At 39.2% G+C, this 144,179-nt stretch overlaps 1 protein-coding gene across 6 annotated transcripts; it reads left to right on the top strand.

Annotated features, from left to right (window-relative positions):
• Positions 1–58,900: 58,900 nt before the first annotated feature.
• ATF7IP (activating transcription factor 7 interacting protein) lies at positions 58,901–141,645 on the top strand. 6 transcript variants are annotated; one of them, XM_066551108.1, is made up of 17 exons: positions 58,901–59,007; positions 60,533–60,641; positions 90,610–90,693; positions 95,564–96,612; positions 100,650–100,736; positions 102,754–102,899; positions 104,038–104,175; positions 105,277–105,342; positions 105,864–105,937; positions 106,427–106,515; positions 107,812–108,450; positions 109,987–110,054; positions 125,698–125,776; positions 131,348–131,527; positions 132,405–132,590; positions 134,771–134,883; positions 136,273–141,645. In XM_066551108.1, exons 4-17 carry the CDS (start codon positions 95,571–95,573, stop codon positions 136,687–136,689), a joined length of 3,324 nt encoding a protein of 1,107 aa, XP_066407205.1. In that variant the 5' UTR covers positions 58,901–59,007; positions 60,533–60,641; positions 90,610–90,693; positions 95,564–95,570; the 3' UTR covers positions 136,690–141,645. The 6 variants fall into 6 exon arrangements, with proteins under 6 accessions (XP_066407205.1, XP_066407207.1, XP_066407202.1 ...); XM_066551110.1 differs by lacking the exon at positions 90,610–90,693 and having other exon boundaries at positions 131,351–131,527; XM_066551105.1 differs by lacking the exon at positions 90,610–90,693.
• The last annotated feature ends 2,534 nt before the right edge of the window (positions 141,646–144,179 follow it).

The raw sequence follows: 144,179 nt of genomic DNA, 5'->3' as shown, positions 1-144,179 counted from the left end.
ACCTGATCCAGCTGCCTCAGCATTCCAGTATCCCACTGCTCTCACCTAAAAAAGCCCATATTCCTTCAGCTTCCCAGCTGCCTACTCTTTTTATGATGTGCATGAAATTCAGGGTATTTTCTATGGGGTTAGAAGACCATTTTAGCTGAATCAGTCTGTGTGCAATGTAAACGTAAACAGGAAAGGAGAAGCCGCTGACGGAAGAAATGGTTGGAGCTGATGCACACACGTTACCCCTTGGGGATGATGAAGGACTGTGCAACACAGACACAGCATCCTGCCACACAAGACCAGCAGACTGTCATGTGGGAGCTCCACCACAGTACTGGTAGGAGCTATAGGGTGAATACAGAGAGTATATTTCATTGACGTCACTCACCAGCATTCCTTAGAACAGGGCTAAGCACAATTGCAAGAAGAACTGCCTCCAAGCTATTCTATTTATATTCCTACCAGAGCTACCATTGGTACAGTCATCCTGCTGCTGAAATCCTGACCCTGTCGTTACCAGTGTAGCCACAGACCAGAGGAGATCATTTTGGATCTTTTCAGAATTTGGCATGTCTTAATACCAGCAAAAGCAGCATTGGCAGGGGGTGGAGTGTGCTATTTGCACAGGACCTGCGTCAGGATTGGCATTCAGTGAATAGCAAGACATATGAAGGCATTTTATCCCAATATAGAGAATAACGCATCTTCCTCTGCGTTGCTGGTGGTAACTTTGGCAGTCCAAGGAACAATGGTAATTGCTTGTTACTGTGGAAACAAGACCTCCAGAAATAACACTAATGAGCCAGCAGGGTCGTGGGAGAAACACAAGCATACTGTCTCCTGCAAACATACATGATTTGGCTGCACAGAGGAGCTGGAGCTCTGGGGAAAGGAGCAATTTATTTGAATGCAACAGGCACCCAGCACAACCTCCATTCATCCCCCAAGCCAGTCTGAGCCTGCAAATAATTTAAGCTACTTGAAAAAATGTTCAGATAATTTTGGAAATCATAGCTTTTCACCCTCCTCCCTGCCTTACATTTTGGGGAAGGTGACTGGGAGATCCTCCCTCCTTTGGAGGGAGCCATTTTGTGCAATACCCCTGATAGGAAGATGTCTCCAAAAATCTCTCTATGAAAAACATGTTCTTACAAATTTCCCTACCCAATTCTGCAGATGCAAGGATGTCAGTAATCTGGGAGATGGGTCTAGAAGCATGTGAATGGCAAGGTCCTTCTCCTAGTAACAGTCTGTTTGTGATCCACCACCACTCCAACTTAAACAAGACAAAAGGAGGAGTGTGCAGAGCAGAAGAGGGGAAAGAAAGTAGGAGACACCAAGAGCCTCAGCATGTGCCTTTTCCCCCTTTCATGCTGTGTTGCTCTTGACAAAAAGAGGAGAAGACAGTGAAAAGGAAGGGAGATGGTGGATGGTAACCTCTGAACACGGGTATTTTTTGTGCTCCATATTCTTTTGCCTTGTAAAATCCCCAAAATGATGCTTTCTGCCCCCAGTCCCTACTGGAACAGCAGCATGGTTTGTGGCTGCATATTAATAGTCAGCTCAGCCTCATGTGCTAGATGCCAGGAAGTGGACCTAGTGCTCAAACTGCCCTGAAGGGTCATTCCTTCTGCCTGCCAGTGGCTCTGAGGCTGTTAAACTTGATCTTCCTACTAAAGGTGTCATACTTCAGATTAGCAGATGGTCTCAAAGGAGCAAAGAGAGGCACTGAAGCCAGAGGTAGCCTGGGCCAGACAACACTTTCAAACACATCCTGCCTTAACATGAAGGAATGTTTTTGATTGCTCCACCCTACAGGGGAAAGATAAGAGGATGTAAACATCAGTCACAGGGAGAAGAAAGGCATACTCAGATGACAGGGCCCTTTCTACAGGTGGCTCCTGTGGCAGGCCAGGAGTTTCTCAAAAAGCAAATAAACAGGTAGGGTCACCACTTTGCTTGTTATTGCACTCCCTTGAATAATTTTTATTCACTGGTTTTTTATTCTATACCAAGAAGCCTCAGATAAAATCAAGGCCCTCCTGCACAGATGAGGAACATCCTGACACCAGCTCTTGCCATACTGTATGCCTACACAACAAGCAGAAGGAGAAGAAGAAAGAGGGTGTTGTCTACAGACGAGGACATAAGGCAGAAAGACATGGAACGACTCAGCCATGGTTATATCAAGAGTTAGTGGCAGTCAGTAGTTCACTAATAGCAACTTCAGTCTTTGTCCAGAGCTTTTGCACAGCCTTTGTCCAGAGCTTTAATCATAAACTCCTCCATTTTCCTACAACCCAAAAATAGAACATGGGTAAGCAGTGCGAAGAAGTTTTGACATATAAATGGGAAATAAAAGTCAGAAGTTAAATGATCAAGATGTTGACATGTCCTTCAAATATTATTGCATTGACACAATATTGTGGGCAAGGGCTCTCCACAGCTTTAATAATTTTAATCTCAGAAATTTTAATCACATTTGTGTGAAGGGGTTTTGACTCTGCAGAATAAACAAAAATAAACAAATTTTTTAAAAAAGTTTAAGGTCTGAAGTTGCTCTCAAGACATGTATGTCAAACAAAACACAATAGAGCTGTGTGCATATTGAGGCCAGCAAATTAACAGTATGCTCCCCACTGCTGAGCTGATGTGGCCCTGTTCAGGATTTCTGCTTTCCCCAGCAGCAGTGGGTGACACTGCAGGTATCAGAGCAGAGCATGGTCCAGCAACACCTGGAGAGCCAATCTGGTTTGGGGCTGCCATCAGAGAACGATGGAGCCAGTTGAATAAGGGAGGAAATTGCCCCAAACACTGCTCCTTTCAAAAAAAGAAAATAGTTTAAATTCATACAGCCTCTCTCTGATCTGGTTACGTGAGCAGTGTCCAGTGTGTACGAACCTCAGAGATGTTAAAGAAAGAGAGGAGAAATGATACTCAGTTTGGGTAACAATTTTTGAGGTTGTAGCTGCATATTTGCCTAGAGCATCCCACCCCTCCAAACACAGAAGGTTACCATGGTGACAAATTTCAGCTGTAGGTAAGGAAATGTTTCTGTATGACAGCCATTTTGTAGAAATATAAAACCTAAAGATTAAACCCCATTGCACCATTTATAATCTTCGTTGCCACACATTCACAACTAGATGAGCTTTCTTGTCTCAAGAACAGTTAACCAAAATGCAAATAAAGCTGCTTTGTTTTAATTCATATGTTCTGCTAATGGAGCTCATCTCTGTACAGTAAAATAACACTCTCAAATTCAGCAAAAAATGTAGGTATTCATTTGCTTCCAAATTGTGTCTAAGGGAGTTATTAATACTTTTGATTCTCAGAAGACAGATCTATTCCATTGCTTGACTGTGAATTACAAGAAAATTGCCTTAAATCATGCTTGGATCCAATTCATAGCACCTTAAGCACAGCAAGTGCCCAGTGCAGCCTGCATCACGCAGGCACGGCAGGGAGCCAAGCACGGCTCGCATTGTAGATTTCCTCCCAGTTACTTAAGAGAAGGTTACAGCCCAATGATCACATGTTCAACCAGGCCTAAATCATAGATCAGCTTATGAAAGCCATCACAGTAAGCTCCCTCTCCTCCCATCCTAGGATTCCTAAGTAACTGGCGTGTTCTAAGATGCCATTTCACCAGTCATCCCAGCCTGAGCAGTCCTGCTCCTGCTGCGTTAATTTCTCTGAGTCTTAGCACAGACAAAGGGAGGCACACAGCCTTGGACCACCATCACCTGGGAGCCAGGGGCAGAGTGCCAGCTGCTAGAACCTCCTGTAAGATTACTTACCTTAACACTGCTAAAGCTTTGTGGCATTCAATGATGCCTTTCTCTGCAAACTCTTCCTTGCCCCTTGTGTCTCACACAGACACCAACATGCCTGGGGCTGTAAAACCATCCCTCATAGCCAGAGCACAGCTAAGTGGCACTCTGGCTTTAGTAGAGTCAAATGAGCAGCAAGACAATTGTGGGATAAAACCCTGCCTTAAGCAATGTATCCTTTTTATGAAAATTGGGGGAAAAAATGGGCTGGAGAACTACTGAGCATGGGTCCATGACATGTCTGGCAATGACATTCCACCTCATTTGTCTTCACTGCAGGAATGAAGGCTCAATCCTTCCTTCTCCCCATAAGCCCATGCAGGCATGTACAGCTTGACCATCCTATTAGCGTACAGAGTCACATCACAAGCATTGCAGAGAATTGCAGGTATTCTCCTTTTGCCTCAAATCCTTTCAAAATACCTACTCTCTGAAATTTCAACACCCTGCTTTATTTAGTCTTCGAATTGCCTTTCAGTCATCACCAAAATGTATTGATTACAATTTGCTGTGTAAGGATTTACAGTGAACTATGCCTCAGTGAATTGTGCCAGGTTAATTGTGCACTGAGCTCAAATACACAAGCAAAGTTCAGCCCTCACCCAGCTAAGGGGAGGGCTCTCTTGGTAATTTATTATGTCCTCTAGCCATGGGAAAAGAAGAGGGAGCAATCACTAACCAGTAAAGCCAGCAGCAGCAGCAAATGGGCCTTTTATCACACAGCAGCAAATGGGCCTTTGTGGTTTGTGATAGGGTGAAGATCCTTGCTGCAAACCCTTCATCCACAGACTGTTTGTACCAGTGTCCCAAGTTAAGAAAAGACTGGTCTGGTCAGAGTTCAGATGGGCACAGGACTGTGTAACCAGTCATTTCATCCACTTCAGCAGGACCAGCTATTTAAACCTGAATACTGGTTTTGCATGACCTGGTTTTGGTAGCAGGGGGCTACAGGGTGGATTCCATGAGAAGCTGCCAGAAGCTCCTTCTGTGTCGAGCACAGCCAGTCCCTGACAGCTCTAAAGATGGCACATGCTGGTCAAGGCTGGGCCAATTATGGTGGTAAAGCCTCTGTGATAGCACATTTAGGAACAAAGATAAACAAAAAGTGGTTGCGTAATTTTTAAAAAAGTGATTGGATCACTCAAACCACAAAAAGTGGTTGGAGTGAGAACGTGTGAGAAGAAAACTCTGCAAACACCAGTGAAGGAGGGGGAGAGGTGCTCCTGGCACCAGAGCTGGGATTCTTCTGCAGGCCGTGGTGAAGACATGGTGAGGCATTCTGCCCCTGCAGCCCACGGAGATCCATGGGAATGCAGAGATCCACCTGCAGCCCGTGGAGAAGCCCTCTGCTAGAGCAGGTGGATGGCTGAGAGGTGACTGTGAGCCCATGGGACACTCATGGAGAGAGGGGCCCTCCTCTCAGGCTGGAGCAGCCTTTCTGTGAAGGACTGCACCCCGTGGAAGAGTGACCCACGCTGCAGTGGTTTGAGGAGGACTGTTGCTTTTGAGCTGGACTCGTGTTGTAGCAGTTTGCAGGGAGCTGTTGATCATGAGATGGACTCATATCAGAGAAGTTCATGGAGAACTGTCTTCCATGGGAGGGACCCCACAGTACAGCAAGGGAAGGACAGCTCTCCCTGAGCAGCAGGAGAAGCCACAGGTGATCAACTGACCATAACCCTCATTCCCTGTCTCCTTCCACCACTGGAGTAGAAGGTAGAGCTGGGAAGGAGGGAGGGGTGGGAGAAAGGTGGTTTTAAGGCCTTTTTTTATTCTCACTCCCCTGCTCTGATTTTGTTAGTAATAAATTCACTTCATATCTCTAAGTTGAGCCTGGTTTGCCTGTGATGATACTTGATGAGCGATCTCTCCTGGTCCTTATCTCAACCCATGAACCCTTTGTTATATTTTCTCTCCTCTGTCCAGCTGCAGAGGGAGGGGGTGAGCCACTTCCATGGGTGCTCAGCATCTGGCCATCATCAGCCCACGACAACCTGCCACTGCCTGCTGCCTCAGACAGGACCAGCACCGGCCATGCTCAGCTCAGCCACCACCTATCTCACTGTCCTTCCAGGGCCAAACCCCAAAGTCTCTCTCCTGCACAAATATCTGCCCCACCTCCAGAACTGGTGAGTATTACCCTGGCAGCCAAAGACAGAAATTCTCCATGGGAAAATCACTTGGGAGAAGGACAGACATTCTCTTGGGAATTCAATTTTTTCTGGAGCTGGCAGCAGTTGTCTTCTTTCCAGATGAAGTAGAAACTCAAGGTTCTTCCTGCTAATAGTCATCAAATAACTTTTCTTTTTTTTTCCTAGTACCATTTCAGTATTTTGATCAAGTTCCAGCTTGGTTTAATTACATACTTTCTATCTGAATTCCTGCCCAAGCTTCATTTAGAGAAATTATTCATTTCCTATCTTCAACATTATTATTATTATTGTGCTTATTTGCACGATGTGCTTAGCATTCATGGTACACATCTTCAGTGCTCTGATGGGCTCATCAGAGTGGTGCCGGTGGGCTGGAACAGAAGAACACTCCTCATCCACCACCCTGAAAAATCAGCCCTCCTTCCCATCACATATAGGCAATTTTGCAATGCTGCACGCTAGGGAATGCTCACACTCACATCTGGAGTATGACAAAATTATTACCAGTTCCTCCTGAGAACATGCCTAAATGCTGAACAGTAATGTTATTTAGAAACAAAATCCGTATCTGAGTGCAAGTAAAAGGTAAAAGGGAAAATGTTCATTTCAGACTATGAATTTTTCCAGGACACAGATTCCCAACAGTGACGACAAGGAAAAGTTGGGTAGAAATGGCAAAAACACATACCCAGGAACATTTTTTCTCTTTCTTTGCAAGGATTAATGATTTCAACAGTCTTCATCTCACATGACAAACTTATTCAAACCTCATACACCACATGGTTTTCTGTCCCTTAGTAATGGATGCGAACAGAGAACTTCCATTTCTTTGTCACATCGAAAGCAATGTTTTTCTTACCATGATGATTTATTTTCTACCCAACTGTCTTCAACTGCTTTTAGACTTCACTAAATATCTCCATATCTCTCCTGTAGCTTTCCAAGTTTTACCACATAGGGTCAGAGAAAAGCACTTTTTCCCTCTTTCCATCTCAGCCAAGGGACCTAGTTTGAGAACTCCTGGAGAGTTCTGGCAGAGGGACCAACACAAAAGCCATTTTGCTGGTTCACTGACAGAAGGGCAGGGACAGGACAGACAGAATGGGCAAGTACATAACCCCACACATGCTCAGGAGCAGTTGTGATCATTCCCCATACAGGAGGTCAGGCAAGTATTAGTTAAAATTATAATGAATATAAAATGGATAATCCTTAGATCTGCATTATATTGCACTTTTGCTGGGCAGTAATATCCCCAGGACAAGAGCAAGCCTTGCATAAATGTCAGAAATGGAGCAAACACCCAGTCAGCCTATCTTAATAAATTAACTGCTCCAGCTCCTGGCATTTGCTTGCTTTCTGATGTGGATTAGGATCTGATTCCAAACATAGGGCATCAAAATCAAAGCATTAGCACTAGCTGGACAGGGATGAGACAGCTCCATGTGGATTTAATCACAGATAGATGCAGAGTAGTGATGGAGCAGAAGATGACATATCACTATGCAGTTGACATAGCACTTCCTAATGCTGAAATTAAACCCGAAACAGTTTCAGTGGCTCAGCCTCAGTCTAGATAGCAAACAAATTTCAGTGAGAGGACACCTGATCTTCTGCTTGTCATGCACACTCCTTCCTGCACCACACATTACTGCAATCTCTCTTGAGAAAGCACAGAGCCCCTCTGAGGCAGGAAGTTTCAGTGTCTGTAATATCAAGCCACGTTACTAGCACCTTTCCAGCCTTGCCTTGGGTTAGACACGTTTATTCTACAGAAAACTGGAAGTGATTTAAGACATTAGCATTCCTTTAGATGCATGTCACCCCAAATCTCCTCACACCTATCAGTAGGATCCTCACTCCCACTGCCAGGAGGACAAAAGGTGCAAGCATTCCTCACCCACTGTTCTTCAAAGCCCGTTATCTGAGCTCAAGGTGCTGGGGGATAACGATCTGACGATGCTGTAGTATCCAACTGCAGTAGCTCAGCTGAGGAGACTGAAATCTCTAGCATTGATGGAAACTGAGCAGCTGGGGATGAGAGCTTCTTAAACTCCCTTACCTAGAAACAAAAAAGCCTGTCCACATCCTCAGACATCTTGCACATTCTCTAAACCCACTTCCACTCAATATGTAACATGTACATATCTCACCCTGGCATTCAAATTCAGGCTCCTCACAGCACACAGGTGTGAATCTCCCCAGTGACACAATCTGGAGTAGCCACGCTCAGCAAAACTCTTGTGTGATTTGATGAGTATTAGCAAGTATTGCCCAGGCTGCAATCAACTAACTACCCTAGAATCTGGGATTTAATACAACTTTGCATACTTGCAAGCAGACAACAAATATTCCAACACTACACAGCAAATAAAAAGAATCAAAAAAGCATTGCTTTCATTTGTTACTGGTAGTGGTTTGATCTTGTCATTTTAAAGGCAACCACATTTTGGAGAGGAGGCTTGGCACACCATTTCTTTATGTTTAGGTTGACAGCATTGTTTCCAATCAGCAAACATTCTGCCATACTAATTACATACATATTCAGGGATCAACTTACTAGAGGTATGATTATGCAACATATTTCTGGTATCACAAGCTCATACTGGCCCATAATACATGTGAAAAAAGCCAATCACTTGTTTTTAAAATTTTAAAAGTTTAATAGTAATAAAATGGTTATAAAAATAGTAATATAATTAGAGTAATAAAAATTTGGACAATTGGGATGAGGACAATACAAGACAACAAAAACAAAGAGTTACAGACAGTAGGGGTGACTCTTTCTGGGCAAAATAAGCCCAAAAAAGGACCCATGTTAACAGAGGATTAACCCTTAAAAGCAATAGCCCGTTGCATATTCATACACCTCATACATGATGCATAAATTCCATTCAAACAAAAGATTTTGTCTGGTCAGTGTCAGCTTTTTCCTCTTAATCCTGACAGCGTCCTCAGTGCTGACTGAGGCAGGAAGAAGTTTGTTTCTTCTGATAATGAAGCAATAAATTCTTTTTCTCTGAAAGATTTAGGTGTCCTGTGGCTGCTATCTCAGTGCAAGTACCTCATTCCCTTCTTTAAAAAAAAGTATCTTACATAGCATAGTTTCTATCTTAACAATATGTTATAACTTAAAACTATATTTCACACACTACTTAAGAAAATTAATACAGCATAACTTTCTAACATAACACATATAATATTCATTTTAATCTTTGAGAAAAACCAACCATAAAATACACATTTTTCACAATACATCACGACTCCCTGAGGAAAGAGGTCTTTGCTTTACTCACTTTATTTGCTACTGCAGGGCCTAGCCCAGCTCTCAGCACAAGCTGAACTAACTTGTCTGTAGTCTGTTCTGAACACATTTGGTATTAAAGGATCAATCTTCCCTCAAGCCATTTGCTACTAGGACCATCCCCTTCTTTTGTGTGATGCAATCTTATTTAATGCTTGAAACACAAAGTTCTTTTCCTCACCAAGCAACTTCTATTGTAGAAGTTATCTTGATGACATCAATTATGTTTACAAAACATGAGAAAATTCAGCCTGGGAGCAGATAATTCAGCTTGAAGACATCACAACCATAACCTCAGAAAGATAAAAACTCCTATTTTACTGGAATCTGAAGCTCAGTTTCTGGAGGGTTCCAAAAGTGAAGGAAGAATTTATCCTTATTTCTGGGGTGAGGGCCCAGATCAAAAATCAACAAAAGGCACACTCTGAATGCTGGAAAGGAAGTCACACTGGGCTCTTCAGATGGAATCAGATATTCTCCCAAGTGGAGAAAGGATAAGGCACTCCAAAAAAAGAACAGAAAGATAATGAGATGTTTAAAAGGGAACAAATGGGATTTGTGTGATACATGTGACTGCTAAAATGGCTGGGGAGACAGAATGTAGATGAAGGGACAAGGTTTGGTGGTCAGCAAAGAAGATGAGCTGGCAGATCTAGAACAGGAAAGAAAATTACAAGACACAGAGCTGTAATACAGTTGCTTTTTACAAAGAGAATAGCTAATGGGAAGAGGAGACAGCTAAAATGCTGCTACAAAGAGATCACCACCAGTTCACACAAGCTTGTTGCAAACACATCATGCCCTTCCTCAGTATAAAAGCAGCTGAGAGATTGGAAGTCTAGAATGCAACCAGTTGAGAAAGGCAAAAGAGGTTTGGTTGGTAAATTCTGCAGAGATAGCCACAAAGATCAGCTGAGGAGTTGGATGGGAGCTTCCATAAGTACCACGCTAAAGTAAATGAAAATAAGAGAGAACACGTAGGAGCTGCTCTTTGAAAGCAGCAGCAATCAGAAAAGGAACAAAAAGCTACCAGGAATCCCTCTAGAGCTCCCTAGAAAGCTTATCATTTTATTACACCAAAAGAGTTCATGAAGCCACCAGAGCCTTGACTCTACTTGCTGTTATCTCACATGCAGTCAAACCTTTTGTTTATTCTCCTCATTCTCTTTCAAACAAACCAGTCAAAGAAAATGTGTTTCATTTCTGAAGAGCCCTCAATCAATGCCAGCATGACCCTGTTCCCAGAGCATGGTGATGCAGAAGCCACATGGCCACTGGGACCTGCTGAGTAAGGAGCTCTACCTACCACACACAACAGCACAGAGCCAGGCACTCTGCAGGATCACAGGAGGACACAGGATGCTCCTGTGCAGCAGACCTCAGGACAGCAGCGTGCCCAGGGCTACAGCATGTGAATTCAGAGAATTCACTCAGGGGAGGCAGGGAAGGGTCCCTACTTCAGCCTGCACAAATGCAAATGTTAGCCATGGCCTCAGCAGTATTACCCTACCACCCATGCCAGTCTGTGAAAACTCCACCTCTCCTCCAAATGGAATTGGCCCACTTCTCACCTCCCCAGCAAGCTTCAGCTCCCAAAAAGCTTTGTTTTTCAGGTGTCCTTATAAACACACACCATCCCTGCTCCACTGCAGCTTCTCCCAATCCAAAAATAATGTGTGTAGCAGCAGGGTTTCATCTGGGGAAGAACAGAAAAGCAATTTCAAACCAAATGTGTCTTTAAAACACTTCTCAGATCTGACTGTCAGGCCTCTGGCAACCAGGACAGTCGTCTAGAGCTTGTTATTAGGCTATAAATTACCTAGCCAAGAGCACCACAACCAGAAGGAGTCAAAGAAAAACACTAATAAAAAAAACGTGAAAATAAACCAATACAGTTGTCGTCCCCTACCACTAAAATGCCCAAGTAGCAAAGTTACAGAATAACATTACAGTGAGGTTTTCTAAGAGGCTTTATCTGAAATTGTATTAGAAATCCAAGTATTTCTGAACCATCAGTTCTCTTCCAGTTCAGACCAGTATTCTGTAACACATAACTTCTCAGCAGTACTGCAAATCTCAGACCAGTTCTCAAAAAAAAAAAACCCGAAGTGTTCTCATTGGAAATGCATCACCTTATATTGTAAAAGTTAGAGGAAAATCGGAAAATATATAAATTAAACTTGCATTTTCTTACCACTTATTTTGGTGTTTTAAAGGGATTTAAACAAGAATTTGTGGAAATAGCTAGGCAGGCATAATTATCTTTACCTACTAAGTGCATTTGCCAAGACAGGGACTATAATCATACCAGCTGTCCAGGATGGAGTATATTTAGAAACAAGTTCATTTTCATCTGGCAGCAGAGCTTATATCTGTTGAGAAATGCTATCTTCCATTCAAGTTAATATCTAACCATATTAATTTTTATGACAGATAAAAACATAACTCAGCTATTTCTTAAAACACAGAAATTATTTCAGAAGATTTCTACAGAATTATTCTATCTCAATAATTTTAAAGTTACACCTTCATATTTCAGTGGGTTTCATATATACTAGCCTAAAGACAACTGTCATTTTAACCTAAAATCTTAAACTTGTATATTTTAAAACGCTGATAAACTGGAGAGGGGAAAAAAAAAAAAAACTAACACCAAAACCAGACTGGCCTTTTTTGCTAAGCTGTGGAAAAATACAAGACTATTGCAATTCACACTTTCCCATTAATTTTTCAGGTATGGAAACTGGTATCTTTCTGGACAAAGAAAGTGAAAAAAAGAAGAAGAAAAAAGAAACAAAATCATTATAATATCCACACAGAATCATCATTTGGAATCAACATTTTGGATGGCCCACTGGAAACCAAGCTAAGCCCCTATTTCATAAAAACGTCAAAGCAGCCATTGCTTAGTGAAAGAAAGTGGGGTTTCAACTTGTGTGAGCACAGAAAAAGACTTCGTCATCTCTACTCCCAATCTGCTCCCATCATGGCTTCCAGTAATAAAAGAAACCTCTTAGGAGTTCAGGCAGCATACAGTACTGCTGGATAGATCTGTTGCTTTGATTTATCTGTCGATTTAAATTTCTCTGTTTCTCCATGTTTGTTTTTAATTTGAATGACAGCAACTCAAAACAACCTCAAAGTCAGTAGAACCCATTCAATGAAGTTTTAAAAAAATATAAAAGACTGAAAGCAGCCTTGTTTGAGGTAAATGAAGCTGTGTGTTTAAGGAGTTTATTTATATAAAAATTGAGAGGTTTTAGGAGAAAAAAAAATATGTTGATGTCATTTGTCGACTCCAGGGTCTGGAGGGAGGGGTTTTGGGTTTGCCTTTAAGGATCTGACCGTTTGTCCATGCATTTTTAGGGATGGCAATACCAAAGAAGGGCAAGAGATGGCAGCATTGGTAAAGCATCGTACGGCTCAGCCTCTCCCTTCCCGGGGCCGAGCCAGACCCCTTCAAGTCATTGTTTCATTGCTGCTTAACCCCAGCATCAAAAATGTTCTGATGAAGCGTTCCCTAAATTGCTGTCGATTTGCAGATCTTGTTTGTGTGCAGTACAAATGTAAACTGGTAAAAAAAGGGAAGTATTGGAAAAGAGAATGTTACTACTCTTCTTACCAAAACACAGGGCAGCTTTCAAAGAACTGCCAGTCACACACTCCTGTTACATGTAGAATAAAGACTGTAATTCCTCATGGTAGGCACCCAATATTCCAATCAGAACTCTATGAATTGTGACTTGCTGAAAAAGCATAAATTAAAAGGCAGTCCTTGCAAAAGAAACTTGCAATGTAGATTAGGACACACAAAATGAAAACTCGCTAAATCACTGAGAATGAGAGCAGAAGGACTGCAAATACAGAAAAACTATTCTACATAGGATAGTCCACCCTCACATAAACTTTGTAAAATAACCCTGCACTTAACAAATTGCAGTGTTTGGAATCATAAACTAACTGGAGGAAATTTTTTTTTTCAAATATCACGTGGTTATCTCTGGCAAAGAGATTGCTGGGTTCCTGCATTGTTTCTTGAGAATCTGAAATCCTAACTGCTCGTAATGTGTGACTGTATTTCTCCATGTAAGACTCAAACACTCTTAATAACAAAGCAGCCAGTGATGGGTTCATTTCCAATTGCTATGACATCATTCTAATTCCAAGGCATTCCAAACATTTCCTAATGGTATTCTCAACACCTGAGAGTACTTCTAGCTGTAATTATAAAGAAATATCCCAAGAGTGCGTACTATACAGACCTGATTTTTCCTGATCAAAGGCATTAAAGCTGTTTTAACACAAAAACTTGATAACCCATAACCCACCACACTAGATTAACTGCAGAACAACAAAGGGACCACAGACTACTCTTCTTCCATATTTCTGTTCTCCTGGAAGCTCACCACAAATCTTTTAAATAGTGAAAAGACTTTTGGAGTGACCACACTGCCAAAATACCATAGGGCGTTTTCTTTTAGAGAGACTATTTTAATTGCCTGAACTATTTTGCAGAAAAGCCCAAACGTTTGTGAACATTGGTCAAATGATTTTTTTTTTAAGCGAGATCAGGTTTCTCTCCTGTTTTTTTTATAAAATAGTCTGAATAACCATCAGTTGCTCTAAAACTAGCTGGATTTATTCACATAGAAATAAAAAAGCAACAATTTTTACAAAAATATTCTCTTACACAGAAACTGGGGAGGTGCCCTTTACCATAACACTAGCAAAACCACAGATTTGTTCCTTCTACAACATAAAAGTACATTTTGTACACAGCATAACTGCTGAGTAAAAAAAAAAAAATTAAACAATTATCCACTTTACAAAGGTTCTTCATTGGTTTTGTAGGACTGGTGTTTCCCAAACAGAAATTAAAGACAGCCTTTGTGGCACATAAAACTAAGTAATTTTTCTAAGACGTAGTAAAATACAATCTTAATTTAAAAAAACCCACAAAAAACAAAACAAAACAACAAACAAAACAAAACAAAAAACCAAACAAACAAAAAAAAAAAAAAAAACAAAACAAAACCAAAACTGTCTTCTCTCTGTTCCTAGAAAGAGAATTACTTTTTATTTTATTTTTTACTAAAAAGGTAAGCATAATGCTCCCTGGGGTTAGTGCCCCACTGATATTTTAATAACACTTTAAAACAATGAGGTAATCCTACGTCAATGCCTTCACTATTTGAACATTAGAAAATGCCAGACTTGTGCTCGCATGAACACATAACACTGTTCTTTAAAGTGACATTATTACTGCTATTCAAACTTAAAATATTTCTTAGTTACATAGTCATTAAAATATCATATGCTGTTTATGGTATTTTTTTTAAAAAGCCCACTACATACTAGCTACCATGTAATGTCTTCAATTTAAATTATACTGTAGCTTCTTCTTTCTTCACTATTTTTTACTAAGATCATTTCTTGCTTTATAAGAAAACATTTTGCAGCTCTGCAAGGTAAGAATCTGTTTCATGGCATCTGAGATGTGTTTATGTGGTGAGATTTTTTTCTTAGGGAAGTGTCCTTTAGTCTCACAGAAAAGCAGTTACAGATATGCTAAAAGCTGGTATTGAACACAGCTTAAATTAACATGGAACAGTGCAAAATAGAATCTAACAGATAAAATATTCATAAAAACAATGTTTCTTGAGACACTCACTGAAATTTTTAATTCAAGAATGAGTATTACTTTGAAATTCTAAGGGGAAGATACTGAACTTGATTTAAAAATGTATAGAGGGCAGTTCTACAGTCTGCTGAAACAGGAGGTCAGAGATATGTTCCTTTCATATCTGCCCTTAAAATATATTATTATAAGCATAATTCTCAAGAGGACATATTTTATTTTCCTAGTCATTTCACCAGCACTTCCATGGGGAGTTGCACATCTTTCCTTTCATTGTTGTTCCACAGCTGTCACGTAAGCAGAGAAATATGCAACACCATTAAGCAACCTCATCCAAAAGCTTGTGCCTGCCTCAGAACACCCCAGTTCCACTTACACAGACACAAGAAAACATACCTCAAGTTCTTCAAATCTTGCATAGTATGCCTTCTTCATTTGTAATACAAGAAAAGGAAGACATTGTGAAGTTAATATAAATGCAGAGGTAGGTGGTCAAAATTCCCAGGAGCACAGAGGCCTTCAACTTTTCACTCAGGTGAACAAATTTTCAGCCTCCCAAATCTCACAATTATTTCTGCAGTTATTCAAATAAGCAGTGTTTAAACTCAAGTATTTTCAGAAGGAGCAGAATTCATCTCAGGTGACCTGGGCCAACCAAAACTGCATTAGCAGGAGAGGATAAAGCCTGAAAAACACACCTGTTGTGATGCTTCCAAAAAGGATGGTGAGGACACAGGTGGCAACACTTGAAGTCTCAGCAATTTTTGCTATAAATAACAGCAAGCTAGCCCACAAGCAGATTTACTTCCCTTGATTGATAAACTTGCTAGATACTACAGGTACTGGCCATGAGAGAACTCTGTATTGTTAAATAAGGCTTTTTTAAACATAATATCCACTCTAATAGGTTGCTATGCTACATCTTGCTGTGTTTTTTTCTTATTCCTACATTTCTACTGCCTCTTAGTTGTTACTGCAATCATTAGTTGTTAATCAGTCCTGGTCACAGGTCTCTCATGAAGAACTCACACTTCTTCCAAGTATTTTCACTTTTATAATGTCAAAACCAAGAAACAAAATTGTTGTGTCACAAGAACAACCATGCTGTCTTCAAAATCATAGAATATTTTCAAACTCCCATCCTTGTTACTATAATCTTTTATTTTTTTGGCTTTAGGGAAGGGAATGCACCCTCATACCAAACCTTAAATCACACACAAAAATATTTGCTTCCTACTGGCTGTTCCAGCTGGAACCATGACTGTTCTCCTGTACAGAGAATTATGGAGTTTTACGTTCTACTTTTTTTTCAACTCTCGCTTACTTCTCTTTTCCATCTTGCCATCCTCCTGTTCTCTGCCACTTCAACTTACAGCTGAACCCAAGAGCTGTGAAGTATTCCCAGATTCCCACAGTCAAGAGGAACTAAAAAGATGTTGTGAGGGCAAGGAGCTATTCCGAGTATCTCACAGTAATCTCTAGCCTCAACTTTTGCTCTCCTTTTTCTAAAGCAGAATCACAAGAATAAAACTCATGAAGAACATAAAAGTGAATAAAAGCACTGTCATAGAGGTCAGCCTAACAAACAGCCCTCAGTGTGTGGGTCTCCCACTCATCTTCACAGAAGGCAGCATAAAGAGTCCCTGCACAAAGCACACTCTTCTGCTTACAGAGAAGAAAAGCAGTTACCTGAATTCAAGCAGACAAATGGTAAACATTATTATGTGATTCATCCAATAAAATCACAGAGAATCATCACACAGTCAGTGTGTCACCTTCATTGGTCACAAGTAACAATTATCAACGTTTCCTGTTTTGGTAGTTGAGATCCAACACAGGCAAGAGGAAGACAAAAACCACATAGATTATGAGTGCTTCCCCCCTCTCCGCCCCAACTGAGCAACATAAATCAGTCCGGTGGGCAAATGATTTACAACTTTGCACATAAGAACATCAATAACTTGCCCTTAAGGTGCTCCCTTGACTCTCAGACTGAAGATGTCAACAACTTGATGTTGCAAGTCCGGGTGCAGACTCTGTTGTATGTCTTCCCACCTCTCCCTGCTCACCAAGGCACTTGGAAAGAGACAGAGAGCACAGTCTGTCATCTTGTGGTTACCAGAGCAGTAAATCAGGGGAGAGTCAGTAAAACAGCAGTTGAGACAGACACTCCATCATCCAACAGACAAACCTTACTGGATACACAGGATACAAAACAAAGCAATATCCGTTATTATCCATAATCCATTAATGTTATCCATTATCCATTGTTAACAAGACCTCACTAATCCTAGCTATCATATATCCCAGCAGTCTTGAGCAGTCAGAGATGGTAGAATGCAGAGATCCTTGCAAATGCAGCTCCTTCATATTTGGTGTTCCTCAGTCCTTTCTTCTTGTGATTCTTGTATTTTTTCTTAGTTCTTTCCCCTACTTCAGCACTTGTTTTTTCTGCCTCTTTTCTAAATCCTTACAAAGATACGATCCTCAACGTCTTTATCTCCTTCCATTCTGCTTACAGGCTTTGAAATCACACAAGAGCAGCTTTTGTCAGTTTACTTCACAGGGCCAGTTCTGGGCTACTCAAGCCAATGGTCACACATGCCAACTACAGGCTGCACTGGCTACATCAGGACTGCATGTGTAATGATTCTCTCTCTTGATTAACCTAGTGGTAAACTTTGGGATACTACAGTCTCCCTAGCTGTCATTCTAGAATGTCAATCTTGTCTCTGTAACCATGCCTACAATTAACATGAAAGAAATGTCATGGAGCATGAAAAGTCAACACATAGAATGCATTTGCCTGACTAATGCAAAGCCCTTAAGCTAATTGCCTGAAAAACAAGTGAAACATAAACTCTGACTTAAACAACTCAACATAAACAACTCAAGCTCACAGGAGGAGTTTGACTGTGAACGTATAAGAACATGCAAGCAAAAAGGTTATTCTATTTTCATCAAGCTCAAGAAAAGGGAGTGATATGCAGTATGTCGATTTTAGGACAGGAAAGCACAATCACTTTCCAAGAACTTATTTTGGTTTTAATAGAAAACTCCCATTCTCTCCAGATTTAGAAATTTTTCTCTTTTTTCTAAAAGTCACGCTATGCTGTAGGAAAGTATAGGACCAACATTACTACTCCTATGTAAGCAGATGCTCGGGAGAGTGCCAGGACGCTTTCTTGTACTGCCAGCAACCAGCAAGTATATTCAGCTCTCAGCAAGCATCCTTTGTCAGAGATCTGCAGGCTTCATCCCTTGCCAGGACAAAATTTCAAACTCAATTTTTCTAATTCCTTACCTCCTGTTCATTCACATTCTCATCTCTCCTCCATCTCAGCTTCCATTCCCTTTCAACTCTTAGCTCTCTTGCAGATTATTTTACACCACTTGATCAATCTCTTCTGATTCCAAGCTTCCTGAATATGACTTAACACTTCCCCAGGAAAGCTTATCAGAAGAAACTCAGTAAATTAGACCCCCTCTTTTTCCAATATTCACTCCTACATTTTTAATCCACCATTTTTGTAACAAAGATAAATGAATAAAATTTTATATTTCTTTCACTTGAAATGCAGTGCTGAAAAAATGGTTTAGCAGCACTATGTCTGCTTCTGTGTAAATTTTTCATACAACATTTTACTGACCATCTTGAGGATTTTAAAGTATTTCAAGACATTTCAGAATGGCACTGACCTAAAAAGACATGATGCAGAAAGACCCCAAGACAAATTCTTGCTATCCTCTAAACCTAGGTTTCCAGAAGCATTATCAGAGTTTCACATAGGGATTCAAACTCCCATTCCACTTTAATTCCTGTGCTAATTTCTGTAATCATAGCAGATGCTATGGAATTACCAAGCCAAGATGAAATAAAGCATAGGGATAAAGAACAAAGGCAAATTCACACATGAATTGTTACAGATTTTTTATTAAAAATGTTTACATACATTTACACATATGAATTTTAAACTTGCAGTCTTTCTTTTTTGAGTACTGGTTTCAAGTCATTATTTTTAATTTACTCATATGTTTCATAGTTTCTTACTCATTTAGCTGTAAATCTGTTATGGATATATTAACTAAAACTTTGGCAAATACACAGAACCAAAGTTACAGAGGTGCACTTGGCAGCAAAAATCTCCTGCAGCTTTGTATGAGACCACTCTGACCTAAAGCTGTGGCCAACTCTCTGAGTCTCTGCCAAAGCTTAAGGTCCTATGAATCTCTAGACCAATCCAAGACACTTCTGAAGCCTGCAAGCATAGCCTACCTGTATCTCCATTAGATCCTGTCCTGGTTCCAGCCAGCACAGGATTATTTTTTACAACAACCAGGAAGAGGCATGGCTAGGACACGGAGGTTATTCTGTATCACCTCATGTCACTGCCAGGGGTAAGGGAAGGGATTCACTTATGGGGAGAAGGAGTTCCTTCCAGTCAAAAAAATATGGTGGGGATAGCCATCCAGTGTTCTCTACTGTTAGGAGGTTTCTTTGTGAATAATTTCTTTTCTTGTTCCCTCTGTCATAAGTATTGGTACTGTTACTGTTCATTTTCTTATGTCATTGCTGTTTCCAGTAAATTGTTCTTATTTCAACCCTGGTTCTTTGCCTTTTCTGCCTCCAATTCTCCTCTCCATTGTGTCACGGGAGGGAGGGGGTGGGGAAAAGTGGGGGAGAGTGAAAGTGGTGTATGGTTTGGAAAGTCTTGTTGGAGGCACTGAATTGGGGTTTCCATTCCTAAACCACAACAGATCCTTGGAGGCTTGCCAAGATTGTATACCCAACACTTCTATCAATTTATTTGTTTATCCAAACTGAAATTGTGTGGTTCTCAAGCAATTTGTCTTTTATTGAAAAACAAAAGGTGTGTGAGTACAAAAACCAGATTAATTAATTCAACTGAAAATCACTTTTCAATCAAGTTATCAATACTTCGTAAAATTAGCAAATAATGACTTCTCTAATTCCTGTTGAGCTTAAATTGACCATTAAACAAACATCAAAGAATAATACTGTTCACCTCTCCACCTTTCTCTAAACACTATTTCCTGTTGCTGCCCTTGGGCTGGCATTGCTGTTTGCAGTCCTCGCAGTCATTAAAACTAGGCCAGCAAAAGAGAAATGAGCTTTCAACTGGAGTGACACCCTCAAGCAAGACATCACATAGCCACAGGCATATGAGCGGCACACGGGAAGGGGTGGGAAGAAGTGGCAGAAGACAACAGGAGAAGGAAAGCCACCCTGCTCCCTTCAACAGCAACCCATACTTCTGTCAGATTAAAATAGCATTGCAGTGACAGTCTAAACCATTTTGAACAAAGAAGGGAAGCTTTTTTTAGGAGAATTTCTTTCCTGTAAAATATCCATAGTAGAACATTTGTCTGCTAAAGGGAAAGTATTCAGTTACGACAAAGTATGGAAAAAACAACACATGTTTAAAAATCCCATTGTTATGTCAGGGTAGGAGATCTGAGTGAGCTTAATGGGCTGAAAAATTTAAAGAATTATCATAAGACAATCCAGGACAATTAAAAAACTATTTGACATACAGCTTTCTTAAAGGATTGTTTCGGATTTACAGGTAAATTGTATATTCTGAGAATATATATTCTCCACTCAGAAAAAACATGGGCATACTCTTAAAAAAAATACAGTTGTTGAATGCTTGCTTTGCTTTCTTGACAGAAATGTTGGAACAGAATTGTTTGTTTTTATCACATTTCTTCTTCACTCTATGTTCTCTGAAACGATTTTTCACTTATCTCTTATGTTGATTCGATTTTCCCTTTGCCTTCTACATTAAAAAATGTTCCAACTGGCTACTTTCTTATAACTCAAAGACTCTGACATTCCTGATTGTCCTAGGTTTACTTGCGGGTGTTGGGAAGGGGGCAGAGCCTAGCACTGTGTGGGCATGGCTAGGTTGCTGTTCTGTATCCTGAAATCATCACTGGGGGCCATGGGTTTGGGGGGAAGAGAAAGATGAACATACACCATGAGTGTGCCATTTTGTTCCATTCCTTCCTCAGAGAGCCTGCCAGCAATCAGCACTATGGACTCTGCCAGTCTCCATGCTGCCTGTCCCATCTGTCCCTCAGGAGAAATGCAGGTTGGAGTGGTGAACACCGTCAAGCCTGGCTGTATACTGCTGAACACAGCTGAACCTACAGAGCAGTGCAGTTCAGAAGCTGTCAGCCTGGGCAGGGCGCTATGGTTCAGGTATAGCATCATTCAGATTGGGGCATTTTCCCACAGTTGCTTTTTGTTCTCTTGAGCTCAAAGGAGGAGAATGCCAGGCCGCAGTAACAGCTGCCATTTTCCCCTTTTTGTCAGGAGACCACACGGTGCTGGTGATGGTGCCATCTGCCATCTTGTTTTTGTCTCATGTGGAACTGAGCCAAGGTGATGAGCACCTTTGAATGTGTAAATCACCCTCTCCTTTGTATACTTGTGTTAATTGCTGCTGTTACCCTTCCTATCATCATCTCTTGCTGTTTGTTTTAGCAGATTGTTATCTCCACCCAAGGGGTTGCATTCGTCCTTTCGAAACAGGGAGGGGCAGGGAGAAGGGGAGTGGCTTATTTGAACTTTAATTCCCAGCTGGTTTTAAACCACCACACTTACTCATTTTTAGCCCATCTTAAGAGTAGAAGTCTCAGACAAAGAAACATCTCTGCCTAGTTTATGTCCCTGTTTGGGAAGTAACTGTCCTCATCAAGTAACTGACCAATGCTATTTCTGGTCTGCCTTTTGCTATTAATGTTTTTTTAAGCTCTTTTTATTGTTCCTGACAGTACTAGCCAGTTTCAACTCCAATTCAGGGAAGAGCATCTCTGTAGTCCTCCCACGTCACCTGATCTTGCTTCTAATGGCCATTTTTTCTTCTAATGGCACATTTCATTTCTTTGCCATAGTGTCAGAAGAATATCGCTGCTCAGTAACAGGCACTGTCAGAACTAGAACAGAAGATTATGCATTATCTGAGTACCCCTTAGACTGTTCCCAGGCTTTTCATTATACACAACAATAAATTCTTTTTTTAATTCACATTTCATTTATATGACCGATTGAAGCAAAAGGTAAAAATTGACAGTCTGCAATGTATTATGTCCATACTAACCCTTTAAAAAACAGGAAAAAAAATCAATTAACTATACCAAAACTGTCAAATTCCCTTAAACTGACTCCAGCTCTTTTCTCTGTCACCACCTCTTCAGAAACGCATCCATCTCTCAGCTCCACTATTCATGGCATCATTCCAGCATCCTGAGCTCGACTGAAAGTGAGCACTCCCCTTGCCTGATTTTCTCTGGCTCATTTTCAGAGATATGGTAAAACTTATGTTTTCATTCCAAGACTGCAGAAGTGAATTTTTAAATATATAAATATCTAAATACCTATCTTGCCACTCAATCCACTGGAACAAATACGTACACATAAAATCTTTTGCTAAGCCACATATTCACTTTGAGTTCTTTGTGTATGGATAAAAGCCAAACAAAGACTTTCCTACTCAAATTCTCACTGAAAAAACAACTGCTATTGACCAGGAGAGGGAGACAGATGAGAACAGCCAAAATCAGGACTGTTGGTGCTGATCCTAAATTAGACATATTGCATTACACAGGTTTTTTTCAAGTCCCATTTCAAAAATGGTCAGTAGTACATGTCTGTCACAAAATAATCCATATTCAGTTGTAATGCAAAATGGTTTCCTGATTCCTTAAATTCTTGAGGGTTTCTACTTTCTTTTATTTGTTAGTCTTATTCTTGCAGTTACAGTTAAAAACTTGAACCCCTTTCCTAGAGTCTTTTCTGAGGAAACCAGGGAGAGAGTGCAAGGAAATGGGGAAGAGGGGTAAAGCACTGATTTTCCCTTTGTTGGAGTGGCCTTCCAGAACCACAGCCAGGTCTGCCAAGATTCGAAAATTATAAATAAGTTGTGAAAATGAGGGGATACTTTCAACTGTAAGAAAAAATGTGGAAATGCAAGTATTTTCTTCTGGCATGAGATGAAGGCAATGGATGAGGTGGGGAAGGGGAAGCAGTTCATTCTACAAAGGACCTAGTCCATTTTAGAAGACAGTTGTTTGCACACATCGTCCTGTGAGATCAGACTTTTTTTTCCTTTTTATCTTAAATCATCTATTTTACAGCTAGGCAAGGAACCACGTGTTTTGAAATGCAACATTCTTCTACTCCCGGAGCATGAAGTCCTTGAAATACACAGCATAACTGCAAACCACTAAAGTGTAATGAATTCTGTGAATTCCCCTTTTTCCAGGCTTGACTTGGTAGTGTGTGTGTGCTTGTGCACACACAAATGTACATATGCAAATTTGCACATACATAAATTTCTTGTAAGGTCATTGCTGTGAGCAGTGGTGTCTCCTCTACCAGCTGGCAGTGAGAATAGTGTGTGAACAGCCTTCTGTAAGATACTGCAGCTGGTGAAGGGAATTCTCATACTGCAGCCAGAAATCTGGAAAAGTAGAGGTCAATGGGCTTGATGAATTGGCTTGCTGCACAGCAGTAGTCCTGACAAACTGGAAAAATAAGTCAAAAGAAACTTCATAAAGGTCATCCAAAAAAACGTAAAGTCCTCTCCCTAGTACAGTAATGTAGAAACAGCTTGAACTGGTCCCATGAGATGGAACCACAAACAAGGTAAGCCCTGGTTTTTTACACATTCAACCTATGCATGATAGTCTAGGGTCTTCCAGATGAGACCTTGGCTGTGTCTCTGAGTGTCTGGTCACCTGGCTGGGCCACAGGTTCCCTGTGCCCTTTGTTGTGCAAACTCTTGCCTGGTGCTCCAGCCACTTCCTGCCACCCAGAGCTCCACCAGCAGCTGCACTGCAGCTACACACTAAGCTACTGAATGTATACTGCTCAACACTGTCCACCATGCTGCTGTGGATGGGGAGCATGGGAGCAGTTGGGTCAGAGGTGACAGTAAAAATTTTACTTCTCACTTTACTTGAAGAATCTCTACATTTTGCAAACATTTGTCACAATGCAGCAACAAGATTACTTTTACCTGGTTTTTGTGCCACCCTTAAAATCAATACACATATATTTACATCCAGACATGGTTGATAAAGGCCTGTAGGAGAAATCTTTATATCTAGTCCTTATACCCTTAGGGATGATGAACGTTGGATTCAGGTGCAGGTACACATGGTTGTCTCTCCTCATTATGGAGGAATTGTTCACAAACAGCTTGACAGCAGAACAAATTAACCTCACTTGCAATTGCTTGCTGCCACAAACAGGATTGTTTACTCCTTTGCTACATCCCACATGTGTAGTACACCTACTCTACAGTTGGTTGCAGCATTTTGCTGGACTCTGGTGAGCCAGCTAAACTGATGGATCTGGCAGAATATTTCCCTTGGAGGATGGAACCAGCATCTGGAGTGTCAGTGAACTAAATTGATTTAGGAGATGTCTGACAAATACCAAAGCTAGCCCAGGTGAAAGTGGGGAATATCTTCAGCAGCAGCTGCCTTTTAGATCTACTCCACTGAAGACCAAACCAAAGCCATATATATATCTACTTCTTCCTCTTAGGTGTGTAAGGTCAATGCCTTCAGAAGCATGGAGGTCTAAAAGTTTGCACTGAAACTGGAAAAAGTGTAGCAGAGATGCCTAAAACTCAGGCATGTATACCACTTCAGTGTGGCAGAAAGTCATGCCTGACTGTGAGAAACGACACTCGCTTAAAAATGTCAAAAGTTTATTAAACCTTAACAAAAATACAACAAAGGACAGAATAAGGAAAAACTACAGCACTGAAAGTCTGTGACCAGCAGCCACATACTCGTCTACAAAATGGATGCTGTGCCTTTTATACCCTTGGCGCCTCCCAAAGTCTTGTCAGTCAACTCCTTCTCTGCCATCCATTGGTGGAGATCACTTTCTTACATCTTGATTGGAGGTCAGGTGTTGCCATGCCGCGCCTCTTGGTAACAAGCTTGCCCTCCCCTAAAGGCTCTGACTAGTGGCAACAATACAAGGGGGAATGGAAGGAGGACTATAGGGAGAACACATAAAAATAACATAACTATACATCTATAAAACTTCTCTTAACATATACATAATATTAATCTCTTAATTGTGAGAACCAACCACCGCACTACCCATTTATAAAATGACAAAACCACTCAGCCACAGAGAAGTTGTGCTAGCCACTGCCTCCATAAAGCTGAGAGACATGTCACAGCACCGCCAGGGGGAGGCGTGCTGTCTCCCTTCTGCTCCACATGCTGCTGCAGGAAATGCAAGTCAAACCTCCAGACAAGATCCCCTCCAACACAGAGTAGGCCGGTTTCCTTTGATTTGTAAAAGTGAGGAATGCGTTGGTGGAGGGAGGGGAGAAGAAGAAGCAGCGTTTTCCACGGTAATGGGCTGACATAGACAGGGTATGCTTATCTTGCTGGTATCTGCATGGAGCAGAAGGGAAAGGGTAACACCCAGGTTTGTGTCCTGTACTAATGGGAGTGACTGACGAAAATACGCAGGCACAGGAGGGCTTTCTTTGTCATGGCGGCAGCGGGCAGTGGAGACACACCGCTTGTAGGGCTGTGATAAAAAGGAACGGAGCAGCTAGGGTCATGTGCCAGGGTAGTAAAAAGTCGCATACAAGCATGGGGGAGGCAGGAATGAAAACTGCACACAACTGCAGGGGAGCAAGGGACGGGGAGCACCCCAGGTGCACCCATGTCCCTGCAGACAGCCAGCTTTCACCAAAACCAGAAAAGCGTGTTCTGCTTATTTCCTCTCTAAGTGGAAAAACCCCAAATGTTCAAAACAAAGTACTTCCCTCTGTGTGGAGGAAATAGAAATGTGGTTAGGCAGCCGGGGCAGAGAGACAAGCCACACGGATTGAGGATGAGTAGCAGTCCTACAGGCACAGAGCAGTGGTGGGGGCTGTGCTGGGCTGTGGGGAAATCGCAGGGGAGCACAAGTTTGCCGTGCTTCTGAGAAGGAGGCCAGGACGAGGGGGGAAGGGAAGGAGGAGGCGGCGGGAGAATGCTGAGGAACAGGGAAGCAGATCCGGCTCGGGCCGGTTTGAGCCGGTTTGGGCCGGTTGGGGCGCTGCAAGGACACAGCAGCTGAATAGGCCGCCCCTGCAGCCGGGCGGGCGCTACTCTCCGGCACGGATCGCCAGAGCCCTCGGAGCGGGGCGCCACGCCCCCGCCGGCAGCCGCGAAATGGCCCGGCCAGGCCACGCCGCAGCCGGCAGCTGGAGCCGCCTCCAGCCGGAATCCGCTCCTGGCTTCCCGCCGCGCCCCGCGGGGCCCCAGAGCGGCGGCGGGGCAGGAGGCCCCGGTGTCGGGTTTCAGCCGGAGGAGCCGGTTGTGCGGTCGGGGGAGGGGAGCGGCGGGGGAAGGGCGCCCCAGGGCCGGCCTGAGGGGCCGCTGCCCTGGGCAACCCGCAGGGCAGTGACCGCGCCTGACACGGCCCAGCCGCCCCTGCGAGCAGCCCCAGCCCCCGGTGCGGGCCCCAGTGCGTTCATCCCGCTCTTTCCCGGCGGGAGCAAGGGGCAGTCCTGGGCCGGGGTGTGCCCAGCGTGCTGCAGGAATGACAAGGCTGTGTGGGGCAGCGCCGCTGACGCATCCTGGGCTGGGTGGGGAGCCTTTGAATCGCTGGTTCTGCGTGGAGAAAGAAACTGGGGTTTTCTCGGTAACCCTTACGCCAAGGTTTTGGTCTGAAATGCCCGTTTTCTAGGTTCCTTTTCCACTGTGTTCGCAAATACATAAGTATTACCTTTACTCCGTGGTACCTTTCGAAGTACAAAATGGCATCTGAACTCTTGTAGGAGAAGCAACAATGCCCCATGAAATACATTTGCTGTTTTTCTTCCCGTGGCTGATACAATCTCATTAATAAAGTGTCTCCTCAGTGGAGCATTGAGCCACAGACTCCTGACTTTCTTTGGGTAACAATTTCACGCTTTAATACTTGAGCTAGTAGAAAGTGATTTTTTATTCTTTCTCAGCCTAAATTACTGTTAATTACATTGTATTTTCCAAATCCACTTTCAGTGGCGATCTCCAGCGTAGTAAGTTCATCAGTTTCTAACAAATGGTACACTTTTCATCTGTACCCATTACTTCAATGGAGACAAAGTCAATTACTGGTGCTCATATTCCTTTGGTTTTTCTGTCACACTGGGCTGGTAACCACCATATACACTGGTTTGTGGTTTCAGCTTAACAGCTAACTCAAATCATTTAATCATCATACTGAAGAGCAAAAACAGCCTTGTCCCCTCTTTTTTTATTAGCTCAGATCTCTCTGTGTGTCTTTAATCTCCTCATGAGCGTTTGATCTGCCTCTGGTTTCAGTCTTTCATCCCCGCGACTCCTACTGGGTTATACAGTTCTCCAGATAACTCTGAGAAATGAGAGATACGCCCTATCCACCTGTCCATCGTTTGCAGTGGTTTTACTAATTGTTTGTTTGTGTTGGGGGTTTTTGTTCCTTGGTGTGTAACTGTGTCAGTTTTTCATTGCTGGCAGAGGTAGGAATGGTGATACAGATAACATGTATTCTGCTTGGTTTTCTCACCCATTCAGAGTCTCTGGAGATCCATTTAGAGACACCGTTGATAAAAATTGTGACCGCGCAGCAGTATGGTCACACATCTTGCCAGAATGGAGCTGCTCTGATAACTCCAAAGCAGCCACAGGACGTAATCTAGCTCAGGCAGAATCTAAGGGTGTAGGAAGCCACAGGACATGTATTTTGTTCTTCAAAAGTGCAGAGGAATCGGCATATGTCAATTGGGACAAATTCAGGTTTTATAAGCAGTAGCTGTGGACAAAGTCACTGGGCCAGAGGTGTTTGTGTTTCAGCTCAATGTGATTAGTAAAAAGAGATTTGCCAGTTGCTCATATCCTTATTTTCCTCCAAGAAGATACACAATATAGCTTAGCAGCAGGTACTTTTGATCCTCATGATAGAAAAATTAATGGAACAAGAAATGTTCTTACTATATATATTGGTTACTACAGCACATTCAGCTCTGGTGGTTTGGGTAAGTTAGCTGTGCTGTATTATTCTGATACTCCATATTGGCAAAGGATGGGGATGAGTCCCCTCATGTACTGCGGCATTAAAATTATTTTTAAATCCATGGGACAGTTTATTCTCCTAACTCTGCTTCTGCTCTGGGTTTTTCTGTTTTAATAATAAAATGTACACTTGTGGCTCTTCAGAGGAAGAAAGGGACTAAATCCAACATTTCTGTTCTTTAGTTTCATGGATATTGCATCTTGAAGCATTTCTGCACTTCAGAAAGTTAGACCCATCTATCTGTGACACCAACACAGAACTATAAACTCCTGTTGCAGACAGATTTTTTTTACCCGTGCTGATTTGAGGTGTGACTCAATGAATAAGCTGTTTCCTGCCTATGTCTCTTAAATGTTGTTGAATATGTGTTACTTCAGTCAGACTTGCTGTGTAAATTTTGTTATGTTTGAAGTGTATCAAATTTTTGTAAGGAAAAAATGGGACTAAATTATAAAAGATCATTATTCTGTCTTCTTTTTTCCCACCATCTCCCCTGAGTGTTTATTATAGTATTGTGGTATAACCATAAGACTGAAGTGTCAAATAAATGAGTCAGACATGAAGTAGATTCTTCATTATTTGCATATTTCAGTTTTCGTGGTTAATGCATCACATGGTGAGTTTACGTTTTAGCACTTTAAAGGAAAAACATTGTGTCATCTGTGTCACAGATCCTTTTATAGCGTAGGCATGAAAAAAATTTCCTCACCCAACATGAGAATGAGTTAAGGGGAGTTGCTGAAGGTCACTACAAGTCATGTCATGCACAGGACATCCATCATCTGACAGCTGACTGCTAGGCTCTGCTACTCTTCTCAGAATACTGGGGTTTAGATTTTTAAATAAAATTGAATTGGCAGTCATTTTTCACCTATCTGCAAAGATAAGAATTGAAGATTCCGTATCTATAGGCACAATTAAGAATATCACAAGTGTCTAAAGCTATATAGGATGTTCAGTGAAATATTTTGCTTTCATTGCCTTTTATCCACTGTTGCTTAGGCAACAACAAACTCTGAACATGAGTCCTGCAAGATAAATGAAAGAAAAATACAGTCTTTTTAGTGTAAATTGTACATGCGCAAGCATATTGTAAAGCATTGCTTAGTAAAATTGAATACATATAAATGGAATTTCTTTATTTAGGTCCCAGTTTTCCTGTTGTTTTTAATGGAGTATAAAACCACAGAACTAACGTAATACCCTTCCAGAAGATCTTAGAGCATCTTCTTTTTTCTCATTGTCTTGTCATTGAATACAACATCTCGATCAAACTTCAGTTTATGTAATTACGTTTGGTCAGCTCAAGATTTAAGCCACTGTGGTATACAGCATGTGTTTGCAGAATTACAGAGGTACTTTGTTCTGCCCCAGACCTGGCTGAATTTTAACTATGCAGACAGACCTCCTAGGGATGATTAGAAGTGGAGGGTCTGGAGCCCAAGTCTTACAAGGACTGGCTAAGGACGATGGAGATATTCAGTCATTAGAACAGAAGGCTCAGGAGAGATCTTTTCCCTCTACAACTACCTGAAAGAAGTTCAGGTAGCAAGTGGGGAGTCAGTCCCTCCCCCAAGTAACAGGACAACAGGAAATAGCCTCAAGTTGCACCAGGGGAGGTTTAGACTGGATATTAGGAAAAAATAGTTCATGAAAAGGATTGTCAAGTTTTGAACAGGCTGCCCAGGGAAGTGGTGGAGTCACCATCCCTGGAGGTATTGAGCACTTAGGGACATGGTTTAATGGTGCACTTGGCAGTGCTGGGCTAATGGCTGGACTTGAACATCTTAGGGAGTTCTTTTCAATACTTCCAATACTTTTTTCCCACATTTCCAGTACACGTTATTTTCTTTCACAAGATCTTGGCCATGTGCAAAGTACAGAATTAATCAAAATTATACAACAAAGGAAGCATCCACAAAAGCCTTGTGTTTTTTGATTGAGATAGAAATTGTGTGGTAGGCTACCATTGTTAGTCTGGGCATTGCTGATGTTTTTTAACAATTTACAACTCTGCAAAGTTAATAATTTGTTACTAAGTAGGGCCTTGCCTAATAGGTTTTGTTGGTTGTAATTGTAAAAAAGTCTGAATCATTCTGTTAGTGTTTGGTCAGTTTTTAACTCACTGCTAACACAAAGAAATGTGGGCATATGAACAGTGTTTTGTTTCCCCCTCTTTGGGGACATATTGATGCTGGCTGGTCACTACTTATTTGACATTTTCTTTGTTTCCTCTATCTTCTTGAGAATTCAGCACGGTTTCTTCATTTTTGTTATTCATTCAAAACAAATCAAATTGTTTGTTGCTGTAGCATTTAGGAAATCCTTTGTGCTTTATTACTGTTGAGAATTAAAATACAGATAATAGGATGTACTTCTGAGATGAGTAATTGCTTATCTGTGTTACTCTGTTTGCTTCATTTTCTATAGCAGTTTATAGACTAAAACCTGTGTTAAAATTTCACAGGTAGTTCTTTGATTATAACCTAGCTTTCTCCAACAGCTAGAGTAAAAACTTCTTCACTTATTCACTTGCTTTAGGGAATTCTAATTACCTCCCACTGGAAAAGGGGGTCTTACATCCCTTGGGATAACTGAGACTAGAAGTAGTTTGGTTTCAGGGCAAGTTTGCTGTTGCTCCAAAATTCTCCGAATCTTTGAGAGCAAGAGAAATTGTTCTCCACTTTGGTTTCTTGATCACAGCAATAAGAACCTTGGTAAATAATGTATTTTGAGAATAAAATGCTTTACTCTCCTGTGCTAAGTTAAATGGAAAAACAACATAACCACAACAAATGCCAACACCAAAACAAACAAAAAACCCCAGATGAATTAATTTTGCTTGGAGCATTTAAAAATACTTTCCAGCTGAAATTAAACATGGAAAATTCTCAAGGCCTAATGTGGAAAGCTACAACATAAAAATACTTTTAAAAGTCCCGTATATAAAATTTTCTTATGATTAAAACTATTCTGAATCCTCAGTAATGATGTATTAGGAAGTGTCTGTTAATATGAAAATAATCACAACTTACGAATAATGGGGACTCATGAGAAATAAATTTTGAAGGTAACGACTCTAGATTTTCTTTTCTCCAGAAGTCCCATGCTCTAAAACTTCCATTAGTGTTTTCTGGCTTGTGGTTATTTGCAATAGAATAGAGTTGCTGGAAAGGCTTAGGGGATCATAAGTCTTCTCTTTAATTGTCTAACCTACAGTTGGTATTGTCTGGCAGTCTCTTTTAAGTTACCTGAGGGCAGGAGGGGAAACCTGATCTGCTGCACACCACCTGATTCAGTCACAAGATGGCCACATCCAGACCTGACTACCTCTGAAAAGTTGCTTGAAGAAGGTCAGAGAAGAATTAAGAACACCTCTCCCTCTGTAGATGTCTTGATTAAGAATTAACATTAGCAAGTACATTACACAGTTACCTACTTTTAAATGGCAGCACAGTCATGAATGTGTTTGGTTTTTTTACAGTCTGAAGTATTTTGGTTACTCAGAACTTGATAAAAAAGGGAAGGAGAAAGAGAAGAATGCAAAACTACGTCTGTCTCCCTTCTTGCAAAGTGAAACATAAAGTTAGAAGAGTTGAGGACAGGTCCTGTGAGACAGCGCCAGAAGAGAAGCAACTATGGTGAAGAGAATGGGAAGAGAGGGCAGGTTGGAAAAACTACACATGGCATAGGAGGGAGAACAAAAGGATTGTAGATTGAAAAAGGACAATAAATGATGGAGGTTGGCAGAGTGTTGTGGTTTAGGACTTTTACTCCCCAATTCAGCATCCCCACTGACTCTCCAAACCACACTGCCACTGTCTCTCACTCCCCCATTCCCCCTCCCCCCTTAACCCCCTGGTAAGATAGAGAGGGCATGAAAGGCAAAGATCACGGGTTGAGATAAGACCAATTTACTGGAAACAGCAATGAGATAAGAAAATGAAGAGGAACAGCAACAATACTAACCACAGAGGGTTTAAGAAAAAAAATTATTATCACAGAAAAACAATGATAATAGACAACACTGGATGGTTCCCTCTGCTCCATTTTCTAAACCAGAAGGAAAACCTTATCCCTGGAAGAAAGTCCCTTTCCCCTGCCCTGGCAATGATATGAGGTGGTATAGAATAACCTCCAGGTCCCAGTACTGACCTCTCTAGAATACTCTAAAAAAATTAAACCTGACACAGAGGAAAGGAATAAACCAGGAAGAAGGTTAAATCAAGAATAAAACAGAGAAAAAGTAGGAATTAATGAACAAGTAGATTTGCGGCCTTACTTCCAGAAATCCATCAAAGGCCAAATACCTCCATAGACCTCAGTATAAAGTCTACTTTTTTCCTTATAGATTTATCTTCTAAATGTTAAAAAGTTTTGATTGGCGTAGTCTATCTTAGAGTTCATAGCACAAAACATGGTGTATCTTGGGTTCAGCAGTGCAAACCATGGTTTATAAACATCCATGTTTACATGTCATTAAGCTATGAAATACCAAGTAATTGTGATTCATCTGGTCTTTAGTTATTGGGCTTTGCCTCACAACTGGGATAAGACTAGTAATGTAATATTCCTGGAGATACCTTTTAAATGACATTTGTTTATTGGACAATTGCATTTGTCTGAGTTATTTTTATTAATGCATTTTTCTGATTTCCATAGTTTACTCATGGGTGGTGGTGATGGGTGTTTTAATGAACATTCTCTGTAATACCTCTTTTCCTGAACTGGACTAAGGAACTTTCAGGATTAATTTTTCATTATTCACTTTAATTAAGCAACAACTACCTTGTTTCAACCAAGATTAGAAAAGTTTGTACTCCTTTACAGTGCCAGAGAATGGTTTCTGTCACCAGATGTATGCATGTGTTGGTAAATAAAACAGACAAATATCAGACCTGTATGGGAGATGTCTATTTCACCAGTGATTTTCTAAGAAGGTGTGTCCTATTATTAGGTTCTTGCTTATTTTAGGCAGTATCACTGTGCACAGTTTTTCTGAAGAAGTGGAATTGATCAAAGTGCCTCTTGCTTCCATTGTCATTTTTAACTTACTACTATTTCTAATCTTTACTAGAAGTAAATGACAGTTCTCGAAATTTGAGCAGTAATTTGGGAAATTATATAGGATATTGCACCAGTTCTGGATCACACATTGCCCCATACTTGTATTGTGTGGCTTGTATTGTACTTGGCTAGCAGGAAGGAATGTATGTACTGAATGTCATGGATTTCAGATGCATATTTTTTAAGTGCCTCTTACCACAGCAATACACTTGTTAAGCAAGTTATTTCTTCTTTTGCTCTCATTGTTTGTGAGTTCTTTTTCTTTAATGCTGAGGTTACACAAAGTGTTCAGTGTTTGATAGCATAGGGTATAAGTTTCCAAATGCCAACAGAGATATATAAAAAACTGTTTCTCAGAGTGAGAGAAAAGCACTGAAAACTGAAGAGACACTGCAGCAGAATTCGAAATATCTCTAATTTATGTCTTGCTAATGGGCATATGTCATAGGTCCAAATTTTTCTTTATGTAACCTGAGCAGGACACATATTTTCGAGCAAACTGTACTTCCATATGTAAACTGAAAAGGCAAAAGTTCTTTGAAGTCTTACTGTGAAACGCTCAATGCCATCAGGACTATGAAACCAGGGGAAAATAGCAAAAAGTGTTTATCTTCCTTTACGCTTATGTTAGGATTGCTAGAAAAAGAAGGAAGGAGGAAGAATTTTACTCTTTGATCCTTCAGCTAACTCACAAGTGAACAGTAATGCTCTAACCAAAAGCTTGTGCCTGGAATGGAAATCCTCTCCCACACCCTTCCAGACTGACCTTCCCTCCCCCATCTACCATAGCTCGTATTTCAGAGCCGAGCTGGCTGCCAGCTGACTGTGAGCTGCCAGGAGGAATGCATTATTTGATCAAAAGAAAAACAGAGGTGCAACCATTAACTGTCCCCTCCTGCCCCACTCCCCACAGAACAAGACAGATTTCTACATAGGAGATGGACTTGCTATTCCTCATTGGTACAGCAAATCTCATAAAAACCATCATGTGTGCCCACCAACACGAGGGCTTTATCATGATCGAGAGGCTGCATCTCCTCCCAGAAAGCTGAGTAGGTCATGGCAGCTAACTTGTGCCTGTTTTCTCATGTGATCAAGTCCTAAAGCCAAATCCAGATTGTTGTTCTCATGTGATTTAGGCAATCTGCTTATATCTGGTCAGCAGAGAAGACACAAGTCAATAAAAGCAAAGTTTATAACCAAGATTATGCTGTTGTCCTTAGGCACAGGACATTTAACAGAACGTCTTGCCTCTACGAAGAAATGTTTATTTAGGCAGTTACATTTTGTACCAGCAGACACTGCAAGTGGATATGTATCAATTGTTGAGGGTCTTTTGCCCCTTCTTTGAACAAAAACAAATTGGCAGCAGTGCCTCTTGCATTGTAGCTGCATCTCTTCTTTGCATTTTTGGCCTCATGGCTCTATTAGTCATGGAAACTGGAATGGCTGAATTTTCTTTAGCTTTTTCACTCTAAGAAATCAGGAAGAACAGTTCCAAAACATGAAATTAAAATTTCAATATTAGGAAAGTTTTATAAAAGCCAGGGATATTTTTGCTTTTCTTCTTCTACATCTTTTCTTTGGCAATGAATATTCACTCACTACTAATCATCAACCATAATTGAAGCATTTGTGTTAATGTGTGCACACTGTGCTTGGAATATATTTTGATTCCCAGTTAAGTTTTACATTTAACTGCAAGAGGACCTTTCCATGGAATTAGGTATGATGAGGCAAAGGAAATTACGTGGAAAAATGGCTGGACATTGAGTGACATGATGGATGTATAATAAACTCAACATTAAACATCTATAAATAGATGAACAAATTAAGCCCAGTGGCATTGGCTATTGTAAAGGAATTTTTATTCAAATAAGTATGCAGATATGTTTTTCCCTTGAAATATTCATATTGGTCCAATAAACATTCTTTATATCATGTCATCATAGTAAGTGTGGAATTAAAAGAGTTTTCCCTATCAAAGCTCAGTATTTTAGGGTGACACAGCAAAAAAACTAAAAGGGTCAAGGGCTGTCTGTATAAATTAAAAACTGTGAAATAAGCTGGGGTGTAAATTTAAGAGCACAACAGCTATTCTCACCTCTTCTTAACTAACATGAAGAGCATTCATATTCTGGTTTTGAGTATCAATGTTATATTGGCAGGTAGACAAACTCTCAATTACAATGTTTGTTTTAACAGCACTACGAGGTTAGGTTGACTTGGGAGAGGCGATGAATTTAAAAGTGCAATGGCTGCTCTTCGGTGACTGGGCACGGGTATTCCTTATTAAGAACAGAAGTATGTACATATGGATCTAATCAGCAGTAGCTTCATGTGTGAGCAAGTACTGATAAAGTATTTACTTAGAATCTAAGTGATAGAATTGTCAGTCAGAGCAGTTATTTATTTGTTCCACTTAGAAGATCTGAATCCAAGCTACTCTTCTGGATAAGAAACTGAACCAGACCATGCCTGCACTCAAATTAGAGCATTACATAAGCAAGGTGTCAGAGAGGAGGTCTGCAAGCCATCTTTCATTTTCCCCCTGCCTCTGGACCCATCTTTACGCCAGACCAAAAGAGGTCTGAGGATGCAGTTAACTGTGAAGAAGGGCTCTCCTAGGCACTAAAGAGGTAGAGATCCTTGGGCAGACATGCTGATGAGCCCTGGGTCTAGAAGTATTGAGTCACAAATGTTTTTGACATGATATATTTGAGAATATTCAGCATCAGTGCCATCTCCCAGCCTCAGCAGATCAAAGCAGTTTCAGGGGGGACACAGGTCTAGACTTGTGTGCACAGGTTTCCCATTGCCTTTATCTTTTTGGCTCCTTATTGTTAGAATGAAGGATTTTCCCCAGCCCATGGAGAGAGGCAATCACATGCACAGATTGTTGTATGGGAAGGCATACAGAGGAGCCTTGTAACTAGTCTCTCTTTTTTTTTTTTTTCAAGTGGGGAAGAAGATCTTGTCAGTTCATGGCTTCCAGGAGGTGATGGCTACTGTGCTGGAAATGTTGACAACTCCAAGAGCCTTATGTAAGAGCCGGCTAAACCTGTTACACAAGTATATCAGCTCCAAGGCGCTGCCAGGCTCCAGAGCTGCTCTGGAAGCTTCCTGTTTTGGCACTGCAGGAAGGCCTGTGTGCAGTGCTGCTTGTGGCACATCCTTCCAAAAGAGGATGGAAGAAGCCGTCACTTTTTTTTTTTTTGATTTCATGCTTTACTGCCAAGGAATCTCGGGAGAGATTTCTGAGCAATAGAATTTTTCCAACCACTGCTTGTGGTTTAAGTTCCTGCTATCTCACGCTTTAAATGAAACTATGTTACTACTGCAACTACCAGTGAAGGAATGCCTTGAATGCAGCAGGCAGTTCTGCTGAATATGGACCTTGTCCTTACAAGCTCTTGAAAGAGGCCACACCCTCATCAAACCAGTCCTGTCTAGATTCCTTCTGCTGCCCTCCCCCACAAGAGGTGACTGGCACTGGAGCCTGAATGTTTGCACACCATCTTCTCCAGACAGGATGACTAATAGCTGCATGGCAGTGCCATGGAAACAGTTGTTAGCAAAGCAATAGAATTGCTGGTGACCAGACCCATGAGCAAGGATGGTGTCATGGGGAAGAGCTTCTCAGGACCTCGAAACCTCATCTGACATAGCTTCTCCCAGTGCTCCCACAAAGAGACAACCCTGAGACAACCCTTCACCAGGTGACCCAAAACAGTTCTTCCAAATACTGTTTTCTCAGCATCAGATCCCAACCCTCAAGATGTTTATTCCTCCTCATACTTCTCCCTCACTAATGCAATTTATCCCTCCTCAGTGAATCAGATCAATGGTGCGTGAAGCTGCACTGTTAATTAGGTCACCTGAAGAGAGGGGTGAAAAACAAGAAAACCAACCCAAAGTATATTCCCCTCTGTAAAGCTACATTTCAAACCAACAATTTCTGTTGTCTGGTGTAAAGTACATCTCCATAAAGGGTTTATCAGCACAGGAAAAGGGGTGGCAGGCAGCTAGGGTAGGAGCAAGCAGCTGACCTTTTCATCCCTGTTAAGGTGACATCAGCCCCAAAGCCAGCCTGTTGGTGTGATGGTGCAGCTGGTGTTGTCCTCCTCCTCCAGCTGAGTGCTAACAATAACAGAATAAGGTGTTTTTTAAGGTGAGCTGTTTTTGAAGAACTCTCTGCCTCAGATAGAACACTGACAGTGACAGTCTTTGACTAATCTCAGAAGTGGTTAAGCGTGGGTAGGAGTATATGAACTTTTACATCCATCTACTTTTTCCTTCCCCTTGTGGTTCTTCTCTGACATGTCCACAAGACCCTATTAAAGCAAAAAGAAGTTTAGTTGCCATGGTTTTGCTGTAGTAAGCCTTCCAGCAGGGGTTCCCAACACAAGAACTGTGTTGTGAAAGTAGCACATGAAGTAGAGGGATATGAACACTACTTCCTCAGAAAATAACTGTCAGCTCATTTTGTACAGGCTGCTGAGAACCACCAAGCAAATTAATAACTTTCAGTCACTCCTAGCCTGAGAACAGCTGGAAAACCTAGGTGACAGGTTCTGGTTTATTAATCCTTTTAGCTTAGTTTTAAACACCTGTGGCACCATCCTGCCCTCTCACAGTAAGAACACAAGAAGGTCCTTTGACTGCTTCTTTTACCTCTTGCTGTTCATCTGCCACGTTCTATTTGTTTTCCCTGGCCAGCTGAGTCCCATTTCCTTTCTATACTGTTCTTTTCCTTCCTTCCTTCCTTCCTTCCTTCCTTCCTTCCTTCCTTCCTTCCTTCCTTCCTTCCTTCCTTCCTTCCTTCCTTCCTTCCTTCCTTCCTTCCTTCCTTCCTTCCTTCCTTCCTTCCTTTCCCTCCCCCAATCCTAATTATCATTTTCTGTTCCTGTCAAAAATTACTATTAAAAAAACAACAACAACAAAATTTTAATTTTTACAACATTGGACAAAAGTAGGTAATTTTGTTTGCCAGCCCATAGTCCCGAGAGAGAAAATCATCTTGCCTAAAAGACAGAAAAACATTTTGACAGAAACAAAGCAGAAAGCATTAGGAAAAAATTTCTAGCAAGATGTTTCTCTGGGCATTCTACAGCAAGGAAAACATTGCTTTGGTAGAGTGCTTTAATCAGTATGCTCTGTCCTGCAGTAATCAGTGGTAGTTGCTTCAGAGGAAGGTACAAGCTAAGGACTAACTCAGCTAACTAAACCAGAGAAAGTCTCTTTAACACTTCTCATCATCCCAACATAGCTTGTCTTCACTTGACTTTACCTTTTTGGCCATTTAACTTAAGGACCTGATATTTGTAAAGGTTAATTTGCACATTCATCACACAACTGATCCAGATTCTAAAAGTTTCTTCTTCAAGATAAGACTATCTTCGCTGATAAAAAGGGGTTGTGCTTGTGTGCATTTCTAAAATTTCTCTGCGGAATGCTAGAGGAGACAAACATGTGGACAATGACTACTTCAATACAGTTAGACAAGGTCAGCACTGTGCTCTAATACAGTCTGATACAGTCTTTCCACTCATCAGGCTAGATGTAGTGTAACAAAACCCACAAGGCTCTGACTTTCCCTGGATTTCCTAGCAAGATAGTGACTAAAACGGAAAACCCCTCTTATTTTGTCTGTAAAAAGACAGGCTGCTACTTGCTTTTCTCTGGAATTTGCTAGTTGTTTTTTCACTTCCTTTTCCCCCCCATTTAAATATAATTCTTGTGTGATGACTCATGGCAGGAAACAGGGCTGCCTTGTGTCCTTGTGCAAGCCCCAGAAGGCATATGTAGGTCAACAGAGCATGTACATAATGTCCTGCAAACTAGAATGCTAGGCAGTCCACATTGTGAGTGCTTACACTTAGAATTCAAGAGTACTACAAGTACTGGTGGAACACTAAGTCCTGGGAAGAAAAAAAAAAAAAAAAAGAGGAGATCCAGTAGCAAGAAATGTCATTTGCTCGGAAAAATCTGGAGCCATCCTTTCTGAGAAACCACTTTGTTTCAAATTACTCTTTGCTAAGTTGTCTTGAGGTGCTGAAACTTCATTATGCTGAACATAATGAAGTTTAGGTATTGTGCAAATTCTGATTAAAGCTAAATAAGTGATAAAATTGTGTGGTGACCCACATAACTTTTTCCACTGTCCAGCTTTTTCCATTCCTTCTACGCCTTTGCTGTATGACAGGTAATTATCTATGATTCATAGAGAGTTACAGCCTGCATCTGTTGAGAAGTTCTGTCCAAACACTATAGTCACATTTTCCAACAGTATCAGCCATGACTCATGTGGAAAAGAGCGCGAAGCCTAGCCATGAAGATAAAAAAAACCCCACTTTTAAAATTTGTTCAGATCTGTAGAGCCCAAATAATGTAATTTCGTTTGCCATTTCACTTCCAGGAAGTCCCAACATCCACTTCATGCAACAAGTCACGCCTGGGGAACTTAAATAGACTTCTGAGGACTTTGCAGATAGCTGACTTTGGGCTGATGTAAAGCTGGTTACTACTTTAAAACGGAACAGAAAATTTGACACTGATGCAGCCAATCCCAAAGTTACTTTTTCCAAGTACCACTCCTGAGTATGATTCTACTGTATCAGTTTTTGACAGTTAATTTTTTCTGGTTTTCAGATTGTCTTTCCATCAATACAAATAGCGATTAGACAAGGTGTGATTCTGACTGTGCAGAAAATGGTAAGTTCACAGGTTCATAATGCATAAATTTCACTGCCAGTAACCTCTCTCAGTTGAACTGGGAATAAATATAACAGCAGTTAATTATGGTGATCTTATGCTTTATCCTCTCAGCTTCTTAAGATCTCCTGGGGTCATTTTTAAAATAATCTACCTTTTTTATTATTTATTCAGCCCTGAAGTGCCAGAAAATTTACCTGTCCTGGAACTGTGAACACTGGTTGTCAGCAATAATTTCTAATCAGAGGGAAATGTGTTTTAAAACAATCCTTAGACTGCAAGGAATCCAAATCTTATCTGTCTTTCCTGGTGCAAACAAAACTGCAAAATGCTGCTGGATAAATTTAAGACCTTGAATCTTTCTTCAGTGATACAAGTTGAAGTAAAGTTGGGAGCACAGGGAAGAGACAAAGTCTGACTTAGTTTCACTCTTTATATGTCAACCACAGAAAGAGAAAGGCTCAAAAAAATAAAAAATCCTGCAGGTTCTTGTTTGACATACTCAGTATATTTCCCTTGCAGGAGCATTGAAAATGTGTCTTTGTAAGAACATGCCAGTTATCAAAAGCACACAATGTCTCTGCAAAACATAAGTCATCTACAAAGGTCAGGAGACCTCTTGTAAGGTGGCAGATTTTACCTCTCTCATTTGAGGGGTTAGGACTCTGCTTCAGACTGGAGAGAGGTTACACAGAGAGGGCTGTGAAGAGACTCAAATGAACTATGCAGAGGCTGGGATGAGCTCTGTTCTGCAAAGAAGGGGCTTCAGCTGCGGTCCTGGGAGAAAACCATCCATCTCAGCTCTTTCAGCTTCACCCAGTCAGGCTTCTTCTTGTTCAACAGTTATGTCAAGGAGAGGCATCAGATCAGAGAATTCCTTTCAGCCATGCCTTTCCCTTAGCCAGCCTCATCTGCTGAGGATTGTGCTTGTGCTCAGTTGGGAACAGATTTCATTGCACTGTGTCTTGGAAATGGCTTCCATCTGGTTTTTATACTGTAAATTCTGGATTCTATGTAGTTACTTTAGCCCAGGTTTAAAATAGATCCATATAGTTTTGCAAGAGATTTCAACTGCCAAGCACCATTTCTCCTATGCTGTTAGTGAACCACTGAATTTCCATTAGCAGGGTATTTCAACCAAGGACATCTTGAAATTGTAACATGATGTTTACTTGTCAGGCTCTGGTGCTGCGTGAACTTGAGCTTTTCAGATTTGGCATTTCCAATCAATCACCTAAGCATGATAGGAAATTTTGTAGACTTTGGTTTTGACACTTTCTTCATCATGCTGATAGATAATCTCCATTGGTTCATCTTCTGATTGTCTTCAGATCCTGTTAATAGTTTGGGAACAAATAAATATATACCTCAGCATTCAGCTGTAATAACACAAATTTGTCCTCTTCAAGTTTCTGCTGACAGCACAGGAAAAAAAACCCAAAACTTGGGGGAAATAAAAGGCAGGAGGTTTGAACTCTGATGTTCAAAAACAGATAGAATTCTATTTTCTTCAAAATTCTCCATAGTCAGAAAAAACCAACCAAACAAACAAACAAACACAGAAACAAACAAACAGGAAAAAAAAAAATAAAACCAGCAAATTCTTTAACCTATAAATCTGCCAGCCAGTATTCCAGATCCTTTGTTGCTGGGTTTTTTTGCTTTAAGATCACAAAATAGCCTGACACAGCAGGAGCTGGAGCTGTAAGAACCCTGAAGTCGAACCAGTAAGGAAACCAGGTCAGACTGTGAGAGAGTGAGGTGTGTAGGGCATCAAGCTGCTCACTGGAGTTGCTCCCTGCAAAGGGGCCTCCATCCCATTAGTTAAAGTCCCTGGTGGTGAGAGTGTGACTGCCAGAATCCTCCTGAATAGTCAGACAGGAATGTTTCCTTAAGAGTGTTTCCTCATTCCACAGGAGGGCTGTGAAATACCTGCCTTCTTCACTTGTCAGGTTTCTGGCCATTTTCCTGAGGTCCAGATATGAGCTCAGCAAGTTTGTCCTTCAACCCTCTCTCTTCCTTGGAGCTTTATCAGCTACTCAGCAGGTGACAGCCTCTATCTATAGAGGTATGCAGGTGAAATAAGGAAAAAAAAATTGTAACAAATCTTTATTGGCCCAAATACTAGGCCAAACACCAGCAAGGATGACATTTTGGTTTTTTTATCACTTTTTAATGATTTCCCAGTTTGAAGTGCACTTGAAAAGAACATAGTTTTTTCACTTGCAGTTCATTTCTACACAACCATCAAGCTTATATGGAGTTGATATTCGCTTGGAGAGCATCTGAGGAATCTGCAGCTGTGACTGTAACTGCACACTCAGACCTTGTGGTAAAAGATAAGAATTGTGCAGTGTTGCTCTAAGTTGGTGAAGAATTGATGAGGCTGGTTGAGAAAAACATGAGCTGGACCCCTTGCTTGTCTTTGCAGCTGGCTTGAGCAAGGCCTAATGATTGAAGGATCCTCCATAGAAAGAACAGGGATCTGTCACAGGGGGGATCTGTCAGGGGATCATGATGGGACCATATTGAAGCACAGAAGGAGAGAAAGGTGTGGCCACTCTAAGGAGGTCTGTACTGTTTTCTGCATAAACACGTTGCAACTGCAAACACTTGTACTGCATGGTGCACTTGTGTTTAGACAGGAGGCTGACATCAGGTTGACACAATTTGAGGAGAAAGCTGTACAGAAGCAAATGGAGAGGTTGATCCAGGTGCGGAGGAATGGCGGATGGAGAGCGACAGGCAGCAGAGTGGCTCATCTGAAACACACACGAGTTCAGCATGACCCTGTTTCCTGCAGGACTCACATGTACAGCACCAAAACAGGTGAGATGACTCAGAGTCAGCTTCTTGGATATATTTGTCAGTGCTGCTGTGGGAAGCCAGAAACCAGCAGGAAGGTTAGAAAGGTCTCTTCTTTGTTGGTCTTCAGATGTAATGAGGTCATTCCTTCTCCTCTTGATATAATCTGGCAGTGGGTATAAAGCCATTTCCTGAAACTATGTGAGTCCTACTGACTCATTAGTTTTCCTTTGGTTTTCTTTAAAAAGAATAAGTGGGTTCTAAGGCAGAAGATTAAACACTTCTAAGGCAACTGTATGTTCATTTTGGCTTATTGGTCTGTTTTAAAATGTCTTCCAAGCCTTTTCTTTGTAAGTCATGGTAATTTAAGAGGTGTACATTGATCTTAAAATCTGGCCATCATAATTACCACTGCTTTCCAGAACCAGCTTTGGGTTTTTGTTTTGGTTTTGTTCCTTTGGATTTTTTCCTGTCACATTCACAGATTCCTGTGTATCTTTTTTTATTCCCTGGTGTCATGGTTTAACCACATTATTATTCTGATACTTAATTTAAAACACAGTACTTATTCACTACTAAGAAGAAAATTAACTCTACCAGCTGAAAATTAACCCAGCTGAAGGGCACATGAAGGAAAATACCACATAATTCTAGAAAAGCACCTCTTTGGAAGGACGTAAGCAAATTACATTTGCAATATGGAGAGGAAGCTAGTGGTTTGTCCCCTCAAAAATATTTCTAGAAAAAGTGACTTGGATTCAGGTACACATAAATATAGCATCATTATATTTCTAAGTTCTCAAACAGATCTTGCCTCCTGTGGACTTACACTTTTTCTTGCCTACATTATGGCAGTCTCAAAATTAAAAATATCTTGTCATTTTTTTGTTTAAGATCAGAAGGCAAACGTAACATCCACTGATCAACTGGTAGGATACCCTAGTATTAACATGCTGTTGTAGGAATGGCACTCCCCCATTTAGTGCTCCCAATGAAACTCCAAATCCCACATTGCTAGTCCGCTCCCCCCTTTCCTCTCTGCCTCCGTGCTGCAGCGGATTGGAGAGAAGAATTGGAGGCACAAAGGGCAAAGATCACAGGCTGAAATAAGAAAGTGAACAGCAACAGAAAGAATATTAATAACAAAAGGGTATAAAAGAGAGAGTGCAGAGTTTGCCCTGACCACAGCCATGCCATGCTGACCATTCCCTCTACTCAGAATCAGTGTTACCCCACTGCTCCATCCACCACGCTTGCTCAACCAGCAGGAGCCCCTTCTCCCCTGGAAGCGAGCAAGTTTCTCCCCCCTCCCTGCCCCCAGCAATGGCTGAGGTGGTATGGAACAACTGCCAGGTCCTGGCTGCACCCCCTCCCCTCTACTGCAAAATTTAACCCCGTCCTGGTTGGAACCAGGACACAGGGTGCAATTGGTGTTAGCATTCCACATTGTCTCTTCTCTGCCTCTTGACACTGGATATTTATAAGAGAGAGAGGTTCATTTTTAAGGACCTTATGTTGGGTTTCAAGTGAATCAATTCCCATGTGCTGTCATGCTTATATGGGAAACTGCCAAGGAAAACCCATTTGCTTCAGTTAAAATACTAGATTTTTTTCCTCCATGCTTTTAATTTTAAAAACTTTGATTTAGAGACCTTGAATTATTTTTTAAAAGGGAAAAATTAAATTAATGTCCAGTACCATGCCACTTCCTACATGCTTCCCTTACAGAATGAGAGTTTTCCTACTTTAGAAATGAAGTCCTGTGATCATTGGTCTGTGGCGGAAATTATTTGTTACACATTTGTTGTAACATTCCTCAGCTGTCTATGATGGTCATACCAATAGCATTACATAGTTTGGCATGCCATAATAAAACAGAACCACCCATGAAATAATTATTACCTATGTGAGACACCTGCTGAAGGTCCAATTAGGAACATACAAGTCTGTTTATGGATGAATATATACATACATATATATATATATATATATATATATATATATATAGTGAGGTAATGGTAATAAATATGGCTAAGCCTTGCTTGGTTTGGATACTTCAAAGAGGCATGTTTTCATAGGTATATTAACCCAAGTTTACTGCATTCAGGTAAGGTGAGCACAGTAGTGCACAGGCTTAGTAGTTAATTGATTGACCAGGCTTGGTAGCTTACAAAGTTATTCTCTTCAGAAGTCACTCATGAGAGCCTTATTCTAAGTATTATTTAATACTACTCTGTAATACTCCAGTGCAGGCATGGAGCCGTGAAAGGGATTTGAATATATAACCTTTGCTTACAGATGCAATCATGTAATGCAGGAGAGTATGCAGTGTGCAAGGCTGCATTAGCTCTCGTGCCTCTCAAGAGACGAAGTTAGAGGAACGTGTTGTTAGAACTGAGCTGTTGTGAACAGAGGGATTTCACAACAAAGATGACATTGCAAAGGCATCCTGAATTGGCAAATGTGTATCTTGACTTGTTTAACTACACATTTCTACTTTAATCACAAAATATGCAGAAGTAGAATTCCAAGGACATTGGCAAATAGGTCCTTCTTATCTGCATTCTGTTCTCAGCTGTAGTTCATTCAGCCTTGCTGTAGGAGAAAAATCATTTAACACGTCATCATTCAGTGCCGTAGATTCCATGCCGTCATTTTCTTAGCCACCACCACTCAGTGTTTATATGAGCTAAGGGGAAGGGTTAGCATTATCCTGTAAGGTCTCCACCAGAGTTTGGGTTTGGAGACACAGAAATAATTTCAGTGGGTGCAGTGATGATGTCATTGCACAGTACTCTTTGTTCTTAACTCTCCTGACCCCATCTGATGGACTGCTTCCCTTATGGCTCTCACTTCCTTCTTTCATCAACACTGCACTTCCTGTCTCCAATGGTCCTTCACAGCCTCTCATTCTCTTTGTTTTTCCTGCAACCAAGCCCTTCCTTTTTTTTCCCTGCCATATAAAGCAGAGAGACATATCTATAAAGGCACACCCTGTAACTGCAAAACCAAGACAGAAGTCATGGAACCAAAAATATCAGCTACTGTTTTGCTCTACTTTTGTCTTTTTTGTCCTTTGTGTCTGTCTTAATCCTTAGATTTTAAGCATTCCTTATGCTCCATAGTAAAAAGTATTTGTGCACTGTAAAAACTTAAATATTTTTAATTATTCCAACAATAGAACATTTAAGTTCAACCATTGCATAAAAGAGCTTGAAAATTATTTAATTTTATGAAGGTTTCCTCTTTCTCTCCCACGCAAATACCTTTCCCATTTTTTTATAATTAAAAAGAAGAATCCAGCAACTGAAAAATTCATGACCGTGAAATCTATCCAGCAGAAAAAAAACCTATGGAAAATTAGCCATTTTCTTCAATGCAGAATTGAAAATTATTAAATCCTACATGTATATTTTTCTGAAGGGTTTTACAATAAATCCAAAATTTGTTTTAATAGATCTTTGTAAGATACTGTAATAGGATGTTTTGTCCTTTGTGTCTTCCTTTTAATTAATAAAATTCAAGCATTTATTATTTCCATATCTTACTTTGCTGTAGATGCATATCAGTCACATTGCATCTTGAGACAGAAATAGAGAATAAAAGGATCCCTACAGTGGTGTTTGGCCACAAAACCTTGCATTTACAAAACATACAATGACATTATGAGTTAATATAAACAAGGATGACTGTTGCTTTTCACATGAATGAAAGGCAGTTACTTTAGTTATATGTCCCTGAGAAATAACCTATTTATTTTGCAGCCGAACAGTAAAACCAGCTTTTAATTCTTTAAGTAGAGCAACCCTGCCTAGGATGCTCAGAAACTATGACATCATTGCTGATTGTCTTAGTGCACAGTATGGCAGCTTTAGTTGAAACCTCCAGCAGCTGACTGTTTTCCTCAAGCATTGGCATCTCAGCTTCTGAAGTCCAGCTGCAATAAACCCTCCAGTTCAAAGAAGATCTACATTTTGTCCTGTGCCAAGTTCCCCTCAATAGGGAAGGGACAAGTTACATCCCAGGCTGCAGCCAGGGAATCTGCTTTTGGGAAGAAGAGCACACTGAGAGATGTGTATTATGGACATGGCCTGGCATTACTCCTTATGGAATTATGGCTCTGTCACTTCTAATTCACCACATGGCAGACAGGCATGAGTGATCTGATCTTGGGTGCCAAAGTGAGGGGAGGCAGCACACTGCACCAGCAGTGTGTGAGCTGTGGGTGATGGAAAATGAGACAAGAAGAATTTGAGTCAGCCTGAAGCTTCCTGAGTCAGGGATCCATAGCCTGTTTATTCCTAAAATGTTTTATTGTTTGTGCAAATGTCAGATAACAAAAGGTGTAAAGCTCTACGGTCCTGCTTTCTCATTACTCTGTTTATGGGTTTTGGGGCCTCACTGCTCCAAAGTTTATGGCATCATTTACAAATTCAGAATTGTATATTAACAAATCAATATATCAATACATATGGTAAAGCGTGGGGCAGAGGAAATCCTCGCCTTCATATGTAATTGTTTAGCATTGCTAAATAGCAAACGAGACACATGCAATAGCTGGATACATGAAATAAAATATGGTGCTTTCAATAGCACAGTTGACTATAAAAGTATTACTGTTCTGTGCTTGATATTAAACATGTTTTCAATTTAAATTCAAGATGAGTGTAAAGTAAGGTCTCTTTATGGATGGAATTACTCTCTTCCATTTATCTGATAAAGAAGAGCATACATTTTTTCTAATGCAGAAGACCATAATTTGACCAATGTGTGCTGGTGACAGTAATAAAGAGGGAGACAGAAAGGCTGGGCATTTTATCACATTAACTAGGAACCAGAAATAAAATTCTACACTTCAGAAATGCTCATGAAGTGTGCTCATGAATCGTAAAAAGAACCTGTAGTCACTGTGATTTATACTTCCAGTAGAATTCTGGTGGCTGAAGAACTTGTGGTAGTAGTGGTTTTTTGCAGTACAGGAACTGGGGAGTGAGGGAGCACTACATCTGGGACTTCACAAATTTACTTTTAGACTATGGCAGTGAATCTGCCTACTTACTTGCTTCTAGACTGGCTCCTCATCAGCTGCTCCTTAATGTACCCATTTCACAGACAGTAGGAAAGTTGATACTAAAAGGGCAATTCTAAAATGCTAAACAGAAGTCCTGTAGAATAGGTCTAGTACCAGAAATTCAGCTTGACATGTAGGGATTTTAACAAAACAATTAAAAAATTCTTTTCCATTGCAGAGTTTGATAGTAAGAAAAAAAAAAGCTCAGAATTGGTTTCTCTTGTGGATGCAAGAGACACAAGTTTAATGCCTGGAGTAGAACAAAACTCAAGAATATCCAAAGTCGATACATTTTTATTTATCTTTGGGTCACAGAATGGTTTTTGTTGGAAGGGACTTTTAAAGGCCATCTAGTTCAACCTGCTGCAATAACCAAAGACACTTTCAAATTGATCAGGCTTCTCAGGGCCCCATCCAACCTGACCATGAATGTTTCCAAGGACAGGACACCTACCAGCTCTCTGGGCAACCTGTTCTACCCTCACCGTAAAAAACGGGTTCCTTATATCTAATGTCAATTAACCTTCCTTCAGGTTGAAACCCTTACACTTTGTTCTATCACAACACCTTTCCTGTAGGCCCCCTTTAGGAACCGGAAGGCTGCAATATGGTCTTCCTGGAGCTTTTTCTTCTCCAGGATGAACATCCCCAACTCTTTCAGCCTACTTACCTGTAAGTAACTGTACCAAACTGATGTGTGACTCAACAGGCAAGCAGCCACAATGCTGCAGAAGTAGAGTTGCTTTGCAGACTTTTACTATGATTAGCAATTAGTAGTGTTGTGTTAGTGATTAGAGAACCTTGCATAAAACTGTAATTGGGGTGTCCCAGTTTGGCTGGGGACACATCACATCCATGCATAAATATTTACCCTTGTATTGCATATTTTTTGTCTTAGCCACTCTACTCATTTGGCATGAGCAGGTCATGAATTTTCAGAACATCTAGAACAGAAAACCAAAAAAGTTAACTATTGTTATGCAAACATCTTGCTTTCTCCATTAGTTTCCTCTGGACCTCTCTCACTTTGTGACCTCTTTTTTTGGGATGCAAAGTCTAGATCTCAGCAAGTCTCTGCAAACACATTCTGATTTAGGGAACTGTACTTTACCTACCTGCATTACTAATGCTACTGATGAAAGTATAACCACAATGACCAGATTTTAGAGAGCAACTCCAATGCCTGAGAGTGATACTCTCCAATGGGCTGCTTCTGATCTCAGTCTTCACCATAGAACCAGAATTGGGGCAGGGATGGTCTGCAATGCCCTTTCACACTCCAGCAGTCTCTCAGCTTGCCCTGTGTGTGGACTGGAGAGGGGGGCACAGAGCAGATAGGAAGGGGCAGCTGTGCATGCCAGGAGCCATCCCCAGGGATGGCCAGAGCCAGATCCCACAGCACCGGGCCAATGCTGGCCTGGCACCCCAGCACCTTCCTACAGACACTGGCTGTGCCCCTTCCGCCTCAGCCCATCCTTGCTCCTGCTCCTTGCCCTGTTGGGGCCCCCCACACTCCCGCCATGTTCCGAACCCTCCGGAGGCACCTCATGTCCCGAGCCCCGGTTGCCAGGCAACACCGAGTCCCTCGCTCGTTGCCGGGGAATGGTTCCCGCTGAGGCTGCCATGGCCGTGGGTCGCTGGGGCTCCATCCATAGGCTGGTGTCCATTGCCCAGGCCGCATTCCCTGCGCTGCCCTACACGGTTATGGGACCACTGGCCACGCCGTGGCTCTGAAAAGCACAATGAGAATATCTTGTTCATAGTTTTGTTCACTAGAAGCAGAACCCAGGCGTGCAGGTGGGCTGCACTACCCAATGCACCCCACTGTGGTCACGGTTCAGCCAACAGGCAGACGTGTTATTTCCATGAATGCCATACCTTGGCGGAATTCGTTTTCTCTGAAGGTACTTAAGAGAGTTGAAGAGCGTTTGCACATGTGCGTGCACACGCCTGTGTGTGGCCAGAGAGGAGACATCACAAAGGGATCATCTGGAATGGGAAATAAATCCTTAAAAGCATTTGGTTTCTTTTTCTAGGAAAACTATTCTTACCACTTACCACTCCACCAGTGAATTTGCTAGTAAATAAGTAAAACCATGGTGCTAATCCTTGGCAAGAAGCAGAATGGTATAAGGGAAACCCAAAACTCTTCTTACAAATGGATGTTACTTTTGAGTAATTTGAAGAAGCCACTTTAAAATTAGAGGGGGCAAGGCCACTTAAAAAAACACAAGCCTGCAAAGCACAAGAAAGTTATTCATCCAAGCAAAATCTGAAGCAGCACAAACCTATGACCCCTTTGCAACATGTAGGTGACTTTCCTGGATAAATAGCCTCACCTCCTTTTTAGTATAATTGTAAGGTAATTTCAGTTCTTACAGTTTTGATGGATATATATAAAACAACTTTGGTTTTCTGCTGTTGCTCCAATGCTGCAGCTTACAGGTTTGTGAATTGGTAGCTACATAGTTCCTCACTGGTTCTGCTGTTGGGTCACCAAAACTGTGAATGAACCTGCTTTTTCCTCAGCTGAGAAGCTCTGAAAAGTTTCACATGTCTGGCAGAAGTGGAAAACCGTGGACACACTGGCAAAGAGTAAGGCAAAAGAGATACCAGACCCTGGAGTTGCTGGAGCAGGTGAAACAGAGACGTGCCTTGTGGACACATCTCAGAAGTAAATGGGCTGGACATTAGCAGGAGACTAGAACAAAATGCAGAACGACACAGAAGACTGGAAAGAAATGCACCTAAAAACCTCAGTGATCTGAAATGGGATGACTATTTACCTGAGGGTTTCATTCCTTTTGATCAGAGTTTTGTCCCCTGATGGTGACTTGTGACCAGTTTCCAATACAATCTCAAAATACATTTTTGTGGGTCAAGTCTTGGGGACAGGAATGGAAGAATGATTATGAAGAGGAGGATGCAAAGAAAGGAAAGATAATTGAATAAATTTAATTAGTCAAGCAGGATTTAACAGATATATTCTTTCAAAATATATCAAACATTCAAGTGGTATTTCTGACAATTATATCTATAGTTGTCCAAGTCTGTTGTTAATCAAATACTGTGTGGAAGGTATGTTATTGTAAGCGTTGTGATATATTTATTTCTCTGTCATCTATCACACAAAAACTTTTATTTTGGTATCTGACAGTGTTACTGTCAGATACACCAAAAAATTATGCATGCCTCTAATTTCAGGCAGCTCAGCACTAGCATCATGAGGGTGGGCTGTTTAGTTCTGGTTAGGATGTGGAGTTCTGGAGATCTCTGTATGTTTTCTCTTTAGAAACAAAGAGATAAACTGAGGTCATGCAACGAGTGTTCATTAGTTTAAAAAGTCTGTATTTTCAATGAAATAAATTTTAATGTTTTCATAAAGTGGTATTAATATAATACATCTGAAAGTAAAACATAATTTTTTTTCAAAATAAATTCTAAAGAGTAGCATTGGTATTTGAAAGTTGGGTGAAAACACAAAATAAAGCGTGAATTTGCTCAAAGATATTATAAGCATTTAGAACATGCTGTTGAATCACAGAATCCTAGAAGTGTTAAGGTTGAAAAATACCTCTAATATCAAGTCCAGTCTTTAACCCAGCACCACCACATTCACCATTAAACCATTAAACTATAACCTAAAGTGAGTGGCAGCATAACATCTTCCATTTATCTATGGGGTTTTTGCATGAGCCATTTCTCTTCCTCCAGCTCCAACAGGGAGATTTTTTCCCACAGAAAAGACTGCATTATAAATATGGTTCTACCCTATCATAATGAAGAAACTGAGCATGATGAGATAATGTTTGTTTTGAATTTTTCTAAGTTATTCACCTCATTTTGAAACAAATGAGCTACATTTGAAAAGATGATTATGTTAATAATTAATAGTTTGACTTAAATGATGAGCTATGTCAAGAAGACATTAAAATTCCAATTTGCAAGATAGAGCAGAAAAACAGAAACAAAGCAAGAACCTGTACCAACTTGTGTGAAAAGGAACTAACATTTCAGTATTTTTATCAAAAGGCAAAGAATAAAGGGAAATACATTATTTATTACACAATAACAACTTTGGGCTCTTCTTATTTTGAGATAGGGAAGGCAAAAAGGTGTTTTAATTTTTGTACTGCTCATTCCCCATATCAATTCTAATGGGCAAAAAAGAAATGTTCCTCAAGTCAAATTTGTTTTCCCAGTAGTAGTAACTGGTAAGTGATTTCACTGTCTATCTTGACCATCCTAAGTTTGTCCACCCTGGTTTTTTCCAACTGTTCTGTTGAAGAGGGGGAGTGAGAAATCAGCTGGTTGTTGAACAAGGCTAAGCCACCACAGTCTGTTTTGTTGTCCAACATGTGGCTGAAGGAATTAGAGATAATGACAGTAAATGGGAGAGGCAGTGTACAAAACTTGAACTAGACATTGCCAGGGAGTGGAGTAATTTGGGGGGAGCTTTTTTTTTTTCATGTTGTAAACGTATTTTGTGGAGAATGTGGGATTAATGTATATTTTAATGACAAAAGTGTCTGTGACTTCAGGATCCTGTATCATAGGGAATGACTCCATGAGAGGGCTCTGCTACAGTGGTAGAGAGGTAAGATTTTTTCTACATGGACATGTTAGCTTCTTAGCCAAATTCTAAGTAGGTTTTGTCATCAGTGGCTCCTTCTTTCCTTCCTTCCTTCCTTCCTTCCTTCCTTCCTTCCTTCCTTCCTTCCTTCCTTCCTTCCTTCCTTCCTTCCTTCCTTCCTTCCTTCCTTCCTGCCTGCCTGCCTGCCTGCCTGCCTGCCTTCCTTTTTTTCTCACTTCCCCAGGTACACCAATGTTCTGGAGAAATCATCTAAACTCATTCTACTAAGTCATGGAAATTAAATGCATGATTAAGTAACAGCATGGTAACTGCCAATGAGCAGTGCTGACACCTCCATTTGTTGATGACTTTAATCAGTACCAATGAATATTATGTGTTTTGGTTAATTGCATGCCTCAGTATTGGAAGAATGGTTGGATATTATCTAAGCAATATTTATACAAGAAATATTCATCTTTGTTGACCACATAATAAAACCCTACAGGAGAAAGTAATGACAAAGTACTCGGAATCTGGCCAAAAAATACCAGAAGACAATTTCAATTAGGAAGAGGTTTTAAAGGAAGACAATGACTTCTAGCAAAACCTATGGCCAACTTAATACAGACAAAACCCAAAACTTGATGGTTTTTTTTTTTAGAAATATGATTGCTTTTTTTGGTTTGTACAAATACAGTGACATTTAAGTTATCCTTCATTTCTGCTTTAAGACATCGTGGAGAAAATTCAATCCAAGCTGGAAATACAGAAGTAACAAAACTGATAACTATAAGCAAATAAATCCAAATAAGCTCTTTCTTACATTCCACCATTCATATGTCAGCCAATTTTTTATTTACAAAGTCTCCAGCAAGTCTGTAGAAGGTTGATCATACTGGGATTGAAGAAAAAAAAGGAGACATTTTAAAATACAATTGAGATAATGAGATACCCTAAGTCCCAGTTATTATGTAATTAACATCATCTTGAAAAGTTCACTGCTGCTAAGCCCAAGTATTTTACCTCTCAAAGTTGTTACTAAATCACTCTGCATCTGATTCTTCACTGGCAAGTTCCTCCAGATTCACATAATTTATTGAGACATACCACTTTAATTAATTAACCCATGAGTCTTCCACTTTCTAGAAGGATCTAAAGCAGGTATGACATTGACAAAAGCCTAAGGCTTGAGCTGAGAATAAGAAACTGAGAGAAGAATGATTCGCCCTGAGGGTAAGCCTTTTTACCAGTATATTTCCTTTGCTCAACATTCAAGGTCAGTGTTTTTTCATTTCTTTTTCATTTTTTTAGACTATGTTAGGATAGACAAAAATCAACCCACACATTTCAGATGATTTGCAGATAAGATTATCACTTTATTTACTGAAAACATCCATTATGCATTACATTCCAGACATGTTCAGGCAGATTCCTTCTAACAGGTCAAAATGTATTTCCACGGAGGAATCATATAAAATATTCTTTACATTTCTTTACCCAATTCTAAAAACACTTATATTGGATAAAACTTAATGAGACACATGTTCAGAAAACTGTGTAGTCTAACGATAAAGCATCCTGCATCTGAGAAGTACAATGGGAGCAAAAACTGAGTACCAATTTCACAACTTGTACTGCAATAACAATGCTCCTTTACCTGACTACTTTGTATTACTTTGCATTTTTAGAGGGAGAAAGACATCTTCCAAACCAAGCTATTCCAAGAGCAATTTTCCTGAAGTAATGGAAAGAGAATTGCATTCAGGAACTAAGTTTCAGTCAACACACTTAATGGCAACCAGCTTATTTCATGGCCAAATGAATACTTCTAGCGATTATATCCTGTATATTAGGTAGTGGTTTTACAACTTGGTTTCCCAAGTTTCTCATATCAAATGAGACAGTAGGAGACAAGCGATTTCTTCTAAAAAATGTACCTGATTGGTGCTCAGAACTGACTTTATTTTTGGATTCTTTTGGAAAGGATGTTCATTTAATAGATTCCAGCTGTCAATCACATCACATTTTGTTAAAATCAGTTTTTCTTTCAAAGTCTGATAGACTCTTTACTAGATGTTTAGCATAAAAATTGACAGATACTTGCCTGTATCTCAAAATACTGATAGTTTAGTAGAACAAATTTAAAAAGCTGTAAAAGCATGGTTTTGTCATTAATTGGACTTTGTACTTACCACTGAACTATACAAATATCACTGCTATAAAATAAAATTTTCTTATTAAAACCAGAAATTAAGTTAGACGTAATTTGTTAAGGTCGTGGTGGAACGTAGCAAAGTAAGAGAGGACAACTCCATAGGAAAAACGACTGGTAGGTATTTAAACTAAATATGTCTGCTCAGCAAATATATTAGTTAGTTACTACACCAAACTCACAACAAAGTAAGTTTAATCAAAAACAGCTGAACAGGAGAATATTTATTTCATGATTAGTAAAATTTATTTTTAAAAACTAACATAAAATCCAAGAGGAATAGAGAAGACTTAGGAATTTTCCCCAAATCCTCTTACTAGCCGTAAAGATAATAGATAATAACAGCACATTTTACAAAATTCACGTTACAGGAAGGTACTTAATCTGTGAACCTAAGTGCCAATGCCTTAACTAGCTTTAATTCATTGCAGGAAACTTTCCTCAAGTATTTTGGTTATATTCTCCATGTTCCTGCTCTTTGTTCTTATACTGTAAAGTTAATATATTTAAAAGATTTATAAAATGTCTTAACATAAATTCATAGATGTACTTAAAGTTTTGTATTAAAAAAAAAGTGCCCTTGTCTGAAAAAGGAATTTTAAAAGCTTTCTGGTTTTCTTCACCAGAAAGTTAACGTGCAGTTACTATACCAGTAACATTTTAAGCCTTCCCAGGGAAATTCTTGAAGACTGAAATCAGAGAAATGTTAATGTTGGAAAAGACCTCTATGATCAGCAAGTTGAACCATTAGCGTAACAGTGCCAAATCACAGATCGGGTTGTCAGATAAGGATTTATTTTTTCTTTCCAAAAATATATCTGTTAGTGAAATTGCTTTCTGGTATTATGGTGTTTCTTTAGACCTGTGTAGGGATTGTTTGTAATCAGATAAGTTTTAATCATTCCATCCTGTTGGGCAATTAATATGTAAGAAATACTGACTACTCTAGCGATTAACCAAAAAACAAATAATGTGAATCTTACTGGCTCAAAAGTGTCATCCATTTAGCAAAGTGAGGTCTTTAAATACATGTTCTCCAGTATTTATTCAAAATTACTGGAAATAAAATTACTTTTTCCCTTTTGCTAAATGTTTCTTACGATCATCTTTTGTTTTTATTAAAAGTCAGCGATTACCTTTATATAAAAAGTACATTTTCATACTGAGAATTGTACCTTTTTTCATGCATCACTTTCCTTTCTTCCTTTTAGCATTTCCACTGTGACCCTGCAATGTCTCCATTAGCAACTACTAAATCATATGGGGAGAGTTAATATTTTGAAAATATTCATGGTGTTAATATCACACTACCACAATCTGACATACAGAAAGAAGGACAATGTAATCAGATTTCTAGTGATATTCATAGGTTGGAAACTGTCCTATAACACTACCTGGAAATAAGAAAATTAAATAGTGTATGCAGATTTTAAGCCTTAAGTTCATTGAAGAATTGAAATCAAGAATTCTCTGTTGCACGTAAGATGCCCAATTTTTAACATTATTTTTGTAAAGTCCATTGGAATATATTTTTTCTCCATGTTTATCATTACAATGCTTGAACACATTAACAGAGTAATCAGACAGGAAACTAGATTGATAGCTACTTTTTTGTGGTGTTAAAATTTTGTATCTTGTAATTTAATTCCAGCGTACTGTTTGCTTTGCACATTCTTTTTACAGCAAAACCCTCACATTTTGCAAATAGAGACAAGCTGATGAAGCTTTGGTTCTCTGAAAATTTTTTATTTTAACTTTCTTCTTGCAAAGATGCCAAGCCATATAAACTGATACTACAGCTTTTTCAAATTTATGACCAGTCATAGGAAGAGTGGTTGTCAAAAATCTGGAATTTCATTTCCTCAAATTCCTAATCTTGTAATTCAAATATTATCTTTTCTTCAAATTTAAGGATACAGTCCTACTACCACTGCTGGAGGCTGAAATGCCATACCAGGGCACTAACTTGCTATAACACTACATTAATACAACTCCCCTGACTCCTCTTCATGCCATTCCCTCAGGTCCTGTCACTGGTTGCCAGAGAGAAGAGACTGGTGCCAGCTCTTGTTCTTAACTCTCTCTTTGCTACATTAACTGTACTGCATTGAACAAAACTACATTGCTGTAATGGCTTCTGTACTAAATTGAGTTTGGAATAACGCCAGTCGTTATTCAAAGAGATTATAGAGATTGAAAAGATTCACAGTTTTCTGGAAACTCACCTTTCAGCCAAAAAGCATTCAATCCTGATTGACTCCCAAAGGACTTATATGCAAGGACCCTGCAAAAGTGCTCTCCAGAAGTGAATTTACAAGTTAAACAATAGGCATGGCTAGGAACTGCCAACTTATGGGTAGTTATGGCCTCTTCTTTCTGAAAAATCTTGTCCTCTGACTGTACACAAAAGCTCAGAAGGCTCAACTTCAAATTCATGTATCCCTTTTTCAAGACAAAACATTTCACCATGGCACTGTAGTTCAACAACGAAAGTTTAAGACATTATGGTTACAGGTTTCTGTCACACTTCCTCTTAGAAATCGTCATGCCTGTAGCAAATACAGCTGAGAAAGATGCATTTCAGCAGTTCAAGTTCCAGGCTAGTACCCCTTCTTAAAGCCCTGTTGCAGATGTGTTTGCAAATTTATGGGCACGTGTACATTTCCTTGTTCCATCTTGGCTGTGCAATGGAAACATGTAGCAGAGAGATCAGGAAAACCACTGGAAATGGCAGAACCGTAAACCACTGCCCCTCAATCTGTTGAGGAATACCTTCAGTGCAGGTAGCTCAGCGTGTAGCTGCAGTGCAGCTGCAGATTGAGCTCTGGGGGGCAGGAGCTCCAGAGAAGCAAGAGACTGTGAATTGGTGGCAACCCTTTGCACAACAATGGAGGCAAAGGGCCTGTGGCATTGGCCACGTGATCGGGACACTCAGAGACATGGCAGGAGCCAACAACTCAGCTGGAACACCTCAGACTATAGTGTGCATAGAATGGGAGGGTGTAAAAGGCCAGGGCTTCCTTTATTCAGGATCCTTCCTCCCTCCAAGGCACCAACCTCAGCTCTGATTCTGTTGCTGCACTGTGATTTTATTATTTTAAGGATCCAGATTTTGGAGACTCTGCTATGGGAAGCCTGGGGTCAAACCAGTAAGGAAACGTGGTCTGACTGTGAGAGTGTGGGGAGGGTAGGGAGTCAAGGGGATCACCCATCGTTTGCTGGAGCCGCGAGTGTAAAGCAGCTTCAGTACCAGCTTTGGTGGTGCGAGTGTGACTGCCAGAGTGGTTCCTAGGCAGTCACACAGGAAAGTTTCCTTAGCCCATCCACCAAGCACACCTGACAAGACTCTTACAACAGCTGTGTCACAAATACTGTTTCACAACATATGTGCACAGAGAAACCTATTGCCCAGCCTGGTCCATATATGACAGACAGAAGTTTTATCCATATTTAGCTTAATTTCCAAGAAAACAAATAAAAATTATGTTTTTCACACCTTCAGTTCAGGAAGAATGGGACCTTTCTTTGCCTCAGAGTAAGAACATGATTCTCCACTACCAGCTTAGTAGGTGACTGGTACTTCTGCCGAGAAGTCTACACATGCTCTTCTATGGGCACAGCCATGGGTCTCTCTCCTAGACCTGACCCATGCCTCTTGGCACAGACCACCTGCTGCTCAGTTCTGCCTTGGGCTGTACAAAGAACACACTGTTCTAGCTCATGTCAAAGCAGGCCGTGTGTTTTTCTCCCCCGTGCCTGAGGCAGAAATGAAGGGTGGATGGGGAACTTGTAGTTTTGACCTGAAGCTCACCCAGGATAACCCATGTGCTTCAGCTTCACCTAAAAGCAGAGCCAACAGGCACCCTTAGGTTTCTTGGCACTCTTGAACCTCAATGCGCGTTATCAAACAACTCCAAACCTCTTGGGCTTTGGTCAGGCACAGCCCTAGCTCAGAGGCGGGACACGAGATGTGATAAGGGACGAGCAGCGAGCATTGCAGGTCACTGATAAAGCAGCCTGGCGGATTGCAGGCGGGCTTTCGAAGGTGTCACAGAGCCTGCAGGGCCACGTAGCCTGCAACTCCTGTGGCGGGAAGCTGCGAGAGGGAAGAGAGGGAGGAAGGAAGGGGGGTTGGGCCGGCGGCTCCCGCCACCGCCCTTCGGCGCTCCACAGCGCCCCCTAGCGGCAGCGGCCGCAGCGCGCCCCGGCGCTTAATGCGCCTACCCTTGCACGGCTGCGCGCCAAGGGGCGGGGCCACTGCTCATTTAAATACCACGGAGGCTTATTTGCATGGCACTAAGATGGCCGGCCCTGCGATTGGCCGGTTCCGGAGCAGCCCCCCACTGCCGGCCCCTGTGCCCACGGAGGGGGCGGGGCCAAATGAGCGAGGGGAGGAGACACAGGGTTCATTTGCATAGCGGCCCGGCGTGTGCGACGGGGGGAGGTGGTGTTTGTGCCTGGAGCGCGTTGCGAGTTTGAATCCACAGCGGCGGCGGCAGCAGCAGCGGCGGCAGCGGCTGCTCGGGCTGGAGCTGCCGCGGGACGTGAGGGTGCAGGTACGGCAGGGCGCGCTCGGGGCGCGGGGGCCGGGCGGGCAGGGCAGCGCACGGCACGGCACAGCGGCGGCCGTGCTCGCTGCTCCGCGCGGCGGCGGCGGCGGCGGCTGCAGCGGCTGCAGCAACAGTGCGCATGCGCCGGAAAGCTGCAGCGCTGTACGCGCGCATGCATGGGAGCACGTGACCCGGCTCCAGTGCAGCGGCGGTGGCGCGCGTGCGCGTCCCCGTTGCTTTCGCGCGTTGGCGGCGGCGGTGGCGGCGCGGGCACAGGTGGGTCTGACGGGGGCGCGCACCGGGAGCAGCGGGCACCCGCATGGGCGCGACCCGCCTCACGCGGCCTGGGCGAGGCGAGGCGAGGTGAGGGCGAGTGTTTGGGTGGGACAGGGGCGCGTCCGGCGCCTCGAGAGCGTTTCCTTGCTCCCTGCCGGAAATGGGCTGGCCTGGCCTGGGTGGTTGGTGCTGGGCGCCGCCGGGAAGGGCCGCACCGGCACGGCGGGCGTGGGCCATCGCAGCGCATGGACTGTGGACGCAACGAGGGGAAAGTACTGGTGGTGTTTTTACACTGGCAGGCACTAGGGCACAATTTTTGTACTTTATGGATATGCTTGTTTCTTGGAAACCAAACAGTTTTTACATGGGAACCCAGAAGGTTGAGTTGTGCTTACTCGTGTGGTGTCACCAGTAAACAAGGCCCAAGCGCCTCCTCGAGGTGTCATGGCCGCCCACATCAAAACATGGCAAAAGAGTTTAAGCCATGTGCTAAGTAAAGAAGGTACATTCGAACCTCTTCTCTTTCTTAAGGTTAAATATTTTAAATACCCAAATTTTTCTCAGTTAAGTCCTTTTTTCTTTAATTCTGAGGCCTGGTGTTGCTCTGCCCTGGAGTAGTTTGTTCTTCTAGCAAATCCATGTTTCTGGATTTCGCAGTCGTTGGCAGATATTCAGTGGAAATGCTGATAGTAAGATATTTTGTTACTTAACAGTAATCTTGAAATCATTCTAAGTAGTGTTGCATGACTAGATAGACTTAGTAGAAAAGTTGGATGGAAATGTTGATGGAAAAGTACCTGCTTAAAATAAAGGGGTGAACAGCTCTGCTATTCTAGGAAGCAGTCAGTGAGCTTAAAAATGCAGGCATCAGTCACAGAAAAACATCACTTACGCCTCTAGATATTTGCTATGCTAACCAGTGGAAGTAAGAGCATGTTAATGGATATGTTTGCTTAATATCCCAAACTATACAAGAAAATGCAGCATTATTATAAACAGGGTTATTAGAACTTAATTCTGCAAGATGAGAATATTTTATAAGCATACTATTTGTCTCTCTTTTGCAAGTTAAAATATATGCTTGCACTTGTTACAGTTCATAATAGGTTCATATTTTCAAAAGCAGAAGAGTGAAGAATGTTCTTAATTTCTGCTTAAGTGTGGAATGAAAAATTTAAATATAAAATCTCTACACACTCATCAGCTATCAATATAAAAAATAAATGGTGTTCTAATTAGGTGCTATTTTTTGCAGTCCTACAGGAAGGTATGAAGGAGAGTGTTGCTGCAGATACTAAGAATTTCTTGGAAGAGAAGAAACCAAACACAAAAACCACTGCTGTTTGATACGTGATCCTGGGCAGGTAATTTCTCAGTTTCAGATCTATGAAATGGGGCTAATGATTGTTGTCAGGCCAATTGTAAAATAAATTTGTTAATAATTTGAGGATTTATGCAATTCATGAATCCTGGTAACTGCACCCACTAGTTATTCTTGACATATAGCAATTATTATTTTCTATGCTTCAGAACTACCAAATTAAATTTCCATGTGTGTATAATTGAGGGAGCATTATATTAATAATATTGGATTCTTGTTACATTTTTAGTTTGGAGAACTTAGTGCATTCCTTGAGTAAACCATGTTTTTATCAGTTGCAACCTTTCTACCAACTGTAGTAGTGCTGAGCTGATGCTTTCTGTGATAATATGGAACAGTGTTGTATTTTGTTGTATGAAATAATATACCGAAAGTGTTTTGGATGTTGTGTAGACTTAAAACTAATCACAGTACCATTTGTTTCTAAAATGATTCAACAATAATTATATGCATCAATTTAATTTGTTATTTTGATGACTTTTTTGTGAAACCATTTATCTTCTACCCCATTTGAAGTCTGTTTTCAAGAAGATGCTGATTCTAATAGATATACACATCTTTTTTGCCACGTTTCCTGTACCTTTATAAGCTGTAGCTTGTCTTACTGTGTTCGTTTCAAAACTTAGAAAACCAACATTAACTATGGTGTGTGAATTTCCCTATAAAAGCTCCTTTAGTAATCCTTCCCCTGGGGACAAGAACACATAAGCATATGCTTTCCTACCATCACGGAAGGTGATTTTGCCAGCCAAGCAACAGCCTGAACAGCTTAATAAAAGCTATTAGTTAATAAAGTTTAAATACTGATTTACTGAATTCGGTGCAAACAGAAATGTTTAACGTGTTCAGTGAATTCTAAAATACTGATTTGTTGCTAGTAATTAGATTTTCATTTTCCTTGTATTTGCGTGTGTTTCTTGTGACAAACTTTAAAAAGTTTTCACCATGAAATGGAGCTGACTAAGCCAAGTACTGTATTTTGGTTTCAAAATAAGGCAAAAATAATTTAGTTTTCACTATTTCGATGTTTCAATGATGTAAGTATTTATTAGGTTTATCTTAGCTTAATTGTCAGAAACTATGCGTATGGCAAAAACATTAAGTTCATTCATGGGATATAAGCAGTAAGGCCAAAAGATCCTTTAAACCAGTATGTTTTTACAGTAGTTTGCATGCTAGTGCTTTTTTCTTTCTTATTTATTCTACTTGATGGGTTTTTTGTATTATGGGTTGTTGATGGGTTTTTTTGTATTATGGGTTAGTTCCATCTTTACATGATGGATTTTATTTTGGGAGTTACAGCAATGACGCATGTTCATTGCAGTTTTCGTAAGGGGTAATAAATGATGAAAATAAGTTGTAAGTTACAAAATTGTTAAGATATGTGAGTATGGGGAGCTGGGATTTTTTTCTCCTCCTTGATGATTTTATTTAATGCTGCTCTTAAATGCAATGAAATCTAATGTTATTTTTGCAGAACATAACTCATTGGTCTCCTTGGTTTTCTCTAGTACCTGACGTTACTCTGAGAAATTGATCTATTCACACAAAATAAGTGGGGGTTTGTAAACTGGTTAGCATAAATGCTGTTTTCATGATGTATCCTTGTAGTCCTGGTGTTTCAGCTCTACTCACTGTGCTGTGTGGACTGCATGAAAAAGTTCTTCTAGTTCTACTGTACTGTAAGAAGCTGTTTATCAAGCAGCAGTGACTTATCCAAATACAGGATGGGGAGTAAGATAGGGCTGTTGTGTGTCAAGTTTTTTTGAGTTGGTTTTTTTGTTTGTTTTGGTTGGTTTTTTTTTTTTTTGACAGTTCATTAAAAGCAGAAAGTTACATTGTTTTTTTAAATTTTTTTTTTGTCAAGTTAGCTGTAGAATGTCTTAATCAGTGAATATGGTTTAGATATGAATTGTGTAATACCTAATTTCAAAATTTCTCTACTTTGGCCTTGGTTTAGATACTAAAGCCTATTGGATGATACCAAAGAAAGTAACTTAAAATATTTTTAATACTTGGGTTAGGAGGATCTGGAACATAGTTTGTGTCCACTTTTGACTTCTGGTTATCCTGTTACGAGAATAATTTCACATGGCATTGTGGGAGTCTTAGTTTTTGTTTACCTGAAAAGCTTTTGTGTATTGCTGGTAGTGTTTTTAGATGTTTTCCATTTTTTGTTCATGTTCAGCTTTTTCTAATTTTTTTTGTATTTTTATAGTAATAGTAATGAAATTTCTGATTTCATATGTACAGTGTGTAAGTTTTGAAAATATCTAATTGAAGTGCAGTATTAGTCTACAGATTAGACTATAAGAGTGAGTGTCATCGGTTGTAGATACAAAGTACTGATATTAGTTATCTAAATACTGGATCTTCAGAATGCATTATTATTTTTTTACTGTGGTGAACAGTGGAAGTGTGATCCAGAAAGGGGAGTCTGTTTTGTTAGTTTGGAGGGGGATTTTTTTTTGCCTTAAATTGCATATTCTGGTTTTAATGAATGCTCTAGTTCTTAGCACTGTTCTTGCTTGGCTGTCTTTTGGAAATACATACAGGCCAAAAAGCGTTCCAAAGAAAGTAGATTTCTCAGTTGCACGTGACTTCTAGATAGCTTTGTATTTCATGCTTTCACTTGGTGTTGTATTACATAGCGTTAAAAAAGGCAAAATGCTTTAAGTGCACAATGAATCATAATCACAGAATGATTTGGGTTGCAAGGGACCTTAAAATTCATCTGCTCCCAGCTGCCCTGCAATGTGCAGGGAGACCTTCCACTAGACCTGGTTGCTCAGAGCCCCATCCAGCCTGACCTCGAAAACTTAACACGGGTGAAGCATTCCCAATTTAACCACCTCACAGTACAGTGCCTCACCACTCTCACACAAAAGGATTTTTTTCCTAATATCTAATATAAACCTACTGGATTTCAGTTTGAATCCATTACTTTTTGTTCTATAACTACATGACCTTGTAAAAAGTTTCTTTTGAGCTCTTTTGTACTCCTTTTATAAGCACTGGAAGGTCCCTTAAGGTATTTACAGAGCCTTTTCTTTTCCAGACTGAACAACCCCACTTCTCTCAGTATTTTTTCCTGGGAGAGGTGATCCATCTCTCTAATCATCTTGGTTGCCTACCTTTGGACTCACTGGTTCATGTCCTTTTTGTGCTGAGGACTCCAGAGCAGTGCAGGTGGGGTTTCAGCAGAGCAGAGGGGCAGCATCCCTTTCCTCACTGTGCTGTCCACGCTGTTCTGGATGTAGCCCAGGATACAATTGGCTTTCTGGGCTGCAAGTGCACATTGCTGGGTCATGTCCAGCCCTGATCCACCTGCACCCCCCAAGACCTTCTCAGCAGGGCTGTTCACCATCTGTTTATCCCCCCAGCCTGTACAATACCAGAGGCTGTGCTTACATGCAACTTCAGCATTTCGTGCAGGCCTAAGTTTCAGGCTTGCATAAAACTTTAAAATATTTGTGTGGATAAGGTTATTAAAGTAACACTTAAAAATTCTGCTAGGAGGACAGATGAGTCTAATGAGTTTATTTTTCTGGTTAAGAAGAAAAATTCCAATACAGATACGTGGCAAAAATTTCAAATTGTGCCACAGCCCAAAAAATTTTAAAAGAAAGCTGCTCATCTCTAGCACAGTAGTCCAGTTTTATGTGAACATTGACTGATAGTTGTTTTTAGTAGTTCTTGGAAGAGTTGTTAGTTTTCCGTAAATATAAAGCATAGTAAGCATCAAATATAATTTTTAATAATTAATAATTATTAATAGTTAATACCTCCAAATTTTGTGAAAACAAACAGCTGGAGTGAGGAGAAGCTACCAGTGTTGGTAGTGAGGGAGGTTTGAAATTAAGTGGTGTTTTGGGGGAATAACTTGCTGTCAGTCATTACATAGGCCAGTGTCCACTGTTCACTTGCTTGGTGTAGTAACCAGTGATAACCCGAGTAAGAAATAGCAAGACAATATTTATAATTTGTAAGAAATGTGGATTCCCTAGTTCCATTGCTCACTCCTTATCTTGCTTAGTACTGCTGGTGTATATCTTTTTATTGGCCTGTACATTTAACAGCCGGTCTGCCCTCCCCTTTCCATCCCTCCCCCCATCTTTCAGGTTTTTTTCTGGAAGTAAAGACTCCCTTGCAGGTGTAGCTGAGAGCATGGTACTAACTATACCATGCTAAATAACTGCCTGATTTTCAGTTGTAGGTCAGTTTGCATCCCATCATACTAGAAGAATTCACAACATTGTGTAAATGTATGTATGTTGTATAAATACCTTTTATGTTTTTCTGGGAAAACTTATGTTTTGGAAAGTAAACTATGCCTTTTGTTATATTTTGAGCTGTACTTGTTACAAATTATTTTAAAACTATACATAGGAATTACTAGCACTTAGTTCTTTCATGAACCAACGTCAAATCATTTGAGAACTTAGGGAATTAGGTGGCTGAGTGCAAAGTACTTTTTTAAAATGTATTTTAAGAAATATTTAGCTAACTAATAGAGGTACTTTTGCTGTGGGTAAGGTGAATTTTTGTAATACGAGAAAAATGTTTTCCTCTTCTAGGTGTGGTTTCTGAAAAGGCTTTCAAGTAAACTCCCATAGTCAATGCACAGATTTTATTATATGGCTGTGGATACGGGAGACAAAATAAATACACAGATTATTTTAACAACTGTCATTTTGTGTTGTCTCAAGCATTATCTGCAATTTCATGGTACTGTAAACAAATGTAATGGTAAAAAAACCGCCAAACAATTTCCTGAACAAAACCACATCCCTCATGTCTCCTTCCTCAAAAGAAAAATGCCAACCAAACAATCCAAAAGCTGCCATTTTACTTCTTAGCTTTACCTCCAACATGCTGCAGTTTCCATAAGGTCCTTTTTAAAACAAGTTGCATTCAAATTTTTTGTTTCTTTCAGAAATGGGTTAAACATATTAATATAAATGCCTGTTAACTTCAGTCAATGCACTGAAAATTTCCTGCTTTGGTCCTACCATCAAGAAGCTTGGAAAAATGAGGTGTCCTTAAATGTTGTGCAGACTTTTGTTTTCTGAATTTCAGTGCTCCTTGTCTCATGATTATGAGCTCTTTTTTTCCCCCAGCAGTTTAGGTAGTGTTTATATGTGATGTCCCAAGTGAGAGCCAAGGTGTTTCTTGAAATCAGTCTTCTGGCCTGTGCAAAAATAGGAATAAAAAAGGGTTTCAGTGGTAGTATTTAGAGGCGGCAGTTGAATTGTGTACAAATAGTTTCTCCTGAATTTCATCAACATAAGATCTGTTTTTTCAACTTAATGTTAACTAACATATAAAACAGCACATAACAAAACAAAAAAATCAATAACGGAAGAGGGTAAATGAGAAAAGGGGATAGGATGTGGTTTGGACACAAGGATTTGTGGATGAGACATAGGTAAGTGGTTTCTAAGCATTTAATTTGAGCAAAAGAAACTATTCATGCTTTGGTTGTTCTCTCCTGCCCTTGTTATGTTTAAATGCTTAAAATCTTGTCTGAATGGGCAGAAATTTCTGCCTGCCCTTGATTCTTCAGGAAGGAGCCCTGGTATGAACTGTGGCTCTGTGTAATGGTATTTAAGAGGTGTGTGCAAAGGTGATGTTACTTACACAGGGCAATACCTGGAGAAACAACAGGATGCCATTCTCTTGCGGTTCTTGTTTGATGTCCATGAGAAATTGGGAAAATGGAAGCCTTGCTTTAATTTATGGCTCCAGTAATTGAATTTACTGAGATGATATTGGAATGTTTTGGCATATTATCAAAAGAGGGCAGGATTAAAGATTATTTGGTGTTCTTATCATAACATGTTAAGTTTAACTTCCATTCTCCAGTCTTATAAAAATGCCTTATTTTTTTGGGGTTTTGACAAGAGAGTCTGTATAAATGCCATGTTAGATAGCAATGAAAAAACTGTAGTCCCATGCAAGTATAGAATTACACATTAGTGTGGGTGCAGCCTAACATTTCTAGGGCTAAAGCAGTTTGAGGACTTACTCTATTCCTAAGCCTGTGTTTATTTAAACAACAGGTTTTATTTTAAAATTAGTTTGAATAGTAACTTTTAACACACTAAACACGCTTTTGTGTGTCAATGGAGGTCTATTGAACTGGACATTTAAGTTAATGCATGTGATTTCTTACTATTCTGTAAGATTTTTTGCATCCATGTGTCTGTATTAATGTATTAGGGCCTCTGCATGTTCCTGAAGCTTTCTGACAAAGCAAGACATTTGTAGCAACAGGACTGTGACATGGATTCTGTTTTCTCTGGCTCAGGGAAAGTGTTCTGTGAAATTTTTTTGGAAACTTGTTGGTTTTGCCTGTTCAAACCTATTTAAGTCATTGTCATCCACATGTCACGCTCCAAGACTCAGCGTTACATGAAACGCAGTGTTGTACAAGCACAACTTTTGGATTCTGGGTTAGAATGTCCCTATGTTTTTGGTGATATTCTTGAAATAGTGAAACTTGAAGTCAGAATTCACATTTTGATATACAAATTTTGTAGACATACTAAACACAGAATTCTATTTAAAACATTGTTACTGGGGAAATCAAAGTAGATGTATATTTGTTATACAAATGGAATATTTAAGTTTGAATTTTGGAATCTTACAAGTTATTGTAAATTTCCAGAAGCTAATGGTGTGATATATATGGTGCTCAGAGTAAGCAACGTGGGGTATATAATCAGATAATAAATTTTTTTTTTATTATTTGGTTGTAGACTTGATTTTTAGTTTAGTACAAGGTGTTGGTAAAGAAAAGCTTCATTGTAACAGATTGGAGAACAAATGTATTACAGCTAATTTGAAACAATGTTCACAAGTTTGTTTTTTGAGAAATATGTCTTTTGAATCTCAAGTATATTTTCATTTAGTTTTCTAAATATGTGCCATACTATCAGAAACAATCAGTGGAGCTGTCTCATAGGTGGCATGTGCCCTTTCTTGTACTGCAGGTCATGGTAATACAAGGACAAAAAGAAGAGCCAGATGATGTGTTTCACCATTTTTTTAAGTTAGAAATACTGGCTGTAGTGCTGATGAGTGCATCAGACATCTACTGCTGGCATGGTTAATCAATCCTGAAATAACTAGCTACAGCTGGCAACAGACATGCCCAGTTACATAAGTCTAGACCTTTTCATAATTGGAGTGGTTGGAGGGCATGTTCTTCTATTTTTTTGGGGGGAGCGACTTACTATGCTGAGCTAATTTTGGATCACAAATATTTTTTGTTAAAAGGCTAGGTATAATTCAACACTGATTTTCTTTGGAATTGCCCCATGGACTCATTTGCAAGTATTTTGTTTTAAAATAGACAAATTTTGGAGTATGTAGAAGAGAAGTGAGGCAGATACAGAGGAGCTCCCTCCAGAACTCATCCAGTGTTGCCTCTGTGAGAGTGTGTGATTGGTTATTATTTGTTACATTATTATAATTAATATTATTATTTTCATTACCATTAACAGATAGTAGAGCGAAACCTATATAGGATTTGTGTTAAACTTGTGTCTTTGGTTAACAACCCATTCTCCCCACCATAGGTTTTCAAACCAGTTCTTCAGGAACTGCTCTGTTATGAAATTCCATCAAAATTCCTTAAGTGATTCCAGATACAGGTCTTCTTTGAAAAACTTGGACAACAAGCTGCATTGCAGTCATAAGGAGTTAGATACTTGATTTCTCTAAGCAGTGAAGTTCTGGAACGTTCTTGGGATTTTTGCTAGCTTTCTCATAAAGTAAACATCCTTTTTTTCCTCCCCAAATAAAACTTTTATTGGGCAACTAATATTGCAGACTATTTTGAAGTAGATGGAGCAGTACAAAGCTATAGATTAATTTCTTAAGTTGGTTGTTTTGGTTTGGTTTTGGTTTCTTTTTTTTAAGAAGCATTGAAGTGAGCCTGCTCTTGAAAACTATTCTCTAATGTTTGTCAGCTCTGTGCGTGATCCGGCTCTGTATCCGTGACTGTTGATGTGTGACATGAATTCGTGAATTCTGAACTGCCTTGCAGTTGTGAGAGATTTGAAGTATGTGACACAAATCCTGGATCACAGGCCTAGAAGGGCTGCCTCTTGCTCGTTTTTGGTTTAGTTTGATTTTCCCTTCACCAGTGGTGCTAGGAAGCTGCAGTGCTGCAGCTGTGCATTAACCACTTCCTGCCTGTCAAAGAAACCACTCCTCTGCTTGCAGGTACCCACCCTTTCCACCTCTGCAGTTTGATGCAGTGTGGTAAAGATAGAGGTGTTTTGCTGTGTAAATGTTTTACCTCCTGCTGAGTTCTCACTGATTGGCCTGAGTGAATGCTGCAGCCATCTTAGTCTTATTTTCAGTACAGCTGAGAGAGCAGTTTCAGAATGGCTGAAAAAGTGCTCTTCAGTGTAGCAGTTCAGCTTGACTGGGTGCAAATGAACAGAACTGTTACCATCACGTGCTCCGGACCTTAGAGGTGAGCACCAGCTCTACTCTGCTGCGAAGCAATTTAAAACCTTGGTTAGGCATAGTTAAAAGTAATTCTAAGCTATATAAAATACATTGCAATGTTGTTGTCTTCTTTTTTTATTTTTAGGTCAATTGTAGTGGGTTCTGGTTTTTTGCTGATTTGTTTGTGGTTTGGTTTTTAGAGTTCAGTTTTCAGCGGGTTTTTTGTTTGTTTGTTGGTATTTGGGATTTTTTTTTTGTTTGGTTGGTTTTTTTTTGGTTTTCTCTTTGCTTTCACACTGAATTAATTAACAGACCTCTATCTTGTCTTAGTTACAGGATAGATTAGATGGGACAAGTCAAATATCATATTTGTCTTACTAATGCAATTATATTTTTTGGCTTACCTTCTTAGCAGGCCAGAAGAGCACTCATTCTGTGTTGTCCCTTTCTTGAATGCTTTCCTCATACTTTAACTGAAAAATGAAATAAACTCTTTATGAACTTCATTACATTTTTGAAACCAAGCAATTAGATTTACAATGTTTTCAATGTGTAACTTGTCTAGTGGTAGATAATTACAATGCCTGTATGAATACATTAGAAAAACAGTGATTACATAAATGTTAACTGTTCTGTGGGTAGCACTTATTTGCTATTCAAGAATAAGACTACAGATTTTATGGAATTACTACAAATGAGAAGATGGAAGTTTTGAAGTTTATTGTTCTTTCTTTTGTATAACTTAATTGAAATCTGAGTTTCAAAGTGTTAGTGGTTTCACATGGCCTCATGTATTTTGCTGTTGGTACTGGTTGGTGATTTAGCTGTCATCCTTAAAAGTCATTAGAAGGTACTGTTTCTGGGGAGATGAAGGTAGGAGAAAAGTAATGCTCAACTTTTTTTCACTGGGGAGTTGGACAACAGAAGAGAAGAAAAAAGGCATTTTTGTTCATGACTATATAATTTCCTTTTTCTGTGTCTTATACCTAGTTCAGGTCTTCATGGGTTCTCTAAGCTGCACATAAGTTAAACCAAGAGTAAGTAAACAGGAAGCTTCTTGAAGTTCTCCAGAAATATCAGGAGCAACAGATGAGCTTGGTGGCTCACAGTATTTTCCTGGCTGAAGCTGAACTTAGTGCTAGGGCTGTGAAAGCTAGTCTAAATGCTGACAAGTTTAGTCCTTCCTCAGAATTTTTGCATGTTAATTTGGTGCTTTCAGTATAATCTCTAACAAAGCACTTAGTGGTTAAATTAGTATTAAATATCTCTTCTCATATATTATCTTACACAGTTAATGACAATGCAGTGTTTATGAAGACACTGAATATTCTGTGCAGACTTTGAATGTCACATTCTCAGGAGACGTTGTTTATCCATGTTTATTCTGTTCATTTGATAAAAAGAAATAAAGTCAGTAAAATCTAGAATTTTTAAGGTGAGAGGATTTGGTGACTTTAGTTAACAGTAATTTTCTAAGTAATTGGCCATAGAATTTTTCTGCTTTAGGATAAGAGGTAAGAGTAATGCAAGTATGTGGTTAGAGGTGATGAAAAGTAGGTAGGTAGTTTTTTTATTGCTAGTGGAACTTTGTTTGGTGAATTTGATTTACAGCAGATTTTAATTCATAATGGCTTCTTTTGATTGGGTAAGATAGTTAAGATCCAGGGAACATTTGAGTCATTTGAAATGTCTGAAAATTCAAACCACAAATCCTAATTAAACACATTTATCTTGAAAAAATTCGACAATTTACACCATATATTTACCTCATCTACTGAATGTAGATTAATAATGCAGCACAACAATAATATTTTTGGTTTTCTGCAAGATATACTGAGTTATCCTTACCCCAGTCTTAAAAATGATTACTGACATTTGTGTGTTTAGTCAGTTATTGTTCATTAGTTCCAGATGTTAGTAACTTACATTGTTCACGGGAAGTAGAAACATTTCATTCTTCGAGATGACCAAACTCCTCCTTCATAATCTCTGAAGGGGATGAAATTTTATATCTAAAACATACTTTACCATACACATCCTGTGGTGGTTTGTTGGTTTTTTGGGGGTTGGGTTTTTTTAAAGAGAACGGCAGGCATATAAATATTGCCCAGTGCTCTTTGTTTTGTTAAGATTTCTCTGTTAAACTGTGCTTTAATGAAAGACTGAAAAGTAGAATACTTTGGACAATCATTAGAAGGAGTGTTTTTCATATGTATTGCATTTGAATAAAATACTGTATTTTCAGACCATATCTTCTATATAGTCTTTTTAGTGATGGGTTTTTTGCCCACGTGTTTTTTTCTGTGAGCTGAGTAAGCTTATTCCCATTTTGCAGAAAATGTATGGAGTGATTGCCAGAGCTCAGAGAAAAATTCTTGTCTCTGTGTTTCCCATTCCCTTTAGTTTTTGTTTTCCTTTGCCTTTTAACAGGCCATTTTGAACACGGATCCATTTTTGGAAGTGCTGTACAAAATGTGACTGGCCTAGCAGGGAGCTGTAGTGTTTTGTTCCATGAACTGCATGGGTAGTGTGGTTTGGTTTGGGGTTTTGTTGGTTGGTTTTCTTTTTTCTTTCCTAAAGTAGGTGTTAGAATGCTAAAAGTATGGTAGGTTTTGCATATAGGGTACGTTCCCGTTTTCAAAAATCCAAGCACATTGTAATGCTTTTTTTATGATTGTACTAGTAGCTGAAAGTATAATCTCTTCTCTCTTCACTCCCATGGTGCTAATAATTTGGGTCTTACTAATCAAAAAGAAAATGAAAACCATCAATTTATGTCAAAAACCACCAAAAGTCAAAGAAACAGGGTACTTTCGTGGATGCTAAAACACCCCCCTCCCCCCACCACCTTTATTAAATACCTAAATTAGATGTTCATGCTTTGAATTAGAAATAGATGTGTGTAATGAAGTAATGACTTCAGCTGAATTGATTGCTATACAGTTTTAATGCAAGATTCGTTGTCAGACTGAGGTCAGTATAGTTGTGTCTGTGTATTCTAGAAAAAATAGCTTTGTACTGCTGATAGTCTATCCTTCAAGGTTACCTATTAGGAGTTAGATAAATTTCTCTTAGGGTAGTAGTCTCAAATCTACTTGATTTTTTCCAAGAGAAATACAATTTCGAAAAGAAAACCAGTAGTTCACTCTGAAAAAATGTATAGATTCCCTTTTTTTGTGTTTTACTTGCAAAGGCTGTACTTATTTAAAAGAAGAGTTTTCCTGTAACGACTTTATTTTTTCATTTATGCACTAACTTATTTGGATAGTTTTTCACAACTAAATCATAGTTGCTTGGAACCATTCTAACATGGCTTGATTATTTTTTATGGTCCTCCTAAAGTTCTGAATTGTCTCGATTTGCACAGCTGCATCTTCTATTTTGATAGAAATTTGGGAGCAAATGATTTCAGGCAGGATTTGCAATGGACTGGAACAGACTGCTGAATGAATTCAATGCTGTTTAGTATATGGAAATCATTTTAAAATAGCTGACTTGTTTGGTTCTTTAAGTGGAAGTAAATGGTTACCAAGTTCTTAGAACTGTCTGCAATCTTAAGTACTTAATCATGTTATGACTGCTATTAAACAGTTGAATTGGACCTTTATTATTTAGCTGTAAAATTTGGTAGATTTTTTTTAAGCATGTACTGTCTTTGAAGGAATTATGAGTAAGCCAAATTATTTACCATCTTCCATCATCTTGATTTTCAGATTGAGATCAGTCAGCTGTTTAGTAAATAACAAAATTCTGCATGTAAATTTAAGTGAGCAAAATGTAGGAGTTTTGAAGTTGAGGAAAATACTCATACTGAGAATTTTCCATTTCTAGAAGAAAGGGAGTGCAGCATATTAGACTGTTACAGCCTGGAACTTACCTGGTTTAGACACTTTTCTCACCCCTTTTCTACAACAGAAAAGCAGATAAAATTATTTTCAGTCCTCCCTCCCCCATTTCCTGCCCTTCCTGTTCTTTCTGCTGATACAGGCTTCTGCTGTAAAATATCTTCAAATACACCACAGCAGCTAAGATAATGATTTGATAGACGGTTTTCTGCTTCAGAAATGTACATCATTTTCTGTGTCTTTCAAACACTAATGTGAGAAAATTCTGGGAATTACTGAACTTTTCGCTGACTCTTAAGTGAATAGTAATTTGATCTGTTCTCGTTTAGAGAAGAAAAGTCGGGGAAAGGAATGTCTTGGACTAGTGTCAGAAGACTCAGGGCCTTTCATTTTCATTTGCTCTGTGGTGGGTGTTTTTTTGTTTGTTTAAGGTTTGTTGGTGTTTTGGTTTGGTTTGGGTTTTTTAGGTCAAGGTACTAGTGATAGATTTCATAATGGTTGGATTTATGGGGGGTTTTTTTCCCTTTTATTTTTTTAGACAAACTTTGTCAATTAAATGCATCAGTATTTTAAATTGGCTGGATTAGGGAAATCATTTTGTGTGACTTTTTTTCTCTACCTATTTTGAGAGAACCGAACCGATATTTTAAGATGTTGTCTTTGATTGGTACGTATTGAACCCATACAGTTAATAGTAGTTATTTTGAACACAGCTGGTCTTACTACTTTTGACTGCAACATCTGCTGTTTAAGGTCACTTCTCGTGGGGGCGCAGGAAGTCGTTTGCATGTTGGAGGAAGAGAACTGGCTCTGAGAATGTAATAGCTTTCTGGCGTTTCCACCGACACGGGCAAAACGTGCAGAAGGCAGGCAGACATTTTGTCTTTTTCTGTAGTGCCAGTCACCGGAGAATTATGATTGAGTACATTATGATTTGTTGTCTCAGAGTCATCTATTAAAAACAAACAAAACAAACTATAAAGCAAACCATGCTCCCCTCCCCCCCCCTCCCCCCGCCCGAGGCGGGGAGGGGGGGGAAGCCCAAGCTGGAAAGAAAAAAATTGCTGCCCAAACGCAGTACTTGGGAGGCTGCTGGAGGGTCCCGGTACATTATATGGGGTCGGTTGCCAGCCCTGTGTGCAGCAGAGGCTGCCGCTGGTCAGGGGCTCAGCCCCTCTGCCCTGCGCAACCGAGTTGGTGCGTTTCTAACTCCCAGATCAATGGCTCCTCCTCTCTGTGAAAACGTTTTGTGTTTGAAACTGAGCTTTGTCATAACCAGTGGTGTGAGAGGGAGGAAGGCGCAGCCAGGGGGTGCGGGTGACTCTGCCCGAACGTTCTGGAAGCGGGGTGGTGCTTCCCGCAGACTGCAGATGCAGCGCTCGCCCGCGGGGGCTGCCGGCAAGTTCAGGCATGGACTTTCCCATAGCGGACTGGAGCCTGGAACAGAAAATGCTCCAAGGCTCTAATTCTTACAGTATGTGTTTTAATGTGTTAAGAACCATACTATTATTCAGGTATTCGTGCATAACGCAATAGAGCTGGGGGGAGGGTAGGACTATGGCTATATTTGCGAAATCTAAGGGGTTTAATTTTTTGTTTTTTAAAGCAGCACTGGTGCCCTTTCTTTTTAAGAGCAGAAGCTGTTAATCCGGTGATTCATTCTGCAAATGACAACAGAATCACTGAAAGATGATTCTGCATGTGCTTAGATGCGCTAGCATGCACATACCAGTCTGAAAGTAAGGCAAATCCAAATACATAGGTAACATTAAAGGGATGTTACGATTGTCACTTTAATGTCATAGGTGTTCTGGAAAAATGATTAGCTTTCCCTTACAAATCACTCTGGTGTTTTGGATGCAAAAGGTGAGGATAAATTGTAACAAGTTAGGAGTACTTTACATTGCTAAATATTTTCAGATACAAAAACAGCATCTTTTTGACATTACAGATGAGCATATTGCGTTATGCTCAACCTAGAACCAGCCATAATGAACAAATTATGCTTGCATCAGAAAATGGGACATATAATTCGACTGTACATAGCTTTGACACTGTGGGCATCCTAAAAAGGAACAGTGCAGGGAACTAGAAGAGACCAGGAGTGTAAAGCAGGCTCTTTTGGTCCTGAGATGCTCTGCCATGTTCAGATTAATAAGCATCCCTGTCTCCATTATGTTGCTTTTTCACTAAATGGTGCTAGGCTGCAACTACAGCTGCATATACAGCTGCCTAAATGTCTAGCTAGCCAAACTTGATTTTATTTAAGGTTTCACAAATTTGTGTTTATAGCTGGTATAATAGTGTACCTATTTGCATTGGTTCTTTCATACCCTAAGAGTTCTTGCAAGGCAGCAGGTGAGGAGGGAGGAGGTATTGGCAAATTAATCCTTTGCACCCACACACACTCTCACTCTAAAGTCTAGCCTCTTTTTTCTTTCCCCAAAAAAAAAGTACAGTGACTTTTAGAGCACATATTTGTCAAATGTAACCTATTCATCTATTTAATTGAACTTTGAGTGGAAGAAAAAAGGTAAGAATTTTTAAATTAGGTATTAAAAGTCAAAGTGAGGCTGGAATCCAAGCTTCTGCTGCTACCTGTCACTCTACCTTAGAGGTACTTGAAAAAAGAATTATCATTGAGAGATTTTTTTTCTTTCCCTCCTACACCTAACTAATTAAGAAAAGTGAAATAGAGACAACAAATTAAATGGCCAGACATGTTACTTGTCAGTATTAGGTTAAAAATGAATTTGTCTTACTTGGAACTAATATTTATTTCTTGTTGGAAATCTGCAAAATACTGGAAATGCTAGGTTAAGAATACCGGGTTGCCGAGTGCAGTGTAGTTTTTCTGGTGTTATTTCTGTTACACAATGACTGTGAACATTGTGTGTGTAGCATCCTAGTTGAAACAGGCTGCAATTTATTTTGCAGTCACTACTGTCAATTTTTATTTATATGAACATGAGAGCAGCACTTGACTTCTGACACGGATCTGGATTATTAATAAGCAAATACCTAGAAAGGTATATTCTAGAACCCGTGGGGAGGGGCAAGGCTTTGCTCAGCAATATCCTGCTGCAATTTAGTCTTGAAATCAGGCCCCTTTATGTAAATTTTACTGGCGCCAGCTAGCTGTAACTGCAGTCTGGCTCCCTGTCGGCAGCAGCGAACATGTGTCATGGACTTCTACTTCACACGGGCTGCAGGAGCACTCTGGTTTCTGGACAGAAAAAGCAGCACTGATGAATGTGAAAAGATGTACAAAGGAATCTAGGTGTAATTAGATTGTTAGTAAGTGAAAATCCTGAGAGAATTTCAGCTTTCTTGGGTTTTTTCAGTGTGCTGTCTTGCGCTGTGCTGTAATAAATCTTTGCCTGTTGGTACTACAGTGTGGTGTGTGGGAGGTACTTCACTGCACATAGTTGCTGCAGCACTCATAGTTGGCAGCACAGAAGGCAGTACAAAGAGTACAACTGGAGGCACTTGCAGTTGCAACAGTTTCCTTAGAGGCTGTGGCATGCTCAGTGAGCTGCAGGAGCACTCTGAGGCAGGCAGCTACTATGTGGAGAAGTAGGAATTCCAGCAGGCTTTAACGAACAGATGTAGGCTACTAGCTGAGAGGTGTTATAGCATAGCTCAGGCTGGCTGAAAACCAGCAATCATGCTGCTGTGTAAACAAAACAAGGTCTTAGGATCAAGATGGCCGACCTGGAAGTCTACTTGTAGCTCATAATATTTATGCAAATGAGCTGCATGTCAGTGGCTTACTCAGAAAAGGAAGCTCATTTTGCACATGCCATCTTCTCACCAGGTAAGAGAATCAACTCATTTTCTGCATTCATGTTTTAGAAAACTTGGAAGTTAATTTTTCATTTAGGTCTCACCCCCTCATTTGGCACAATGCCAGGAATTAAATTTCAATGCAAGTGGCATTTTCTGGGAAACCCAAAAGTCATTTGTTCTGGTTGTAATTATATTGGGGCTGCTGTTTTTAGGGGAAATGTTACCTAGAAATTATTGTAGACTATTTACTTTAGTAAAATTAAGTAGTTAAAAAAATATTCAAAATTTCAGTATGTAGGTTTTGTTGGTAATGTTACTGCTTTTGTTTGATTCAAACCTCTACTGTTTTGCCAGGGTGTTATTTTTGTCTCTATAGTGACACTGGTTGATGCACATGGAGGCTTAGCAATAGTGAGAGCTTACCCTGGAGGGGGTGCAGAGTTGACAAAAGTTGAATCCACCAATTGTACTTCAGCTTCATGGTGTTATGAAGGATCATTGTTACCCTGGTTGTAATTTGAATTTTCTTCTTGTTGAGATTACAAAGCTGTTAAAGCAATCAGATACTGTTGTCCATGAATCTTTTAGTAGATACACTTTCTTAAATGCCTATATGTACTTTTAAAAAAGCTGTTTTTGTAAGAAGGGAACTACCTTAGAATAGGGTGTTTTTATGATCTCTCCCCCTGAGAAGACAATAACCTTGCCTTAAAGCAGGAAATTTTACCAGAATTGAAGTATTATTAATTACATAATATGCTCTATTGTGGTTATGCATGTAGTGCATGAAATGGCTGCATGGGGCAGATGTGCTGGTTCTGCACAAATACATTTATGTTGTTTTTATGTTACAAGTCGAAGTAATGACAGCATGGAAGACTGGAAAGGAGAGATGGTAGGAGAAAATTATTTGAAATGATGGTCACTGACCTAGAGAAAAGAGATAATTGGAGATGCATTAACAAGCCAATAAAACATGGCCACTTAAAGGCACACAGCAGCTCAAGATAGGAATGTGGAACTGGAAGTAGAAAGGCCCGCTTTGGTTGAAGGAAAAATAAGATTAATTGAAGAGAATGAAACTAAAGAGGTAGAAGAGCAAAGTAAGCAGATAAATAATTACAGCTTAAAATGTTAGTGATAGATATTGAAAGTATTGGAGGCATTCTGAAATGGCCTGGGAATTAAGACCAGTAGGGTAAATATGCTAGGAAGGAGAACCATAACTGGTTGATATTGCAGAGGGGAGAATTTAATAGTAATAGAGAAAGGTAAACTTTCCCATTCACATGGCAGAGAAAAATGCTGCATGCCTACAGTATGGGCCAAATGAGTTGCAGTTTGTAGACAGCTCATACACTTTTAAACCTTGGATAACTTTTTAGTGCTAACTTAAGATTTTATATGGACAGAATTTTGCTTGTCTGGCGGACTACAAAAAGTGAAAAATGGGCGTGTGTGAGACATTACAAACACAAGTGTGTGGTACGTTTCCCCACATAAATTACACTAGAAACCTTTAACACCTATAAAGTTTTCCATAAATGTCAAATTCCATTAGAACCAGTCTTGCTTTCATTGCTATATGAAGGAAGCAGTTTAGGGTCCCTCCCTCTTTTCTGTGAAGCGTTAGTATGGTAGAGGAGAAATGGCATTGAGTGAGGCATGAAAAAAAGTAGGAAACTGATTAAAATAAAATGTTCCTGAGAGGAAAACCTTGACTGGTTCAGCAAACAGTAACAAATGTGATATTTGTTAAGAATTGCGAATTCTAACAGTAATGTAGGTGATGATAACAAAATCATAGTGAAAGAAAAAAGATATATCACAGTAAATATTTTGGTGTTATTTTAGAATTATTTTTATGAAAGTGAGATTAATATTACGAGATCACTTAGACAACTTAAGTTTTTGAAGCACTGAAGTTACAAGGAAGATACTAAAGATTCCATGATAGATATTTCTTAGCAAAGGTTATAAGGAGGTCTTGTAATCTGAATCCAGGAGTTTTAAAAGAACTGCCTGAGAATTCTGAGATGTCCTTCCCAGTAACTCAGTATAAAGTTGGAACTGTGGAAGACCCTGAAGACTTTTCGAAAAGGTCTGGAGAAAAATCATGGAGGATTAACAGTGTGTCAGTAAATGTGAAAGACTATTACTTCAATCAGTGCAAAAGAATATTATTTCAATCAATTATTTAACTGCTGAAACACCATTATAAAAAGGATATCCTAATTAATTTGTTTTAGAACAAAATTCCTTGGTGTAAATACCCAGTATCTTTAATGGACTTACTCGTTGATACTCCTTAAATAACAACTTCCCCTCCCCAAATCCTGTATCGATAAAACATTAAATTAATTTTTAAAGCTTTTGAATGGTGGAGGGTAGCAATCATGCTCCAAGTAGAGTTTGTGATTGGTATTGTAAAATAGTTAATTTTTGTGAACTTAGAGGATGGAAAGATTGACTCTTACTGAGTTGTCAGGATAATTTAGTGAGACTCAATCACCATTTATTAGATTTATTAAATTGTATGTGTTACCTTTGCACACTAAAATCAGATTTCTACATCTATAGACCATCCAGCATAAAACACATTTGCTTGACAGGACACTCTGTCCTGGAAATAAGTGGGGGATCACACAGACAAAATAGATAGGTAAAGCCCAAAATAGACAGGTAATGTGGGGAGACTGAGATTCTATAGCATACAGAGAAAGAGTAAAGAAGTCATATTCTTTATAAAGTTTTATTCCTGGATGTTACTAAATGCGGATGATGTGAATTATGCCTCAATACAGGTTGCAACCCTGTTGTCTTTATTGGCATTTTACAATGCTGAAAAATTAGGAGGGGTCCTGGCCAAAAGCACAAGAATGTTTATGACCTGGTCATATTCACCTTGGGGCTATATAAATAAAATAGTTTTATGGTTGCAAATGCAAGCCTGGGAGAGGTGGTCATGCATACAAATTCATCAGGAGAGTCTGTAGTTAGTCTGAAAAATTATCAGGAAACAGTTCAGCTATGCTATGTGCCAGCACATGAAGAAAGGATGTATAATGATTCTTCACTCATTCAAAGAGAAATCTAGCCTTTAATTTTTCGGAAGAGGTGAAACTGCAGCCTGTCCTTTGCAGGAATCAAGCAAGCATGTTGGCTTGCTGGGTCGCCAGGCAAGAGACAGACTGTGGACAGGTGTTCCTTTTTATGTTACAGGTTTCTGGGCAATCTTTCTGGAGGTCAACTTACAGCAAACCTTAAATGGTCAAAATTAAAGATGCTTTCCTTTGTGTCTTTTATATATTTTATCAATGGAGGCATTTTTAAGTATAATTCTTACTGTCTGCTTCTGGCATCTAACTCTGGGTCGCATTTGGGAAACTTCCAGGCAAGAAAAATGAAGTTTCTTGTAAATGGTCACCCTGAGTGACTGTGCAGATGCATTTTTCTCCATATGTTTTTTTTATGAAATTTGGGAAGGCAAACAGTCTAAAATAGCTGTATAAATTTTTATGTACTTAGGTGTTTCTGAAATGGTATTACTGGATTGTTGCTTCATCAGCTGCTTTTCCGCCTCGTAAATCAGTAAAATAAAGAATTTTTTTTTGGTAGAACTGCTTTGAGCTCTTCACTGAAGAAGTTGTCTTTTGCAGACCAAATACTACCAACTCATGAATGCATTGGACAGTATCACTGCAGCCTGGTCACTGTTTTTTGGCTCAAAAAATTTTTACATGCTGTTCTCGCAAAATCATTGTCAAAAAATGTATCAGTAGAGGTAAACTTGCAGCTCCTTTTTTTGGTATTATATTGTACTGTGAATCCTAGTTTGATGTTCTGTGCAGACTATCAATGCTTCATGAATTTATAATATTATTTTATTTTTGAAAATTTGCATTAGCAAGCAAAACAATGACCTCATTACTGGAAGAAACATGTTCTGCTTTTGATCACTTCCATCCTTTCCACTTAGGAATGCAACACTGGAGTTGGAGGTGGCTCTAGGCCTGGTTTTTCTGGTGTCCTAAACAGATCATATATCTATGTGCCTTTCATAAGTTCAGTGAGTTAGTGTGTATGATGTCACTAGTCAACATGAACAAAACCTTGACGGCTGACTTCAGTCCACACAATTGCTGCCAGCAACCCTGCAGAGGTGATGGTATTGAGTAACTGCAAACTGGTGCTTATGGTAGCTTTGAAAAGAATTCATCAGGAAAAAAAATTAAAGCCTGTCATCTTTGATGTGAAGTTAAACCTGGGAAAGCCTTCCAGAATTACTTGTGCGTCTTGCATAGCAGGCCTCACTGAGGTCATTAATAAACAGACATAAGAAATACTTTGGGAAGTGTAAGTTGATCTCATTTGAGGCCTGTAGCTTCTTAATCTAAAAGACAAAGGTCTTTATTGACTAGATGGATCATGTCTTCAATCTTCCTTTTTATTTTGCTTTTGTGTCCTCTAAGAAACCTAGCATGAGAACTTGCTGACTGCTGTGGACAAAGAACACCTCACGTATCTTTTTTCTGCTTTCTTCTTCAATGATCTTAGACTAAGAAACTGAGGAAACAAAAAGATTAATTCTTCCATTGTTGTGGAAAAGAAATGCCTTCAGACTACAGATTTTAATTTCAGTTTCTTATGTTTAGAAGTCCATATTCCTTTGTAATATTAACAACAAGCTGTAATTCACAGAAAATACTTCACATTCCTTCTACTAGAATTTTGCTACAGATATGGCTGTTGACATTGGGTCATCCCACAGCACAAAAAATAAATAGCAGTTAGCAGCTAAAGTGATACAGCACTTGTTAATTGACTCCCTTTTATTAAGATTCATACTGCAAGATGAGAAAGTCCAATAGCTGGGTTGCTTTTAGATAATTGGTTTTTTACTCTACATCTTTGAGACTTCTGTGTAACATTAGGTTTGTCATCTCTTAAATCAAATGGGTAATTAAGCACTTGCTTTTTTCCCTGATCATTTTAAGGTAATGATTTGAACAACTGTTGCCTGAAGTGCATGCATGATTCCACTTACTTAGTATTTCATAAAAACATAGCTATTTGCAGTTCTCATCACAAGAGTCTACACCTAATTATTAGCATTTCATCCCCTCCTCTTTCTTCCTCAATCATTACTTCATCCAAAGGGAGATGTCACAGTATTTAGGTAATGTAGCAGAACCCTTTTAAGAAGACATTGAAGAGTACTTCTTAATGCTTAAGTGCTACTTAATAAAGACAGGTGAGAATGGGACTCTGTGTATGGATATTGACTAAACTATTTAAGATGGTACTGCATAGCAGTGGTGGTGCTGATTTTGCTAGAGTTCTGAAAAGCTTGTTGCCTCTTTTGAATTTTATTACTGTATGCAAAGTGTGCAGAGTAGCTGTCCAGGGCATAGGGTGCTGTCTTGTTGCATAGGAACCCCCTCTGGATCAGATGACAGTGTGGACAGTCTCTCAAGGAGCAGTAACCTCATAGCAATATTATCTACAGAAATATGTTGACTGTGTGGATTTTTGTAGTCTTTTTTCATTTCCTGCCACTGTGACATCTGCTGCTTGATGTCTATGTATTGGTAGAGTCACTGAAGGTCATTTATATTGGTTCTTTTTTTGTAAGATAGAAGAACATGTATGGGATAGTGTGTCTCATTCCTTAACTGAGGGAGTTCAATCTCATGTATCAGAGTAGTATTTTACTCCATTGTAGAATAAATCTAGATAATATGCTAATTGCTATGTGGTATGAATTTTTTTATATTCCTGTTAGTATGAAATTCTCTACTTCCTGTCCTTGCTGAACTTCTGTGGAGAAACCAGAAATCAGAAAAGGCAAGATGATTGCTGAATGTCTGTGGGATTTCTGTGGCACTTGTGGTGACTGTTGCTTGTCACATGCAAATATTCTAAGATATTTTATCTACACATAGATACTTAGAAAAGCATAGGAAGAAGGAATCTTCCCCCGCACCCCCTTTTCCCCTCTGAAAAATCTATTTTATCTATTTTTGCCTTTCATAAAACAGTTTTGAAAGGAGTGGAATGAGATGAGGTTATTTAAAGAATAAGTAGGGTTCCAGTGAATATGCCAAAGTGGCAAATATCAAAATTGAGATGAAACTAAGATGTTGCTTAGCAACTGTGGTAGTCTCTGGTAGCCACAGATGAATACACTGCTGCTGTAAAGTGAGTCTGTCTGAAGCAGGATTTCTAAAGAAATTACTTCATGAAATTTTATACCAATTTATTCCTCATTTTGGTGAACCTTTTAAATGCCTTTGTCAGGGATGGGAAACAAAAACCTGGCAGTAAAACTTATTTTGCAAATTTATGTTGTTCTAGAGATAAACAAGACTTTCTGCTAAGTATTTTGGTCTTACATTGTATAGTGTAGTAGCAATAAGTGCCAGCTTTCCTGTTCCTTGACTTGTCTTCACAATTGATGCAGGATTATACTGGATTAGTCATGCACGGGCTGCAGTTGCAGAATGGGGAGAAAAAAGTATTTCATTATATCTGAATAAGATAAATTGCTTTCAATATTTTTCCTCATTGTACCATATTTTGAAATCTAACTTCTTAGTTGTGAGCTGTTTCAGGCATTCTTCTGAAATGAAATTTTGCAGGTGAAAGCTGGGTTGTGATGGTCGAAACCCATGTATGAAAACAGTTCAAACTTGTGGGAATTTTAAGAGTGCTCATTTTAATCATGTATTGTAGGTGTGTGGAGCCTATACAAAAAATGTGTTGTATTGCATTGCACTTCAAGTTTATCCTGATTTTTTTCATGAGAATTCTTAGAATTAAAAAACCCACCCAAAAAGGCATTATGTTTCTTACACACACTTAAAGAATTTGTCCATTGCTTGGTGTTCCCTAGTCTGGACTTCCAAAAATAACCTTTCCCATGTAGAATTGGATTCTTGGGCCTTGCAGTGTACCTTGCCCTAAAATCAAACACATTCATAACAGTTTCTGTTTGACATCCTGTTTGTCTACGTTGTTATTATGTATATTTATAAATAAGAGTTGAAAATAACTTTGTATGAGCCTGTTGAACCTGTTACTCTTTGCAGCGTCTTTAAATATATTTCTCTATATTTTTAGCAGCAGTATTTACTCAATGAATAGTTTATATTGCCACGTTAGATGACAAAGGGGTCCAAAAAAATGAATTGAAGAAAAATATGCGAAATGAGCCACTCATTCTATTGGTAGACCAAAAAAGGGGAAGTGAGGTGCTTGGAATTCATATCTCAGGTGTGATAAAATTATCTTATATGAATTAGAAATTAAGTTTCAGAAACAATCTTGCTTTAGCTGTACGAATTTTTTTGCATATCTGATAAGACGTAGGAAACAAGATGAATTTGATTTCTGGGAGGAAACTGCCCTAAGGATAAGTTCAGTTATGCTTATTTCAGTCTGATGATCTATTGTTTCCATATATTTTTTAGCTTCCATATACAAGAATTGCATTTAAAGCCCTATACAAATAAAACTAGATCCTCAAGTTCACAACCTAATTACCATTTTAGATTTCTCTTATTATAAGCCATCTGATCATGTTTTCCTCAACCGTATGTATCTCTATAAATACAGAATGCATGAAGCTTATAAAGGGTCTATGTACATAACATATTCAAAGAAGAGCGGTGTTCTGTTGTTTTTTAATGACTTAGCTTATTAGTAGAAGATGGCTTATCTTGAGAGGTACCTTCTCAACTGTGCAATTACTGCTCTCTTGCTGAAGATGTAACAGTTCTTCAGAAGGCTGGTGGAGTAGTCATCTGACCACCTTTAAAAGTCCCATTTTAGAGGGGTTTTAATATCTGACAGCTAATATGGATTTTCTGTTAATGAAATCAGTTGTACAGCTTAGTTCATAGAATATCTTAGATTGGAACCAACCTTAAAAGATCATGTGATCTGCTCTTTCTTGGGAAAGAGAGCCTAGATGAGATTATCTGGTATCCTGTCCAATTGCATCTTGAAAACTTCTAGTGATGGGGATTTTGCCACATCCTTGGGGAGGTTGTTTCAATCAATCATGTTCTCCTTGTTAACAAAAAAAAAAAAGAAAAAAAAAGAGAAAAGCATCTGTCTTATATTGACACACAAGTCTTGTATTTTCCTGATTTTTTTACCCACCAACTGATTTCAGCCAAACTTTAGCCCCACTCTGGTAAAAAAAAAAGGATTTTCCCATCAACTGTGTATTTACTTTCAGGACACTACTCTCATCTTCCTGTGTTTAAATAGCTTTGTATGTGAGTTGACAAGAATTATTAGCATTAGGTGTAAGCATCTCAGAAATGAACATGCTGTGCTTTGTTGCTTGAGGTGCTACTGATATAGGTCAATACAACTGTGTCACTTAAAACTAGTGTGCCATCATTTCAAAACTTACTCCTACTGGTATTGAATTTAGAAGTCTGGCCACAAGGTGATAATGAGAAAAGTGTCTCTTATATGGTAACAATTAAATCTAGAATATGAGTCAGGGAAATGGAATACAGCAAGATCATACGTCTGCTGTCTATGCAGTAAGTATGGTGAGTAGGTGGGTGTGGCAAAGGTTCTAGAAAGGAAGAATACAGTAAGAACTGGTACCCTTTCAGGCTACATTTTGTCATTAAAACCCCTTTCAAAGCTAGTTCTGTTTTTCTTATAATTTATTTCTATGATTGGAACTACATAAAAAAATCGTAGGTTTGTTTACTTCCTGCTTCCTGTTTCTTGGGCAGTTTAGCAAAGAATTATATCTGGTAATCTGTGTCTCTAGAGCTTGTTCCAGATATGCTGAAGTTAAAGAATCATCCATGCAATGGCTGTTTACATATTAGCTTATTAAACATTTAAAGGTCCTTTTGGGTGGCATATCGGGTAATTTTTGTTACAAGTCTTTACAAATGTGAGATGTGAAAATCTTTGCCTAAGAGCAAATGCAGAAAAATAATTGTCCACCCACTGACCCAAGTGAATTTAATCTGCCATTATAGACTTTTACTAGAATAAGTCTTACTCTGGTTGCATGCTTTGTACTGTAAGAAATTGACTGCCATAGAACTTTATTAGAAAGCAACTGTTTATCATTGTAAAAATATGAATTACATGCATTATCTGGGATCCTCGGCATATGAATACAATATGTTACCGGTACTAAAAATGTACCTTTTTTTTCTTTCTTCTTCTATATTTAGTAATGAATAGAATGTTAGGTTGGCATTTTCTTTTCTAGTTCCCATCATTTCACAACATTAGCTTCCTTTGGAAAACATTTAGCGTCTGATAAATGAAAAAATGTCTTGTGGTAGGAGACAGTTTGTAGTAAAATGCATTAGGAGGGGCTAATGAACATCTATGCAGTAAGCTATCCTTCCTTTAAGAATGCTTGTGACAAACAGTCCTCACACTAGGTACAGGTAATAAAGTTTGAGTAAACTGTAATTTTCACAAAAAAATGTGTGTGTTTTGGTCTGTTGGGTGGTGGTGATGGTGGGGTTTTCCCCCTAATTTTATTTTGAGGCTTTTTTATACACATTTTTATGTCTAATTTCACTTGCTTCGTATTGGGATTTCTGTTTAATTTTTGTGATTCTGTTTTGTTGAGTCACTCAGAAGATACCAACTGTCTTCAGTAATCTTTGTGACCAACCACCTGCTTTGGCCACTTTTTTTCCTGATCTCGTTATTTAATTGCGACAGAGAAAATACTGTTTTTTCATTCTAGCAGTGCTTGTGTGCGTTTCATGTATCAGATGGCACCTTTCAGGCTGCCCAAGAGCTAGGTTAGACAGTGTACGTGTCCTGTGTGCACTGGCTGCTTCATTCACCTTACCATGTTGGCTTTCACCTGCCTTTACCCATTCCATGAAACAGAAACCTGGGGGTGGATGTTTTGAATAGAACGGTGTGGGAACCTCTTTACTTGCTTCTGCTGCAGTCAGAAGAGTTTATGCTATCAGTTTCGGTGAAAATGAAATTATGGTTGAAGTCATAAAACTATGTACATGTAGATTACTGCTGGAGTTACTATCATAGAACGTGTACGTACATAGCGTCTTTAAGATTTTGCATTTTAGGGACTTCATTCTGTATCTAAATTTTATTCCTAAAATGCCTTCTCTATTGACAGAGTTTCTTTTCTTAGTTCATCCTGCTTGCCCTTCCAAATCCCACACAGTCTTTAGTTTCAAGTGGAGGAATGGTACAGATGTTTCTGGTGAGGTGTGATTAACAAGGGGTAACTCAGGAGCCAAGAACTTCGTGCGGGAGTCCACATCTAGTAAGGATTAGGTGGCATTTGTCGCAGGTGTTGTGGATTACTCCATTGCCATCTCACCAGACCGACAATGGGGTATTACAGTCAGAAAGATGGTTTCTGTTCTAGCTTGCCTAGAAACGAAAGTGAGAAAGAAGATAGTATGCAGATTATAATAGTTTGTTTTGATTTGAAAAGAGAATTACTTCAGAATTTATTGTTGTCACTCAAAAAGCCCCACGGAAACCCTGAGGGAGCTGAGTGCGCCGTGCCCGCCCGTACCGTCACGTTAGGGTGGCTGCGCGTGCCTCGGCCCCTCGCGTTGGCCGCGCCGCGCTCCCGCCCCGCTGCGGGGCCGCTCCCAGCAGCAGCGCGGGCTATTTTTAGCTTGTTGCCAGGCAGATTTGGTTCATGCAAAGCAGCTCTGCGGCAGCCAATCCCGAGCGGGTATGCAAATCTCTGGCAGTCCTCGGCATCGGGTAGAGCCGACAAGAGGACAAGATGGCTGCCGAAGTGCTGCCTTGGCCTGCCTCAGACACGGATAGAAAACTCAAAATTTCATGTGGGAAACGGGGAATATCCTCCCTGCCCCGAACAGCTCCGAGTCCCCACCAGGCTTCAGTTTATGGAAGAGCTGGTTTCCTGGCGCCCTGGCAGCATGCCCCTTCAATCCTGTGTGCGGGCCAGGCAGGGTGCGCTGCCCCTGCCACAAACGGTGTCTTTCCCGGGGAAACCCTCCCAACACCCAGTTTACCAACTGCTGGTTCAGTTCCACTTTAAACTTGCTTTTAAACTCAATCTTTGCAAAATAACTTCATAAAAGCTGCTTATATGTGTGGCTAACACTTAGTAATGTTTCAATGCAGGATTGCCTCTTTTGTTGCAAGTTTTCTTTTCACTTCTGCTTCTTGTGGCATTTGAGAAGTGACTCTTGGGATCACTGTCAGCATCAGGTAGCTCACCTCTGAATTCTGATGTCACTGAGCTGCCAGTTGGAAATCCAAGGTTACATCGCCACAGCTAGCTGCATATGTGATACAGGAACTAATCTAGATAATAGACTGTTCAGGGTAAATGTGTCTGGTTTTTCATTACAAAAGTGTTAATCTGCATTTTATCTAACAGAAGACAAGGGATGCAAATGTGCATATGTTAGTGATATCGTGTGAAAGTTGTAGCCTCTTGAATTACTGAAAATTATACATTTAAAATTTATAAAGAATTTCCTTATGAAAGGAAAAAAATGTATTTTATAATGCCTAGAAAAGCTTAAGCATGATCAGAACATCTTGCCTTTTTTCTGGGATTGTTCTTTTTTCACAGAGTGTCTCATATTTTTTCATCCACATGTGCATAAACAATTCATTTAGGTTGTTCAGGTTTAAACTTTGGAATGTCAGAAGTTGAGTAAGTTTTTTGTTGTAGATGTGTTTTGGCAGTTGCTGACCATATCTATGGAATTATTAGGTCCTACTCATATTCAAGGATAATGGAAATTCAAGCTGTTTATCCTGTGACAGAGATGAAACTGTAATCTGAGACAGTGTATAATAATATTTATCAAATGTATCTTTAAATGCACAAATTCAACTTCACAGTCTGTAAATATTTTTTTAATTAAAAAAATCCAACTTCTTTAGAGTTTTAGCTTGTGCTAAAAAAAATCATTCTGTAAGAAAGCTGAATTTTGCTGTTACCACTGTTTAAAACAGCAGGATTTGTTTAGTGTTTGGAGATGTCACAGCTGAATTGAAAGCTGATGTTTTGAGTTGTTGATAAAAGTTAGAATCTTTAACACTTGTGGGAAGTAAGAAAACACGTTATCGCAGCCTTGTTGCTCTGGCTGAGTTCCAGTCATGTAGTTTTATTAGTTTAATAAACTAAGTAGCTGTTAAAATTCAGTATACAGAAAAAGATAGTTTTTCTTGGAGAATCAGCCTAAGCTCTGTGTGCTAAATAGTGGGTGTTTCTAAAGGACTTGAGTTGCTTGTAAAAGTTGTGTAGGAGAGACTCCCCACTTGTTTTCCATTCTTCCATGTTCCAAAGAATGCAGTTATCTAGGCATAAAGTGATGAACATTTAAGAGCAACTCTGCAAAACCAGCAGCAGATGAAACATCTTAGCCAGGTAAATAGACCTGTCAGTCATTTTTGTCCCATGAGGAATTCATTTTTCCCACAAGGCATCAAAACATCATGGGGGGGAAAAAATCTCACAAGTTTGGTATCAGAAATAGATAAATGAGCCACTGTCAGAGGGGATAGTATCCTCTGAGGTAGAGGAGACACAAGAGAAGTGCTTAACTTAGTGATGTCAACGTGATGAGAGCATAGTTCAGGTTAGTACATGAGGCTATGACATATACAATAAACAAGACCAACCTCTTTGAAATTGTACTGTGAGTTTACTCCGGTTTAAGAAGGCTTTAACCATGTAGGTGCCTGTTTTTCTTAGGCAGCAATACATATGTGGCCTTAATGTTTTGCTGAATTTCAGAAGGCAGTTTTCTGCAAATGTGGGGGAGATTGGCTTCTCCTTTCAAGGCAGAAGTCATACTGTAGTCATGACAAAACACCAAATTTCTGTTGGAATACTAAAGAAGGCAGCGGTACTGCATAGGATCTGAAGAAATGAACGTTTTCCAGATGCTATACTTAAACCCAGGTTGGATCTCAAGAGGTTTTTCTGATTCAGCATTCAACATGGCAGGAATTCAGTGATCGCCTGACAATGCTCCTGCGCATTAAACAGCTGTTCCTTATGGAGGCTGTGCACCCGCACTCGTGGGTCAGCGCTGTTGTGCAGCTCCAGGTCTCGGACGGAAAGCCCTTGGCTTTCTATAGCGCCCTTTGGAAAATCCCGCTCCTTTAAGGCGCGCCCCCGCGCTCGTGCCCGCGCCCGACGTCTGCCGCGTGGGGCTTGTTGCTGGGTGGAATTTCAGGCGCTCCCGTCTGATTGGCTGCCGCGCGGCCGCTCCGTTCGGCCAATGGGAGGCGGGCCTGCCCGTCCGTCCCGTCGCTGCGCGGGCTGCGGCCGGCGGGCCCCCGCGGGCGCCCTCTGGGGAGCGGCCGCGCCACTGCAGGGCTCCGCCGCAGGGGAGCGTGCCTCGCTCCCCGCTCTGCGAGCCGCAGCGCCTGGGGATGTGGCGGGAGCAATTGAGCCGAAGGGGGTTTTAATTACAGCTCACCTTGTTCTGCTATGTGTGCGCACTAGGTGAAATAGGGCAGGATGGTGACGTAATTTTTTTTCCTAGAAAATGGTTTATTTTTCTCCCTTCTCTCAGCTAACACTAACATAACTTCAGCCTAAAAGGGACAAAAACTGAAATCGTCTGTGGTGTGCTAAAAGAGCTATTATTTGCACATACAATAATCATGTGATTTCTGTTTTGTTTATTACATTTAAAAACAAAGGCACAGTTGTATGTGGAGCTCAGTAAGCTGGTGGTGTGTATTCCATTCAGCCAAATCAGTAGACTTGTATTATTGATAGAAAACCAAATTATTGATGCATTATTTAATTACGTCTTTTATAAGAATAGGTCTCAAGATTTTTTTTTCTTTCTTTGAAAATAGTTCATAAATTTCTGACAACTTATATCAAAATTATTATGGAGGATTTCAACTGACAACTACTTTTTATCAACCACTACTTAAAAGGTAGGTTTTATTCACCACTTTCATTCTCTGAAGTCTCCATCTTGAACACAATACTCATGACCACCACTTCACTTTCTTTGATTTGACTATGCTACATTTTAAGTAGGCTTGCACATTTGAGTGCTGATGTTCATTATCAGTGAATTTTACTTCTTCATGTAGTTCTTGTGCTTTGACAAACGTTTTATGGTTGTGGTGCATTTGGCTGGTGCTGCATGCCCTCAAGGAGCCCTTTGCTGGTGCTGTTCTAGACCCATGATGTTATGCAAACCCCATTACGCACTATTGTTCAGATTGCAGCTTCTCCCTCTCCACCCCCCCTCATTTTTCCATGACCTTCCCTTTGTCTGCTGCCTGTCACTAGGCAGGATTCAGGCAGTTCCATGCCGATTGGCTTCTCTTTCTGAGCCGCTCATGGGCTGCTTACCTGAGCACATGATCATAGGCTGATACATACCAGCTAATACAACCCTTTCTTGCTTTAGAGCTGTGGTCTCTTTACAGAGTAAGAATAATAAAAAATGAAGAAATAGAGGGAAAAAGCTCAGAAAAGAGACCTTCCCACATTCGTAGCTGCACTAGCACGTTTTATGCCATTTAGCACACATTTCATCATGAGAAGAATTTCTAAATTTTGGAGGGAGTTGCCTAATGATGTGTCCATGTCTCACATGACTAATTACATACAACTTTAAAGCTTAAAATGAAAGAGGGAGGTTTTGTATCTAAACAAATGAACACAGTGTGTACGTTGGCCTGTCAAAATTGTTGACTTTAATAAAACAAAAAAAATCAGCCCAAAGCTTCTGTCCTCATTTACAGCATTTAACCCTTACACAGGTAGCTGTACATGCTGGAGTCATTTTGTGCTGATGCATACAAAAGCCATTCTTTGAAATAAAAGGTGCTACTCTGTTGGCTTGGTGCCTGGGCCATTGGGTTCCTCCTTGTTTCTTGGTCACAGGATGAGTAAAAAAAGAAAACACCCAAGCATCAGATAAGGGAGGTGTTTAACAAACATAGCTGAACTTCATGTTGTTAACTATAAAGGGAGACTACCAAAATGCATTCATTTAGAATAGTAGTAGCTTGGTAAGTTTTGTTTGAAGGTAAAATGACTGAATTCATGTAATTTGCTCTGTTGCTCCCTGAAGGGGGGTGCACCTTGCCCCTTTGAAAGACTGGAAACCAGTATGTATCAAATGGTGGCTGACTGGCTTACACTGGTGTGACCAAGCCTGTCTGGACTGGCTACCAGTTGATTTGGTTCTTTTACACTCAGATCTCACATGAGTCTGTTCTTTGGCTGCACTGTGCTCCCTTGTGGGTATGGCTGGAAATGCTTAAAGACTGGTCTGCCCTTAGAAGATATTTTAAAACATCATTTTCAAAGATGAACCCAAAACACTGGTTCGTCTCATCTATGCTTTTAATTTTGTCACAGTAGTTTTTATGGAATAATTTGGTTGCTTTAACCAAATAGTCTTTGGTTTCAAAAGACTGTGGGATTGAGCAGGAAAATGTGCATGAGTTACTCCCATAACCATTTAACAATGGAATTTTGAGAAGCCTCTATTTCCTACAGGTTCTTTCTAGAACTGTGTTCATGCTTTGTTTTTAACTAGATTTTGGATAATATCCGAAAATAAAAAGTGAACAGAATTTTTAAATATATAAGCAATTCAAGTTCATCCTTTTTTTTCAATAAAAAATAAGGGTGCATCAATATAAAGGGATTCTGATGTTTGAATTTTTTTAAGACAGCTCTTCTTGGCAAATGTAAAACGAAGTGTTCTTTATTTTCTTTGTATTTACTCTGTATTAAAAATGCTAATGAAAAACCGCTTAGATGACTTAAGGAAATTAGAACAGCAAATATTAATTTATTTTAAGTTATATGGTTATTCAAGTGATGCACTTACAGATTTGATTTTAAGACATCTGTAAATGTTACATTAATTTGTTAGTGTATTTTCTGGTCATAGGAAAAGTAAGACTGTGAATTTTGTAATATATTTTGCAAACTCTGGGTAATGCCTATAAAAGAAAACACTGCAGGCTGGGAGATCGAACTATCCTATTGTACCTTTGATGCAGAGGCCCTGTTCTTGTACTGTGCTGTCAGAGGGTTCTCATTAGTGGCTCATCTATTAGGAGTTCTTGGACCCGTTCAATGTTAGCCAAGCCTGATTTCTTTATCCAAATTTCCTTTACAAGATAAAAATCTGTAACAGCATATGTGTTGTTTGTAGGGGTTTATATGAATGAAGGGGTTGATATCATGTGAATATGTCTGCCTTCCATTCTGAGTTCTTGGGAAGACAGATGGGATGTGCTTTCTGTACTTTCAGGTCTAAAATTCTTGCATTAAATGTATTCTCTTCTGAAGGAATATGAAGAAATTTTAGTTAGCATGTAGACAGCTCTGGAAAGGCATTAACAGCTCACCTGGAGTTCTTAAGTCATCTGACTGAAAATGGTTGTGATGAGAACCTTTATTCAACTCAAGTAAACTGGTGTTTCAGATCAGTGTTTCTGTAGGCATTGTGTTTTGCTCCCACTAGTGGCAATGCAGTAGTAGACAATCCAGTTCAGAAAATCTAGGTCAGAATGGCAGAAAATCATCACAATGGTATTATTGCAAGTTCATAAATAGACCTGATACAACTTTGTGTCAAAATTTGTTCATCTGTTCCTGAGGTGTGAGTCAAACTGTTAAGTGCTATCAGTAACACAAATCTGAGGATTCTAGATAGTTTTGCGGAAAAGAACTCAAAAAAAGTGTAAGGGAAGCTCAGTGCTAAGTTAAAAGGAAATATTAAAAATTGCTTTGTCCCTGTTTTTGTCAGGTCGTGTTAACTAAGTATTGAATAAGCCTTAGAATTGTAAAGTAAGGTACATCATGATTGTGGGGTTTATAGTAGCATTCATATTGTACTTTAGAATATATATTCTTACCTTAAAATGTAGAATATTGTCGTTAGGGATAAATGTTAAATAATTTTCTTCACAAAAAATTGTTCCAAGTAAACTAGGAAAGATCCAGCAAACCCAAATGATAGGAGCTGAAGCATGTGACCCATGATGAGATGCTGAAGGAGCTCAACAGCTTCAGTCTGCTGAAGAGGAGGATACAGGGCAATCTTAGCATTGCCTGAGTAAAACTTGTAGATGAGGTTGGCTACAAAATGGAGTGGAGCCATTGTTATTTAGAGGCTGTGGCATCTGTATTCTGAATTTTGCAGCTTGGTTCATACAATTGTCAAATATCCTGAGTTGTAAGGGACCCACAGGGATTGAGTCCAGCTCCTCAGGTGGCACAGGACACCACCAAGAATCATTCCACCTGCCCAGGAGGGTTGTCCAAATGCTCTTGAGTTTGCGGCTACACAAAACTGTCATTGATCTGAGCGAGTGTTGGCAGTAGTCCTGCTTTCTTTTCCCAAAAAAATTTTAAAATAATTTATATCCAGCCCGAATAGACAAAATGCAATATATTTGTTAATTTCTTAGCTCTGTAAATGAAAATTAATTGGGAGCTGATGCAAAATGAATCATACTAAGTATTTAAAGTGCATCCTTTGCCTAATAATTCTTCTGTGTCAGTGTTATAAACATTTGTCTATCTGGTCCTTGTGGGCAAAAAAGTCACATTGAGATAACTGTCTGATGATTTTTCTTTTAATTACTGTTAATGTAATTTTTGTATGTTTTTGAGAAACTTAATAAAGCTGTATGCTTGATGGGAATAACTTTATGGTGGTTTGTAGCTTCAGCAGACCTAAATTGGTTAGCACCAGCTGATTCAAGATCTTGGTTGTTGAGTTACATTTAGAATATAGAAACTTTCTTAGCTGCCTTCTGCTTCTGAACATTATCTTATGTAATGCTTTAAAACTAGACCATTAAGCAGGACCACATTGGGGAAAACATATTTAAAAAATCCCTATGGATTTGTTTTAATGGAAACAGATGAAATCAGATTTTGGTGTATTTCAACAAAATCATTATAGCTTCCTAGGTAATGCTGGATTTAACTCCATGTTTTGATTTGATGAAATAGATTTTCTAACATTTTTCTTACACTTTTCATAAACATTTATATTTTTTTTCATACTTGTGTGGGTGGATGGAATGAATATAACTGTTGAGGGTAAACCCACCAGTTTTCCTTGAAAGAGGGAGTTTTTCTACAAGGTGCTCCTATAGCTGTAGTTTTTATGGCCTCAATTAGTCTTAGTATTCAGTTTGTATACTACAAACTGAATGAAAGTGGTCTAAAAATCCAAGTTCATTTAAACATTGTATAGATGTGGAGGATGAAAGTCTTGTATTTATGCAGAAAAAAGTATCTTAATGATACATTGAGAAATTCTTTGTATATAATGAAGTTTTCTTCAAAGTGATTTGATTAAAAAATCTTGTCATTTACTCCAGTTATTAATTCTCTTTGTAACTTATGAAATTAAATATATTTGGAAGGATGGAAATATTCTTGATCTATCAGTTTCCATTTATTTTTACCTTTTGATGAGAAGAGAGGCTGCTTGCTCTTACCTTAGTATAACATCTATTTTTATTGGATTCTATGAGACAAGTGGTCTAAAATGTCTGGTTAGAATATTACTGCATGATGTCTTAGTGTGACCTCTGTGACCTTTGCATAAATGTGTTTGTGCAGCATATTGAGAAACTTGGATTCACTTTTTGGGAAGTCAGATGAAGTGTTGACGGGTGTTTCTTTGTTTTTGTCAGTACCATTTCAACTGGTTTACTTTAAAATGTGCTAAATGTTACAGTCTTTCTTAGTAGCAGTGTAATATGACAACGATAAATCTTTATCTTTACGGTTCTTTCTGAATTTTTTAAGGGCTAAGATGGATAGCACAGAGGAACCTCAGAAAAAAGTCTTTAAAGCACGAAAAACCATGAGAGTAAGTGATCGGCAACAACTTGAAGCTGTCTATAAGGTTAAAGAGGAGCTGTTGAAGACAACTGAAGTGAAACTGTTGAATGGAAAACATGAGAATGGAGACTCTGATATAAATTCCCTTTTAAGCAATACAGATAGTACAGAAGTCAAGAAAGAAATTAATGGTGTGGTTGACTTGTGTGTGAACTCTGAAGAAGGAAGAACAGCTTGTGATGAAATTAATGAGACCAAAAGCCCTGAAAGTAGGGCAGGAAACATGGCCAATGACATAGAATCCAAACCTCTAGTGCTGTCTTCAGAAAATGTTACTCTTGAACAAACTAAAGATACTGACATTGCAGTAAAATGTGAGGCTGAAAATGCAGTTGGTAGCAGTAAAGATAACTTCCATGAAGAAAATAATAAAAAAGATCATTTGGACCAAAGAAAGAATGATATCCCATTGGAAGGTGAAAGTAAACCAGTCTGTGATATTAGTGACTCTTCTGAAGAGAAGGGAGAAACAAATTATTTACCTGTTAATTCTAGTTCATCTGGTGATGAAAAGAGGACTGAAGAAGTAACTTCTGAAGAGGTTGTTGGAGAAGCAGCCATCTCTAGCAGTATGGAAGCTGACGAGGAAAAACAAGAAGGCAGTGCAGGACCTGCAGAAACCACTGTTTCAAAGACAGTAGATGAGCCAAGTGAAAGTATCTTGGACAATACGGACTCTATGGAAACAGATGACATTATTCCAATTCTGGAAAAACTAGCCCCTGCTGAAGATGATCTGAGCTGTTTTTCTAAAAGTTCTCTGCTTCCAGTGGATGACACAGTCCCAGATTTAGAAGAGAAAATAGACAATTGTTTGGGTTCACCATCCAAGCAGGAAAGCAATGAAAGTCTGCCAAAAGAGGCTTTCTTAGTACTGTCTGATGAAGATGATCCCTGTGATGAGAAGGAGGAACTTGTTGAAGGGATGTTGCCAAACAAGTCAAGTCTTCCAGGTAAGAGTTTTCTAAATCGTTCATTTCCATTCAAGTTTGGGATTTTGTTCATTTCTTAGAATGACACACTTGTGTCAGGTTTCTAAATCAAAGAGGCAATCTTACCCACCAATAATGTTATGGAGTCTTAGTTTTTAAGGGTGGTATTTGAGGCACAGGAAAAAGACTTTGCACTGAAAAATGGTCATCTTCCAGATTTGGAAGATGACCATTTGATTTTGATTTTTTTTTAATTTGTTTTGGATTTTGGTTTTAGGGTTTGTTGTTTTCTTGTTGGTTTGCTTTGGCTTTTTTTCATACTCTCTAAATTTGGGTGCCAACTTGGATGAGGTAGTGGGTAGAAAAAGAGGAAAGATGAGTAATTGTCAGAGAGGGAATAGAAGGATTTGGGAGAAGAGGAACTGCATTCATTTACTGCTTTCACAGGGAAGAAAGTATTTCAGCTTTCTTTAGCATGCAAATAAATGATAAGGAAAACATGCATATAATCCAGATGTGCCTCATCTTCTCTTTTAACTTTTTTTTCCCCACTGAAAGACAATATTGGAAAAGTTGAATGAAAAATGCATGTCATGTATTGTTTTTATATTATATAGCTTTTATTCATTTAACTCAGTGGTTTTTATCTAAGTTTTCTTTGACTATGGCAACTGATTGATGCTTTTCGATGTTAAGTGTGGAATCTCTTCATGTAGTTAGCAGAACATTTTTTCTAAGTTAAACTCAATGGATGTCCTTTGTAGTATACTGTTTAATACAGTTTTGTAAGTTTTTTTCTTTTTGATAATGGACAGTCATTGTTGTACTATTGCACTTCTGAAAATAAAACAGATGAATAATTTACAAATAACTTGACAGTGTTCTTTTACATGTAATTAAGAGAGATGTTTCAGATTATCTTGGAGATGGAATTATTTTGTTGGGTTTTTTTCATCGCCCTCTTTTCCCCAGCACCCTCACCCCCACCTTGCCCCTATATAGCTTTTATTTATATGCTTATTTAGGCATTAGCTGTTGTCAGTGAGATTGAAAAAGTGATACCATTGTTCTGCACTGAAAGTCTTCCAGAAGCTGTTGGAGGTGGGGGAAGTAGGGGGAAAGAAAGTTGTGTGTAGTTGTGTCAAAATCATAGTGTTACTAGTCCCTTTTATGAAATAAACAGTACAAATAAATTGGTTATCTTTGTTCTCACTGCAGTTTGAGTTCTCTCATTGAAGCCATTAAGTTTACTTTTTTCATCTTACCCAATGAGAAAACACTCTGAGATCACAGAGGAATTTGCTATGTAGTAAAAAGACTGAAGTGAATATTAAATACTGTACTATAGTTTGCAGAAGCTTAAAATTAATGTATCCAGCAATAGATTTTTAAGATTCTAAATTCCGGTGACACGACAAATTTTTTTGACTAGTTGTTTTATTTTTTGGCTAATAACAGCTTATGACTCTTACAGTTGTGTGGCTGTAAACTGAGACTGTTCATGAAATGAAAATTGGTCACTGCGATGTTCTGCCTTAACCAGCCACAAAGATAATAGCAGAGAGGTTGCATAGGCAGGAAACAGTTTTATGAGAAAACAGGTAGAGTTACCTTATAAAGAGTAACTTTTGGAAAGGGTCTGGGAAAGTTAAAACTGTGGAGACTGTATGGAGATCATTTCAAGATGCTATATTGGAGAAACAGGTGCAAACCGCTCAGTTAAGAAGCAAGATTTCAACAAGTCCAGATAAAAGCCAACATGGCTAAACAACAATGAAAAAATGGTACTAGAAGACTGTATTCAAATGTACAGATTAATGGAATGTCTTTCCCAAGTGGAATTAGTAACTATAATAGCTAAGTTGTCACAGATTTTTTTAATGAAAGACCATACATCAGAAAGCCTTGGAGCTTTTGTGTAAGCAAACAAGCTTGTGACAAGGAAGCCCTGATGTGAATTATCTTGGATGTCCCAACACAAATGATTTCTTATCAAGAAATTTTGGAAATGAAACAGTAAAACAGAAAGTCCTCGTGGAGGAAATAATCAGCTGAAGAATAAAAAATAAATTCAGAGTTCCAGAGACTAGTTCCTGAGACTGTGCTGTATGACAGAATTAATAAATAGCCTAAAATGAATGGTAACTAGTGATGTCACAGTTTGCTGATATGAAGAACTGGAGAAGAATTTTACAATGCTGATTGACTGAGAAACAAACGTGGCAGGTGAAATTCATAGTGGTTATCTACAAAGTGGTGCACATGAGTACAAAACTCATAACTTTATCAGAAGGTAGAACTGACTCGCCACTCAATAAAAATATTTCAGTATTATAGTAGGTGCTTTTGAGAAAACCTTGATAAAATGGCAGTTGAAGAAATCAAGTGAAAAATTATTTGAATCAACTAGGAAACAGGAAAGCTTTACTATGATACACCAAGCTCATAGGAGGCCGACAAGGTTGCATTCATAGCTTCTGCTTGTCTAGCATCAAGATAATGAGATCACAGCTTAGCAGTGGAAACTAAGCTGATAGCCAGTTGTAAAATCTTCTCCTCAGCTAGAGAATTCTGCTGTGCATCATGTTGAAACCACTTGTAGTTAAATGACAGATTTGTTCATAGTAATGGAAGTTAGTAAGGAAAGGGCTTTCTCATCCCTGCAATTACTTGTCCTCTATATAGAGGTTTTTTGGGGCAAAAAAAAAAAAATTATATATATAAGTTTTTTGAAAAATAAGACCTCAGCTTTGAAGCTTGTAACATGTTTTAAAGACATTCTAGGTACGTGCATCTTTCCATGAATATTTGTGTCTTTCAGTGGAATATTAAAATCTCTGAGTTGTGGGAAAAGTTGTCTTAAACTTAGCAATTCTCCTTTAGATTCATAGGTAAATGAGTCCTGTTTTATTCATAGCAATTAAATACATGAAGTTTATCTATAAGTCTTAAGAAGCAGGTGGCATAGGCATTATGCTGATTTATTACCTTAAAAGTAAATCATATTTGGATTGAAGAATTTGTATTATGAATATTATTTTTACATTTGTAAGAAAAATGAAAATCCCATAGAGCCAGGTTATTGGGTTTTGACTCCTCCTTTTTCTGATTTATTGGGTAACTTGTTTTAAGTCATTTAAATGTTCTTCATAATAGAAGGGAGACTTATGTTAAGAGAGCGTCAACCATACCTTTGCAACCAGAACTTTCCTTAGAAAAGCTGGTAAACTCCTGTAAATAACAAAATGAATATAGGAAAATGAAGTGTACAGATCAAGGTGTGCATAAGAGTGCTTACTTGCTCTCTTATATTCTGGATAGATTTTACTGTAATCTTAAAAGCAATAGAAACACATAATGGAAGCTTGTTTCATTCACATTTGTACAAAACACATAATGGAAGCTCATGGTACATATAATAAAATTTTTCAGGAAGTGCTACCATTTTTATCTTTGTATGTTTGGTGGCTTCAGGTTTTTCTTCTTTTAAGCATTTCCTAAACTCAATATTTTTAAATGGTTAGTCCTAAGTTGTGATATTTTGTATTAGCAAGAAATTTCAAATTAAAATTCATATTTGTTAACCTAAATCTAGGCCTTTCCTACCATTAAGATTATGGTTGCAGTTGCCAATTGTAAATAAAGAAATATATTAGTATTTTAGTATTTTGTTACTGAAATTTTTATGCTTTGTCCCTAAGTGGGAAAATAAGCTGAAATAAATTGTTGAGAACTTCAGCTGCATTAAAAATATATCATTATGTTTCAGAAGTAACTGAAACATGTTTCAGTCATAATTGCAGTTCGGTAATTCTGGTTAAAATGTTAAGCAAATTCAAAAGTGAGTCTTAATGTGTTGCATGATAGTTCAAATTTTTGTTTTGAGGGTATTCCCTTATTTTTTCATATCTGCATTCCTTCTTTGTCATGATTATTTCTCTTGCCTTCCCTCACATGGTTTATTTTTCATATGTTTTTTACATTCATTAGTCAAAATAGGACTGTTACAAGACTTTTGTAGATCTGAGAAAGTGTGGATTTTTTTCTTCTGTTTATAGAAGAGGTGGAGGGGGAGAGAAAAAAGGAATGCGAAGACAAGGAAGGAGAAGAGGCCCACAAAGAAGAGGAGATACAAATAGAGAAAAGTATGTAATGTTAAAACCATTGTGTTTCACTGTGTTGTATGTTTTAGAAGCACAAAATCATTAGGTTTGGAAGGGACTTGTGATGATTATCTAGTCCAATGCCCCTGTTAAAAACCAGGTCAATTAGAAAGCAGTTTGCCCAGAACTATGTCCTGACAGGTTTTGAGTATTTCCACAGACTAAGATTCCACAAATTTCCTGTGTTCTGATCCCAGTGTTTGACCACCCTTACAGTAAAAAAGTTTTTAAATGTTTGAGTGGAAGTTCTTGTATTTCAGTTTGCATCCATTTCTCTTGTCCTGTCACTGCTACTCACTAAGAGTCTTGCTCTGGTTATTCTCCACCTGTCTGGTAGTTCACACACAATAAAATCTCCCCCAGTGGCCTTCTCCAATTGAACAATTCCAGCTCTTGATGAATGCTCCTATCTCAAAAACATCTTGGTGACTCTACACTGCACTCCCTCCAGTATGCTCACATATTTTTTTGTATTTAGAAACCCAGAACTGGACAAAAGACTCAAGCTGCAGGCTCACATTCCCTGGTTAGAGGGGACCCTCTAACCTCCCTCAGCCTGCTGTCAGTACTCATTCTCAGGCAGCCAAGAATGTTGTTGGCCTTCTTTGTCAACAGGGCACATTGCTGGCCCATGATCAACTTCATGTACATGGAGACCACCAGGGCCTTTTCTGAAAAGGGGTTTTCCAGCCAGTGAATTCCCAACCTGTACTAATTGCTATCCAAGTGTAGCACTTGGGCATCTCCTTTTCTTAAACTTCATGAGGTTCTTGCTTGCCCATTTCTCCAGTTTGTCAGTGTGACTGAATGGCAGCATAACTACTTAGGAGTGTACAAATCACTCCTTCCAGTTTTCTATCACCTGCAAGTGGCTGCAGATATCTTCTTACCCCATTTTCTAGGTCATGAATGAAGATGGTGGTGTTGGTACCAGTGGCGTCTGCTAGTGTGCATTACTGAGCTCCAGCTGGACTATGTGCCAATAATCATGGCTCCTGGAGCCCAATAGTTGAGCCAGTAAAATTATCTGGGCCATATATCAAGAATTTGAAGATGGTTTGGGTGTCAGAAGCATTATTAAAGATGCTCTCCTCTCATCCACCAAGCTAGGGGTCTCACTGTAGAAGGCTATCAGGCTGATGGTGCCTGATTTCCCCTTTGATAAATCCATTCAATTCCCCATCATCTCCTTCTTGATAGGCCTTGAGATGATTTCTATCTAGATTTACTTGTTCCATCATGTTCCGAGGGATTGAAGTAAAGCTGATAGTTCCCTGGGTCCTTGTTATGTAAATCTGAAGATTTTTTAAAAGCAGATGTCCTCTTTGTCCTCAAGAACCTTCTGGACACAGTGCCAGGAGCTGGAGGAGTGACTGAGGTCTCTTGGGTTCTTCTGTGCTTCATCATTGTAAAAGTCCTTTTTAATAACAATCTAGGTCTGTTTCGAGTCTGTTCTTTTGTTAGTTTTTTACTTTCCATCTTAACCAAGAAGTGGGAAAAAAAGTTTGAATGGTTTTTCAGTCACGTGTTGGAGGTACAAGTTAAAACTTCATGGCGAGTAAATACAGTTAATTGCTGGCATAGTTAAATGAGATGTAGTTTTATTTGGCTGGAATTCTGAGAAGAGGATTCCTGTTTCAAAAGAAGGTTTTCTTTTACTTCTCAGAAGCCATGTTTCATTACAGGATGGTGCTGATAGGAGCAGGATGAACTGGAGGGAGGCTCTGGAGAGAGGACTGGTGGTAGTAGAACCATTTTGCATTTGGGGCAGTGACTGGGTGAATCACAAAGCAGAACTCACTGACAGGGCAGTAATGTACAGGTACCAGAAGGACTGGTTTTGTACTTTGGTGTCATCAAGCATGTTTGTCCAAAGGCATTCCTACTGGTTTACCATGCAAAAGCTTAAACTGAGAACAACTTCATGGTAATTATGGCATTCTGAAGATACCTGTTTTTTCAGGAGTTCCTCATGAGCAGTTTTATCTAATTGTTCCAGATGAAGCATCAAAGAGAAAGCGTTCCAAATCTGAGGACATGGACAATGTTCATTCTAAACATCGCCGGTACATGGGAGAAGATTATGAAGCAGAACTCCAAGTCAAAATTACAGCCAGAAAGGATGTTGACCTAAAATTACAAAAGGTAAAATAGAGGTGCAGAGCAAAGAACATAAACACATGCCTGTCACTTGTGTTACATCTTTGAATTAGCAGTCCTTCTGCACGCACTCTGTGTCCTCCAACATTTTCTCTTTTTTGTGGTTGAACATTGGATGTTATTCAAATAACAAAGGTGCTTAATTCATATAAAGTTCCACATGGCCCTCCTTTTAAGAAGAGACCAAATACCATTTGAAGACTATGCTGCAGGAGTGATATTTGAAATGTATAAAATACTTGAAGTCTCATGTGACTCTAGATGGAAAATGTTAGTAAAGGTTGTATTTCACCATGATGAGTTATATGTGATGTACTTTATTCTGTGCCTAGCTTTTAAAACAAGGCAGTCTCCAAAGAAGAGTGTAATCCACCTGGCATTTTGCAGATTTTTGTAGAGCTGTTAATAGCCTGATTGCACTATTGCTGTATAAGGAACCTATGGTCATGAAGAAAATTGTGCTGTTCTTCTGTTAGTTCATTAGCTAGAATGTGTTGTAACTTCATTAATTTAGGATGGCAAAAACTGAACCACATTAGTGGCTTATTTAGTTTTATTTCCTATGAAAACGCTTTAGAATACAGTAGGTATAGATGGGAGAAGAACATTAAATAATAACTTCTGTCAAGTAAACTTTGTGAAAACCAGTCTTTTCTTACGTTTTTAGCTTCTGCAAGAAAGGCAACACTGAATTTTTGCTAGGAGAAAATATATCTCAGAAAAACTTTTTGTTGAATGTCTTAAGTTTCTGTTCTTTGAATGCCAATGTCCCTCTCAAAAATAGAAAAGTAAGAAGAACAACTAAGCACTGCACTTTAAAAGAATACGTTCTGTTGTTAAGGTTCTTTTTATATATAGTAAGATTTTATACCCTTCTTATACTGCAAGGAAATTAATTTGTTGAATTAATTGAAAACCATTTGTATTTTCCAAAATGATGACAAAACTTAGCTATGCAACCGCACACTTATTGCTGAGTGTAGATTTATTTGATTGACAGGGTACAACAGTTGTCATTGTTCTGTTTATAGCAAGATATTTATTAAGAGTTGAGAATATTTTATAGGTAGTCCCCCAAAGTCTGGGATTGCATTGTTGTGTTTTTTATATAACAATTTTGCAGATTATCCAGAGACTGTTAGAAGAAAAACTTACCGCTTTACAATGTGCGGTATTTGACAAGACTCTGGCAGACTTGAAAACCCGAATGGAGAAAGTAGAATGCAACAAGAGGCATAAAACTGTGCTTACTGAAATGCAGGTAAGTGTTTATGTGTTCAGCTCCATACTAAGGTCAAATGCAAAAATAAGTTCCTCAATGTTTAGTAGTAAGGTTCCTAGAGTTGCCAGTAGGGAAACCATTGTGACTCTGCAAGGGGAGGAGGTGGTGGGGGGAGCAGCAAATACTAATGGTCCTTTTGAGTTGTGAAACTATTTTCCTGCTCAGAAGGAGGGAAGCAACCAGTTAATCATACAGAAACTCCAAAGGGTATCTTCCATGTGGCAAACCGATTCATTAGCTGTTAGTAGATTGCTTTTCCACTCTTTTGTTCCATTTAGGCATTTTCAAAAAAAATTCCAAGTATGAAAATATCTAAGGTCTTTATGAAGCTGGAAAGTTGCTTAAAAATTGGAACATGCAGAAAGGAGAGGACAGTAGCGCTGGACTTGGAACATCCTACATGACGTTTCCCCAGAGTGCAAATAGTTGATGTTCTAGCAAGGAGGCAAATAGCTAGTGTTGAATGCAGTATGCTTTCCTGCATTATTTATAGAAAATATGTGCATAGTGGTGACATGAAGAACATCACAAAAAAGAATTTTGAACTGACAGGACAATTAAAAGCTTATCTCATAACAAATTCAAGCAATAAGGCCATTTTACTTTTTTATGAAAAGAAATATGGAGTTTGCCAGATCACTTCCCACTATACTAGTCTTGTTGCCACAGACAATTTATGTTCACTTCTTAAGTGCTTTCTAAGATGCTTTCAATATACTTGTTCACCATTGTCCTTAGCCATCAGCTAAAGTGTCAAAGGAATAACATCATATAAGGCTTTCACGTATGTAGTTTTGTGTGAATATGCCAGATGGATTCAGTTTGTAGAGTTGTGAATAGGAAGGAAAATAATTAAACCTTTCTCTAAGATACCTTGACTGTGATGCATACATTTGTCTTTCTGCTATAATATAGTTGAAAATAACATAGTTGTACTGGATTTCAAGGAAGAATAATTTCCATGATATGAAAATAGCATTTGGTTTAACTATGTCTTAGTTATATATCTTATAGTTTATAAAATTTCTTTGGTTCTTGGGGATTTATGGTTTTGTTTGTTTTCACCTTCTTCCTGTTTAGGCTAAAATTGCAAGATTGACAAAGCGTGTTGGAGCAGCCAAGGAGGACTTGAAGAAGAGACAGGAAGTAAGAACTAGATTGTTGGGGTCTGGGGGTTTTTTCTGAGTTAGCCTAAACCTTGTGTTGGAAAACAAAGAAAATTTATATGCAGAAAGGTGTGACTTGTTTATTCAATGATATTAACAATTGGGTTTGTCAGGTTTGGTTAAAGAAATCTTAACATCTGTTATGTAATTCTGAATTATACAGAAGCTTCTTTAGCTGTTTTTAGTGTGAAAACACCTTAAGCTGTTTATAACTGAATCAAATTTACTTCAGTATGAAGAGTACCATGTAAATAAAAGTGCATCCCACTACCGTGATTCTGAGAGATGAGAGGGGGAAGAAGACAGGATCTAGGAGAGGGAGGCAGTAGGACCAAGGAGATTTTGTGTAGTTGTAAAATATGTCAAAATCTCCTGCAGTGTTGACTTCAGAAAATGAATCACTCACACAGCAGTGAATGGATATGAAATAGAATGAAAATATAAGTTTGCAAGCTGCCTTAGAGTTGTTTTGTTATGGCCTCTCTCTCTCATTCTGTGTAGAATGTGGCAAATGCACCTGTATCTCCAGGGAAAGCAGCACCCGACCCTGCAAATGTAAACAATGCCACGTATCGGTAAGCAAAGCACATCATGGGACCGTGTTAAAATGCACAACAGGACACTTCAGATACTCTCTGTACTTCCTTTTTTTTAATTAAAGTGTTTTCTCCTTTTCCTTCATTGCTCTTCACTTGTAAAATTTTATTTGCTTTTACAGAAGTCATGAATTGACAGAATTGAACCCACTCTTGGTTAAATCTAGATGGTATTTAGCATCAGTTTCAGTGTTTAAAAAATCATAGATAATAGTGGAAGTTTAATTTCAAGAACAGGAAAATTCTAATGGTGTAAGGACTTGAAAATTTATAAGTAATTCCATACTTCTTTTTATTTGGGAAATAGCCAAAATTAATTTGCCTGAGAAGCAAAAGTGAGTTTTGAAAAAATAAATCTTAAAGAAGAGAACAGCTGTAAAATTAGGGATTTTTTCACCATTGTACTGTTCATAAATATACCTTATGTGGCTTTTTGAGAGAAATGCCAACTCCAACTTTGTTCCTTAGAAATGCTGGCACAGTAAGGCAGATGCTGGAGTCAAAGAGGAATGTAGGAGAGAGCACACCAGCAACTTTTCAAGCCCCTGCAAATCCAGGTAAGAAACTGCCTATGGACTATAAACACACTTCTTAAAATTCTGTTGCTTTCCATTAAAGAACTAACTAACCAAACAGAGCAAAACTGATTTTACTCCTTTTTTCTGACCTAAAAAAAAAAAAATTATTTTTAGTTGTCTAGTGCATTCCCTGTTTATATTTGTTTAGTATGCTTACCAGGTATGGAAAAAAAGGTGTTGATTTGGCCAAGCAGAACTTGGGGTAAATTAGATCCTTCAGCAGACTGCATGCTGGGTATGGCAGCAAAATTGGCTGTCAAAAACTGAGACGTGTCTCAGGTCCTTTTTTGTACTTGGTCATAACAGGATGCTGATGATACCCTTCTCTCTACTTAATGACTATAGAAATTGAATTGGAAACTAAACAGCAATTATAAAGCACATTTCTTAAAGGAGTCATGTTGAAAAATGGAATTTCTAGATTAAAATTTTATAGGGAATATAGACTCAAACTCACCATTAATTTATTCATTATAGTTTGCGGTCCTTGGTTGTAAAAATAGTTTAATATCAAATGCTGAATCTTTCCCACAGGATTATCTTACAGTTTGTATGTACTGGCTTTCAGTAGCGTGTTTTGCTCCTGATCTTTAGAATTAATCCTGAAATTTTGTGACATAAAAGTCAGTATCTTCTCTGACACATTAATACTTGGTTTTGGTAGAACCTTCTGGATACAAGGTTCTACCTATACAAGACAAGCTAGTCATAGCTGAAATAGTTTTTCTTGTGTTTTGTGAAGCACCAGTCGCTCTGCTATTTCTATAATGGGTGCTTAAAATGCTGTATTTTATGTTTTCAGCAGCTAAATGTTGGAGCTTTCTTCAAGCCTGTGTCATAATTCTTTATATATCTTTTTTCCTGATATTTCTTATAAACAGAAAACCAGTATTGACTGTGTCTTTAACCAGGCCATTGAACATGAGAGTGTACAACAGAAAAATGTACCTATAGCCTTTATTTGCAAAAAGAATTAATTATATACCACTTTTTTCATAGAATCATAGAAGTACTTGGGTTGGAAGGGACCTTTAAAGATGATCTAGTCCAACCTTCCCACCATAGGCCAGGCCATTTTTCACACGATCAAGTTGCTCAAAGCCCTGTCCAGCCTCACGCTGAGCACTTAAAATGCTAGGGCGTTCCCAGTCACTGTGGACAGCCAGTTCCAGTGACTCACTGCCCTCATCATAAATTGCTTCCATTTGTTGTGTTGCAGTGAAACTTCCCACTTGATTCAAATGCTTAATTTTTTTATTTATTTTTTATGTGTAGTGCCTGCTTCCAGTCTTGCTGCTTCTCCAGCAGTTGTCAGTGGACATCCTAAGCTTCAGACTCCAGTGTCCTCCACCAGCTCTTTGACAACAGCAGTGCTTCCCACAGCTAACACAGCTACAGTTGTAGGCACTAACACAGTGCCCACCGGCAGCACTCAGTCAGTGTCTGTCTCATTGCAGTCTTTGCCTGTAATCCTGCATGTACCTGTGGCAGTGTCATCCCAGACTCAGCTTCTGCAAGGCCACACAGGGACTTTGGTCTCTAACCAGCCCTCAGGCAACGTTGAATTCATATCTGTACAAAACTCGTCTACAGTTGGTAGCCTTACCAAAACGACAGTGTCTTTGGCATCAACTAACACAACTAAACCAAATAACATCCCACTTGTGCCCAGTCCTGGTATTCTAAGGAACTCTACAGCCAGTGCTGGGTCAGTAGGCACAACGTTGGCAGTACAGGCTGTTCCTACTTCACATCCTGTTGCCCAGACCACAAGGACTTCTTTGCCCACAGTGGGTACTCCAGGACTTTATAATGCGACTGCCAGTCGAGCACCCCTACAGATGAAGCTTCCTCTCCCTGCATTTAATAGTACAGCTCCTACTGAACCATCCACCATTGCAGCACCCAAGACTGGTAAGTTATGCTTGAATGTTGGCACTGGCAGAGGAGGATAGTGGTCACAGGGAAACATAAAACTGCACTCTGTGGGAAATTGTTGCTTAATGTGTTTTATAGAGATAGTTCTTCTAGGTTGCATTTCTGTTGAAATTTCCAAGATGAAAATAATCTCTATGACAAATCTGTTTTAGACATTGTTGAAAGTAAACTCTCTTGAAGTCAGCAGTAGTGTGGCTTTGTAAGCTTTGTTTTATTTAGAGTTTGATTTATATAATTCCTAGCGTGAAGTAAGAAACTCCTGTCATTAAGAACTTGGTATTTAATTTTAACACAGACTCTCAGAATAATAGGAACTACCTTTCTAAGTAAAGGCATACTGAAAGGAAAGTATAATTGTAACTTAATTTTAACAACACTTAAAAGAAAACAAATTGGTAGAAAAAAGCAATTGAATATGAACCTAGTTCCAAAGGACTGCATTTACAGTATTTAAATAAAGGCTCTAAAGACAATAAATGTTCAAATAACAATAATTAGCTTAATTATTTTTAAATACTTTTTCTCAGTCTTTGGTCCTGCCCTGATGGTTGTCTGCACTTCTGATTTTACATACCTTAATTTTTGTTTATAATAGGTGGGATTTTGGATTTTTTTTTAATAGGTGGGATTTCAGGATTTATAAGTGTTGGAGTTATAGCCTCATTGGCACAATATAAGCTAGAAGGATCTCAAGCAAAACTTGACATCAGAACTAGTTTCATTTCATTTTCCTGTATCTAAGTTACTTATGCTAAAATACGTGCTCTGTAGAGTTAGACATTTATGTTTTGTATTGACTCCTAGCTCTAAAGCAAAAATAAGTGATTTAAGACAAAATAAAAAGGGTTGTGGCTGATGAGATACAGTGAAAAAAGGGAGGACCTATGTGTCCAAAGAATGTCTCATTTTATGCAGTTTCCATAGATTTACTTTGTACCCTAGTAGTTTTCTCACCAGAACTGAAATGCTGATTTAGGCCAGCACTGTTGCTGATGAGCTCTAATTAAAATGAGAAGGAATGAGAACTGAATTTGAATTTATATATTTGCATCAAATATTAAAGCAGCTTTTTAAATTGCTTGTTTAGTGTTGGCTGAGCTACTAAAGATACTCAGTCTCCCTGCCTCAGTTATATATTTTGCAGTCTCTTTAAGCATCCTTTTTTCAGTCAGATCTTTTTTTGTACAGAAATATTTAACAATTCTATTAATTTTTAGTTGAATAGCTTATCAATATGCATGCAGGGGGAGGAGAGATTGGAGTTATGCTTTGTGCTCAGGCAAGGAAATTGCTCATAAAATGTTTTTAATATACTGTCAAACTTAAAAGGAAAGGAACACATTAAACAAACTTGAATACTTATAATTGAAAACTGGGGCTAAATGTAAAATATGTCACATATTGAATGTTTAGTGTCAAACAGTTTTGAATATTGCCTTCAAATATGGCTAGTGGGTAGCAATAAGTAGTACTGAGTAGATACTGCAAATGAACAATTTTTTGACCCCTCAGAAAACCAGACAAGCAGGCCACCAACAGATACTTCGTCAAACAAGCGACCTGCTGAGGGAACAACACAGGTAGGCTGTTGATTGTTTCTGTATAAAATTCTAAAGTTACAATCCACAGGAGATTATCTTTATTGATTATAATTGAACAATTTTAGTTTCTTTTGTGTCATCCTTTCTAGTTTCTCTCAGTTTATATTATTCTTCTTTTGATTCACTGTTACTTGCAGCATGAGCTTCTGATAATTTTTTCAGAAGTGTTCTGATGGGATTTCTGTAGGTAGAGGAGTTGGTAAATCAGGAGCAGACTAAAAGTTGTCTGCTAAAACAGAGCTAGCATACAAAGAAAAGACTGCCCAATCTTTGTCTGAATGGCTTGAACTTATATAGATACAAATATTTTATAAATTATCGCACTGCTCTCATTCCTACACTAATCCAGAAGTTAAAATTGGAATTTTTATGTTTGATTGCCATATATCATGGGAGGAAAAAAAAGGAAAAGAAACCTTCTTCAGGAATAGCTACTTCATAAAGGATAGCTTGCAATACTTCTGGATTTTTTTGTCTAAAATTTGTTGGACTTGCTTTGAACTTTAAAATTTGAAATTAAGCTATTTAAAATTCTTCATAAATAATTTTCTTTCTGTGTATAGATGTTTCAAAAAGCACCTCATACTTAACTCTTCCTATTAATTAGAAGTCATGTTATTAAGAGGAATAAAATTAATTTCTTCTAGACAGCATTTCCAAATTCATTAGTGTCTCAAGGTACAGTTAATCTAAATTGTATTTCAAAGCAAGAAGAAAATATACTGGACAATATTCTGGTTTTCACCTGCTGAAAGTAGTCTGGCAAAAGTAGTCAGTATTTTAGAGTATAAACTATGCCTCACTCTTATCTTTCAATTAAGATAAAGAAAGGTTGTTTGGAACTTCATTTTTCAAAGATACCTGTGGATTATAGCTATTCAAAACCCTTGTCAGTAATTGATACATAGGAAATCCAGTACCATAATGGATGACAGTAGTAGAGTTTTAAGGTTTAATTTTCAGTATAAGATTCATATTTTGGAATTTTTCTTCAGTTAGAGCCTGAAACCTGGAAAAAATATGGAAAAATGGATTGTGTATGACAATGGTATTTAGCAGTGGAAGATGAGCTGGAAGGAGGGAAATAAGACATAGGATGTTTTCTGGTTTTCAGTCTTCTGTTGTGTAGTGTATGTTCTAGGTTTGCTTTCTGTGAAATCAGTTAAAGCTTGTGTAATGCCATGGTTAAAAAAGAAGAACCTAATGCTTTTTAATTGGCTAGTGAGGTATGGAATTGACATGCCGTTCATTTGAAAAACCCAGTTAATGCCACCTGCTTTTTGTTAGGTAAAATCCAAAATATTATGTATTACTCCACACTTCACAGCTCTCAGATCATAAAGTAGTTCGCTGTGTGCCGTATACCTGTGGCATATTTGATGGTACAACTTTGATCAATTGTTTCGAAAAGCAGTTGAAACAGGAAGAGACTCCATCAGAAAATAAAGAAGCAGTAGAAGCAGCACAGACGAATTTTAACTTCCCTGAGGATGTTCTCTTTGGCTTGGAGGAAGAGGAAGAGGATGCTAAGAGCATCAAAAACACCCACAAGCAGACTGGCTGGGCAGCTAACCTATTAAAACAGTGGCTGGCCAAAAATGGCAAGGATCCTAGCTTTGAATTGGTCCCAGTAAGTGAACTCAATGATATCTTAAGAGAGTTTTATTACACAATAAGAAATCACGATGGAAATACCTACAGTGTGGCAAGCTACAAGTCAATGCGCGCTGGCTTAAACCGGCATCTCAAAATGCCGCCTTACAATCGTCAGATTTGCTTAATGAAGGACAAAGAGTTTGCCAGTGCAAACATGGTGTTTGTGAGCGTGCTGAAGATGCTGCGCATGCAGGGGAAGGATGAGACTCACCACCATCCTCCTATAGCTGCCGAGGACTTGCGTAAGATTAAGCAATCTGGTGTGCTGGGCTTGCACAGTCCCCTGGCACTCGTCAACAAGGTGTGGTTTGATTTGCAGTTGCATTTTGCCAAGCGAGGGAGGGAAATTCTGAGAGATCTGGCTCCAGATGCATTTGTGGTTGAGATGGACAAGAATGGGCGTCGATACGCTATGTTTAGATATCCTGGCAAAGGCAAAAATGGAGAAGATCCTCATAAAATGGGTAAAATGTATGATATGCCTGGGGACCCAAACTGTCCTGTATTTTCCTTGGAACTTTATTTGTCCAAGTTGCCTCCAGAGCCCCCTGCTTTTTACCTGCACCCTCTAAAGCTAACGTCAGAGCAAATGCAAGAACAGCCTGTGTGGTACAAAAGAGAACCAATGGGTGTGAACTACCTGGGTACCATGATGCCCAGGATAAGTGTGGCAGCCAGGCTCTCTCAGCGGTACACCAATCATTCTCTCCGAACTACCACCATCCAGCTACTCTGTGAAGCAGGACTGGGGCCTAGGGAAATAATGGCAGTGACAGGCCATCGCTCTGAGTCTGCTATTAGGCACTACTGGGGATCTGCAGAGGTTCGCTACAGGGCCTGGTCAGATATAATGGAAAACAATGCCCCCAGTTATCGATATAGCAAGATCCCAAATGAAGCGAGAAAAGAATCAGTATCTGGTGCATCCACCTCCTCTGTAAAACATACTGTTCTAGAACAAAACAAAATTTCATTCCCTACAAAATCTGTGGTGCCACCTGGCACTAGCTCTGTGGCTTTAGTCCCTGAGGGACGCCCAGCTCTGAATTACAAAAGCCCAGTCCTGTTGAACCGCAGTTCATCCAAGGTGTTTCTCCCCAAGGGCGTGACCAGTGGAAACCTAACTGCTGGTCCCCTTCAAGGCTGTTGTAGCAAACCTGTCTTTATGAAGCGTGTGATAAAACAAGAACCTATGACTTGATGCTTCTGTAATAGAACTGATTCCAGATGAATTGCTAAAATGGAAAAATTATCAGATTTGGTTTTTTATTTGGTCTATGAAGGAAAATCCTTATAGTCTAATTCAGCAAGAGGTATCCTGTTCGCACTCAAGATGTCAGCTATGGAGCAAAAATTTAAACTGTGGAGGGCTTGGAGTTTGTATGACTTTTTGTGGCAGCTGGGACTCTTCCAAGTGGCTGAGCAGAGTTATTTAAAAAACATTAAAGGGAGATATTGATTTCCACTTAGCTGAAGATATGCTTTCTTCACTAAGAGTGTGGCTTTTATATTTTGTGAAGAGTGTTATTTATCGTACTATTTTGTGACTACTGGCACTAATGTAGCATCTTACAAATCAAATACTTGATTACTGAAGAGCACCAAGAAAGTAGAAGCTGAATGAAATAGACACAGATGCACTACAAATATATGCATACGCATGAAAACACCTGGAATTGCTTAACCACTGTCACCCTCTGTTCAAATTCTTATCAGACCTACCAGAGGACTGTGCCTTTGTTTCCTTTTTTTTTTTTTGAAACCTTCTTCTAAATTGATTTTCTCTGTGAGCTGCAGATTTGCATTGCAGGTCTTTCCTATTTAATATTTTTGGCTTAAGATTTCAGTCATTCTGTTCTCCAAGGGCATTATTGATATGTGTAGTATTAAAATTGGGATCTCTTTGGTTGTGCATGAAATGGGGAAAACATTCTCAAAAGAGCTGAAAACAATTTCTTGCTTAAATGCCAGGTAATTATTGTTTGTGTTGTCTCTGTGCCTAACTTGTGAGAGAGTTTTTTTATTTTTTGTATTTCCTCTCACCAACCCCCTTTGTTACATGTCACATCATCTTTGCACTCTAGTCTTTGCCAGTATATATAACTCACAGGAAGGACATCTTGTTCTTCCTCACTGAACCCTGTCCAAATATTTTTGGTTTTAATGTCTTCAGGTCAGTAAACTGGTCCTGTCATTATCTTTTCTGTAGATTTTCACAGGTTAGAAATTCTCAGCATAGTGGATGTGAATAATTTTTCATCATAGATTCTGACAAGAGATCTTCCAGTAAATAAAAATAGAAAACTGGTTATAGAATTAGATTAAGGTTGGTCCACTTTGGAAGAAGAAATAGTGTAGCATTTAAAACTGTTTTCCATATATTGACAATGAAATAAAAATTGTTTTGTCCTTTTCAAATGAGTGTACACAGATGCACTTCACACGGTTTATCATACTAAGGACTTCACTTGAAGTGTTGATGTTGCTCAACTATGGACAAAATAGGGAAAAGTCACAGCTGAAAGGACAAATTGACCATGGTATACTCTTAATTCTGTGGAGAACTTCCTTGCTGGAATAGGCGTTCAAATTTTGAATGAGATTTATCACTCTGTTATAGTGTATAGTCAATATAGACACTGCTATAGTCTGTACAGAGGACTTGATGCCTGAATGTTGGAGTTTTTATCTTGGCTGATAATATTTACTTTTGTGACCTTCTTTCCATTATTCATACTTACTGCATCAATTTTCCAAATTGTAAACACAGTGCTCCATTTTCTAATGGATAGTGATAACAGTTAAAAGGTTTTAAAAGTTCTTTAGTGATCTTAAACTCATCTATGGTTGAGATAGTTGATCAGATGTAATTGTTAATATAGAAATTACTTCTACACAGTCCTGCTTCCTTAGTAGGAGTGTTAATTCATGACATAAATGACTAGAGGAAAGAAAGCATGGGTCATTTTGTCGAGCCTAAAGTAAATCAATTAGAGATGGTCGAGAAACTGATCCTTTCTAATGGCAAGAAGAAAAAGTGAAAAAACAAAGGGCAAACAGTTCTCAAAATATAGGAGAACTGTGCAGTAACTTCTTCTAGGATATTTTAGGGTAACACAGATTTTGAAATTTTAGAGATTCATGGAATTAATAACTCGGCAAAACTGGCAAAATTAATCTCTAAATTGAATCTAAACTTCCACCAGGATGGGTGTGTATTACTGTCCTCTCCCAGAAAAATGTTACCATCTTTGTCTCAGGTAGTTGCTTCTTCCAGTATATTGGCACTGAACATTTATCCTCCAGGAACAAGAAAAGTGTGTTGCCACATGATTCTGTGTTCCCTCTTGCTGCATACTCTGGTCATACTGACCACATACCCTGCTCTGGTTCTTACTGCATCTGGATGACTTAGTGCAACAGCAAATTGCTGATGGCTTCATTCTCCAACACAAATCTAGTTGGTGACTAAAATAGAAAAAGGGATCTCTAGGCCAGTATTGGCATGTCTCTCATTCTTTTTGATTATCATTTGGCTTCTAACTTGACTTCCGTTCTGTTGGCTTATAATTGGGTATTTTTGGATTCTCATTTGTTAAGTTCTAGTTCTGTTGGCACCAATGATACAGTGTCCTCTTACTACCTTCTGGGTTTTTGTACGGGAGATTTTTTTTTATTTTTTGTTTTTAATAAGAAAGTATTCCTCATTTGGGCTGGAAGTATTATTGCTTCACAAGACCTGGCATCATTATTTACTAAGCTTTCTGGTAAACTTTGATTTCTAATTAGTAGAACATCTTTCTAACTTTCCAGAACTGAAAAAATCTTTCTCCTCTTTCCTCTCCCACCTAAAGTGTTAAATAAATCTTTCTTACATGTATTTTATTTCTAGGAAAAATGAACCAAATGCATCTTCTACAGCTTTTGTGAAGTAAATTTTGTCTGTGAGTACAGTGATACAGGGAGCAGGGAGTCAAGTTTCAAGTCAGTGCTGTTCATGGCAGTACAGGTTATGCTGTGTGAACATAATAAATTATATCAAAATGGACATTATTGTACTCCTCAGTTGCAGTATCAGCAGAGAACCTCAGAATAGCATGGTAACAAGTTTTGGGTCTTTTTCCATTATTTGTCTGCTATAAGTGAACCTGTTTGGTGAACCAACAGGTTAAATATAGTTTGTTGTCTAAATTTAGATTTATACTTTGGCTGCAAATTTAATGCAAAATCACCAATCATCATTTAAAATTAATTTTAAAAATCCAAATATAAGAAATATTCTTTGAAAGAAGTTTGTCTTCTATGTTTCTTGAGTTTTCTAGTTAGATTTTCTCCTAAAATAAGATAGTTTCATTTCAGTTGCAAAAAAAAATCCCTAAAAAGCAAAACCAACCAAAAACCCCCAACCAAAAAAATCCCAACAAATTAAAAAAACACCAAAAACCCAAACAACAAACCCCTAGCGCTTAGTCTAAGTTAACTAAATTAATTGTGACTGCTACGTTATTGATTAAATTCCATTTTCTTTGATGGAGATGACCCTGAAAACAATGAAGAATAACTGGTTCCTTATATAATGCTTCCATAAATTTAGTTTTGCATCTCATTGTCATAATTCCGCTTTGGTACTAGTGTTGTGAATACAGGACTTGTTTTCCTTGTGCTTTCCTGTTAAGTTTGGAAATCTCAGCTGTTACTTTAAGGGGTACTCAAATTACTTCTTGTTTATATGAAGTTGGCATGGTATCTTAAAGTATGTTAAATTTTCTTTGCTTATATGCACCTTCTCTGTACCATGTGAAGTGCTCCACTGTGCAGTGTTGAATACCTGAAGGCATTGGAAGGATGCTTTGAAATGGAATTTGTTCTTGGGTTTGTTGTGGTTTTAGTCTAGTACCTCTGGTTATCCTGAACTGAACAGCTTCTCAGTAGTTGCTAAAGTTTTCCATATACAGCTTGGATATATGATTTTGCTGTGTGACTGTTTTCTTCTTTTCAGCCTTTCTCTCTGCTTCTTGCTCCAAAAGGAGTGGCCGCAGGGATGTGGAAGGGGACACCTTACTACTTGTATTAGTCTTTCATCTTCAGCTTTTTCCTGTGTACACAGAAATTTAAGGGTTGTTATTTGGTCCCAGTCATTTTATCCATGGCCATTCCAGTGCCTCGGGTCCTTGAGTGGCATTTCTGAAGACATTACAAGCATTTTTACTGCACTGGGACAAATGTTATTGTTATAGAGACAGAGGCATTTTTAATTATATAGCAAATCTTTAGAATGGTTTAAAAGTATTTTAGTACAAATCCCGGTTATAGATACAGGATTTATATATATTATATATAATATATAAATATAGCTATGGTATACTGAGAGAATCTATGAAAGCAGTTTTATTACACTGTAACATGAAGTAACAGTGAACAAATCTTAACAGCGTTGAAAATGTCTGGCATAAGTCAATCTTCAAGAATTGTTTGAATTACATTTATTAAAACACCAGGTCAGGTAAAGAGTCTTTTTTTCCTGTTCCTACTTCATGTGCAATTTATTTTCTTAAGGAGTAAACCTGTTTTTTAGTCTAAATTTCATCTGTGCGTTTCACTTTACAGCTACTATTAGTTTATTAAATAAAAGTCCACCAGTCCTACCCATTTCCCATTGTTTCTGACACACCTTGATTTCTTTGGTTGAGCTACAGTTTAATTTAAGCTATCTTGCTGACTATTGGAAATTCATCCATAAAACATTAATAAAGTATATTTATAACTCCTATCACATTACTCTGCAATGTGTAACAAACTTTGTGAGTGTCTCTTAGGAAATAATGTGAACAAAGTGGATATGTCAGCGTACAGTTTATGAGCAGCTATTAATTCTATGTTGTTGAAGCGTTATTGATGAATATGTTTCCTTGCATTTCATGGTTTTATCACTCAAAATAAACATATACAGTTATATATGTCAAATGGGCTGCTTGACTTTTGTCTCTGACCATGGGGTTATGTTCGGGCTGTTTAAAATGCCACTAGCTCTTATCTGTGAGGTGGAACCTTTGCCTGAGACTAATTAGAAAACTAAATTACAAAGTTGTTAGCAGGACATCACGTAGCTGAATTGGATGGCTGTTTTAAGGGGCACAGTTAAAGTGAATCCATTCTCATGTGACTTTTAAAGTTGATTGTCTTTCCCTGTGACTGTGTTACTTAAACTACCCCTAACTACTGAGAGCAGTTTTTAATGAGTAAAAATACTTGTGTATTGTAGGCTCAGATTTGTTATTTGAGGCCAGAAAATTTGGGAGAGATATTAAAACAATCTCACTGATTATGCCATTACTCCAGGCATGGATAATAGCTTTTAAAAGCTGCAGAAAACTAATCTGAAAAGAATTATAAATATATTCACTGTTCAATAAGATGGCCAATATCTGCTCTTTGCACCAAAGAAATGAGAGGGTATATATACATAGGGGTTAATATAACTGGTTATTCATTTTTTCCATGCTTGTATTGTTCTTGTTTGGTAGGAAGTTAGCACAGTACCAGTTAAGGGTAAGGGGAATGGAGCAATCGTGTGAATGCAACACATAAAGTGTCTGTTAAAAGTATTTTTGAGTATTACACAAATATGCAACCACACTATCAAAACATGTATTGCAGCACTATGAAATTTTGTTTGTGTAAACTTTGATCTTGGTAAACTGCTTCCTTTATTACATTATCATTCTCCTTTTATCTTGGTAAGAGATGACAAATATGTTTGGTACCTGGTTGAGTAGATTATCACGACATCTTTGAAAGGCTGGAATAATTACTTCAATTTTGTGGGAGTTACTGCATTGGAAAAAATAACGGTTGAGGAGTGATAAATTTGACACTGAAACAGTCTGTGGCTGAAATATGCTCAAAAATGTATGAAAAAATAATTTTCACAACTGCTTAAACTGTGCTTGAAGTCTCTAATTTTGTATGCAGATGACTCAAAACGATATATTAACCTTATAATTATGCATACAAACACAGTATTGCCACCCTCTCTACATGCATTCCATTCCCAAGACATATTTTAACATCACTCCCCATAATTTAAGATTGATTTTGCTATTATATAACGCCTTGGTGCGTCATGTATTATTGTGGTGGTGTGATGCTTCATTAATTGTCTGGTTTGCAACCTCCAGATTTTTTTCTAGTTTGTTACAGTAGAAACTATTAATAAAATTGTCTGCACTGTGTCAGTGTGCCACGCATACTCTTCAGAATTTCGATCTTTACTACCCTGAAACTGTTTTTTTTTACTTTGCAATGTATTTTTTTGTTTTTGCATTTTTTCCCGTTAATTTTTCACTCTTACATACTGAAATGTTCCTTTATGAAAAGCAGGTGGCATTACAATCAATAACCTTGTTTATCTCTTTGTGATGAACTGAACTGTGGCGTTATATAATACCAAAACTTTTAAAATCATGTATATCATATGTGAATAGAGAAGTGCATATTCAGAACTTTCTTCAAAATTCCAAGTTGTAGCGTTTGGTTTTTCATTTGGTACAATACATGTGCATGTTGTTGAGCTGTTCCATTTGAGCTTTAGAGGTTTTCTACAGTAGTTTGCCATTGGCCCATATGTGCTGTGGTGTTGTAACTTTTTCTGTGGTAAATTTCACAGTTGCAGTTATGGTGGGAGATAACTTCTTTTTTCAATATCATGTCTACCAATATGTGCTTTGGTCCTTAAATTGTCTCCTTCCTTACCTGTGTTTTCCTTGTAGTATCAGAATAAAAAAAAAATCATGGGGATGGGTGTCTGTAAAAAAGTTTTCTCTTTCTTTTCAAAATTGCAAATAAATCAACCTAATTTGCAGCAGTAATGATTTGAAAAAGTTGCTGGATAGCAAAGCTAAGGTAATATTCTTTCTCCTACTCCATTGTATTTTATGACACTGTAGAATGCTCTCTGCAAGTAGAAAAACACATATAATGGTACTAGGCTGAATGTCCCTGCTTTTCTAGAGGCAGGTGAGGGAACTGCTTCAAGAATCACTTGAATGCCAGAGACAGCCCTTCATTTATTGCAAGGCTGATGCCTCTCTGATTTCCCTTTATTAATATATTGTTTTCTAGTGTGTGGATTAATTATTTGATATTGCAGTTGATGACATATGGGATATTATGACAGTCTTCCAATAGCAGGAAAAAAGTTCCTAATTATAAAACATCTGCATTGGTTTTATTGCAAATCTTAATTGTAACATTGAGTTCAGGTGACCCTGTATTTATCCATTTTTGACAAGTTCCATGATTTTTATTACTGCTTAGAACCTCTCTTCTGTTTTACTTACTGTTTAAATTTCTTTAATATCCATATGATATCCACTGGTTTTAGAAAGGCAATGTATAATTACTTTCTTTCTCAAGGAAACGGTATCATTGCTGCTTTTTCCTGGCAATTATCCCCACAAGTATATCTTACTTGTCAGTCCATTACTTTCTCAGTACTTTCTTCTATTCTTAAAAAGACTTTAGTGGCTGGGATTGGAAGAAAGCAATTATGTTGTCTATGCATACATAGTAGAAAATGCATGAAATTGTGAGCATAGGTAATTTTTACTGATTCTCTTTAGAAAACCCTGAATTGGAGTGTAATTACTAAAAATGAATAGAGATTTTGTGTAATCAAATAAATTAAAGTTTTGTTTCTAGTAGTTTTCATGGTCAAGAAAATCTGAAAATGTTAGTTTTAAGCAAAAGTTTTACAGTTAGTAGAACACTTAGAAGTACCAATTTCTAATATGAAGTAGGAAAGGCACAAATTTGAGTAGTTGCATTCATTTAATGCATACTTTTCATTGTTTTCACTTCCATATGCGCTATAAAGCAGTTTCCATGTAACTGATAAAGAGAAATTTAGAAGAGGTTATAATGTCTTATTTCAGGACTTGACAGGTTTCACTCAGATACTTAAAAGAGAAGAATGTTTACACTTTCAGTTTTACCCTTTTTTCTAAGGTCTTTCAGTTGCTGCTTTCACAAGTTCTGTGCTTGCCATCAAAATACTTTTCCTTCACACATTCCAAGTTGATGCTTGCCTGGGGCATCTGACACACAAATAGATCATTTCATGTGGGTAATTGCAATAGGTGTGGACATGACTTTGCAGACTAAAGCAGCTGGGGCAGAGGGCCTGCAATTTGACAAGGTTTTCTTTAAAGAACACATTTTTCCAAACAGATCAAGGTTGTAAATGCAAAGGGCCTTCTCCTCTGTGGGCTGTTTCAGGGAAATTACACAACACTGGGAATATTGAAGAAACTTTGCAGTACGCTTGCCCCATCCTTCCGTGTTTGTGGTGGTGCAGGCTCAGTTGCTACATGGCTTGTTATTTTCTTTTCCCCTACTACCTTTCTTCTTCCTCCTGCTTCTTTTTTTTCACCTTCGTTTCTGCTCTTAGTTGTACCTTGCAGTCTTCTCCCCCCCTCCACTTCACCTTGTGTTTTGCCTTTCATCTCCAAGTTGTTACATGTGTTGTCTTGGGCTGGAGCTACGTTCCATTTCAGTATGAAATGTTCAGTTACAGGACACATTGCTCTTATGCAAAACATTTTAATTGCAATTTGAAGTGCACCTACCGGCTGAAGACTAAACATGTGGCCATTTTAAAACTGGGAAGTCAAGAAAAGATGAAGTCTTGTATTTTTTTTACTTTCTTCCTAAATTTTTTTTTTTACATACGTATTTAAAACTCTGGCATTTCAGAGTGGGATTTATTAGGCTGAATTTTTAATTCCATTTTTAATTCACTTTTCTCATTCCACTGTTGTATGTTAAGACTGTTACACTGCTGACAGCCATATGAAAGGAGGGATATTTAAACTAAGGCAGCTCAGATACAGTTGTGATTAACTGGATGGTTCAGTCCACGATGTTGCTACTTCCAGGCTATACAAGCTTTGTTCACCTGCTGAGATAACACAGGTCCAAAATGGCAATGTAAATGACAGTATTTTGGAGGATTTCTACTTACTTGGAATTTAAAGGCACATACATTAGGATACATGAGCTGTAAAAGTATGGAAAAGGGGATTTGGTAGTTTATAGTTCTTTTAAATCTCAATGTAAACTTTTTTTGCTAGATTACTAGAAATTTCCCAGATGCTTTGTTAAACAATCAGTTTTAAGTGCAGCTTCTATTTGGTCTGGAGACAGGTGCACTGGTTCTGACAAAGGATTGACAGAATGGTTGGCTGTGGGGTTGTGATTTTGTTCACTTTTGTTGGGTTTGTTTGGTTTTGTGTTTATTTGTAACTGTGACATTTTAAATATATACAGATCAATTTATGATGCTGTGGTTGTTTTGTTTCTGTTTCAGTTTATTTGTATTCTAAGGTGTGTGAATCCTTTGTTACTAAGACTTGCTAGGCAGTATGTAAACCAAACAATCAGGCAAATGTTTGAGGTTCTCGTTAATGGTTTTCATTATTTCACTGATGTGGCTGCACTGATAGGTGTTAAGATGGCATCATCTGTTCTTCTGCTGAGATCAGCTGAAGCAGTTTCATGTTGTTGGCTTCCTGTGTTTGGAGATAGCTAAAAAGTGATAGCAGACCACAATGCTTTGACTAGACTTTTCTGCTTTACCAGTTTCTACCCAAATGCTTGCTGAAATCTAATATTAGGAACTGAAAGATTTGTTCTCTTGTTTCAGTTTTTGACATGTATGGAAGTGTTGTTAATATATGACTGGAAGTCCAGTGCCAGGCTTCCTCTTGACTGACTTCATCAGGGCTGCAAGCATTCTGAAGTTGTCTTCTAATTTTGCTCAGAGCAGCACATCTGAATCTCCATTTCTTATGTCTAACATGGCAATCTTGTCCAAAGAATCCCATTCCCTCCTTTTTATGGAAGAAAAGAGCAGTTGTTTCTCTGTAGTTTTTCCTCAGACATAGTTCTGTTGTAAACTGGAGTTGCCACAAGTCCTTGTACTATAAAAAACTTCCCTGAGAGAATTTCTGGGTGAAATAGTCACGATACTAAAAAAGGGTGGTTTTATTTTCTTGTTTGGTTGGGCACAGGGTTTTCTGAAAACTATTACTTGCATTTCACAGAGAGGATGCCCTGTGGGTTAAATTTGTAGCTCTTAACCATTCTGGTGGTGTCAGTACTCCAGAAACATCTGGATAAGGTGAGAAAGTTGCTCTCTGAGATCATGGAGATGCTTAATTTCACCATGGGGAAGTAGTGTGGACCAGTCCTCTAACACCAGATTGCCATTTCTTCCTGGATTTCCTTTTCATTCTCAAATGAAATCTTGAATTTGAGATATCTTCAAGTATCTGAAAACTGTCAGCATGATGGGTTATAGAAATGGATGCTCCTTCTACTCCTTATGAGTGTTGGTGGATGGTGCAAATAGTCAAAATGGTGACCTTTATGGCAGGCATAATGAGCAGTCTGTTTTGTTTGGGGATTCCCTGCCTACACCTTGCTCCTCTAGGTAGGAAACAATGTTCAGCCTTTTTGGCTTTTCAAGTTTCCTTAAGATTTTCCCTAAATTTCATTTGAGGGAAATGCATGGTTGGTGAAGTAGGGGAATCTGGCTGGGGACGTCATGGTGTGCTGTGTATCGAGTACAGCATCTGCTGGGGGTAGCTGAAATGTGTGTCTCAGAACCAGGACTGGGGGTGTTCCACAGAGCTCTGCTCAAAGGCTGCCCTGCAGATCTGCAGCTTCTGGGATGGGCTGCAGAAAGAGCCTGACTGCTTCTGCATAGCTCCTGTTGAGGAGATTGCTGTCCAGGGTCATTTAATAAAAACCTTGAATAGTGGGGCTGGCCAAGAGAAGGTCTTTCTTCCTGAGAATTGCACATATGAGACCTTGTTGGCTGAGTTGATTTAATAAGTCTTTTTAACTAAGGCTTATTCAGGATTTTCGCCTTCCAGACATATCAAAATAAAGAAATGTGTGCTGTGACACTTGCTGACTTGGAAATTCAAAGAACTTTCTCACTGGCACAGTCAAGTAGGGCTTCAAAACAGTTAGCTGTCATACAGAGTATTTTTCTAAGGATTTTGATTTCCTTGCACAGGAAGAATTGAAAGGAAATTACTTCAGACTAATGTATTTTTTAGTGGGAAGAAATTAATAGCTTGATATTCAGTTTTCTTCTTTCTGTAGTTCCTTTTAAATCTCCCTCTCCATTTATCAATCTGCTTTCTCCTGGCAGAGAGAACCATGGTTCAAAATACACATTGGTGGCTGGGAAGATCATCCAGTTGGAATGAAATTCCTCTTGACTTTATGCTAGTCAATTTATCATTGATTATTTTAATGTGCCTTTTTCTTAAGCTTCAAGTTAAATCAGCTCATCATACTAAGAAACCTGAAGCTAGAAAGTATTTTAAATAGCAACCACTCAACAGAAGAATTCTGTGGTTAATAACTGAAATATGTTTCTCTGTGTATTGGAAAGATGAATCCCTGTAGAGATCTCTTATATCACCTGTGAATATAAGTAGTTAGATATTTTGTACTTAAATTTGGTATTGTATTTTATTAGCAGAATTTCATCAGTGGCAGCATCAGTACTTAAGACAAAAAGAAATCAGGTTGTAATAATGGATAATAAAGAGAAATGTCAGGCACTCCAAATTCACTGACTGATAATTCAAGCAGCTTCTCCTTGCATTTAGTAATCATAAGATGCCTCTTTTTGCCTCTCCTCAGAGCCTTGCCTGTGTGAGGATTGCCTTTAGGACTTCCTTAAATGCCTAGTTTTTTCCGAACGAAAGGTCATAGAGCAGATAATGCTTAGGCTTTGTGCATCTGTCACCATCTGACTGCACAGAAAAATCTAATATTCCTAGGGTGTATCATGTCAGCATTTGTACAGACCATGTGGGTCTGATACCTTATATTTTTTCCCATGTTAATTGCTCAGAGATATTTGATAATTATGGTGCTTTTGCAACTCCTTGTCTGTCCTAAGGAAACTTGTTTACTCTAATCCATAAATGTGTAGCAGTTCAGTCCAAGAATAAGTGATAATCTCTCCACAGAACAACAATAAAAAGAAGAAACCTCAACTACTTTTTGTAGCAAGTTTAAGGAAGTAGAAATTCATATAATCATGATTGTTTTCTAGAAAGTGTCTTTAAAATCACAGAAATATGTAAGACCTCCCCCATATTTTTCTCATCACCTGAGGGAAAATGTTAGGAATCTCTACAGTCTGACCAGCCATGGGACAGCAGTTGATCTACAAGATAAATCTTGTTTGGTGGTCTTCTAGGGTTTTTTGTTAAAACATATAACCTGGGCAATAGCTTAAAAGATCCCTTTATGCTCTCTAAAGGGAAGATTAAAAATAGATTTGTGTGTAGAATAATAAATGCTAAAATTTTTCATAATGGGTGAGAATACAGTAATGAAATTACTGAATACAATTGGAGTTTTCTGATGGTTTTTGATGTGTTTTGTAAGCATACAAGTTCTAGTGTCGTTTTCCCTTTTTCTTAATATGAAGTCAGTGTCTTCGTAAGTACAGCGGCAAAGCTGTCTCAAGATAAGTAATGCATTGTCCTGATGACTGCTCTGTCAGAAAGTTATGCAGAGGAAAGGACAGGTTACAACCAGATTAAAATGTTAGGAGTCATAGTTGAAATATACTTTATACCAGCAAATTGTTATGCATTTACCTGTAAAACAGCAATGTGCTACTATTCATCAGGGGTTTTTACTCCTTACAAAGCTGAAAATACTTTAATACTTGTTTCTGCAATACAGTCATTTGGTTATGGCCCATTTTTCAAGTCCTGGGATATTTGTCTGAAATTACCTTCTCTTGATAATTTCAGCAGTTCCTTTCTAATAAGTATCAATTCTGATACCTCTCCTGAATGTTCAATGTGTCCCTTTTCCACCTGTGTTCCCTGGATCTGCTTTTGCAAAACAAAGGAGTTTTGTCTTTCAGAGCGGGAAGTTCACAGGAAGTGAATCAGGAGGTGTCATTGATCTTACACTGGATGAAGAGGATGACAGCTGCTCTCAAGGTTGGTGAAAAATACTTTCCTAGCTGCAGGGATAGTTGAGCTACAAGTGTTATTTCATCCTTTGAATGGCAGAAAGGAATCAACTTCTGTTTCTGCTTAGTGTATTCTTTTCTTTGGTGTTTCAGTTAGATAGGACTCCTGTTAAAAAATTATGTTAGATATTAAAGAAAAGGAATTTTGCTTACAGTCTTAAAGATTTTTACTATTCCTTTATTTTAAGCATTAGGGCTATCTGTGCATAAGTACCTCAGGCTTGGGGAGTAATTTGAGATGTTTGAGTTTTTGATTAACTTTTCAAAAGCTCTTCTAGATGTATTTATTTTTTCTTTTTACTGGTTATAATTAAAGGGCTTTTAATTCTATAGTTGATATTTAGGCATTAGAGTATTACAGCTTGTAATCTTTTGTTTAACTAACACTTTATGTGCAAGAGTTTAAAGACCAAATGCAAACTGTTGTTTGCTTTGGGACTGTATGCCAAGAGCAGAGTAAATATAGTTGTGCTCTTGTGTACTTTGGCAGTTTGGATGCACTTCATCATTTAAAAGAACACATTTCTTTTTATATAAATCTTGTGTAAATGTAGGCCAGTCTAATTATAGTTAGCATTGGATTAGTGAAGAATGGTAGTACTTCACAGAAGTAATGAGTCTCTACGTAAGGCCATGTATTGTGCTGTCATTTCCATTGGAAAAAAAGCATATTTCTACTACTGGAGGTAAAATTTTCATTCTGTTTGGCCACTAAATGCATGTCCCTGTGCTACATTCTGAAGTCCAGCCACCAAGAAGTTTGATTCCTCTGGAGAACCTTGTAGTTATTTCTCTAGCTTGTGCATTCAAGTTCTACACAAACATTCTTAATAGCTTGACTTGCTTTGCATTTGTATTACACAAATGTAGAAAATCATTTTGGCATGTGGTAGCATTTCTTCCAGTGAGAAATCGTAGAGTTATGGAATGGTTTGGGTTGGAAAGGATCTTTAAGGTGATCTCATTCCAGCCCCCCCTGCCATGGGCAGGGACATCTCCCACTGGCCCATGTTGCTCAAAGCCCCATCCAGCCTGGCCTTGAACAGTTCCATGTGATGTTATCACCAAAAAGGGAGTGTGTGAGGTACACAAGTATTAGGGAGGCATGATGCAATTCAGATAGCTGACTCTGCTTTTCACAGTGAATTGAGTATGAGCCAACAGTGTGTTCTCATTTCAATTTAAGTATTCCCCCAAACTGACACTGGTGGAACCACAGCTGAAATAGGGTGTCCAGTTCTGGCTCCCTTTTCTTCAAGCTCAGAAGAGTTGTGGTAGCACTGGAGAGGCTCCCACTGATGGTGTCAGGATGGTGAAGGCCTGGAGTGCATGACCTGAGAGCTAAGCAAGAGACAATGTCAGGGCAGCCTACAGCTCCTTGGAGGATAGTTACAAAAATGACAGAGCACAACTCTCTTCAGCAGTGCCAAGTGATACATTAAGGAACTGTGGCCATGAACTATAAGTTCAGGAATGAGGAGGAAAGAAATCAGCATAGTGCTGCACAGAGGGATGGTAGAAACTGTCCTATTGAATGTTTTTGAGATTTAGCAGGGCAAAACCACAATAAATTGCTATTGACAATCCAGCTTCAACGAGAAATTGGACTGCACAGCCACCAGAGGTCCTTTTCAGCCAGGATTTTGACTTGACAAGCTGAGTGGCAGAATAGCTGAGGCAAACAAGTTTTTATCACTGTCATCTCTTCTGAGGGTTAGTTCTCAAAAAGATAAAAAGGTGGTTACCTTAAGACTGTGCAAGCCTGTCAGACAAGGTTAACCTCCCCAGTCCTATTTAATATTTTGTAAAAGACACCCAGCAGATAGATTAAAATGGATTTGGGGTATATTTTAAAGTAGCATGTCACAGTATTGTAATATATTTCAGCTAATATTTTTCTATCTTAAAAGTTTCTGAAAATAACATTTTTTCTTCCTAATTGCATTAAGTAGATGCTCACCTCACAATTGCCATAAAAGATCAATACCACAGTTGCACATACAATTGTAAGACTGCTTCTGTAGGTAGGAGTGCTACAGAGTTGTAGCTCCATTGCAGCTTAATTCTTCCTCAGTTTCTTTGTTGGGGCTTGAGCCAGTATCTTAAAAATTTATCCAGTGGGATATTATGAGATTCTTTTCCCTTAATGTCAGGTCTTAGAATACTGTCCTTCCATTAGGAGGAAGGTTAGTGGAGTACTTCTGTGCTCCAGGGGAAGGGTTAACTCAGGGTTAGCTCCCCTGTGTCTCTTCCCTGCACAGCAGAAGCTGGTAGTCTGAAGCCAATGCAGATTAGTTCATGTTGGGAATTTGTGTGAGAAGTCAGTGGTTTTTAATATGTGCTGTAAAAACATAGGAAGCTCTAATAAAAGCTTGAGTTTCACCCTGCAGTAAGAACACAGCACTAGGATTTTGGAGCAAGTTTCTCAGGAATGCGTTCTGATAAAAACTTCAAGGTTAAACAGAGGAGGAGTACACTTCTAACAGCTTTTGCATGATCATAAGCATCTGTGTACCTTTGGCCAAGTATTTTTTCCACTGAAGTTTGTTTACAGCAAATGTGGAGCAGGTTTTATTTTCTCCCAGATTTACACAACCTCAGGATAGAAAATACTTTCAGCATTATGGTGTTTCCTGCAGGGGTATTAGCTCGATACTAATTCAAATTCAAGATCAGCACTTACATAGTGTTGTTGGGAACATCAGTTCCTGATTATGTCTTTTACAGCATTGTCACCCACATAAAAAGTAAGCCTAATTCTGCTACTTGTAATAGGTATGTGAATAGATCTTATTATCTGCTAATATCTAATAATATCTTCTGATTTGTGCAAAAATTATGAAGACGGTGTGTAATTTTTGAGAAACCATGTTAAGAGTAATCTAGATACTTTCCTGTCTGCAAGTATCTTGCAATACTTGCACTTTGGACCTTGCTGGCCTTTTTATAAAAAGGATCATCAAATTATTTTGTATTAATATTGAAACAATTAATAGATTTAATCCAAAGTGGGTCTGTAGTCTAAGAAAGATACCTAAATGCACTCTTAAATTAAAACAACTATGTTCTGCTTTTTCATTATTTTGTGAGAAAAATTATTATATACATAATCAGTGTTTTATTTTATAAGACTAGTTAACAAATCTGTAGTTCTCTGGATAATTTTTTTCTTATTCTTGAGCATGCCTGTGGCATGCTTGGTGTTCTGTAATCTACCTATACCAGTTATGAACCAGAACACTGTTCAAACCTCCTTTGTGCTATAACTGCAGTGTTGTAGACTGTTTCTGGCATGGAAGTTAGTCCCTCTTCTGTTTTGTGTATTAGAGTAGGAGTTTTGCTTACACCTCCAGTAGTAACAGTTTCCATTTCATGCTTATTTCCATAAATCATACTTTGCTGTGTCCTCTAGGTCCATGTTTGTTGTGAATATGATGCTGTGTTCATTTAGTATTGGAAACTGTTCCATAATGACTTCTAACCTTAGTCCTGTGCTTACTATGTACCCAGTCTTCCTCACTGTTTTTTTTTTTTTTTTTTTGCTTAAATAGTCTTTTCCTCTTATTTCCATTTATTTAATGAAGTCTAGTTAGTTATCTGTCATCATTTCCTGTGGGTGGTGCAATGCTGACCTAGTTTCCAGTCACTGGAATGCCAGCAGGCCTCTTCTTGATTTGTCAAGGGTAAATGAACTTGCTCTGTGTGAAATCAAAAACAAAAGCAAAACTGGAAAAGCCCTCTTGTTTGTCCAGACTGTCATCTTTCCTTGCACCACATTTACAGCAGTAGGCTGTAAAGGTGTTTACTTGTTGCACTGTAAGTGCATCTTGTAAATCATGACTAAGAAGGCACTCACCTCACTGAAATTATTCAGTGCTAGTTGAGATGTGCAGCAGTCTCTAAATATTTGAAGTAAAAACAGATGTGTATACATCTCTGTAGGAATCTCTTTGAAGTCAAGTCGTTTATTGAACACTGGGAAATCTCTCATAATCAGGGACAATAAAAGAAGCTTGAACCAATCACAAGGCCCATTAGTTAATCAAAGAGCAGGAAGGATCTCACCTTTTGTTTTCAAAATAAGCATCCCTTCACTGCTCCTTTTACAGACTTTGGGAAAAAAACCAAACAAAAAACCACAGTATATTTTCATCCAGTGGCTTCAGTGAAGTAGCTTGGCTGTTGAGTCTACAGAAAAACAATATGGGCTGCAATTCATACTGTGTTTTATTCTTGAGGTCTTGAATTTGGGGATATGGTCTGGGGGTGACTATGCTGGTGTTGGGTTGATGGTTGGACTAGATGATCTTTAAGGCCTCTTCCAACCTTGATGATTCTGTGATTCTGTAATTATGTCTCATAGAATCATATAGCAGTTTGTGAAGGGTACTGCTTCTTCAAGCTGTTAGCAGCTAGTGTTAAACACAGCTCAGGGAGACCATCCAAATAGTCTTAAACTGCCAGAAACCCCAACACTGAGCTATGGTGGCATTAACCTTCTTCTTAATGCTTTCAAATCTAGCTGGTATACTTAATTGAACATTTTAAATGTGGTCCTCACTATATTGTTCTATTTTCTCAAGAGTAAAATGAGTATTTACATATTGTCATCTTTATATTCTATGCTCTTTTACTGAATTAGTGGCTGATGTAAGTACAGTTTTATTAGGGGAGAATCCTTTTGAGTATCAGTCCTTAAAATCTACTCTTTTATCTTGTGGTGTTTAGTTCTTCAGGGGTGGGTGCCTCCTCTGCCCATTACTGCTTTAATGTCCAGATGAAAGCTTCTCAATTTTTCCTAATTCAACTTGTGCAAAGTCTTGATTACATACAGCCTTACACTCTAATTAATATTTTATATAGTCACAAATAAACTAAAGCAAGAAACAGTATTGTCGTAGTAAGCTACAGATACAGGCAATATTTGTCAGTATCACAAGTCAGTAAGTCATGTTGAGGAGGGTGTCAATGTGATAAAACAAATTTTCTTTTTAAAATTTTCTATAAATAATAAAGCAATTTCCCCCTTTTTAAGTAAATATTGTGAAAATTCAAAGTAGCAGCAAGAGGACTAACAGATTGAAAAAAGGAAAGAGTCAGCAAATAAAAAGATGTAAACATCAAAGGTAGACAAGATTTATTTAGGGAACAAAATTTGAGTACTGCAGTGTTCAGGCCTTTAAAGGTTTTAGGATTTGCTTTTAGTAACAACTTTTAAAGACTTTGGCACAGTGTTCCCTTGAATTCAGGTTTCCAAATTACTCTGAAATATGCAGACTTCATGATAATAGAATAAAACATTGTGGAGTGTGTCTGGACAGGGAAAATTGCAGGGATGAAAGTAAAAAGATTTAAATGAGTTTTCTGCAGATTTGTTTGAATAAGCAAAAAAGGTCAGAGGAATGTCATGCTTCGAATATCCTCACCAGTCTGTAAATGGAGGGAGGAAAGGATTGTAAAACTCTGTGGTGCTTGGAACTGTGATTCAGAAATAAAAATTTCTGTTTGCTATTGCCTATATCTTTTGTTTCTTTTAAAGCAGATGGCAAGAAGCAGAAGCAGAACCAGAGCCAGGCACCTGTGCCAGGACTGAGCATACCCAGCCAGCCCTTGGCTCGACCCCTGCAGCCTTTGCCACCTTTGCAGCCAAGCCCTGTGCAGCAGCCAGGTGTGCCAACAAGTGGCCCTTCCCAGACCACCATCCATGTAATACCAACAGGTAACTTCATTGGACATCACTGTGTGAGTGCAGTGGCTGCTTTTTTCCTTGAATTAGACTGCTGTGTGCTCTACATTTTGCTAATCTTTTAAAGTGAATATGCAAAATATTTGAGTCACTTCATAATCTTTCATTCTAGTCAGTTTCCCATAACATTTTTTCTTTTAAACTGATAAAGGGGAAGGACAGTACTATTGATTTGAAAAGAATTCAGGGTCAATTTTATTTATGGAGAGGAAGAAATCCTGCTGAGGATAGTCATGGAAGTTATTAAATATACTACTGTTGGTAAAAGTGAAGGAGAAGAAACCTGTACCTTCTTTAAGTAACGGGGGAAAAAACATTATCAGCATCACTCCTATGTCTGTCCCTTGGCAGTTAATTCTTTTGGCAGAGGGAATGGCAAGGCTGACATTGAAGTTCTAGCCCTAGTTAAATATTACTTTGCCGCGTGATTATGTTTTCCCCTGTCTAAAGAAATGTAGATCCTCTTTTTTTCTTTCTTTTATTTTTTTTCTGTATGTGATCGCTGAAGATTAGTTAGCATTAGAATTCCTTTATGATTACTGTGTTCTGCAGACTCCTTGGTGGATTTTATATTCTTCCACTGTCCTTACACACAAGACCTTTGCAGGGAGTGGGGGAGATATTATATTTATTTTCTCTGTTAGGAAGCTGTATATATATTGACTTTAATATTTCAGTAAAATACCATTTAGGCTGTTTTCACTTCTCTTGCAATACCCAAAGCAGACACAGTTTTTATTTTACATGGCTCAGATGAGTCAGTTTTCCAAAGGAGAAGTGTACTCTGGAATAGGCATATGGCTTTGACTCATGGAATTCAGATTTAGGGTGTGCTCTGTCTTTTTTTCAGCTTCGACAGCGGTGAATGTAACTCATCGGCCCGTGGCTCCAGCTAATCCCAAGCTTCCTATCCCAAGAACCCCTGCTAACCATCAGGTGGTCTATACCACTATTCCTGCACCTCCAGCTCAGAATCCTGTAAGAGGAGCTGTCATGACCAGCCCATCCTTAAGGCCTGTCACCCCACAGACTGGAGGTAAGGGATGATTCCTCCCATGTGCTTCTGACCGTGACATAGCTTGGTACGTTCTACCTCATGGATGTGGCATTTAGGTTTTTGATTTGGATGTGTTGTTTGGTCTTTTTGCAGTACTGGTATTAGTTAGAGAGTTTAGGGTTTTTTCCCAGTTTATGGAATTCAGAAAATTCTCGGGCTGCTAAGAAATTCTATTTGCAGCTATGTGAATGAGGAGAAATTGGAGTTAAGTCATCCCAGGCACCAGCTCTGCCAATTAAGTATCTGTGGTACACACCCCACATACTTTACAAGGCAGTGGAAGGTAATATGGCAAGCATCACCATAGAAGATCATATTTGATTTCCTGGCTAAAAGTTATATTTCTATCAGGCATCCTAGTGTAATTCCTTAGCAATCTCTGATGTCCTGTGCTCAGCAAATTTCTTTCCTTTCTCAAGGCTTCAAGAGATGAAATTTCTCACCAGATGTATCAGAAATTGATAGATGCTTGAGTTTCCTTGAGATGTTGGCAAGTTCCCCTTGACTTTGCAAATGCATAAGTGATACCTTCTCCTAGCAATAAACTCATTTTCTGAAATGAGTAATAGATGTCAAAAATAAAGAACTTAAATGATATTTTGTTACAAAGTGGTGGATTTTAACTGGTTTTTTTTTTTGCTCCCCACAATTTCTACACTATAGTTGTTTTAACACCTTTATGTTTAACATAAATTTCCCTTTTTTATGAGTATGTGCCTTCCTTTGTGATGTCCTGGTAGTAATGCTGCTACTAATGTATATTGATTTATGTTATCATTGCAACAGCCTTTAGTGCCAGTAGCAGATGCTTCTTGAGTAAGAGTGCTGCTGCACTTTGTCTTTGAAAAATTGATTGTGAGAACCCATCCAAAGTGTTTTGCAAATTGCAGTTTTGTACTTCTGCCTCAAGTGAGTAGTATCCCTACCTAGAAGTGATGCTATGTTTGTATCTTGTATCTTATTAAGGCGTTTCTGACCATCTTCAGGTGGTTGTAGTTTCCTGAGACAGAGCTACAGTCATACTAAACCAGTGTATCTTACCAGGTTCTCACAGAGGAGGAATAGCCAGCTCAGGTTACAGTTTAAACCACAGGAGTTCACACAAGCTTCATCAGCTTCTTAGAGAGACTCCAATAAGAAAAAGATATAAAGCACCTGCCCAGTGTTTAGCACTTTATAATAAAAGCATTAAGATTTAGCACTCTGAGTCCCTGCCTTGCACTCACACATTACACAGACTTCTGACCCTCATTCCCTGTGGATTGTAGTTTGATGTATGTTTATGAAGAAAAGAAATTGCCATACAATAACTGTGGTTTCCTGATAATGTGTTGCTTTGTGAGCTTGTCTTCTGGAGTATTAGAATGCTTCAGTCTTACACAGGTGTAAAACTAGGGTATCATAGAGATTGCCTCAAATCTTGTATTTCTCGACAGAAATGGAGGGATAACCCAGGCAATCCATAACAATGAGCAAAGGCTTTGAGTTCACAGAACATAAACGTTCCAACAGTGACTAGATAAAGTGTTACTTAAGATAATTAGATGTGGTATAAAATGAATGAAAACTTGGTGGCTTGTAAGAGTTTTGGCTATTATTTACAAGGCTATAAAACTGTCTAGTTTATTCCTGCCAGGCAGGTTAGTTTGCGGTGGGAATGACTGAAATGTTGATGCCTGTGAGTAGTGTCCATCATGGAGTCTGTTCTGGGAGGGAGGACAAGCTTCTTGGACAGTGACCTAGGTTTTTTGCTTTCAGTGCTATCCACAGCACAGCCTTCTGAGTGAATAACATTGTGCTGCAGCAGCATTTCTCTTTTCCTTTCTGAATCCCAAAATGATGTAATTGTTCTTTTCATACTTAAGCTCCCTGTATCTCCCACGCTTCTCCTCCTCACCCATTTCTTTCATGCTACAAAGTGCTAAAACAACATTCTATCCCCTCTGCAAACACAAGTGCTTGCTCTGTCTCACTTTTACAGCTTCAGGGGATGGGAGGTGATTTTGTTGTTACACAGTGCTTCATCAGTCTGCTGGCAGCTGGAGGAGTCTGTCTGAAATTTGGCATCATGCAGCAGAACCAAGGAGCTGGTCTTCCAATGTTCTGTTTGGCTGCCTGTAAGTATTGAATACTCAGAGTGTTCGTTGTGCTCCTTGCAGGTGTGACCGTGCGGATGCCTCAGACAACCTACGTGGTGAACAGCGGGCTGGCTCTGGGCTCGGGAGCGCCTCAGCTCACGGTGCACCACCGACCGCCGCCGCAAGCGCACACTGTGAGTGGGGCTCTCCAACCACCTCCTCCAATGTACAGCCTTGTCTCTGCACTGGGATCTCAGGCTGCTCTTAGTGTGAGCTGCAGAGCACTCAAATGCCTTGTTGACACTCCACAGCCAATTCTGTGCATGGCACCACCCAGTCACCTACAGCAGCTCCTGCCCAGAATGGTAAAAGCTGTGCAATCTGTTAGGTCACCCTGGCCTTCTCCAAATTACCAGGAGAACATACTGAAAATTAGTGCATGAGCTGTCTGCAGGTGACTCATGGAGTCAAGCGTACAGAAAAACTGCCAGTAAAATGTTTTGTCATGGTTTGGCTATGAATTGGGTGGCCGCTTTTTAGTACAGCTCTTTGCAAAACTGAGGTAGGAGAACAAGGTGCAGACCAAATCTCCAAGGTTGCCAACTCCAAACTCCAGAGGTTTTTAGTCAGTCTTGAGGGTGATCACTTCTGCATCACCTAAAACCCCTTTTGGTTAGAATTTGAGAATTTTCTCTAACACATTTAATTTCATTTCAACTACATTGCCTGTACACTCAGTGTTGGGCAGTCACATTACTTACAGTGACCTGAAATGGTAAATATATTGTCAAGAAGGTGGCTTACCATCCTTTCAGTCTAGACATAATCAACTCAGTGCACTCTTCCATGATAAATAATGAGAATAAATGAAGCAAATATCATGCAGAACACTTAAGATGCCAACAACTACCCCAGATTCCAACCTGAAAGATCTCAGGCTTGAAGCATGGTAACCGCATTCCTAAATTCATCTTAATATAAATGAGAGACCTAGGACTGTTTTTGCTGTATAAAAAAGAAGTATCACTGGAAAGACACATTTGTGCCCTTATTTCAAAATTTTCTGGAAAGTGAGGCTGAGCTTTTGTGATCAATTTAAAGTGATAGGATCTATGTGGATCATTACCCTGTCTTCCTTTTGTGACTGAATACCTGTCTGTAGAAGAGAGGATGAGTTGTCAGCTTAATGCCCTGTCTGGGGTGTTGGGTAATGTGGGAACACCAGCTCAAGCGTAGATTGGTTCAAAGTCACTGTGAACCTGCTTGCCCAGTCCTCGTAAAGGACACAGTGTTGAGTTCATCCTCCCCTGGCTGGGAAGCAAAAAAGATACAGGGAAATTACTGTGGCAATGTCATTCGCACAACTAGGGATTTAAATATGAATAAGAATTTATGGCATCCTTGCTCCCACCCCTTCTCATCATTTGCAGCTGCTGCCTTGCCTGTGCACACAGGACTGAGAGTTCTGATGGCTGGGCGACTGCAGGCTCATCTGCTTCCATTTACCTGGGGAATGATGAATTAAAGGCTCCTTCCATTGCTGTAGATTCTGACTTTTCCCTTATTGCTCTTGTGCTGCTTAGGAGCCACCACGCCCCATACATCCCGCTCCACTTCCAGAGGCACCACAGCCACCACGTCTGCCCCCCGAAGCTGCCAACACTTCTCCACCTCAAAAGCCACAGCTGAAGCTGGCCCGGGTACAGAGCCAGAATGGGATTGTGCTGTCGTGGAGCGTGATGGAGGTGGACCGGAGCTGTGCCACCGTGGACAGTTACCACCTGTATGCCTACCACGAGGACCCCAGTGCCACCATGGCCTCGCAGTGGAAGAAGATCGGGGAGGTGAAGGCGCTGCCGCTGCCCATGGCGTGCACGCTGACACAGTTCGTGTCTGGCAGCAAATACTACTTTGCAGTCCGGGCTAAGGATGTCTATGGACGCTTTGGACCCTTCTGTGACCCCCAGTCCACAGATGTGATCTCTTCCCAGAGCAGTTAAACTAGAGATCTCTGGACCCTTTAAACGTGTCCTGCTATCAAGAATTACCCCAGGTTTGGGAGGAGTTGATCCCATGCATGTAATTCACCTTTAAATCCACTCTGCAGGATTATTTTAGACAGTTGTGTGATACACTACATGCACTCAGAACCAAAAGAAAAATAAAGTCTGACCTGCAGCAAGAGAGCCTGTTTTTTCTAAATAGTTCATGCCATTGGCCATTTGAAAATTTTGTTTTTCCTTCCATGACAGGTGTTGCACCTAGATACCTACTATCCTTTATCCAAGAGCATCCTGAATGCCTGGGGTTCTGCTTCAGAATGGAAACAAAATAGTAAATTGCAGTTTGTCTAAAGTAAAATATATACATCTGTAATGTCTATTGAGACACCAACACAAGGGCAAAAACAATCTGCCTCTTGCTTCCCCCAGCATTCTGTGATGTGACATGAAGGGTGATTCAAGGTCTCACTTTTTGTACTGGAGGCTTGAGTGGTCTGGTCTTACCTTACCAACTGTAATAAGCTCTCTGAGGGGAGGGAAGGGAACTTGAGTCTGGCCAGGAACCCATGTAAATTTGGAGGTGGTGGAGAAAAAAGAATAATCAACCCACAACCTCCTACCTCTTCTAAGTAAGAATGCTCCTCTATTTTCACTATCCTCCCCTACTCATCCTGGGAGCATTCCCAGATCTGAAACTGGAGTGTAAAGTCTCCATTCACACCTTGATAGTTCTGGCAATTTCTCTGTCCCTCCCCTCATACATCCAGCCCTATTTTTTAGATTTATTTTGTGCCTTAAAGAATAATTTCAGAAATAAAATGTAGCCAGATACCTTGTGGTGTTCTTTTATTTGCTTGGAGTTATTTTTCCTTTTACCCTTCTAGTCTTTTATCAGTGCTTCTCATTTTCCAGGCCTGCAGTAATTGCTATTTATGTAAAGACAAGAAAGTGTAACATCTGCTGATTGTGAATTTGTTCTTATCTGCAGTATCACTCAACCCTTTCCTTACTGAGTAGTTGTTTTTCTCCTGTCAAGAACATTGAGTATACAGACATTATTTTCCACCAGAGCCTTTCCTGGTTCTTTTGGGAAAGCTGCAATTCAGCCAAAGAATAAATCCCCATGGTGCAGTGCCGTGAAAGCTTCTGCCTGTTTGCACTCGTTTGGATGCTCAGTGAGTACAAAAGGAGGAGCTGCTTCCCAGTGTGCTTCTCTCTCCCCTCACCTGCCTGCCTCTGCAGAAAGCAGACATAGCCAAGGGGGTTTTAGAAACTGTTTTAGACACTGGCCTGAACCTTGTGAGCGATTGCAAATGTTAATAGATGCTTTCATGATGTTTCTGAGCTGAGAAAAGAAATTGGTGCATCTCCCCTGCTGTCATTGACTTGTTAAACTTGCTTTTTGTAGAACAAAATTGTAACGCACCTGGACAAGAAAGTAGATATGAGGATTGAATTTTGGCAATTTTCAGTTGCATTCCTACCCAGTAGAACCAAACAATGGGTTTAGAGGGGAAAGATATTTTTTTTAATCCACTTCACCATATAGCAAAGCTGCAGACTATGACATTTTTTCATTTCAATGCTCTCTTGCTCAAAACCAGCATGCTGAAGTGTGAAGCAAGATTGAAAAAGTATCAGAGAAGTTAAATCCTCAAACAGGGCTGAAATATTCTAAGAGATAATGGGTTCTGTAGCTGTGGTTCCTTTGTTTAGAACCTTTACAATGAAAGAAATGGCAATGTAGACATCTGTCTGATTTACTGCACTACTTCATGTAGCTGGGAGTGTCACTTCTCTCAGGTGAGTTATGGATATTCTCTGTATGAGAACTTGCATTTAAAAGTTGATTTCGGCAAGCAAAAATTCTGGCTAAATCCAAGTATCCTCAGAGGAGGTTCACACTGTGTATGAACAATGTGTAACCTTTCCTTTGATCTGCAGTTGTCCCTGTACTTCTGGTGCTATTATCAAAAACTCCTTGAATTTTTCTGTGTTTAAATAAATGTTCTGTTTGCTTATTTTAAGGAATAATTACTTAATAATGCATTTAGATTGTTTGTGGAAATAGACTAAATTATGGTCCTTATAAAGACAGTTCTGTAATAGAGATTAGAACAGTTATTTCCAGTTGATGGCTGTCAAGTCCTTGCACAATTTTTTGTTAATGTGTCTTTGAGGTGGTACCAAAGAGCCTTTGGCTGTATCAGTAGTATGAAATTTTACAGTTTGAAAGTTGAAATAAGCATGAGGATACAACCTAGAACTTCATTTTAGTTGTGATTCCAGCCCAAACAATAAGTGAGCTTTGTTATAGTTTGAGCTTCCATTTAGATATCCCTAGTTAGGTTTGTCTCCTTTGGGATAGGCAGGGGGTGCAAGTCCTGCATCAGAGTATTTTCTTTCCTCCAGTGGAGGTATTAATAGGGATGGTGTGTCATTCCATTTGGAGGTTTTGTGGCTGCATCATTAGAGAAAGAAGATTCATACTTAATTACTAAAGATTTAGTTCTTTACTGAACTGACTAAAAACTGGCTTCGGTCTTACCAGATCCATTTGTGGCCTGTATGGCAGCAGTTCTGGGTTTTTGGCAGGATTTTGTGAGACACCTTTGTTGACCAAAGACGTTGCAGCTCCGGAGTGAATGATCACTTCCCTGTTGTTTCATCCCAGCAGGGCTGTTAAAGGTCGAATTCCGGTATCTTGAGCAAGTACTGGTGGAGAAGTGTGTGATAAAGCACACCTTGACTTTGAGATGCCTGGTTTGGTGTGGAGACCTCCAAGGGAGCTGGTCCCTAAATCACTGATGCCCAAAGAGAAAACTATGCCAGTTTTGTGCAGTCACTGTCACTGTGGAGCAGATCTCTGCAGTGAGTTGCTAACAAACACGAGTAGTGCTTAATTGCTTACCTCATGGCAGTTTTTCCCATGTAGTCGAATGGCTGATGGTTTTATTATCTTTTACCTCCCAGAATGATTAAAACTATTGAGAAGCTTTCTGCTAGCAACAATCAACCAGAACAATTTGTTTCTTTTATAGACTTTATTTTAAAGTATTACCAAAATATTTGGCAACATTCAGTACAAGTCTGTTAATACTGTGCTTCTAGACTGGTCTCTTCTTTAATGAAAAGCATCAATCACTGAAGCTTGCCAATAATCCACTTTTAAATATGCTAAAAATTTCTATATGGTTTTTAAGTGGAATTGTTGAGTTTGGTTTCTTCTCCTCACTTAATGCAAATTTTTCCATCTTTCAATAGCTTGGTATAAAGGTGTTCCTGACTCTGTGTCTGAATTCTGTGATTCTGTGTTTTGCTGCTGCCTCTGGGCACATTACATTTCAGCAGTACTGCCTTGGACTGAGTTGCCCATGTTTTAGCAAATACTCCACTGACTACAGCTGTGTTTTCCATCCTCATTTACTTTTGGGTGTTCTTTAGGTTTGAATTGTTTTCTCTGTGTATGATACAAGGGCATCTGGATGTCCAGGTTGAAAGTAATTTGAGTTAGTGCATCTACTTGGAGAGTAGCCCTGCTGTGGAGTGCTGATGGCAAAATGGCATTCTGCATTTCTCCTACTTACAGCTTCACTGGCCTGTTTTATTGCCGTATGGCTAAAAAACTATTGGATACAAAAACATAAATGCTGGGAGGGGACAGACTGCAGACTACAGGCATCAGTACTGTCTCCAGTGACGGCTTCAGAAAACACAAGGATGCAGCTCTCTCAGCCTGTAATTATTTCCATGCTCTGAGCACCTTCCCCTATGCATTGGTCTGACGTTGCTCCTTGGAATTGTTTGTGCTGCCCTTGGCCATGTTAGATCACTGAGCACAAGCACTGACACCCATTCCCAAGGCTTTTAGCACAAGGCTGGAAACACTAATGGTGTTCTCCCTGTAAAATTAAGGGGTCTTACCCTGTTTCCATTGAAAACAAAGACAAGACCTCTCAGTCTTCACTGGGACCATGACTCAGCTCAATAGTAGGATCTGAACATCATTTTGTACTGTAACAGAAATAACCACTTCAGCTCTTCCTTGATGCTGTTAGTCTTAAATGTACAGTAAATAAAACCAATATTATATAAAGGGATGGGTCACGTCTGTTCCTGCTCCCAAGACAGCCATTCCCCAGGATGAGTATTGCATACACTGTACAAAATCAAGCTGTGATTCTGCCTTCTTATACACCCCTTGAGTATTCTCCTTTTGTCAAAAATATCTATGCAGATATTTTAAATAGAAGCTTGATATATTAAATATATATTTTTTTAATTCGTTGATTTGGGTAGGGGTGGGCATTGTATGAAAACACTGGAGGGAGAAGAGATTAAATGACACTAAGCCAGCCCTGCCATGCAAATCTATTCCCTTCCAAACACCTTCTGAGAGGAGAAGGAAAAATATAAGGATAGCTAGGAGAAAACAAATCAATGAATTTTCCTTTTCATCCCTTTTAAGTTAAAAAGGCATCTTTCTTTCTCATTGTCATTATGGAGGCTGAGCATTCTTTTCTTCTTTTATATACATATGCCTATATATATGTACAGACGTGTGTACATAAATACATACACACACACATATATATATATTTGTACTGCTGTCTTAAACTAATAGGGTGTAGCTGTAAATAAAATAGCTAGGTAGTAGTTGTTCAGGGATTCCTGTTCAGCTTTAGTAATTTATTGGTCATCAGAAGTCAAATGTGCAACATCCTTTGCTGAAAAATTCCAAATCTGATTTCTTGTTTTGTTTTGCAGCTGGACTTGTAAATACAAAAGAAAAAATGTAGGACTGATTTAATGTCCACTTAAAACTGGGCAGTTGCCAGCTTTCCCCATTTTTGTATGTACTGTAGATTAGTGTGTGTCTGTGTTAACTGTTAGTGGGGTTTTGTCTGACAAGCCTGGAATTTATACTTTGAAATAAAACTACTGGGTTTTTAACATTTTGAGTCATTTGTGCTTAGTTCCTGACACCACAGGAGGCAACTCTCAAAGAGCCCAAAGCCTGCTCCTCCTCTCCAGAGGTGTCGCCACCTTGCTCAACCAACATTGAGCAGCAAGGCTTTGGCTCGTGGTCATTCCCAGGAAGTCACGGCATGGTGCTGCCCTCACAGAAGCAAAAAACCAAAGCAATGCTGTAACTTCTGGAAAGTTGCCTTTCATGCACTTCTGCAAGGCACGGACAGAGAGAATAAAGTGACCTGCACCCCAGAGTTGCCCCAGATGAATTCAGGAATGGAAATCCAGTTGCTGCTGCTGCTCTCCTTGCCCTCCAAGATGCCAGGTTTGACCACTAAAGCAATGGTCATTCTTTCAGCAAGAGGCTTTGGTCAAAGTACTGGAGTTTCTCAGAGCACCCTTCAAGCATGAAGGCCCACTCACCTGGCCAGGAAGCAGCTGCTGTGCACAGCACAAAGTGCATCACTCAGGGTAATGAAATCGGGATTCATAAATTATAAATAAATAATAAATAAAAACATGTCTCAGTGCAGGCATCATGAAGGGCTCTGCCCCCCCCACCCAGCTGCCTCAAGGGTAGAAGCCAGGAGCAGCACCATGGCAGATGTTGTGCAACTCGTTTGGGACCAATAAACAGCTGGACTAGAAGGCAGTCTGGGAAAATCTGCCTCTTGAACCCAACGCTGCTGCCAAACTGCAGAGAACTCAAAGTACACAGAACATGGAGTTACTGACGTGCCAACCCTGTGTTAGTGCTGAGCCTGTACTTTGAGGGTATATAATTAATTTGTGATGCTAATAATTAGTTTCCATGCACTTACTAAAATTTGCCTCAAGTCACTGACCAGAAGATGATGGACTCTTGAGAAGTGATGCCTCAGCACAATCCCACTTGAAAGTCCTGAGTTTCTCAAACTGCCTATTTAAACTACAAGTATATGTACTGCACATAGTGCAGAACCTATGTTTTATCATCAAATACAGCATAACTACTCTGCTCAAGCACTGCTGTAATTGCAGTTCCTGCTGAAGTAGAGCAAAGTGAGAATGTGAACGTGCAGAACACACTGTTTGCTGCAGAGTAGCTCTGGCACACACTCCATGGTAGGTCTGGAAAGTGCTACAGCCCCAGAGCAAAGTCCATTTCTGCACACCACTGATGCTTCTAGTAAGGAAACTGAAAAAACCCCAGCAGTCAGCTGAGAAGCAAATCTGAGCCAGCAGCACAGCACCGGGACACTGCCAACGCAGTGATGTTGGTTTCTCCCTGAAGTACTGTGCAGCCTGGCCTGGGCAGGCACTGGTACCATGCCCAGGTGTCTCCTGCTGCGACAGACTGTGGCCCCTGTTAGAGCGGAGGCTGTGCAGGGTATGACCACTAGAACCAGGAGGGGCAGGTTTGCTACTGAATTTCAGAAAAGGGGGATGGTAAAGCATGTGAAAACTTGTGTTCATGTGACAATTTTGATGGTCCTGCTGAGAGGAGTCATTTCCTCTAGGCATCGACTGAAGAATATTTTTTCATTATGGCAAGAAAGATTTATCACTACCACCTCCCACTTCCATCTCCCCACCAACTAAGTCCCTCTTCAGCCAGACCTGGAAACCTGAAGTCAAAGAATCAGAAGCCACAAGACCTGGAAAAACCTGAAAGCAGGGTATGAAAAAGGTGGCAACTTCTGCCACAAATCCTCTGCTTAGACCATACCTTCATTTTTTTTATTCCAAGTGGCATCTGCAGAAGGAAATAAGATACTCAAAGAGACCTTTAAACTTCATGTAGCCGTCTGTCAGTTCTTTTGCACCTGTCTACAGGGCCATGCAATGCTGTCAAAGTCTCCTCTGGCCACTGATGCAGCTGTACAGGGAAGAGGAGCTGGACCTAGCTGCTGTGGTCAGGACTGGCAGATCAGCCCTGGCTGGCCTGGCAACAAAGGAAGCACAAAGGACAGCACAGCAAGAGGAATGCAGTGGCCTTTAGCAGCACAACTAAAGGCAAAAAGTAGCCACAGTCACACAGACTGGAGTCCAAAGGCTCACAAGGTCCCATTGGTGTAAATATCTACTTACAGAAAGGCACTCTCAGAAGAGCTCTGATTTCCCACAACTCTGGGTTGGAGCACAAAACAGGTCATACCTCAGGGCAGGAGGCTCAAGGTGACAGAAGAGCAAAGTTGCCATTTCCAGGCATGTTGTTGTGTCATGGGCACATCACAGGTGCCACACAGCTCCACTCCCTGCAGGTGGAAGCGTCTAGCTAGCCGTGCCCTTGGTCAAGAACACTGTTCACTGCAGCAATCCATTGGCAGTTTCCTGGTCCCTGGGGACCAACTTTTAAACAGTACTTCTCCATTTGTATTTTTATATAAAACTGTGTGAAAAAGCAGTAAATTCATGCTGCAGTGTTGCTGCATTGTCTAGGAGTGACAGTGAAATCAAGCCATCCTCCAACCCCTCTGTGCTTTCAGTTTCAAACAAGCAGCTGATTCTTGGTCCTCTGCTTGCTGGCAGCTCAG

This window comes from Molothrus aeneus, chromosome 5 (assembly GCF_037042795.1).
Source record: "Molothrus aeneus isolate 106 chromosome 5, BPBGC_Maene_1.0, whole genome shotgun sequence".
Classification (NCBI taxonomy): Eukaryota; Metazoa; Chordata; class Aves; order Passeriformes; family Icteridae; genus Molothrus; species Molothrus aeneus.
This window is presented reverse-complemented; position numbering and strand designations above follow the sequence as displayed.

Bases quoted from the DNA above. Each gene is read 5' to 3' on its own strand.
- ATF7IP (XM_066551105.1), top strand. From the start codon at position 95,571: ATGGATAGCACAGAGGAACCTCAGAAAAAAGTCTTTAAAGCACGAAAA. The intron at 102,900-104,037 runs GTAAAATAGAGG...ACAATTTTGCAG, and splicing joins TTGACCTAAAATTACAAAAG to ATTATCCAGAGACTGTTAGA. The intron at 104,176-105,276 runs GTAAGTGTTTAT...CTTCCTGTTTAG, and splicing joins CTGTGCTTACTGAAATGCAG to GCTAAAATTGCAAGATTGAC.